At 46.3% G+C, this 121,435-nt stretch overlaps 9 protein-coding genes across 15 annotated transcripts; 3 read left to right on the forward strand and 6 right to left on the reverse strand.

Moving 5' to 3' along the window:
- Positions 1–3,014: 3,014 nt before the first annotated feature.
- SEMA6C (semaphorin 6C) lies at positions 3,015–16,502 on the forward strand. Of its 2 annotated transcripts, XM_081225739.1 has the most exons (19): positions 3,015–3,278; positions 5,276–5,325; positions 7,058–7,229; positions 8,797–8,911; positions 9,196–9,259; positions 9,416–9,472; positions 9,837–9,938; positions 10,164–10,254; positions 10,462–10,581; positions 10,761–10,849; positions 11,180–11,397; positions 11,684–11,815; positions 12,089–12,241; positions 12,482–12,655; positions 12,927–13,073; positions 13,368–13,445; positions 13,570–13,625; positions 13,805–13,849; positions 14,715–16,502. In XM_081225739.1, the coding sequence occupies exons 3-19, from the start codon at positions 7,112–7,114 to the stop codon at positions 15,758–15,760; spliced, it is 2,805 nt and encodes a 934-aa protein (XP_081081865.1). In that variant the 5' UTR covers positions 3,015–3,278; positions 5,276–5,325; positions 7,058–7,111; the 3' UTR covers positions 15,761–16,502. The 2 variants fall into 2 exon arrangements, with proteins under 2 accessions (XP_081081865.1, XP_081081866.1); XM_081225740.1 differs by lacking the exon at positions 12,482–12,655.
- Positions 16,503–23,113: 6,611 nt separating this feature from the next.
- GABPB2 (GA binding protein transcription factor subunit beta 2) lies at positions 23,114–51,428 on the reverse strand. 2 transcript variants are annotated; one of them, XM_081256914.1, is made up of 9 exons: positions 50,312–51,425; positions 45,681–45,788; positions 43,805–43,972; positions 43,070–43,264; positions 40,456–40,594; positions 34,966–35,082; positions 32,652–32,837; positions 28,285–28,415; positions 23,114–28,158 (listed from the first exon to the last, which is right to left on the reverse strand). In XM_081256914.1, the coding sequence occupies exons 2-9, from the start codon at positions 45,786–45,788 to the stop codon at positions 27,859–27,861; spliced, it is 1,344 nt and encodes a 447-aa protein (XP_081113040.1). In that variant the 5' UTR covers positions 50,312–51,425; the 3' UTR covers positions 23,114–27,858. The 2 variants fall into 2 exon arrangements, with proteins under 2 accessions (XP_081113040.1, XP_081113041.1); XM_081256915.1 differs by lacking the exon at positions 34,966–35,082 and having other exon boundaries at positions 50,312–51,428.
- A 680-nt stretch (positions 51,429–52,108) lies between these two features.
- On the reverse strand, positions 52,109–57,310 carry MLLT11 (MLLT11 transcription factor 7 cofactor). The gene is made up of 2 exons (XM_081224316.1): positions 57,087–57,310; positions 52,109–53,420 (listed from the first exon to the last, which is right to left on the reverse strand). The coding sequence occupies exon 2, from the start codon at positions 53,412–53,414 to the stop codon at positions 53,142–53,144; it is 273 nt and encodes a 90-aa protein (XP_081080442.1). The 5' UTR covers positions 53,415–53,420; positions 57,087–57,310; the 3' UTR covers positions 52,109–53,141.
- A 631-nt stretch (positions 57,311–57,941) lies between these two features.
- Positions 57,942–65,732, forward strand: CDC42SE1 (CDC42 small effector 1). Of its 2 annotated transcripts, none has more exons than XM_081224317.1 (5): positions 57,942–58,128; positions 61,272–61,589; positions 62,121–62,231; positions 62,945–63,033; positions 63,305–65,732. In XM_081224317.1, exons 2-4 carry the CDS (start codon positions 61,536–61,538, stop codon positions 63,017–63,019), a joined length of 240 nt encoding a protein of 79 aa, XP_081080443.1. In that variant the 5' UTR covers positions 57,942–58,128; positions 61,272–61,535; the 3' UTR covers positions 63,020–63,033; positions 63,305–65,732. The 2 variants fall into 2 exon arrangements, with proteins under 2 accessions (XP_081080443.1, XP_081080444.1); XM_081224318.1 differs by lacking the exon at positions 57,942–58,128 and adding an exon at positions 58,206–58,306.
- Positions 65,733–67,268: 1,536 nt separating this feature from the next.
- LOC308628381 (protein MENT) lies at positions 67,269–68,434 on the reverse strand (the record flags this gene model as incomplete). Its single annotated transcript, XM_081255205.1, has 1 exon — positions 67,269–68,434. One exon carries the CDS (start codon positions 68,432–68,434, stop codon positions 67,415–67,417), a length of 1,020 nt encoding a protein of 339 aa, XP_081111331.1. The 3' UTR covers positions 67,269–67,414.
- A 20-nt stretch (positions 68,435–68,454) lies between these two features.
- On the reverse strand, positions 68,455–76,983 carry BNIPL (BCL2 interacting protein like). The gene is made up of 9 exons (XM_081255219.1): positions 76,302–76,983; positions 75,128–75,192; positions 74,693–74,917; positions 71,948–72,130; positions 71,665–71,767; positions 71,370–71,501; positions 70,326–70,412; positions 69,812–69,910; positions 68,455–69,350 (listed from the first exon to the last, which is right to left on the reverse strand). Exons 1-9 carry the CDS (start codon positions 76,343–76,345, stop codon positions 69,314–69,316), a joined length of 975 nt encoding a protein of 324 aa, XP_081111345.1. The 5' UTR covers positions 76,346–76,983; the 3' UTR covers positions 68,455–69,313.
- Position 76,984: 1 nt separating this feature from the next.
- PRUNE1 (prune exopolyphosphatase 1) lies at positions 76,985–100,367 on the reverse strand. 4 transcript variants are annotated; one of them, XM_081255174.1, is made up of 9 exons: positions 100,277–100,367; positions 98,650–99,780; positions 93,074–93,163; positions 92,321–92,523; positions 90,491–90,675; positions 89,587–89,745; positions 88,411–88,505; positions 86,337–86,495; positions 76,985–78,857 (listed from the first exon to the last, which is right to left on the reverse strand). In XM_081255174.1, exons 2-9 carry the CDS (start codon positions 98,686–98,688, stop codon positions 78,429–78,431), a joined length of 1,359 nt encoding a protein of 452 aa, XP_081111300.1. In that variant the 5' UTR covers positions 98,689–99,780; positions 100,277–100,367; the 3' UTR covers positions 76,985–78,428. The 4 variants fall into 4 exon arrangements, with proteins under 4 accessions (XP_081111300.1, XP_081111299.1, XP_081111301.1 ...); XM_081255173.1 differs by having other exon boundaries at positions 93,074–93,166; XM_081255175.1 differs by lacking the exon at positions 98,650–99,780 and having other exon boundaries at positions 93,074–93,166; positions 100,277–100,352.
- A 379-nt stretch (positions 100,368–100,746) lies between these two features.
- MINDY1 (MINDY lysine 48 deubiquitinase 1) lies at positions 100,747–109,589 on the forward strand. Its single transcript, XM_081255164.1, has 10 exons — positions 100,747–100,876; positions 103,076–103,885; positions 104,244–104,301; positions 104,698–104,762; positions 105,587–105,745; positions 106,081–106,183; positions 106,549–106,691; positions 107,745–107,936; positions 108,647–108,796; positions 109,071–109,589. Exons 2-10 carry the CDS (start codon positions 103,433–103,435, stop codon positions 109,149–109,151), a joined length of 1,404 nt encoding a protein of 467 aa, XP_081111290.1. The 5' UTR covers positions 100,747–100,876; positions 103,076–103,432; the 3' UTR covers positions 109,152–109,589.
- A 99-nt stretch (positions 109,590–109,688) lies between these two features.
- On the reverse strand, positions 109,689–115,252 carry ANXA9 (annexin A9). Its single transcript, XM_081258345.1, is given in 8 exon segments — positions 109,689–110,560; positions 110,787–110,899; positions 110,902–110,908; positions 111,132–111,223; positions 114,094–114,181; positions 114,354–114,444; positions 114,889–115,044; positions 115,167–115,252. Coding segments are annotated over 6 exon segments (438 nt in total). The 5' UTR covers positions 114,429–114,444; positions 114,889–115,044; positions 115,167–115,252; the 3' UTR covers positions 109,689–110,497.
- Between the last annotated feature and the right edge of the window lie 6,183 nt (positions 115,253–121,435).

The raw sequence follows: 121,435 nt of genomic DNA on the forward strand, positions 1-121,435 counted from the left end.
GACAAGACAGCTGGGCCCTGTGTGAATGGAGCTTACAGTAAAGCAGAAAGGTGAACCTTAGACAAGCAGTACAGACGCCCCACCTGCTGGGAGGAGAGAGATGTGAGAATGCAGCTAAGTGCATCTCTAGAGGGCAAAATGTTGGTGGGATGCTCACTTTATTATCTCTATTTTTCTCTGAAGATGGATGTGGGTTCTGCTAAGATGAGCAAGGAAGCTGTGAGGAAAGGAACTTGAGAAAGGATTTGACACAGCTACTTGTAGGGGTTGCGAGAGGGTAATTTTCCAAGCTTGGAGATCCTGAATTTATTAAAGGCTCCAATCTGTGGGACTGTGATTTTCTCCAGAAGACCCTGGGGAGTAGGATTTGTCCTTTGAAACAGCTCTAAGACTCTTCCATTTCTTTCCATACCCAATGCCACCATCCTTGTCTCACTGCCTCTCTCCCCTCATCTTTGAACCTTCCCGTTTTCTTACCAGAAGTTTTCCTTATCTTGCTAAAATAAAGCATTTTGACAGTAACACCTTTATGCAAGAACTCGAAATGATGTCCTTTTCCTATCAAATTTTTTAACCTACTCACCTTGGTATTCCAGGCCTTCCATAGTTTGTCTCCCTCTTCCCCTGTCCTCTGCTTCTAACTAGTATCTCTCTTACATATCAGTCACACAGGCCCTTTTGCTATCTATGCTTCAGGCTCCATGTTTACCAAGTAAAAACTTTTGCTGAAACTACGTTCTTTGGAAGATTTTCTCCTTTCTTTTGCACCAAGACAACTCCCACCAAAGTTCTCCCTGCCTCCGTGATAAAATGTATCCAATATCGTTCCCTGCAGTTATTATGAAGAGCACTTATTGTCTTTTCTTTCATTTATGAATTATATTCAGTGTAGCTTTGGGGGGGTGGTTTTTTTTGAGACTTGGTATCGTTTTTTTTAAATTTATTTCATTTATTTACTTTTGGCTGCATTGGGTCTTCATTGGTGCACACAGGCTTTCTCTAGATGTGGCGAGTGGGGGCTACTCCTCATTGCGGTACGTTGGCTTCTCATTGCATTGGCTTTTCTTGTTGTGGAGCACAGGCGTGGGCTTCAGTAGTCGTGGCACGAGGGCTCAGTAGTTGCAGTGCCCAGGCTTAGCTGCTCCACGGCATGTGGGATCTTCCCAGACCAGGGCTCAAACCAGTGTCCCCTGCATTGGCAGGCGGACTCTTAACCACTGCGCCACCAGGGAAGTCCCTTGGTATTGCTTTTTAATCATTTAGTACATGTAAGTCTTGTTTTAGTTCAAATAGATGGTCATTTTCTTAAAGACTGGGACTATATCCCACAGTGGGTTGTATTTGAAGTAAGTGCTTAATATGTATTGGATGGAATTGAGATTTTAGTTGGGCCCTAAAACTTTAAATGAGTTATACCTTAATCCCCATTCACTAATCTATTCAATAAGCATATATTTTTAATACCTAAGCCCTGTGCTAGGAGCTGGGGACATTTCTTTCAATCTCTGAGTGCCTCTGTATTTTGAGGTGTCTTTCTCCCCAAAACCTCTTTCCAGCCTTTAAAATAGCCCCGACTGACCACTGAATTACATTGGACCCAAGACCCCCCTGCAGTTAACTTTGTGTAAGTATTGTTCCATTGTTCCTGATTCTGTTTATCTCATTGGTTCACCTTCCATTTCTGTCTCTGTGATTGTGTGTGTATATGTTTATATCTCTTGCTTACTTCGGGGCTTAGCCCAGTCAGTGATGCTACCCACCCTGATCTCAGTCCATTAAAGACTGTCTGGAAGTAGCAAACCCCTGCCCCTCTTTTCCTTCAGTCCAGAGACCAGGCCATGTTTGTGTGTGTGTGGGGGGGTGCCCGCTTAGATAAAACTATCCAATAATGTCAATGTCTCCCATGCCACCCACTATCCTAGGAATTTTGAGAACGTCTTTTGTCCCAGTCCCCACACAGGGAAGAATCTTAGCAGGTGGGAGCCAAGCAGTGATGTTTGAAGTAGCCTCATTCTTCCTCCCCACTGACATTCCTGGAATCAAAGGGTCTTTATGGAGGGTGGGGATGGAGAAGGAGCAGTTAGTTCTGCTGTTTGGAGGGATGTCCAGGGCCCTCTGAGGAAAGATGGGACATCACTAATCCTTGTCTGCGGGGCAGTAAGTCTATGTGGTGCTGGGGCAGCTGGTTACTTTCCCTCTTTCAGGTCTCCGTGTTGCTCCTCTTCCTGTGTGACTCTCTGAGTCAGTTGGTCCCGATCTCCACATCTCTCTTTTGGTTTCAGCCCCACTCACCTGTCCTTTTCCATCAACCAACATCCTCACTGCTGGCCACCCTGGCTTCCTGGCTCCTTAGTTCCTAGCCAGCTGGCCCAACCCCATCTTGCTTTGACAGTAGGGGTGGGAGGGGAGATGATGGGGATAAGGAAAACTTCCTGGCGACATCTTCCTTTCCTTTCCCAGGCCTTGAGTCTTCAAGTGCATGCTAGGCCTCCCTTATCCGGGTCAGGATGAACCAGAGGAGGCACATGGGAAGAAATAAAGGGGTTGATTTAAAAAGAGTAGAGAGGAGGAACAGAGGTTTGGGGGCGGAGGAGGGGAGAGCTGTACCCAGGAGCAGGGTAGCCAAAGCCACTGGAGAGGAGAAAGGAGGGAGGGAGGGTCACGCCGGCTCTGACAGCCCAGCCCAGCCGAGGTCCTCGGGTTTCCTGTCTCTCCTCCCAGCTGCTGTTCCTTCCTCTCTTGTTGTGAGATTTCTCCCCAGGGCCTCTCCATGTTAAAGCGTGTGACCCCCTCCTCCGTCCGGGTCTCAGCGACTGTCCGTGGATCTCGCGCCTGGCTTTGGTCTCCAGCTCAACCTCCCGGCCAGGCCTTCTCGGTGGGCGGTGCTCCCGGCGCCCCACCTCCTCCGAGGGCTATTGGTGGAGAGGTGTCGAGAAGGCGGTGTCTAGCCGGCCTCCGAGAGTCGGATTAGTTGTGCAGACCCCGAGGCGGGCCGGAGGCGGGTCCGGCCAGGAGGCGGGCGGGGCGGCTGGGGCCCGGCCCAGAGCTCCGGGCGGTCGCATTGTTTTCCTCCGCGGAGCCGCGGCGGGAGTGGGGTTTGCGACTGGGACCCAGGGCTCACCCGACCTGACAGCGCCCGGGAGCCCAGATCCAAGCTCCATCCAATTCAGACGTTCATCACGTCTCGCTAGAGCCCCAACCACCGATTGCGAACTCGGCGCGGTGCGCGGCCGCTGCCCGCCCGCTGAGATCTCTGTTCCACTGACCCGGATCTCGGAGCAAGTACCCCGGAGCAGGGCTGGGGCTGCAGGGCGTCGGGGAGGATCGGGGCGCCTAAGGCTGGGGGCAAGCTTCCGAAGTGCCAGAGGGACCCGCCTGGGAGGGTGCCAGAGCGATGTGTGCTTGGTTGACGGAGAGGGTCAGCGGAGTTGGGGTGCGTGGAGGGAAGAGGGGACCGTGGCCGAGCCCCGTCACGGGACTGTGGGGCGCAGGGTCTGGGCACCTCTTGCGACCCGGCTTCTCTGAGTCGCACCCCTTGGATTGGGGAGCGCGAAAGGGATTATTTGAGGCGCGCACCGTACAGAGGGTGGAAAAACCTCGTCTCTTTCCTCTCCAGCAGAGAAATTAAGGCTTCGAGACCCGTGGGGAACTGGACCCTCTCGTTGCCCCTGCAGGGATGGGAAGGGGAACACGTCGTTCCAGACTTTGGTGTTACAGCTACACCTCTGTCCTTGTGCAAGCGGGAGTCTGAGAACCTCCCAGGGGGTTGGCTTGGGCATAGAGTCGGGAGTGGGGCCCCTGAGAACACCAATCCTAGTGCCCATATCCTTCCTTCACCCCACTCGCCCTGGGGCTTTGTTAGACCGAGGTCTCCCAAGGAGGAGAGCCCAGCTGGCGACTGCATCTCGAGCCCGCGGACCCGCTCAGCCCTGGCCCCAGGCCCGCCCTCATCGGTTCCAAGCCTCTGGCCCTGTTTCCCTGGCCTCGGAGACCCGCCTCCACTCCCCAACCCCCGCTCCCATCCCCATTCGGTCTGCGCCTGCAGGCCCCTCCAGCCCCTCCTCCCGCTAACGTGGCTCTGGGACCCGGTCCCGGCCCAGACTCTCCTACCCGCCCCTCTCGGAGCCCCAGATCCAGTGAGGGGGAGACACGTAGAGCCCCTGGCCTCAGGCCCACCTCATGCGAGGCTCTAGACACCTGGATTATCCTCGTTGGGGGCTGGGTGGGAGGGAGGGTAGGTAGCAAGCCTGGGGCTGAGAGCTAAGGGTGGTGGGGGAACTGTCTTGGAGAAGGGAACGTGCCCGTTCCGTGAGGCTCCTTGGCGCGCCCCCCGCTCCTTAGAGGAAGGTGGACTGGGGCGGGCGACCAGCCCGAGGGCTTCCTGCTATTGTCCCCCGCCCAGTCTCCCCTTCTCCATCCCTTCCCCAGCCCCCGCTAGAATCTGGCTTTGACCCGGGCCACTCCCCAGAGGTGGCTGCGGGGCCAGGAGGAGACAGAAGGGCTGTTTCCTCTTCCCAGCAAGGGGAGAACCTAGGAAGGGGAGAAAGAGCCGGCCAGGCCTCCCCCATTCGCTCCAGATGGGGGATATGAAGCAGCTGGGATTGGTCCCGGCAGGGTAAACCTTTCCCCAAGCCAGGGGTCGGATGGGGGCCGCTCAGATGCTGCTCCCTAAAATCAGCTATGGGAAGCCCCTTTAAAGATATGTCATAGTTAAGTCTAGGGGGCCAATGCAATGGCCAACCAAGTGTTTTTAGAGGCTGGACTAATCCAGTCTAAGGTGGGGGGTAGGGTGGAGAGAGATTGGGTGGGAAGGAGGCAGGGACTGCTCTCAGGGAAGAAGGAAGGGGCTGGGGGGTGCTTGCTATCAGAGCATTTTGCCTAGAAATGAAGAGCATGCAAATAAGATGCAAATTAGCCTCTATTGTCCCCAGCTAGGGAGCTTTTGCTAAGAAGCCTGCTGGATTCTGAAGGTTTTAATGTGGGAGTGGTCGTCATGCCCTCCAAACTCTCCCAGTCACCCCTTTTCCCAAGACTGGTCCTGCAGTTCCAGGAGTTTCTGGATAGGGGCCAGCCCCAGCCCCTGCCCTCACATCTCTGGGCATGAAGCAACCAGCACCTTTGTAATCAAAGCTCAATGTCAATGTGCCCCCCACTCCCAGGGCAGCATCTCCCCTACCCTGGCCTCATTAGACTTCTCCTGAATGTTCACATTCACTTTTATTGGATGTGGTAAGAGGCTCAGCCTCTTCCCTCCTTCTGTCCCTTCTTCCAGCAGGTCAGAGGTCTCCTATCCCCCTCAAACCCCCACAGGAGTCACTACCCCAGGTAAGGAAAGGGCAACAGCTCCTGAGGGCAGGGGATGGAAACAGGCATGGCCTGGGAGCAGAAAGAGGGTCTGACTGTTCTCCGCACTTGCCTGAGAGTGAAGTTGTTTCCTGGGTGAAGATACCAGTTGCCCAGGGCAACCTGTTGTGGGGGGGACAGGAGGGGGAGGATAGGAGACAAGCTGTGTCCCTTTCTCTTCCCCTGGGAGCACCAACATCGGAAACATGGGGCGGGGGCGGCAGAGGGAGGCTTGGCCTTTCAGCACCAGAGGGTCTTTAGCTAGCTGACTGCTCTGCCCCTGGGGAGGGGGTCATCATTAGGTGCTCCTACCCCTTCCCCTCCTCCAGCTCTCTTGGGACCCCATCTGGCGTCAGCCTCCCCACCAGTGACGCTGGATTGGGGGTGGGGTACACTTGGGTCCTGACTCCGAGAGTGGAGTTGTTGGGGAGATGGAATGGGCTAAGCCTGGAAGCCCAGGGTCTCTTCTTTAGGGGACATGGTGGGACAGGCAACTAAGGATTAGTGAAGGATAACTGTCTGTTCACAGAAAGGAAGGAGTCTCACCCTTCCTGACCTGATTTCCCGAGCCTACTCAGCCCTTCACTTCAACTTCAGGGGAAGGCAGGAAGCTGGTGTACACCTCCCACTGTGGGTTCCAGCCAGGGTCAGCTTGGCTGGGGGAGGCTGATGGAAGCTGATGGGTGGGAAGGAGGGCTGTCTCACCGTCCCTGCCACCACATCTATCTTTTCCTGGACTTTGGGCTACAATCGCCTGGCTGTCATTGAATTATTTATATTTTCATTCCAAGGCAGTCCGAAGAGGGAAGGGAAGGGAAGGAGAGACATGTTCAGCCATATCTCCTCACCAGTATAGCCCCTTCTATGCATGGCTCCTCATAGCGGGTGGGTCTGCTCTTCCCCACATTAAGCACATGCAGTGGTTCTTAGGAGTCAGGGAAGGAACAGGGGGCTAGGGAGGCTGGGAGGGGGCACAGTGGTCGGGCAGACAGCTGCGGCCAGAGCTAAATTTAGCCTCTGATCTGGCTTTGATGCAGATTCATTTTTGGCTAAGACAGCCCCCCTCCCCCACTCCCCTCCCTACTCACTCAGCTTCTCCCTAGCAATGGGAAGGGCCCCAGAAGCGTAAGCTTAGACCAGGACAAAGACCCCTAGGCTGCCTCCCCAACTCTGTTCTTCCTCAACCCTAGACAATGATGGCTGCTTCGCAGCTGCCTCTACCAGGGCACAGCGCCTAAATTGCTCCCGGGTGCCATGGGGGTCCGTGAGGGAGGGGGGAGGCAGACATGGTGCCCTCTTCCTCCTCCCCAGTGCCAAGGAGTCACTATTTATAATTTTAAGCCTTCAGTGTCTAATTATAGCTGAGAAGAGGTTAGCAAGAGGGGGGCCACGAGGTGTCACCTACTGAATGTCCCAGGCCCAGTCAGGAGAGAGGAGAAAAGGCTGAGTGAGAAGGCTGGGAGGGGGAGCAGGCGGGTCCTGTCCTTACCTGGGGTCATGCTGGCAGGCTTCGTACCAGCCAGTTTGGGCCAGTTGGACAGCGAAGGGCCTTGAGTGACAGTGACAGCTGGCTGGGACTGAGGCAGTGCCAGAGAGAGGGTTCTTCTCCCTACTGCACTGGGTCTTCTGGGGATAGACCTGGGAAGGAGTCCGCCTGCTTCAGAAGGTGGAGGAAATTTGACCCCTTCCCCCACTTTTCTGTCTTCTCTTTCAGGGCCAGCATATGGGTGAGGGGGCACCCCCTGGGGCCTGAGCTGCCCCACACAGGATGCCCCGTGACCCCCACTTCATGCCCTTGCTGCTACTGCTGTTGCTGCTCTCACTTCCCCACACCCAGGCTGCCTTCCCCCAGGACCCCCTCCCTCTGCTGACCTCTGACCTGCAAGGTGAGTGCTTGGTACCTCGCCCCCTCTATATGAGCTCAGCACTCAGTCTTGGCAGGTAGACACTGAGACCCCTTGTATGGGTGGCAAGGTGCAGGAAGTCTCTCAGTCTCAAGGAAGCTAAGAGCCTGACCAGAAAAGGGGAGAAGACAGGGAGAGTGAGCTGGCACCTCAGGTCAGTCACTTCTCATCTGTGGGCCTACTTCCTTCACTTCCAGGCAGCATTGTTCAGTGATAAAGAATGTGGACTCTCGGCCAGACCAAACCTTAGCAGGTTTGAATCCCTGCGAAGCTGCTCACTAGCTGTGTGAGCTCTTCAAGTTATTTAACCTTTCTTTGCCTCAGTCTCCTCATCTGCAAAATGAAGATAGTCATAGTATTTTACCGGGAATTCCCTGGTGGTCCAATGGTTAGGACTTGGTGCTTTCACTGTGGTGGCCCGTGTTCAATCCTTGGTTGGGGAACTAAGATCCTGCAAGCCATGCAGTGCAGCCAAACAAACAAAAATACTACTAATAATAGTATTCTACCTCATAGAGTTATTTAGGGATTAAATGAGGTAATACAGGTAAAGTTCTGAGAACACTGTCTGGCACAAAGTAAATGATTTATATATGTTTGCTATTATTATTAGCTACAAAATGAAGGCTTGGGACTAATTCAGTGGTTCCCAACACCTCTTACCTCCCTCTCCACCACATTATCACTACCAAGTCTAGGTCCCACCGTGAGGGAAACCACCAGCCAACTTTTTCTGAGAAGGACCTTTATCTGTTTGCAGGTTCCTGTTATATATGCAGGATTTAGAGTAATTTTAAGGACGAAGGAATGGCAGTTAGGTTATTGGGAGTAACTGTTGGGGGAGAGATAAGAGCAGCAGACACGTGCCAGACGTGGTTCGAAGCACCATACGAATGTTAAATCATCTCTCTCTGAACTCTGGGGTCCCTTTGAACGCTGATGACTGTGGTTTCCATGATCAGGCCAGGTGGATGCTGGAGTTGGTCAGAGGAGGCAGAAACCTTGGAGGGCTGAGGTGGCCTGTGACGAGCCTTGAGGGGAGGGTGCAAAGAGAGGGCTGGGAGAAATGGGGTGAGTAAATTGTCCACATGGGACAGTGTACAATGTGGGAGTGAAAGGGAATTGCTAGCCCTAAGGCAGTTCCAAGAAGGGGTCGGGCTCAATTCTGGAGTCAGACAGACCTGGATCTCAATTGGGGTGCCTGCCACTTCCAAGCTAAATGAGCTGTGCAAATTTCTTAATGGCTTTAAGCCTCAGGTTCCTCATCTGTAAGATGGGGCCAATGTTAGTACCTACCTCATAGGGTTGTTGTCTGAAGTGAGACAATGCATCTAACATGCTAACATAGTGCTTGGCAGAGGTTAAATGCTCAGAGTTAGCTGGTATTACATTTATTAATAGCCTTATTAATAGCTTTATTAATACCTCACAACTCATCTCACATATCCATTTTATGTCCGTGGCTGGGTTTCATCTGGTTGGAGAGGGTGTTGAGGGAGTACGTGGTATTCTGGCTGGTCCTCAGCACCCACCTCTCTGTGCCTTCTAGGTATTTCCCCATTATCCTGGTTCCGGGGCCTGGAGGATGATGCTGTGGTTGCAGAACTTGGGCTGGACTTTCAGAGATTCCTGACCTTGAACCGGACCTTGCTAGTGGCTGCACGGTAAACTGGCTGTGGCACCATTGTGGGGCTGACAGGCCTGCTCCTGGGCAGGCATGGGACCTGCATGGCCACTGCAGCATCTTGCAGGGGACACATGCAGGTGTATAAGCCATGGGACATGGGCATGCTAGGACCCAGAGCACAACGGCCAAGTTGTGGAGTAAGGGGGAGGAGAGAGGGCACTGTTTGTCCCTGAGCAGCTGAACACGGGCAAGGTGGGAGGCTCAGGAGTTCAGGTGGGGATCCATGGCTTGGCTCTGATCCTTCCTTGCCTGTCTCTTCAGGGATCACGTTTTCTCCTTCGATCTTCAAGCCCAAGAGGAAGGGGAGGGGCTAGTGCCCAACAAGGTGAGGGGCTGTGTGGGAGGAGGTTGAGGCATGGAGATGAGGCTGGGAAAGCTCTAACCAGGATCAAGTGGGTACGTAGGAGACTCCAAGAGGAGCCATAATGTGAGGTGGTTCCAGGTTGCCCCATGATTTTTCCCCTTCTACTTCTCCCGCCAGTATCTAACATGGAGGAGTCAAGACATGGAGAACTGTGCCGTGCGGGGGAAGCTGACGGTGAGGAGTGGGATGAGAATCTTGAGGGAAGGAGATGACCCTGCCTCCAGGCTCTGTCTAAGTGGCCCTCCACTGTGCCCAATTCCCCCCCTACTTCTCTCATCTTGGTCCGCAGAGGAAAATGTACAGGAAAGGGAATTCATGATTTTTAGCTTCCTTTCACACCTCACACAAAAGGAAAGTGAGGCTCTGAGAGGCCAAAGAACTTGCCCAAGGCCACAGGACTAGGAGTAGATAGCTTAGTTGGGACTTTACCCCACACTGCTCTACCTGGCTCAAGTGGAGTAGCCCTACTTCCTGTGACCCCCACCCCATCCCAGTCCCAGGGAGCCCTGTCACTGACCGAGGATTCTGGATTTTCTAGGATGAGTGCTACAACTACATTCGTGTTCTCGTTCCCTGGGACTCCCAGACACTCCTTGCCTGTGGAACGAACTCATTCAGCCCTGTGTGCCGCAGCTATGGGGTACAAAGGCGAGGGCGGGGCATCAGGACTGGAGTGGGAGAAGAACGCAAGCTGGGCAATCAGTTCAGTGGGGATGGACCAGCAGGGGTAGGGGAACAGGAGTGCCCAGAGGGGAGGGGTCCGGAAGGGGTGGAGCAAGGAGGCAAGGGGACATGAGGAAGTGGGCTATGGAGCCAGACTCGCAACATCCCAAGGGGTCCAAGAACCTGTTTCCTCTGCCTCCAGATAACTTCGCTGCAGCAGGAGGGTGAGGAGCTGAGTGGGCAGGCTCGATGCCCCTTTGATGCCACACAGTCCAATGTGGCCGTCTTTGCAGGTGTGCACCTGGGCATGTGAGCAGCAGGCATGTGGCTGGAGGGAACTCCCATGTTAGCCCCTTTCCTAATTTGGTCTTTCCCCCATGCTCCTGAGCGGAGGGTTAAGGTAGGGGCCAGGGTCAGGCCAAGGGAGGGGTGTGGGAGGCCCAAGAAGAGCCAAGATACAGATCCCTGAACGACCCCCTGACCCCACCCTACCCCTCCAGAGGGCAGCCTGTATTCAGCCACAGCCGCGGATTTCCAGGCCAGTGACGCTGTGGTTTACAGAAGCCTTGGGCCTCAGCCCCCACTCCGCTCCGCCAAGTACGACTCCAAGTGGCTCCGAGGTCAGGGCGGGCCTAGGGCAGGGAGGCTGCTCTTGGGGAGGAGGTGCAGGGGGCGGTCGATGGCAGGCAGATGGTGGTAGTGGTGAGCATGTATGCAGAGGGGAGAGGCTGTGGGGGGCCAGGAGTTTCTGAACAGGTGTAGTTTCTCTTCCGTACCTTTCCTGTCACTCCCCCTTCAGAGCCACACTTTGTCCACGCTTTGGAGCATGGAGACCATGTCTACTTCTTCTTCCGAGAAGTCTCTGTGGAGGACGCCCGGCTGGGGAGGGTAAGGAAGTGGGCACCAGGGGTGGGTAGCTAGAGGGCTCTGCTGGATGGTGAGGAGCCAGTCATTCAGGGGAGATTAGGGGCTCCTGGCCCTAATCTCCACAATGCAATCCCCTGGACTCTGAGGCCACAACTTGGAGTAGCCCCCAGGCCTCTGCCCCCGCATCCTGCTAGGTCCCTCACCTTGACCCACATTGACCGACCACACCCTTCCTTTGCTGTGCCCCTAACATTTGTCTCGTGGTGCTCTAACTCACCACATTGCTCTCACCCTGCTGGCCCTGGGGCTCTCTCTCACCGTTCTCCTCGTCTCCAACTCTCCCACACACAGGTACAGTTCTCCCGTGTGGCCCGTGTGTGTAAGCGTGACATGGGCGGCTCACCTCGGGCCTTGGACCGCCACTGGACATCTTTCCTGAAGCTGCGGCTCAACTGCTCTGTCCCTGGGGACTCTACCTTCTATTTTGACGTCTTACAGGCCTTGACAGGGCCTGTGAACTTGTACGGCCGCTCTGCTCTCTTTGGGGTCTTCACCACCCAGACCAATAGGTTGGTACCAGACTAACCAATGTGGCCCAATCTGTCCCCTGCCCCACCAGCATCCAAGTTCCTCTCTCAACGCCTACTGATGAGGGTGGTGAGCAGAAGCTCCACTCTAAGCCAGTTTGCTGTTCTGCCCACCGTTCTTCTCCTAGCGTGGCCCCCAGGGGCTGCCCCAACCTCTTAGGCTCCCCCCTAATACGGTGTATGAAGGGGAGCTGCCACGTCTTACCTAGGAGGGATTGTGCTCTCCCTTCCAACACCGATAGCCCACGTCCTTTTCTGGCTCCCTCAGCATCCCCGGCTCTGCGGTCTGTGCCTTCTACCTGGATGATATTGAGCGTGGCTTTGAGGGAAAGTTCAAGGAGCAGAGGGGGCTGGATGGGGCCTGGACCCCCGTGTCTGAGGACAGGGTCCCCTCCCCCAGGTACGCAGGGTGGGGGCGGCCTTTGTGGAGGTAGAAACAAGCAGTGTCTCCTCCCCAAATGGGATTATGAGGAGAGGGCAAGGTGTCCAAGGCCTGGGGAGGGGGCTGTAGTGCGTTGGCAGCAGGGAAGGGAAGCAGTAGTGTGAATGTCTGTGTGTAGGCGGAACAAGGGTTACCAATCATGTTTGGGAGCAGGGGGTAGGTGGTGGTCACAGAGCCTAACTAAGCCCCAGCTCCCTGCCCTAAGGCTCCCTCTTACTTTGTGTGCACCAGGCCAGGATCCTGTGCAGGAGTAGGTGGAGCTGCATTGTTCCCCTCTTCTCGAGACCTCCCTGATGATGTCCTGACCTTCATCAAGGCTCACCCACTCCTGGACCCTGCCGTGCCACCTGCCACCCATCAACCTCTGCTCACCCTCACCAGCAGGTACGGGGCTAGAAATTGCTGACCACTGCCTTCCCTCACCTCAGCCACTCTCTTTCCCTGACCCCACAAGGTAAATCATATTGGTAGGAGGAAGAACCCGTGAAAGTGGAAGGGAGAGAGCTAGGGGGTACCCTAGCTGGGAGAAGGGCAGAGAAGGGGGTACCCAGACACATGCGCTGTCCTTGAAACACTCAAGCTTCCACTGGTCAGGTTGTCCTGACCTGAGGCCTATCCCTCCAGGGCCCTACTGACCCAGGTAGCTGTGGATGGCATGGCTGGTCCCTACAGTAATACCACAGTCCTGTTCCTTGGCTCCAACGATGGGACAGTGCTGAAGGTGCTGCCCCCATGGGGGCAATCTGGGGGCCCTGAGCCCATTCTGTTGGAAGAGATCGATGCCTACAGCCCCTCCCGGTGAGCCCTTTGTCCAGCAGGCCCCCTGCAGAGCAGGGATGGCATGTGGAGTGGTAGATGGGGATGTGGGGATGGGGTGGGGACTCCAATATTGGAAGTTGTGGGGAAGAGAGAGGGCCTTGGCGAGAAGCTGGACAGTGTATTGGGGCAGAGTAGCCCTATGAGTTGTACTCAGTTGCTTGTATGCCTCCCCCCGTTCTGTTCTTTAACTCACCAAGGGAAAAAGGAGCCTCACCTGCTCCACCTCTGATTCCTTCTGGCCTCACTCTAGGTGCAGTGGGAAGCGGGCAACCCAAACAGCACGGCGGGTCACAGGGCTGGAGCTGGACACTGAAGGTCACAGGCTCTTTGTGGCTTTTTCTGGCTGTATCATCTACCTCCCTCTCAGTCGATGTGCCCGGCATGGGGCCTGTCGGAGGTGAGAGGGACCTGAGGTCAGGCCCTGCCTGGGTGGGCTCTCTGGGCCTGCAGGCACACAGGAACACAGGCATTGTGGGTGGCAGGGAAATGCAGGGGATGGTTTGGGGGTGGGTATCTTAAGCATTCTGCAAGTGGGCAGTAACCAGGGACTGGACTAGGGATTGGGGTGGATAGGATGGGAGTATCAGGCTAAGAGCCTCCTGCAGGCCAGGGTGAGAGTGGAAGAGGCAGGGGAATGGAATGTGATTAGGGTGGAGAGGGTCCCAGCCTCACATGACTCAGTTTTCCCTAGGAGCTGTCTGGCTTCTCAGGACCCATACTGTGGATGGGACAGCTCCAGAGGCTGTGTGGATATCAGGGGACCTGGTGGGTAAGTGAGAGGCTCCTGGATCTCCTGAGGAGAAAGTTCCCCACTAAGAGAGGAAGCTGAGGGCTAGGGTGGGGGATGGGGGCAAGATGTATACCTGCACTGAGCCACCTCCATTTCCTCCTAGGACTGATGTGCATCCAGCTGAGAACCAGGAATCCATGGAGCATAATGACTGCCAAGGTAAACAGAAGCGGCAGGGGTAGCTGTAGCCATTGTTGCGCATGGCTCTGACGGCCATAGACACCATCCCAGGTGTGGGCTTTTGTCTTTCTCTCCTTCTGTGGTACAGTCATGCCCATCAGTTCTTCATGAAGCTTCCCTCTGCCCCCATCTTCACCCCCTCTCTCCCTTTTTCATAGATGGAGCTACTGGGAGTCAGTCTGGGACAGGGGATTCTGCTTATGGTGAGTTCTATTGTCCAAACTTCACCTTGCTCAGCCCACACTCACCCAAGTCTGTGCCCCATGGCAGCAGCAGACCAGCGCCCTGGACACCCTGCGAGAGTCTCAGAAAAGGGTTAGCATCCTCCAAATACCTAGCATATAGCTCAGTGCTTGGTACATAATAGGGTGCTTAATAGATAGTTTTTGAACAAATAAATGAAAGAATGCCTTGCATGGTGAGCCCTTCCCCATTTCCAGAGGAAAATGAAGGCTGCAGTTCTGGACCTTTGGGCTCCAAAGGGGGTGCGGGGACCCGCTGAATGGGTATCAGAGGTGGAGAGCAGGAGCCTCACTGGCTCTGACCTGGTCTCTGTCACCAGTGCTTCTGAGTCCTGGCCCTTCCCCTGAGACCCCAAGCCCCCCCAGTGATGCCCACCCCCGGCCCCAGTCTTCCACTCTTGGAGCTCACACTCAGGGTAAGGGGGCTGGCTGGGAGGGATAGGAGTGAAGTGTGGGGCTGCTGATTCTTGAAGAATTCTAAGCCCCTCACTGATCGCTGTTTGGTGCTCACTAATAATGCCTGTTTGGAGCCTCCCCTCCCAGCCCCGCCTCCCTCAGCACGGGCAGAGTTTGGCAGTTGCTCTTGGCATGGCTACAGGGGCCTGAGCTGGGATGGGGACTCCCCAGGCCCAAGCTCTGGCTTGCGTGTGAAAGGTAGTTCGGTGGGTTGTGTGTGTTGAGGGGTCAGGGGAGGTGATTCCTAAAGAGGGTCAAAGCTGCGTTGGAGCTGAGCAGCAGCAGGAGAGAGGCGACACTTCGGAACCTGCCATCCCGCTGGCCCACCTTCGCTGAGCCTCCCTCCTCCCTCCTTCCTCTCGGTCGGCAGGCGTGCGACGGGACCTCCCGCCAGCCTCAGTCTCCCGCGCCGTCCCCATCCCACTCCTCCTGGCCTGTGTGGCCGCAGCGTTCGCCCTGGGCGCCTCGGTCTCTGGCCTCCTGGTCTCCTGCGCTTGTCGCCGCGCCCACAGACGTCGGAGCAAGGATATCGAGACTGCGGGGCTCCCGCGCCCTCTCTCCCTTCGCAGCTTGGCCCGTCTGCATGGGGCGGGCCCAGAGCCGCAGCCAACGTCCAAGGACGGAGGGGGCGCACAGACACCCCAGCTCTACACCACCTTCCTGCCTCCTCCCGAGGGCGTACCCCCGCCGGAGCTGGCCTGCCTGCCCACCCCGGAGTCCACGCCGGAGCTGCCGGTCAAGCACCTCCGCCACGCCGGGGGTCCCTGGGAGTGGAACCAGAACGGGAACAACGCCAAGGAGGGCCGGGGCCGCGCCCGGGGCGGGAACACGGCGGGTGGCCCCGCGCCCCGCGTGCTGGTGAGGCCGCCGCCGCCCGGCTGTCCCGGGCAGGCCGTGGAAGTCACCACCCTGGAGGAACTGCTGCGCTACCTGCACGGCCCGCAGCCGCCCAGGAAGGAGGCCGAGCCCCCGGCCGCCGCCCCTTTCACCTCGCGGGCGCTGCCGCCCGAGCCCGCCCCCGCCCCCACCCTCTTTGCCGGCCCCTGCCTGCTCCCCCGGGACTGTGCCACGCCTCGGAGGCTGGACGTGCCCCCGGAGGGCAAGCGCCCGAACCCCGCCACCCGGCCTGCTCTCTCCGCCCCAGCTCCCCGGCTCGGGGTGGGCGGCAGCCGGAGGTTGCCCTTCTCCACGCACCGTGCACCCCCCGCGCTGCTCACCCGAGTGCCCTCGGGAGGCCCCTCCAGGTTCTCCGGGGGTGCCGGGAGACACCTCCTGTACCTGGGCCGGCCTGAGGGGCACCGGGGCCGCGCCCTGAAGAGGGTGGACGTCGAGAAGCCCCAGGTGCCCCTGAAGCCTCCCCTCGTCGGGGCTTCCTCGCAGTCGGCCGTCCCTAGTGGCAACCATTTTAACTTTTAAAGGGAGCTGCTCCAAGGCCTCAAATGGGACCCTCGAGGCCCATGCCCTCAAAGGCCGTGAGCGTGGACGCATCTCCAAGGACAGGTCACCTCCCTCTCTCCTTGTTCCACACCTCCAGACTTCCTGGACTCTGAGAGTCTCCCGGGGTCCCTGCCGCCCCGGGTTTATTTATTGACTGCCGACTGTCTTTCCCCCTGTCCTCGAGAGAGGAGTGGGAGGTGAGAAGCTCGCCCCCTCAGTGAGCCAGCTTTTCGGGGGGAACTGGCACACTCCCACTCCCCCACCTCCCTCAGCCAAGCTGCCTTAACTCGCCCCTGCGGGCCTCCACAGACTGGGCCCCGGGCGGGCCGCACGGCGGACGGACGGGGCTGCGCCACGCCCGTTGTGTACAGAGTCCTCGGGCCTCCTGGGACGTGCCTCCTCCTACTGTGTAGGAGCCTCCCCTTCCCAATACAGCTGTGTCCCCGAGCCGCTGCCTGACTTTACTCGCGGAGGGGGCGGGGCGGGAGTCGGTCGGCTGCTCTGAGCCCTTTTTCTCCAGAATCTCTGCCTTCAACTTGGCCTTGAGCTCTCCCGAGTAATTGGGATGGCTGCGCTCCCACCGGGGTTTATCAGGAAAGATTTCCTGAAGGAGGCAAGCTAAGAAATGGTGCGTGGAGATGAACCAGGGCCCAGGAGACCCCGGGTAGAATTTAGGTGGGGTTAGGGAGGGTACTCCGAGCACGTTTCTGGACCGAGATAAGAGGGACTTTTTCGTAGACTGCTCTATGGGGTGGGGGGAGGGTATTTTTGGAGAAATAAAATGAAGCTGCAGCGTAAGTGACTTAAGTTTCACATCAGGAAATCCTGTCATAAAGGGAATTTGGCTGGAAAAACCTGGGTCGCAAGAGGGGTAGGCTGCAAAAAAAAAACCCAGCAAAGTCCTGGTGAAGTTAGGGGTTTGCCCCAGAAGTTCCCTAAGGAGCAGTTCCCCTTCGCGAAGCCAGAGGGGTGCCGAGAAGCGTATTTTATTGCACGCATGCGTAGCTTCCTCTCGCGGACTCCCGGGCCGCACTCGAGCCCCGCGCGCCGAAGATCAGCTAGCATGCGTCGTGAGGTTCCTCTGGCCCGGGCTGGGTGCAGATACCTGTCCGTTACTCCAGGGAGCCAATGAGAGGGACGAGCAGGACGGCCTGCCCCGCCCACTACCTGGAGCTAAAGACGCTTAAGGCCTCGCGCGGGCGGTGGCTGCTTTTGCGGATTTACAAGTCTGGTTTTTACTGGCGCGTGGCGGGGATATCCACCGGGTTGGAGCCCTAGGCCGCCCTGCCGCTGGCGCTGCCTGGAGGCCAGACCACGCCTTGCAGCTAAGGAAGCCTCGCCAGTTCCTCTCCCGGTTTTTTGCCTAAAAGCCCTCGGCAGGAATCCGCTGGGAACGGTTTGAAGAACCCTGAGATGGTTTCTAGCTCCGCCCTTTACTGCTTGTGATCCTGCCTAGTCAAAGCTCTACGCTAAGCCTCCGTTTCCTCACCTGAAAAATGGGGTTGAGAGGCTCAAGTACGATAATGTACGTGAAAACCCTTTCTAAAGGAGAAAACATGGTATCTTGTGAGATGGTGGTTCCTTCAAACTCACCCTGGGCTATTATTCCTAACTTTGCGATCTGCTTCTACTCAGCAATCCGTTTCCCTTTGTATCCTTACAAACTTCGTTTATAGATTTTACCCTCAAGGTTTTTAAATGCCCTCTGAACACTTCTCACACGTCGGACAGCTTGTTCCACCAAATTTGGCTGTCCTCCAGAGTCTACCCGCTTTCTGCTTGGAGCTTGTTTCACCGGATTGGAGAGGTCCTTTAGATCTCAATTTTTTCTCACTGGATGCCTTACTTAAACCGGGATACTTTGAAATCATTGCTAGTTGCTAGATAGTGGAGGAGAGAAAGGACGAAGTAAAGAATCTTTCCAGTCACCTGACTTCATTATCCTTTTCAAACCAAGACAGGACAAAGAAAAATTCTAAGACTGCAACCTTTCATAGCCCTCTAAGGGGCAAGTCTCACAGATACTTCAGTTCTTGCCCTGAAGGTAGTCACAAAGGGGTAGAAGATCCTCAGGTTTAAATGTAGACCCAAAAGAGAAGTACAATAGAAATTTAACCTCGTGACTCTGCAGGAAGCAACGATTTACAGGTTAAAGTCCTGGTTTCAGTTTAATTGTAAAGGATGTTCATTTATTAGTATTTCTAAACTATGGGGACTTTCCTGGTGGTCCAGTGGTTGAGAATCCGCTTTCCAGTGCAGGGGACGCTGGTACAATCCCTGGTCGGGGAACTGAGATCTCACATGCTGTGGGGCAACTAAGCCCGTGTGGCAACGAAAGATCCCGCCTGCAGCAACTAAGACCTGACGCAGCCAAAAATAAATATTAACAAACAAACAAAAACACTATGGCAACTTCTCTAGCCAAGAATGCCTAAGCTGGACTCTCAGAATCTTCTCAGGGCTAGTGAAAGCAACTATGTTGCAGTGAGAGCAACAGTCCTTGGACTCTGCCACTTAATAATTTTATGGGTGACCTTGGCAATTCCACTAACCTCTCTGCACCTCAATTTCTTTTGTAAAGTATGGAAAGAACATATGCCAACATGGGGTTTATAAAGCACCATATAAATATATAGGCTTAAATTAAGTGCTTTGTGGGAAACGGTTATTTGCCCAAAATAGACCATTAAGAATGCAATTCATGGGCCTCCCTGGTGGCGCAGTGGTTGGGAGTCCGCCTGCCGATGCAGGGGATACGGGTTCGTGCCCCGGTCTGGGAGGATCCCATATGCCGCGGAGCGGCTGGGCCCGTGAGCCGTGGCCGCTGAGCCTGCGTGTCTGGAGCCTGTGCTCTGCAACGGGAGAGGCCACAGCAGTGAGAGGCCCGCGTACCGCAAAAAGAAAAAAAAAAAAAAAAAAAAGAATGCAATTCATTAACACTCATCCTGAAACACCTCATCCTGACAGAGAGCAGTGAATAATAAATTAGGGATAAACTGAAAGAAATTATTATCACTATCAACAGGGATAAACGTGATCCTAACTCAGGAATCTGCTGATAGTCTTTTTAAAATAAATTTATTTATTTAATTTATTTATTTTTGGCTGTGTTGGGTCTTCGTTGCTGCATGCAGGCCTTCTCTAGTTGCGGTGAGCAGGGGCTACTCTTCGTTGTGGTGCATGGGCTTCTCATTGTGGTGGCTTCTCTTATTGCTGAGCGTGGGCTCTAGGCACGCAGGCTTCAGTAGTTGTGGCATGTGGGCTCAGTAGTTGTGGCTTGCGGGCTCTAGAGTGCAAGCTCAGTAGTTGTGGCACACGGGCTTAGCTGCTCCACAGCATGTGGGATCTTTGCGGACCAGGGCTTGAACCCGTGTCCCCTGCATTGGCAGGTGGATTCTTTTTTTTTTTTTTTTCTCTCCTGCCAGCTCTGATCTTTTGGTTGTCTTACCTGGAGCCTAGTGTTAAGAAGGATTCTGAGACCTTCTTGTCTTAGCAAGAAATTGTGCATCGTTATAATGTCTGCCATGAGTTGGGGCTGGGGATTGACATCACAAGTGCCCTTGCTATCCTGGCATTATACCATATTACCATTCCTCTCATAGTTTCTAGAAAGTATATTCTCATTAAAGATATACAAAGATAAGGGCACAAACAAGAGTTAGTGTTAGAATGTAAAAGGCAAGCAGTCATAAAACGTCTAAAGCAAATTGCTGTGGCATTTTAAGTATTCAAAAATATTTTTCCAGCAGTGGTATCCCTCTGCCTGTGAAAGGCAGGTGGATTCTTAACTACTGTGCCACCAGGGAAGCCCTGATAGTCTTTTTCTAAAATTAGGGTATTAGCTCAAACTTTGTCTTTAGAAAAAACAGAATGTGCCAACAGGATAAAGTTGTCATCCTGACGGATTTCTAAGCTGATTTCTCAGAGGTATCCTGGGAGGTTATGGAGAAACCAGGGCCCCGGTAGGCAGAGTCCAACAGCTTGTATAAAGTTTTGGGGACCTGAAACACAGAAGGTTCCACAGTCACAAAGCTTGAAAAGCTGTTCAGCATCTTGGGTTATTTGGTAGCTAAGTCACAGGGGCCTGAGCTATTATTATCTCTCAGATTTATGTCTCCTTGATGCTACTACCCCACACTTGGGAACCACACAGGTGTGAGTCACTCTCTGTTACTTAATCCAGCAGTTGACCCTTCAGAACTGTTGACTCATAAGAATTTAAGGTCACATGTGTGAGAGTAAGATTGAAGTACATGGATAAAATATGAAGTCTACGAATCCAAAAGATCACCTATCTTTACCAGGTGTATTAGGGTCCCAACAGAAAATAGCTGACATGCTCAAAATAATGAAGGGCTCCTTTTAAAAAGTGTTGGCAAGGGATAGGTCAGTAACTGGAGGCTAGTAACAGCCTTACATCTGAAAGGACAAAGGGAGGTAATGGGTACTGAGACTTGGAAGGAGAGATTGCATTGAGTGGAGCAGTGGCCTTTAATCAAAGGATACAGCTAGGTCCAGGTGACCCCAAGGGAGGGAACCTGGGAAATCAATACACTGATTTCAGTCTTTTGTCTCCATCTAGTCTCCTGCCCAGAGCTCCCTACCGACTGAATCCAACTGGAAGCCAAAGCACAGGGAACCCGTTGATGAAATTCATACAGGTTAGCCTCCCAGGATAGAAAGCGAGATACAGGTAGGAGGAAAGTGATCTAAAGGAAAGACAGAAGAATCCAGCACACCTAGAGATGAAGACCCCATCCATTTCCTGCAAGAGAGGTTATCTTTGACTCTCCTTGCTCAAGTGTCTGACCAGCAGCTTTACAGAGATGCCTCCTGAATTAGTTTTGGAGCAAAACTTACTTTGGGGATTTTGCTAGAAAGGCTGCTTGGAGAATTTACTTCTCTCCAGTTTCTTAACTGCAGTTTGGGATGAATTAAGCTGCCCAAAGTCAAGTGAGATGGTATCATGACTAAAGGACAAACTACAGAGGAAAAAACACTACTAACTCTTTGTAGAAACTGTAGTTTTAGAAAGAAAAAAAAAATTTTAAGCTGAGGGACTTGGGGCAAAGCAACAGCCTGTTTTTTAATATCTATATAATGAAGATAATACACACCTTGCAAGATAGGTATGTTTGTGTGCATGCAAAGTTCCTAGCTCATTGACGGACACGTAGCACAAACTAAAAGCATATTATTATTTATGATATTGGCCTCTCTCTAAAATATCATTTTACTTTACAGTAAGAACTTTCTTAAACTTTAGGACGGTTTATGGTAGCAGAGTGCAACCCCACACCTGGCTCAGGGGTCCCCTGTAGTCTAAACTTACTGTTAGCTATCAGACATCTTGCAGAAACTCCTATATAGGTGTAATTATCACTAGGCTGCTCCCACTTCAACCTTCTCTTGTATTTTCTACCTACTGATCTTGGAGTAGAGGGCTCACTTTCACAGAGAGAGAAAATCTTAGGCAAGTTGCCCTAGTTCATGTTTTTTTCCATCATTTAAGAATATTTACCCTTCAGAGAACTCTAGGTTCCTATCTCTCCAGTTCCCTTCCAACTTTCCCATATGCCTGATGATTTTTCTCACTAGGATTTTTTTTTTATTTTTGGCTGCACTGGGTCTTTGTTGCTGCGCACGGGCTTTCTCTAGTTGTGGTGAGCTGGGTCTACTCTTTGTTGCGGTGCGCGGGCTTCTCATTGCGGTGGCTTCTCTTGTTGTGGAGCATGGGCTCTAGGTGTGCAGGTTTCAGTAGTTGTGGCAAGTAGGCTCAGTAGTTGTGGCTCCTGGGCTCTAGAGCGCAGGCTCAGTAATTGTGGCGCACGGACTTAGTTGCTCCGCGGCATGTGGAATCTTCCCGGAAGACCAGGGCTCGAACTCGTGTACCCTGCCTTAGAGGCGGATTCTTAACCACTGCGCCACCAGGGAAACCCTCTTGCTAGGATTTTAATTCAACACTTTCAGTTCTTTGCTTCTCAAGGCTTTTTGAGTTCCTGCTCTTTTTCTCTCGGCAGAGCAAAGACCATATATACATTTATGAGGTACCTGCCAGATGTACCTTATAGTTAATATGTACACAGTATTGCTTACCAAAAAGCAATTATCCACATGCAGCCTAGTACATGGTAAGTGTTCAATTTCCTAAATATTGACCTTGAGAGCTTACCTGGAGATTCTAATGTTGAACACTGATACTTATATGTCCTTGACTTTGGTATTACCCTCATTTATTTATTTTAAATTTATTAATTTTATTTATTTTTTATTTTTGGGTCTTCGTTGCTGCACGCGGGCTTTCTCTAGTTGCGGCGAGCAGGGGCTACTCTTCTTTGCAGTGCGCGGGTTTCTCATTACAGTGGCTTCTCTTGTTGCGGAGCAGGGACTCTAGGCACGTGGGCTACATTAGTTGTGGTGCGTGGGCTCTAGAGTGCAGGCTCGGTAGTTGTGGCGCACAGGCTTAGTTGCTCCGTGGCATGTGGGATCTTCCCGGACCAGGGCTCGAACCCAAGTCCCCTGTGTTGGCAGGTGGATTCTTAACCACTGCGCCACCAGGGAAGCCCTACCCTCCTTTATCTGAGAAAGGAATCTTTATTGCCAATGGAGCAGCTTTTGAGAACCCTATACACTAGACCAAGCAGCCAGCCAAGTGGGTCTGTTCAACCCTGGCTATCAACAGGGATTGCGCCACAACCAGACTGCTACGCATATTTACTTAATAAATATGTGCTGAATTAGACTGAGATAACCACAAGCACCTTATTAACTAAGAGTAGCTTAGAAGCCAGCAGAGCAAATGCACTATGTCCAAGCCTCCCTGGGCCTGATGTTCTTCCCGTACCCCTCCCCTTATCTTGGCATTGACTTTACTCGCACACAAGGCACAGAATCATTTACTTCAGCTACTATTCTCCTCTCTTGGTTGTTTGCTTTTAGGGAAGGGAGTAGGGGATAAAAGAAGGAAAGAAGATGTAAATTAATAAGTCAGTCAAAAGTTCTCTCCATTCTCACTTCAGTTCTTACCTCAACTTGCTCTGCCTGTTAAGAACACCAGCTGAGGAGTAGCTAGATAAGGAAAAGGTAGAGAGTGTGAATGGGTCAGAAGAGGCACCAAAGAGGGGAAAGAAGATGCCCCCCCAAAAAAACCACCCTCCCACTGCTCCACCCTCATTAGCTCAGTAGGACGGGGAAAACTTGCTCTTAAGGATTATCTGTGACCAGGGAGTAGATACAATTTTTGCTCAGGAGATGGAAAAAATTTCAGTGACACCTGAAATGGTAAGACTTTGACATTTTAGTAAGAAACATTTTTTTATTTTAAATGATAGTACAAAAATTGTATATATAATATAGATCTGTATAGATGTACATACACACAAATGCTCACACACACACCCACACACACAAACTTGCTCATCAGAATCAAACCCTATTTAATTAAAATCCTAAATAAAAAAGAGAAGTATACTTAAGTTTTCTTAAAACATACTGTACATAAAGCTGTTAGACAACCTGAAAAACTGAAGATGTTTTGAGAAGCTAGGCACCCCACCTACCCTTTCTCTGCTCCCCCCAATACAAATGGCCTTGGCAGAAGGACAGTACACAGGGAAAAGCCAGAGAAGGGAGCTGCTGCTATCATTACTGTTGATAGAGCAAGATGCCTGAGACCAACTAGGAAGCACAGGACATAGAGTATGACCTAGATTAATTCTCAGAAACAAACCACTTAAGAATAAACATAAAATATGTGGTAGGGAAGGAGGGGAACAGAAAGAGGAAAGACAAGGCACATAGATTAGAAATGACCTATTAATTAAATTCTAGTGCCTGGGAAAGACTCAATGAGATAAGAACAATGGGGTCACAGAGGCAGAAGTAGTTAAGAGGGGAAAGGGGAGGAGAGAGACAGGGAATCACAATTTCCTGCCATTAACAAGCCAAATTGCTATGTAGTAGTCTGGAGTCTAGGGATATCACCCCACCTCCTAATCTTAAGAGAGGCTTAAAAAAAAAAAAAAAAAAGGCAGCACCAGAGGTTCAAAGCTACTTAATTCGAGTTCACATCCTTCTTGCTCCTGGTCTCTTGTTAAATATATTGTCATAGGAAATAGAGTACTAACTCAGAAGGGGAAAATATCACATAAAGTGGAAATAGATAAGAGCCTAGAGCAGCACATAGGCGGTCTTAATATGTATTCCATTCTAAAGCTCCTTTTCTGGCCATACAGAGATGTCTATATAACAAGTAGAGAATAGGAGGCCATTCTCCAACAAATCTGGACAAAAACCGATTCCCACTCAATATTAAACTTCTGGGAATAGTTCACTATATGCCTCATGTCTTCTAGCTCTGGGGGTCCACAATGTTGTTTGTTAGGAAAGAGCCACAGAAGCTTTCTCAAAATGATCATTCCTTAAAAGGCCGAGATGTCTAAACTGGGAAGCAGATGCATAGAATGTCTGCTCCTTCTGCCATGGAACTTTATCTAGGGTTTCTTTCCTTTTCAGAGGTGTAAGAAATTATACAAATGCCAGTCAAAACAGCTACCATAGGAGCTGAAAGGAGGTTTGCTCTGTGGAAAGGCAGCTCCATCTCTACCCCTGACCCTGCTCTGAATCTTTCAGTTTACCGATGTCATCACACTGTATGCTAAAGAAATCTCTGCAAAGCTAGGTACTAGCTCTCCCTAGGGCCTCACTCCTCAGGTTTCTCATTACTGCCGGTTGAGCATGCCTCAGAAAAAGGGCCAAAGTAATGCTTTTTCTTCCTCAGTGCCTTTACTCAATTGAAAGAAACCCTCTCTAATGTTTTTAATGAAATAAAAATATTTCCAGCTTTTACCAGGTACTTTTAGAGTTCAACTTCAAATAAACAAAGAGAAAAGTGGGAAAATTCATATGTGTTTATAAATGTACACAGTATATATGTGCAGCAAAGGGGTGTTAAAAATGCCCTGGTCACAAAATACCTAACTTCAACTGGAGAGCCCTCTGTTAAATTCATTTCTTTTACAGCAATATAAAGAAAGAAAGTCATTTTGCATGCCACAGATTTCTAATATTACTGAGCAGACACAAACATTTTAATAATGCAGTGCTAAGGCTGAAAAAGGGGGAGAGGCAAAGGCAAAAATTATGAAACACAGATCTGACAGAGAAAAATAACATCTTTTAAGGTGCTGAGTTCAATATACAGAAAACCTAAAGCCAAGTTCTCCCATATTTCAATTAAGAGACCTCAACTCTGGCATTACAATTAAGGGATCCCACAGAGGTAGTGATAGGAAGGGAATGTACATTTATACATTTGTAAGTAATTTCCCTGAAGCCAGGAACAAGAACAGAAATGTTAAGATATATTTCTTTCTCCTTTTTAGGGGAAAGCTTAAAACCAAAATGTAAATGTAGGGTCTAATATTCCTATATTAATACTGATATTATTAAAGCAGCTTTATTTTAAAGTAGGCAATCATCCTAGGCTTCAGGTTTCTCCTGCTCAAGTAGCATCTTTGAACCACTTGTCTGTTTGATTCTCTGTAATCCAACCTTACCAATAAGCCAGTTGGAATCCCCAAACCCAGAAGATCTAGCAACATTTTTCCAACTTCCATGGCTGATTCAGAAAAATATGCAAAATCATACAATGGTACTGCCATTCATGTCTTTAATATTTAATCTAACTACTTCAAGGGATCCTGACCTACCATTCTCTCTATGGCAATACAATTAGAGATCAAGTCCTATTTCCCTTCTCTGGGATGCTAAAAGGTCTATTCCAAGTAAATAAAAACAAATGCCCTTTTGCCACCCACCCCTTTCTAGACATTTCCCTTCTCTCTCTCCCTATCCCAACCCCCCCTTTAACTCCCTATCTCAGAGAGCCCATCATCAAAAATGACTTGGGCTGTATTAGATATTTTACTGGGTGGGAATGATAGGCTCTTACAAAAAAAGAATAAGAAACTCTAAACAGTTCCCCCAAACAGTAGGGACTCTGTATGCTCAGAAGGGAGTGTTGGATGGAAACTCCCCGCCCTCAATAAGAAGTTACCTCAGAGACTGAGGTGGTTGGACCTGCATATTTCCTACACAGTTAACCTCCACTCCCTGAACGGGAAAGAATAAAAGAAGGAATTAAAGTCAATGTATGCACCAAGAACACACACAAAACACATCTAAAATAACACTTGGTCCCTCTATAGTTAAGCTAAAGCTTTGAAATGGCACACAATAGCAGCTTATTGTTAGCACCTGATTCACAAAGGGACTCAGAAAAAGGAAAAATATTGCAAACAGAAATCGGACGATTTGAGAGCAGATACCACAATTTTACCCTCTCCCTTATCTAGGCTGCTCCACTGCATTTCTCCATCATCCCCAACAGTGCAGACTAATCTCTGATCATCTGGGAAGTGCTTAGTACTTGGTCCATGGAGAAAACCTAGCTACGGTGGCCCGTAGCCAAGATTAATTTCAAAACTGGTATTTTTGTCTATAAACTTCTAATAGCCAATTCTGTTTGTTAAATTCGGTTTGGGGAGTTATGTTTTCAGTCTATTTTAAGCCCCAAATGTTTCTGCACCTCTGGAAAACTGCAGCAAATTACTTCACTAATCAAGGTAAACAGAACCATGTTAACTGTCACATTTTATTCCAAATTAAAAATGTATGTTTTCCCCATGATTGCTAACTAAGAAAACCATATTCTAAACAGTCTTTCAAATGTTTACTTGGCACAGCTCCCTCTGGTTGCTTTTAATTTACAACAAAGCAAGCAAGCAAGTCCAGGATGATGACCTCTCCATAACCCCTCTCTCTCCATTCGTATTCCCTTTTTTAAAAAAAAACTCCAAGAAATCCCAGCAATGAAACACTTTCAAAAGTATATAGGCAAAGGGAGCATAGTGGGAGAGAAGAGAGTCAGGTGACGAAGCATCTGGTCAGAATCTTTGGTTCCTTACATTACGGCACTGGTAGTTCTCACTCCCTTTGCCAGCACACACTGAGCACCTATAAGGCACAAAAGCTCTGCACAAGGCCCGACCTTAAGGAAATAGAGCAATTTACTCAACCCAAATCAGATGGAGAAAGCTATACAACATCCTCAGCATTCATCTCTCCCCCTGTCTTTTCTTGCATATGAGAGGATACCATGTAAATTCCACAGAAAGGCACACTTAGAAAACTCAACAAAGTTTTATAAAATTAAAAAGTTGATATTAAAGCTTGATATTACATAAATAAATGGTTGGAAGCAAGTTGTTCTGACAACAGACTACCCTCCTGATTGCGATTTCATAAAATCCAGCCAGAGCAAAGTTGGTATCTCAGGACCAGATTGTTTCCTAACCCCACGAGCCTCTTTCTGGCCACTTTCCAGCATTGTAGAGGCACAGCATGGAGGATTTTGGATTTATATACACTTCTCTCCTTTCCAGTTTTAAAAAATTCTATTTCAGTTTCTTAAACTGGCATCTGAGCTATGGACACACAATGGATGCAAATTTAGTCAGGCAATCACACGTTTCTTTTCAGTGAAATTAACTCAGGATAGTGGGGAGTGCCTGCCTGCTCCTTCGGAAGTGGAATATATTTCTTTCTCTTCCCCAAAGCTTGCATCTAATCCCTCCTCCCAATTAGGTTTCTCCTCTAACAGGTACACATCATAAATCTAAGGCAAAGTTTCAGGTCACTTGATGGTACAACTATAATATTAAAGGCTCTGGGTGTGTCCATATTAGGAATATTATTTTAAAATCTTTTGATAGAAAGTCAGTTATTTAAAAAACAATGAATCTGCAACATCCAGCATTCTTTTACCTCTATGCTTCAAGCAATGATGTGAGCTGAGAAATTTGGTCCTTATTCTTTTGGTCCCTCAGAAGACTTGTTCTCTAAATTTGGCTTTGAATTTTCCAGTTGCATAGAGAGCCTTCCTGAGCCCAAACTCTGTACCCTGCTATAATTTTCTTCTTTAGGACATTCTTAATTTTTATACAATGTTTGTCCTTTGTATTTTCTTTTAAAAAGAGGAAAAAGATGGACACAGCACAAGCTGTGGCCCTTGCACATTAAGTTGAAACAGTTTCCATGGAAACTCCAGTATGAGGCTCTGTGGTCCCTACTGCCCCGGTCACTTCTGTCTCTCTCTCCTCCATCTCCCCCTCTGTAACTACTACAGCATCTACCTCAGCCACCTCTTCAACCATAGTGAAATCAACTCCATTGGGCTGTTGTCGGGCCATGGCCTCTAGCTTGAGGCGGTACTGTTCTGCCTCCTGCTCTTTCTTTAGGAGCTGGTGTCGGTATTCCTGGGCTCTTCGATTAGCCTCCTGGAGTTGCTGCTGAAGTAGCTCTCTTTCAGTGCCTTCCTGTAAAAGTAAACCACCACAGGTAAGAATTCCTGAGAGTAGACAAAAAAGAAGGGTTTGGGCCTTGAAAGTTCTGGCTTTGGAATCTTTGCCTTCTCTTCTCTCCACCACTGCTAAAAACATTACCTTGCTTTCCTCCACACTGTCTGTCATCTCTTCTATTCTTGGTTTCTTAGTCACTGGCAATTTCTCGGCTTCTTCTGCCTCTTCTTCAATGACAGTCTCCTCTGCAACCTGACCAGCAGGTACAGTTAGAACTATAAGCCAAAGGACACCAATTGGAGGTGATGAATACATAGTAAAACAAAGAGACTTTGCTTACTTTGAATCAGACAATAAACTAAAATATAGAGCTTCCCTGGTGGTGCAGTGGTTAAGAATCCACCTGCCAATGCAGGGGACATGGGTTCGAGCCCGGTCCGGGAAGATCCCACATGCCGTGGAGCAACTAAGCTCGTGCACCACAACTACTGAGCCTGCGCTCTAGAGCCTGTGAGCCACAACTACTGAAGCCCGTCCACCTAGAGCCCGTGCTCTGCAACAAGAGAAGCCACTGCAATGAGAAACCTGTGCACCGCAACGAAGAGTAACCCCTGCTCACCGCAACTAGAGAAAGCCCGCGCACAGCAACGAAGACCCAACGCAGCCAAAAAAAAAAAAAAAAAAAATCATCTAAACTAAAATATATTCTCTGATATCTCACTGTTCATATCTCTTTGGATTTTAGAGTCAACAGGCAAGGCATGGCTTTACAGAGAGAAACCAAAAAGATTAGAGGCACTAAGAAGACCTCAGAAAGGAAGGGTGAAGATTTGCAGGTTTGGAAGCCATGCAGTTAAGACCCAACTCTGAGGCTTTTATATAGAAATGTCTGACTGTAGATCAGAAGCTGTGACCACTTAGCTTACAATTCTGCGGGAATAACTTATCTAAAGTAGGTCTGATATCTTAAATAAGAATTTTGAGAAACCTTTCATGAAAGCAGTTTGCCATTAGCTGTGTCTAATTTAACTATTTCTCTTCTCATAGATTAAGTGAGAAAAGGGTCAACACACATATGCACACAACACACATGATGCACTACACACCTATCCGAATGGCTAAAATTTAAAAAAAAAGTGATAACACCAAACGCTGGCAAGAATGTGGGAAACTGGATTATTCATAAATTGCTGGTGGAAATGTAAAATGGTACAGTCACTGTAGAAAATAGTTTGGCAGTGTTTTACAAAATTAAACATGCATTTACCATATGACCCTGAAATTTTACTTTGGGACATTTACCCCAGAAAACTGAAAACTTATGTTCCCATACAACCTGTACATGATTGATCATAACAGCTTTACTCAGATATAGCCAAAACCTGGAGACAGATTAAGTAGGTAAATGGTTAAACAAACTATGGTACATCCATACCATGGAATACTACTCAGCAATAAAAAGAAATGAACTATTGATACAAACATCAACTTGGATAGACCTTAAGGAAATTATGCTGAGAGAAAAAAGCCAATCTCAAAAGGCTATATACTGTATGATTCCATTTATATAACATTCTTGAAATGACAAAAGTATAAAAATAGAGAACAGATGAATTAGTTAGTAGTTGCCAGTGTTAGGAATGAGGTGGGAAGGTAAGTGGCTATAACACAAGGAATACAGAGTAGCACAAGGAATCTCGGTGATGGAACTGTTTTGTATCTCAATTTTGGTGGTGCTGATACATTAAATTGCGTAGAACACAAACTCACAAATGAATGCATATAAAACTGGAAAAAATCTCAATAAGGTTGGTGGATTGTACCAATGTCAATTTCCTGTCTGTAATATTGTACTAGAGTTATACAAAATGTTACCATTGGGGGAAACTGGGTGATAGGTATGCAGGATCTTTCTGTATTATTTCTTACAACTATACATGAATGAATATATGATTATCTCAAAATAAAAAGTTAAAATTATACTTAGGTTTTAGGATGCATTATGATTTTTGTTTAAAGCAGATTTACCTAGTTATTTGGTTTGGTTGATTTTAAGATTAGCTTGTATTCCTTGAACACTCATAACTGATAGCAGTAGAAAGCAGCTTGGATATCTGCTAAGTGGAAATGGAAATTCTGTCTGGGATTAAAAATTTCTTACAATTAATTCACAAAATTTCAGCTCTCCTTCTTTGGGCCTGGTTAAATGCATCTGTAAAAAGTAGTGTAGTGGATTTCCTTGGTGGTGCAGTGGTTAAGAATCCGCCTGTCAAGTCAGGGGACACGGGTCTGAGCCCTGGTCAGGAACGATCCCACATGCCGTGGAGCAACTAAGCCGGTGCACTACAACTACTGAGCCCGTGTGCCTAGAGCCCGTGCTCCGGGCTCAATGAGAAACCCTGCGCACTGCAACGAAAAGTAGCCCCCGCTAAGGCTTCCCTGGTGGCACAGTGGTTGAGAGTCTGCCTGCCGATGCAGGGGACACGGGTTCGTGCCCCCGTCCGGGAAGATCCCACGTGCCGCGGAGTGGCTGGGCCCGTAAGCCATGGCCGCTGAGCCTGCACATCTGGAGCCTGTGCTCCGCAACGGGAGAGGCCACAACAGTGAGAGGCCTGTGTACCGCAAAAAAAAAAAAAGTAGCCCCAGTTCTCCACAACTAGAGAAAGCCCGCATGCAGCAACAAAGACCCAACGCAGCCAAAAATAAATAAGTAATTAAAAAAAATTTTTTTAAAGTAGTGTAGTTCATCTAGGCAAAACCTCAAATTTTATTTTTTTCCTTAAAACAACTTTGTTCTCATTTATTTAACTCCATTACAAGCAGAGTCTCTCACTTACTCAATGAGCCCCCCAAAACTTTAAATGATAATCATGTCCACAAAAATATCAGTGGTATATTTTCAAATAAAGCTCCAAGAACTTATGATACCAAAGCCTGAATTATAAAGGTTTAATTTCTACTCTTTCTTCCCATACTGCAAAGATCCATCAATTCAAATAATTTGAAAATTATAAAATCCCCATAATTATTTAGGCCAAGTCAAAATTTTGATGACACAAAAGGTAATTATATCAACCCTCCTTCTTCAACCTTCAGTATTTCTGAGAAATGAAGTTGTAATGATTAGTTTCTTTCTTTTTTCAAAAAAAATTTACTTATGTATTTTTTGAATATGTAATACATTCACATGGTTCAAAGATTAAAAGCTATAAAAGCATATACATTGAAAAGCTTCCTATCCATCCTAGCTACCCAGGTGCCCTGCCACAAGGGAACCAATGTTATCAATGTTATTTCTGAATGTTCTTCCAGAGATAGTTTAAGTCTATGAACATATTAGCAAATATACATATATTTCCCTTTTTTAAAAATACAAATGTAGCATACTCTACACACCCCTGCATCTTGCTCTTGTTACTTAATGTATTTTGGAGATCAGACCATACTTGTATACAAGAATCTTCCTCATTGTCTTCTATAGCTGCATAGTATTCCATTGCATGGGTGGGGTGTATCATAATTTATTTATCCAGTTCCTTAATGACTTCTACTTAGGTTCCTTTTTTTTTTGTGGTACGCGGGCCTCTCACTGTTGTGGCCTTTCCTGTTGCGGAGCACAGGCTCCGGACACACAGGCTCAGCAGCCATGGCCCACGGGTCTAGCTGCTCCGCGGCATGTGGGATCTTCCCGGACCGGGGCACAAACCCATGTCCCCTGCATCGGCAGGAGGACTCTCAACCACTGTGCCACCAGGGAAGCCCTACTTAGGTTCTTTTTAATCTCTGATGACTACAAATAATGCTATAATGAATAATTTAGTATATATGTCATTTCTGTGTGTGTGAATATAAATTCCTAGAAAAATAACTTTTTAGGCAAAAGGTATATGCATCTTCAATACTGATATATATTGACAATTTGCTCTTCAGAGGATGCAGTAATTTACACTCTCACCAGTGATTTATAAGACTGCCTGTTTCCCCATACCCTTGACAATATAGTGCTTTAATGGTATCTTGCTGCAGTATTTATTTATTTATATTTCTCTTGCATGAAAGAAGTGGGTTGAACATATTTTCCTATTTTTAAGAACCATCAGTATTTTCTTTTCTGTGAACTACTAGTTGACATTATTTGCTCTTTCTTCTACCAGATTATTGGTTTTACTCACAGATTTTATATATATTAGGAGAATTAGCCTTTGCCAGCCAGCCTGGCTTCTGTTTTTTTCCTTTTTCAGAGCTTCTTTGTCCCATCTGGCATCTGGCTTTCTTCCATTCCCATTACTTGCCCTAATGCCTCATTTTTTTTTTTTTTTTTTTGGCCATACCACATGGCCTGTGGGATCTTAGTTCACCAACCAGGGATCGAACCCACACCCCCTGCACTGGAAGTGCGGAGTCTTAACCACTGGACCGCCAGGGAAGTCCCCCTAATGCTTCATTTTTAGAGGTGTGTTGAGTGTCTAAAGCATCTTTTAATAAACAATTGTCTAAATGGGATAACTCACCTTGCTGTCCATCTTGCATAGTTACAATAAATGGCTGGCCAATGCCTCCAGTAGGGATTGCAGTTTGGATATTACCCAGAGGGACTCCATCGGTCACTATGGTGATGACCCTCTGGCCTCCACTCCCCACCACTTGCTGGATTGATGAGTCAACAGAATTTCCTTCTATGATTTCCTCTGAATTAGCTACAGATGACAAAAGGAAACATAACATTTCAGCTTTAAAAAAAATAGAAGTATAGTAATTTCAGCCCCCTTAAAACTGATAATATCAGGGATAGAAAAACTTGAAAAAAAAAGTTAAGATTCAACAGTTCACAAAAGCAAGCTCCTGTAAACAATGCTAAGTCAGAGGCGAAAAGAAAACAGGAAGGGCTTCCCTGGTGGCACAGTGGTTAAGAATCCGCCTGCCAACGCAGGGGACATGGGTTCAAGCCCTGGTCCAGGAGGATTCTACATGCCGCGGAGCAACTAAGCCTGTGTGCCACAACTACTGAGCCCACGTGCCACAACTACTGAAGCCCGCACACCTAGAGCCCGTGCTCCACAGCAAGAGAAGCCACCGCAGTGAGAAGCCCGTGCACCCCAACGAAGAGCAGCCCCCGCTCGCCGCAACTAGAGAAAGCCCACGTGCAGCAATAAAGCCCAACACAGGCAAAAATAAAAACAAATAAATAAATAAAATGTCTTCATTGACATGTTAGCTTTCACTAAAGATAGGTTCTATGTACAAATACATTTTCAAAGTGCTCGTTTAAATATGCTTAAATTTTTGTGTTTGTTTATTTTGTAGGAAGTATCAGAGACCCTAATACACTAATGAGCATTGTGACTCTCTAATATAAAATAAGATATACTGAGTTTCCCAAACATATTTGATCTCAGAACTCTTTTTTCAGAAAGCATCTTGAAAGTCTAAACAACTTTAGAGAGCTTAGAAAAATAACTATAAATTAGAGTAGATCTATTTCTATAAGAAATAAAGGCATTTAATAGTGAATTAACAAAATAATATGTCAAGAAGTCAAAACATAGAAGAAGTCTGATAGACAAAAATAGTAGATGGCTTCTCTCATCTGACAGATCAACAATAACATTAACAGCAATGACACTATGTGCTAGGTACCTTTCTAAGAGATTTACATGTATCATGTTGAATAAAGATTTTCAGTTTGGTTAGTCAGTATCCCCAATAACTATTAGGGGAAACAGCTCCTACCACTATGAAATTTCTATATCTTAAAGAGTCACAAGTAGAACTTTGCAATAAGTGGGGTAGGGACTATCGATATGAGACACATTCAGGCAGTTCAGCGGAAATAGAGCATTCACACCTCCTAGAAACAAAGAACAGTTAAACGTTATAGCTGAAAGGACCCTGACAGGTAATCTAATCCAACCATAATGTCAGAGATGAGGAGACTGAGACCTGGAGAAGTAAATGATTTATCCAACATCAAAGAACAAATCAAAAGAATAACAAGCACAAGTTTAATACATTGCTTTTTCCTCTGCCATGCTGTTCACTCACACACATCTGAGTAGAGATCTTTATGATTGTTGTCAGTTGGAAAACTAGGATTGGAGGAATGTTCTCAGCATCCAAATGTCAATGGCAGAAAGAAATCAACAATCTGCTTTCATTTATGATGGAGCAGACTGCCAGAGGTTTCCAGAAGGATTCCTAAATGACTATTTAGCCCTACCTATGACTATTTGTCCCCTACCTATATGAAGCCTTAAGCCTTTTCCCTGTGGGTCACTAGCTCTGGCTAAGTGACCTGAAACCTTTCTGTTTTAAAATAAGAAGGGCACTATACAGAATGTATCTTCACAAATCCACTGGAGATGCCAAAATAACATCTCCAGTGAAAATAAAAGCAAGCCAACCTGAGGTACAAAGAATATAATAATGAGCAAGGTAGCAGTCCCATGGATTCTGATGCTTTAATACAAGATATTTAGGCTGCTATTTAGAATCATTCTATGATAGCATCAGACAAAGCATAACATAGAGTATTTCCAAAACTCTGCTAATATAAGACTAAACATTTCAATCTGATGCAACTGGAGTCAGGATAAACAAACTTGAAGCTGCAAAACTACAAAAGAATAACTTAGTCATTCTCTGATATTATTCAGCTGATTGATTATGTCACAGCGATTTTTCTTTCTGATGCTCAATGACTCTACATTCCTTTATCCTCGCTGTCTCTAACCATAATTCTTTAACATTTCATGCAAATTAAATCTGCTGGAGATTCAAAAGCAAAAGATGAAATGGTGATTCACCCAGCAGATATCCCTTACCTACCTGTGGCTCTGTGTGAGTTGCAGAGGGGGGCTGATGCCTCAGCAAGAGCTGCAAGGGTGGCCAACACTGAGGTGGTAGAATTTGAGAAGTGTACTGTTGAGGAGGCATGGGGGTCACCTATTTTGGTAAAAAAGGCAAATGAGGTCCAGCGGAGAGAAAAAATTCAGATGAACTAAAAATGGCTTATTAAATCAAAACCTCAGCTTTTCACTCTAATGTGCTTAATCTTGCTCTCTAATACAAACTTACAAAAACCAATTATCATGGTGTTAAAACTCTTTTAAGGTTTAAAGTCTTCCCTTTAAAGTGGATTAAGGTAATATGCTTGGTGTAAGGCCACACTACAGTCCCTTCATTTGATCATTCTCTTGGCATTGCCAATGCTGAGCATCAGTAGCTAACAGACCAAGAGTGCCACCCACTCCCTAGGCTGGCTATGCAGAGCTCTCCTTGGCAGCAGGCAGTAAGGGTACAAAGCATGCCTCATCCCAAACTAAGCAGTGTTGAGGGAATAGGCCCCTCCTGGGCTTTACTCAACCATGCTACTTCTATTCATCAGCTAGAGAGGTGAGAAGACTAGGATTGACCTCAAGTGCAAGAACATTAAAAACCTGAAGTTTCACATATTGAATGTCAAAGGCTAAACAATTACCTACTTTACCTACTTTAGTTATGTCATGGTGTGCTTTTCAAAAACAATTTGTTCATAACCTTTTTCTCTTGTATCTGTGTGATATCCTTACAGCTAAGTTCCAAGAGGGAAGTGTATTAGATTTGGCAATAGGCACTCCTAACTTTATGAACTGAAAGTATTACTCAACAATTTTTCATAAATCAAACTTTTATAACATGAATTTCATTTCCCTATGTCTTTCACTATAATTTCAGAGATACTTATTGTACCAGTTGTGAATTAGTTGCTTCTTGGCTGCAAATCCACCCTTCTTTGCCGTTATCTTGTGATACTGAAGCTGGACCCCATAAATATTTCTTGTCATCTGGCATGAGATTAAGTTTTGTCATACAGAAGTAGTGGCTGCTCCCCATACTGGCTATTCCTGAGTTCTCTCCTCATAGTAGTTACTCCATTGTTACTAAAGAGTGTTTATAAATTAAGTTTATAAGCTTATAAATTATATACTTATTATATATATAATTATATATGTATAATAAAATAGGTATATTTATTTTATATGTATAATAAAATTACGTATAATAAAACTACACCATATGTAGCTTTGTCACCTGACTGAAATGTGACTGATACACTTCTTTTTTTTCTTTTCTTTTCTTTTTTTTTTTTTTGTGGTACGCGGGCCTCACTGTTGTGGCCTCTCCCGTTGTGGAGCACAGGCTCCGGACACGCAGGCTCAGCGGCCATGGCTCATGGGCCCAGCTGCTCTGCGGCATGTGGGATCCTCCCGGACCGGGGCACGAACCTGTGTCCCCTGCAACTGCAGGCGGACTCTCAACCACTGTGCCACCAGGGAAGCCCTATTTTCTTTTTAAATGCGCTCTTTTTTTTTTCTTAGTTTCATTTCATTTATTTTATTTTTGGCTGCATTGGGTCTTCATTGCTGCACGCGGGCTTTCTCTAGTTGTGGCAAATGGGGGTTACGCTTTGTTGTGGTGCACAGGCTTCTCATTGTGGTGGCTTCTCTTGATGCGGAGCATGGGTTCTAGGTGTGCAGGCTTCAGTAGTTGTGACACACGGGCTCAGTAGTTGTGGCTCGAGGCCTCTAGAGCGCAGGCTCAGTAGTTGTGGCTCATGGGCTTAGGTGCTCGGCAGCATGTGGGATCTTCCTGGATCAGGGCTTGAACCCATGTCCCCTGCATTGGCAGGCGGATACCTAACAACTGCTCCACCAGGGAAGCCCTAAATGTACTCTTAAGTTCTCCCACTACTATGCTTTAAAAAAGTCAATTATCTGTAAAATACTTTAAAAAACCTTAAAGTCCTTTTCTGATATGATTAATCTAGTTAGTTTAACTGGTTTATAAATTTAAATTTCAGAATTTTTCCATAAAAAGGTGGATTACTTGTATAATACACATAGCTGGAAACTATTTTAATCAAAGCTTTTGGGTGATGACTGTGGGAGTGAAGATAAGGGTAGAGATAGTAATAATATCCTTATTTTAGTTTCTCATAAAATACTCAGGGAACCAAATGGTCTGAGTAGAACACAGTGCTTGACCTCTAGAAAGGAGCCTGTGTCTATCTAATGACTTCAGTAAGAGCAAGATTCAGCTATAGCCTATACCCTAATTTTCCTGCTTAGTTCATGTTTTTCTTATCACTCAGACTATCGTACCAAGTGCTGACATAAAACTCACAGATGAAACAAACAAGGAACAAGCAATTTTTAGATATATGCCTCATGGAGGTTGGAATATATGTGACAGTAAGTCACTAACAATAAAAAAAGACTGTTATTATTTTACCACAGTTAAAACACACAGACACACACACAAGCAAGGCTGTTATAATTAAAGTTCTAGGACAAACATCAGGTAGGCCACCAAGCTAAAGGTAGAACTGGGTAGAACTGCTTCATGAGAAAGACATTATATACTTCTTAGTATAAAATGATTCCAACCTAAGGGTGCTCTCCCTTTGATTCAAACATAATGACTCATCCAACTTCCCCTCAATAGCAAAATGAAGAACATATGTGAAAAATTAGGTTTAGTATTCTGACATATACAGTTGAAACTGAAGAGATGATGCAAATCACCTTAGACTTATCCCAGGGAGTTCTAGGAAAATAAAGTACTTTATTGTTAAATAATGTTAATTCCTTTGTTCTCTTTAATATAAGACCCCCACATCAAATAAAGTGAAATGTGCATGGTTGCTGTTGTTTTTGGAAGGGAAATGGCATTGTTAGTGACAACTTTTTACCTATTCAGAATGTAGCTTATATAAATAAATAAGCTCTTCAGACCAGGATTTAGGGTAGTGTGCTATGGTCAGCTAGGCAACCTCAGCAAACTAGATCCAGAAAAATTAAGTAACTTGCCCAGGGTCATGCAGCTAGTAAATGTCATAGCCCAGATTAGAACCTAATTATTAGATTCCAAAGCCTGTACCCTTTATGAACCAATATAAGGCAACTTATATTTGACTTTGGAGTGCATCTTATGATTCTACAGAAACAGGAAATTCATCTTCATAACTTTGTTTTGCTCTGATTAATGTTTAAATTAGTCTGCTTTCCCAAATCACTGCAGTTTGATGGTGGCACTGATGACTGACATCTTTAGTCACAAATGGAAAATTGAAAGCAAACTTTATAATCTGAATTTTGTTTCTAACCACCAAGGACTTCCCTGGCGGTCCAGTGGTTAAGACTCCAGGCTCCCAATGTGGGGGCATGGGTTCAATCCCTGGTAGGGGAACTAAGATCCCACATGGTGTGGGGCGCAGCAAAAAAAAAAAAAAAAATCCACCAAAATGATAATCCTATGATACTTCCAGTTAATTCTCTCTCTCTCTTTTTTTTAAGGTCTTTTCAGTTAACTCTTAAAAATATTACTGGATGATGGGAAACAAGAGGCCTGCCCCACCATTCAGGAAAAGAAAATCCTTTAACCCAGCTCAATAACACAACCTGAATTTGTCTTATAACTTTTCTCCTTTCTTTTATCTGCACTGAATAAACATCAGATAGGCCAGTCCCCTAAAGGGGAAGAGCTAGGTAGAACTGCTTCATGAGTAAGATGACACTGGAGAGATCAGCTCTAATTATGTGACAGTTTAGCAATTTCAATTTGCCATTGTCAACATACAGAAGAGAGAAAGAAGAGTAGGTTTGCCAAAAGCAACACGACAAACGTGATATAGGTCCATGGGAATCAAGGCTAAGAATCTCTATCCTGAATGTCTTCAACTTTGCTTATCATTCCAGATAAGAATCTGGAGAATTTCAGTAGTTAGACTAAAGACTTAACTCTAGCTCTTTTTATTCAATAGTGTTTGTGAACATATAACTTTATTGGCTTCTAAAAACTTTTGGATTAAAAAAGCACTTGTTCTAATCAGTGTGGCCTGAACCACAACAAATCCTAATGGCTGTGAATATTCTGATTACAGTGATTTTAAACAACAGTTGATAGTTTATAAAATGAAGGTCACTACTGCCCCCTTGTGGGCAAGATGGACTCAACCTTCACTGAGAAGTTATATTTCCACTTAACATTAGCTATTATTGAAGCCCTGCTATAAAATGGGTACTGAAAATCTCAGTCTCACAACAACCTCATGAAGTAGATTATTATATCCCAATTTTATATATGAGTACAGAAGGCTTAGAGAAGTAATTTTTCCAAGGTCAAGCATCTTAGTCAAGTAATAAATCAGTATTTGAAAGCAGTTCTGAATGCAAAATTCTATGTATAGTGTGTGTTCTTTCTATTTTACAATGCCTCTCAGTAATAATACCTCGGGCTTCCCTGGTGGTGCAGTGGTTGAGAGTCTGCCTACCGATGCAGGGGACACGGGTTCGTGCCCCAGTCTGGGAAGATCCCACATGCCGCGGAGTGGCTGGGCCCGTGAGCCATGGCCGCTGAGCTTGCGTGTCCGGAGCCTGTGCTCCTCAATGGGAGAGGCTGCAACAGTGAGAGGCCCGCGTACCGCAAAAAAAACCCCAAAAAAACAAAACAAAACAAAAAAATAATAATACCTCATTCAAGATCTTCCTTTGATATTTTACAAACTTAACTATGAATACAGTTGCGTATTTTTAAATGAAAGTCAGAAACAGAAAAAGAAACCAAGAGTCAGTAGGAAAATTTATTTAAATGAGGACACAAGTTCCTTCATTGTAAAACAAGTATTTGTAAGATGTTGAAAATAAACTCAATTTGCTCCTTTTTATTTTTATTTTTAAAAAATTTTTATTATAGTTGATTTATAATGTGTTAGTTTCTGCTGTACAGCAAAGTGGATTTGCTCCTTTTTATATAGATATTATTGTTAAAAACATACAAGTCTCAAAAGATCAACACCAAGTGCTTTTCTTTGCTATTTTGTTGTTATATATGTTCTCAAGAACAAATCAAGACTCCTACACTTTAGTCAAATAATCACATGTACCTCTTATATATCAGCATTCCAACAACCATTTATGTTTATTCTGCTTTGTTACTGCCTTAGACTATAAATATTTAACTATTTTCCTTAGCAGTACCATATTAAAGCACCCGTATATTTTCATTTAGGGGTCAGACATAATCCTTCAACAGATTAATCTGTAGAATATTTTACTTTTAACACAGTAAACACTTATGTACAATCCCAATGTATGATTTTCCCTTCCCCTAGAAAGAATAAGTGCATTAGCTTTTAAATCTATTATAAATCTTCCATTTGAGGAATATTTTAATAAATGAGTGGGTATCAGACAGGGTACCTATTTATCTCATAAGAAAACCTGTAATTCTGTTCATTTTAAGTCTAAAATAAATGTCACATTATCAGAACATTACCTGAGGTTGTTTTGGTGCTGGCTGAAGAAACAAGGCTTGCGAGGTTGACAACTTCTCCTGACGTGAAGATGTATGGGGTACCCATAGTCACAGGGTTGGCTCTCTCAGGATTAGCATTCACCTGATTCTGCATTGCTTCCTATAAAACAATGCAAGATATTTCAAAGTCAGAACACTTACTAACCAGCCTTAGTAATACAGTTACTGAACAGCCCCCCCACAATGCTCTGTCAAGCAGAACTAGTTCCGGCGCACAATGTCCCAGGGACCTCACAGTTCTCATTAAGACGACTGTTTTTTCTCAAACCAGGGCAACAGAGATGTTAGATTGCTTTCCCGAGCTTATCTCTACTTTAGAAAAAAAAAAAAAAGGCATTATTATTTGCAAAAACTTCTAGACAATTCACTTAACCTCTCTGGATATTGGTTTTTAATTTGAAAAATAAAGGGGGTGGCCTAAAAAGTAATTTCCAGCACTAATATTCTATGATCAATTATGTACAAGACAATGTGCTAGCTGGAGATCCCTGCAGAGAATCTACAGAGAACAATATTCTCCAGAGTTTTGTCCAACTACTTATTTCATTCTGCCATTGAAGAAATCCTTAAGAGAATATATAACAAGCAAATAAATGAGTGCCGGATTTTAAAGTCTAGTTCCATATGCTGCACTTCTGCTTCTAGAGATATCTGCACAATTTCGGTATAAAGATGCTTATCTTTATTTTATTTTTTTACTTTCATAAGCAGTTTTCTACAAACATGATCACTACTAAAAAAGGTCAAATTATAAAAGGGCTCTAAACAAGGAATTGAAAGTTGAAGAGAATAACCAGTCTATAGGGAACCATATGTCAGAAAAAACAAACCAACCAACCACTGATAATACAGTAGAAATGGCTATTTTTTTTTTTTTTTTTTAAACGGACACAATTTATTTATTTATTTATTTATTTTTGGCTGTGTTGGGTCTTCGTTTCTGTGCGAGGGCTTTCTCCAGTTGCGGCAAGCGGGGGCCACTCTTCATTGCGGCGCGTGGGCCTCTCACTATCGCAGCCTCTCCTGTTGTGGAGCACAGGCTCCAGACGCGCAGGCTCAGTAGTTGTGGCTCACGGGCCTAGTTGCTCCGCGGCATGTGGGATCTTCCCAGACCAGGGCTCGAACCTGTGTCCCCTGCATTGGCAGGCAGATTCTCAACCGCTGCGCCACCAGGGAAGCCCGAAATGGCTATTTTTTACATATAATTATCCCCTTGCTAAGAGCTTCAGTTGAAACGGATTATCCATTCTCTGATTACTGTAAAATTCCTTCTTGAATCTGCCCCTCTACCCTCCATTATCACTTCCTTAACTCAAGCTTTTATTGGCTCTTGACTGGCCTAATGAAGGTCTTCAGCAGTAAGTGTCTTCTCTCTCAAGTCTGTACCACGCTCCAAACAATCATCATTTTAAAAAATCTTATCATATCAATTCTCTACTTAAAAGCTTCTATTGGATACCCCTTGCCCACAAAATAGTCCATACTCTTTTTTTTTTTTTTTTTTTTATGCGGTACGCGGGCCTCTCACTGTTGTGGCCTCTCCCGTTGCAGAGCACAGGCTACAGACGTGCAGGCTCAGCGGCCATGGCTCACGGGCCTAGCCGCTCCACGGCATGTGGGATCTTCCCGGACCAGGGCACGAACCCATGTCCCCTGCATCGGCAGGCAGACTCTCAACCACTGCGCCACCAGGGAAGCCCAACAGTATATACTCTTTTGCATGCCATCTAATAACCCTATGTTCAGAACTCAGCTTCTCAAACCTTAGCTCCTGCCACTCCCAAACTCTGCTTCTCTTGCCCAATCTCTGGTCACAGAACTACTCTTTCCTGAATATTCCATGTCTTTTCCCACCTCTGTGTCTTTGCTTTTTCTAGCCTATAATATCATCTTCTCACATCTCTGCCTACTACTCCTTCAAAACTCAGTTCAGAGTCTACATATACTTTAATCCTTGCCTTAAGTATTATCAATACTCCCTCCTGTAATACTTACTAGGTATCTGTTTACCACCATAGTATTGTAATGCTTTATATCTTGTCTTTACCTTCATAATACTGTAAAAACTCCAAGGACGGGGCTATGTCCTATTAATCTTTAATTAATCCTGTTATTTCCTGATATACCAGTGCTGGCTTAGGAAATCAATGGATGATATAATCACAGCTGATTTTTAATTCTGAGATGGCTTCCTTATGACTCAATATGCTTTAGAGCTATGTACTATCTCACAAGACCTGATGTATATTCATAAAACATAAAGAGGTTTTTAATATTATCCCAAGTCAAGTTTAATTAGAAAGGGAAAGTTTCATGGAGAAAAAACATTCTAAAGCCAAATAAAAACTTATTTTTGTACTGGCCACAACATTGTTCTTCAATCACCATGAATAATTCAGGGCTTTATAGAATATTATTTATTTTTTTAAAGATACTAATGACACTGAGTCACAAGATTGAGACATAATGGAAGTACTACTTTGATAAGATAGAGAAAATTCAGTTTTGATTCAGCTCCTACAAAAAATCCTTAACTTCAACTGAAGTATACTGTGGTGTATAAAAAGAACAGGACCTGAAGGATGACCAGAATCTCAGCATTGTTCTTCTCCAGGGCTATGTCAAAGGCAGATTTATCAAACTTGCTGAAAGCATGGACATCAGCTCCATATTTGATAAGTAGCTCTACAACATCTCGATGGTGGTGCTCTGTGGCCCAGTGCAAAGCTGTCATCTTCAGCATGTCCTTGGCATTCACATCTGCACCATTCTGTCATAGAAAAGTAATTTTTTTCAAAGAGACACTGGTTACAGTAGCACAGGGACAATATCCCATCACCATATACAGAGGATTTCCATAGAGATTACACATATTCAAATTTAGAAATGTTTAAGAAATATCAAAGGGAAAAACATGTCTCCTGAATGCTGATAGACACAATGCCTTAAATGAGAGGACCTTTTAAGGACATACTTGGAAATTATAACAGATGGGAGAGGAAGGGGAAAAGAACAGATTTTTGTTGCATTTATTAACAGAGAGCTGAGTGCCTGAAAAAATAGGCATAAGACCAGAGAACACCTGCAGAAGAAAAATGAAGAAAGACCAAGAAAGTCTGTTTAGCCTTTAAAAACTTAGAAAATAAAATCCTCATAGCCATGATGACTCTTGAAAGAGATGCAATTCAATGCTATAAACTGTCCTAAACTTAATCTTTCCCAACCTAGTTTCCTACCACCTGTTTAAGTAAAAAAACAGGGAGGTATTTATCTTTTTTACAATATAGACCCCTCACTCTTCTTGCTTTACCCTAACAAGTAGTTCCACGATGTGTGCATGTCCATCAGCTGCAGCCATGTGCAAGGGGGTCCTGTCCACTTTGGTCCGGGCATCCCTGCTAACGCCTGCTCGAAGGAGCACTTCTGCTGTGGAATAATGACCATACTGGGCTGCAAGGTGGAGGGGTGATGTTCCAAGCTGTGGGAAAATAATACTCATTTAATATCAACTGTGTGCAGAGTCCTAAATCATTACTGGAGGGATACAAATGAACAACAGGTGACGCCTAGGTTCCTGCCCTTGGAGAGAGAATCTGGCTGGATAGATAAGCTGAAGAAATTATTTCATTAAAATTAATAAACTAATGGACAAATAAATATACAACCAATTAAAGAAGCGCTAAGTATAATGGATTTAAGTCAGGTGGACTTACCAGGTAAAATTCCATAAAGGGTATGATTTTAAATAGGGCTTAGAAGAAGGTTAAAAAAAATGGAAAGAAAAGAGCATTCTGAGTCAGGGATAAAGGGAAGGGATAGGCAAGTTCAAAACAATTCTAGGAAAAGGGCAGAGACTAGAAAGTTACATTTGAAATTTAGGGTACAAATTTAATTGGTTGAAATAGAAGTTTGTTACCACAGTAAAGCAAAGCAAAAAGACTGATGAGATGAAGTGCCGCCTGCACCCCCCCACAGAAAAATATAGCAATGGTGTGTCAATAGCAATAAGCAAGTCTGTATCATCTCAAAGTAAGTCTTGTTACTAATCACAGTTATCTATCAGCATCCATTTTGGCCAGAGATCTATTCCTTTCTCATGTTATGCTCTCTATTTTAAAACCTATTTCGTTTATTCTTTGCTTTTCATATATTCACTCTCTTTACCTGATTGGATTTAATTCACATTGTTCTTTTCAGGTCTATTTATAGAAATGCTAATCTCATGGGTTTCCTTTCTTCCTTTTTGTGAAGTGCTAAGAAACTGCTGGCCTCTAAAGTTATGAATTGATCACCTCAGAATAGAGGACAGTGCTTATCGAATTGTTAAAATTAGGCAGTGCTTACAAAATCTATGAATACTAAGCAAGCCCATGTTATAACCGGGACCTGGATCTTCTGACACTCTGCTCTCCAAGTTGACTGTCTGAACTCATGAAATTACACCTTCCTCTTTAATGTTTTTTAACAGTGGTAAAGGAAACAAAATGGCTAGACTATTCCTTATTAATGAGGACATTTTAGAGGAAAGGAAACAAGGAGTTTCATTAGTTTAGAAATGCACTCAGTATACTGATTTTGTTTAATTTCTAGCTAATTACAGCCTATAACCCAAGGACACTCCAGGGATAAGTAAACCTTTAGAAAATACTCTAAAAAAACATTATAGGGCTTCCCTGGTGGTGCAGTGGTTAAGAATCCGCCTGCCAATGTAGGGGACACAGGCTCGATCCCTGGTCCGGGAAGATCCCACATGCCGCGGAGCAACTAAGCCCGTGGGCCACAACTACTAGAGCCTACGCAACTAGAGTCCATGCTCCGCAACAAGAGAAGCAACCGCAATAAGAAGCCTGCATACCACAACGAAGGGTAGCCCTTGCTCTCTGCAACTAGAGAAAGACTTCAAGCAACAACGAAGACCCAATGCAGCCAAAAATAAAAAAAATAAATTATAGAAAATCACAAGTATATAATATCTTACAATTACCACCCATATAGCCACAGGAGATTCTTTCAATTTGGAAAACTAAAAGAAAAGGAAAACCACATGTTCAGATGAGGCAACAAAAATGAAATGCTTGTAAGGAGACTGAGGCAGAAAAAGAATGAAGAAAAATCAATACAGACTGTTTAGCCTTTAAGAAAAAGGTTGGTAACAGCACACGCTGGGAATAATTAAGAGAGCTTACCCAGTCTGTGGTGAATGGGGCACCATTTGCCATCAATGTTCTTACTTCATCATCTTGGCCTTTTCTTGCTGCTTCTAGCAACCTCTTCCCCAAGTCCACCAAAGACATCTTTATGCATAGGAACACAAATTTTGGGGAAGCTGTCACTCAAACACAAGGAAAGCTGCTTGTAAAATGTTTTTAGAAGACGTCTTGTATGCATGTTTTTAGCAGACCTCTTGTATATATGTAAGATACTTCTCAAGTGGACTACCTGATAAGGCACTTCTTTTCCACTTCATCTAACACAAACAGTCGGATATTTGGGAAGTTTCTGGCCCTAAACCATAGTTCCCTCACTTTCAATCTCCAGAAAAATACTTTGGAAATATGTGAAACACATTACTGCCTTTCTAGCTTAAGGAATCAATAAAACAGCATTTCACCCCTTTGAAACAACCATGGGTAGAAATAGTATGTTACAACAAAAAATGAATAGATAAACCAAGGATATTGAGACTCAGGTACATGGCAGACACTTTTTCAAAAATGAACAGAGACGTCACTGCACCTGTTGAAGGTGTCTCAGCAACACCTAGAGTTTTTTTTAAACAAAGTCATCAGCTTGGCCAGATTACATACTTTGTTTAAAAGTATAGTTATGTCTAAAATCACTAGTTTTTCACTTAAAAATGTGGGCATTATTTATTTACTTTTTTTTTTTTTTTTTTTTTTTTTGCGGTACGCAGGCCTCTCACTGTTATGGTCTCTCCCGTTGCGGAGCACAGGCTCTGGACGCGCAAGCTCAGCGGCCATGGCTCACAGGCCCAGCCGCTCCGTGGCATGTGGGATCTTCCCGGACCGAGGCACGAACCGGGATCCCCTGCATTGGCAGGCGGACTCTCAACCACTGCACCACCAGGGAAGCCCTATGTGGGCATTATTAAAATCTTTGTGAAAGCTCGTAGTAAAAAAAGCATCTGAGTAGGAGAGATTTTTTTATTCCCTGTAAAAGGCATATAGCCAACTCTCAGTTATTTAGGGTAAAAGAAAAAACAAAACTGTTGCTAAACACATGAAATCAAAGGTAATAAACTGTGGAGATTAAGTCTGAAGAGCATGCAAAATGGTCATTTAACTGGATGGTTACTGGGACTTCCCTGGTGGCGCAATGGTTAAGAATCCGCCTGTCAATGCAGGGGACACGGTTTTGATCCCTGGTCCAGGAAGGTCCCACATGCCGCAGAGCAACTAAGTCCGTGTGCCACAACTACTGAGGCTGCGCTCTAGAGCCCATGAGCCACAACTACCGAAGCCTGTGCGCCTAGAGCCTGTGCTCCGCAACAAGAGAAGCCACAGCAATGAGAAGCCCGCCCACTGCAACAAAGAGTAGCCCCTGCTTGCTGCAAATAGAGAAAGCCCGTGGGCAGCAACGAAGACCCGCTGCAGCGCCCTCCCCCCCCCAAAAAAATGATGGTTACTGTAGATTAGAAACTGGCCTGGGTATAAAGGATACCCAGGATAGTGAGAAGTTCCTATATGCAATGCAGAATTGTCTGAATGGTATATAATCACCACTCACTACAAATCTTCCAACCAACGAGGAAACGGCTATTCTTGATAAATTTAATTTTTATTATCTGTTCCCTTTCATCTTGTACTGCTTTGTCCATATTGTAAAAAGTAATTTCTCATTTAAAAAAATGAACAAAGAGAGTCTGCCATTTCAAGGAAGACAATCAGCAATATTTACTGCCAATTATAATTTCAGCTTCCATGCAAAAAACAGAATTTTGGGAATATCCACCACCATGAGTTGATAGCTTACTACAAACTTTTCTCATAAAAGTAGTGGTGATACTAATGAATGTGATTTTTTAATATTGTATAAAATGCATCAACATTTGGAGGATGGGAATTATTTGGTGAACCAGTATTTTTCAAATGACCAATGCATGTTACAAAATCATGCTCAGGTAAAAAGATTCATTCAAAGTGAAAGCAGATCAATGGGTTTTAAGGTAATCAAGTATAAAACATTCATTGACATGGTTTCAGATTCCTCATTGCAACCAACTTTTAAGAAATTGCCACTTGTTGAGTTTTTGTGTAACATCAAAGAAGAATATCCACAATTACCTGAACAAGCTATTAAAATACTCCTCCTTTCTCCAAGTACATATTGCAAAAGATTGAATGTAGAATAGATATGAAAATAAGAAATACATATGAAAATTATTAAGCCAGAAGTTAAAGAGATTTGCAAAAATATAAAACAATGCCATTCTTTTTTTTTTGGCCGTGCTTGTGGGACCTTAGTTCCCCCCGGCCAGGGATCGAACCCAGTCAGTGAAAGCGCCAAGTCCTAACCACTGGACTGCCAGGTAATTCCCAAACAATGTCATTCTTCTCACTATTTCTTTAACTTGGAAGTTATTTACTTTCATAAAATTTTGTTATTTATGTTAACATGTAATGGATTTATTATTGTATTTTAATTAACATTTAACAATTAATTTCAAAACAGTAAATAGCAATAGATACAGCAGATTGGAGTCCTTAATAATTTTTAAGATTAAAACCTGAAAACCAAAAAATTTGAGAATCATCTAGCCACTATGTGATTTAGATTTATTTTATTTAATATTCCAATCTATATCATAGAATATTGTGCTCAAACATGGGTATCCAGGAGACCACTAGGGGAGTTTATTCAATATGAATATATAGTCCAGGCCCTGTGACTGGACTGGAGCAGAGGATGAATGTTAATAGTGTGAAAGTCTATAACCTGATCTAAGTTTTTACGACTTAAGAAAATGTTACAGAAAAAATGATAGCATACCCTTCTTACAGAAAACTTATATTTGCATTCCTCCATGGTTATCTTTCTTTTAAAATATTAAACCTGCCTTTCAATTTAGTTATTACTATTTATTTATTTATTTATTTATTTATTTATCTATGGCTGTGTTGGGTCTTCATTGCTGTACGCGGGCTTTCTCTAGTCGCGGCGAGCGGGGGCTACTCTTCCTTGCGGCGCTCGGGCTTCTCACTGCAGTGGCTTCTCTTGTTGTGGAGCACGGGCTCTAGGCACACGGGCTCAGTAGTTGTGGCTTGCGGGCTCTAGAGTGCAGGCTCAGTAGTTGTGGCACACAGGCTTAGTTGCTCCGCGGCATGTGGGATCTTCCCGGACCAGGGCTCAAACCCGTGTCCCGTGCACTGGCAGGTGGATTCTTAACCACTGCTCCACCAGGGAAGTCCCTACTAATAGTTTTTGGTTTTGGCTGCACCCATGCCCGCCGTTGTGGAAGCGCAGTCTTAACCACTGGACTGCCAGGAAGTCCCAACTAATAGTTTAAAACAAGAACAAACATTGTTAATCAACTATACTCCAATATAAAATAAAAAGTTAAAAAAAAAGAGAAAAAAAAACAAAAAATAAACTGACAGAAACAGTGAAAAAAAAGAACAAAATTTTAGGTAGTTCATTAGCAGAAATGACTCTCACATTTTCTCAAATTATACTATATGTAAAAAGTATAGGGCTTCCCTGGTGGCGCAGTGGTTGAGAGTTCGCCTGACGATGCAGGGGACGCGGGTTCGTGCCCCAGTCTGGGAAGATCCCACATGCCGCGGAGTGGCTGGGCCCGTAAGCCATGGCTGCTGAGCCTGCGCATCCCGAGCCTGTGCTCCGCAACGGGAGAGGCCACAACAGTGAGAGGCCCACGTACCGCCAAAAAAAAAAAAAAAAAAAAAAAAGTATATCACCAAGACCTAAACACCTCTACTGGGAATTCCCTGGCGGTCCAATGGTTAGGACTTGGCGCTTTCACTGCCGGGGCCAGGGTTCAATCCCTGGCTGGGGAACTAAGATCCCACCAGCGCACAAGGCGTGGCCAAAAAAAAAAAGGAAAGTCATAGAATGTCCTTTTCCCGAGATGTTTTAAAAAGAGAGATGAGAGAGGAATGTCCCCCTGGGAAGGGGGAGTAGAATAAGATGACGTCAGGTGGCTCAAGGAAATCTGTGAGAATAGGAGAAAGCTAACGGGAAGGAGAAATGGAAGCGAAGAATCCATGATCTGACGACATTTTTTTTTTCTTTTTCTATTGCACACGTCCCCACTGGGCCTCTAGCTGTACAAACAACTGTGCAAGAACTGGAGGCGTGGCCCTTACTGCTCTTGCTCAGATTACTGAGCTCGCTAATAATCTTTACGCTATTACTGGGGTCAGAGAATTAGGGTCTCCGTTTTCTCCTCTATCACAACTCCTCCCGTGCCTCACAGCGATGTTGTCTTTCTGGAAGAAGAAGCAGGGAGCCACGGTCTCAGCCTAGGGGGCAGCCCCCAGTCCGGGCTCCGCGCTGCCCCCTAGTGGTCACCTCTGTGGCCTTGGCTTCCCTCGGTCCAGCTCCCCAGCCCCAGGTCTTACACCCACCCCATTCTTCACCTCCTCCCAGTCCCCTCCCCTTCCTCCCGGCAGCATCCCCTTCCTCTCCTTCCCCAAGCCGCCCCCGCTCTGGTGAAGGGGCACCGCTCCGTCTGCACCCAGAAGTCCGGGACTGGGCTGGGAAGCGGTGCAACTTTTCAAGGCAGCCTCCCTCCCAGCCGTGACAACCCCGATTCCACGCATCTCTTCTTCCCCCTCACCTCCTTGTCCGGGACGTTGCCGGCTGTGTTTTCACCGAGCCCGCCAGTTTGGTCCTGTTTCCTTCTCTAGTTAAGACTCCCTGTCACTGACGGTTACTTTTTGACCTTTTCACATATGCATATTTTGGGGGCTTTTAACCCCCCCTCGCGGAGAAATGGAGGCAGCAAAATGGCGGACCCGGAAGTGAAGACGGCGAATATAATTTCTGGCGGAGGAATCTATGAAGAAAAAATGATTAGAAAACCCACATTTGCATTAAAACAGAAGGGTGATGTACCCCAGAGACTCATTTTATATGCTCGGAAGGGCTTTGAGGTAAAATAGTGTGTATCCGAGACATTTTAGACAGGACTATTTAGCGAGGCGGAATATTATTGATTACGTGTCTTATAGTTCCGGCAGGGGACGGACCAGATGGTTTGTTTTGGCGCCAAGAGCCCCGCAAACCGCTGAGAAATCGGATTGTGCATCGCTCCTGCTCTCTCTTGGTTGTTTTTAGGGGGCCACACTTAGGGCTGATGAGAAAACCCTATTTCTCTGTCTCAACCTCGGGTGAAGATGTTTGGGACATTGCTGGCTTTGCGCATGAATTGAGCTCTGGTGCCGGACGGCCACATTTCCAGATACAGCCTTAATATAAGGAGCCCAGAGCCAAGCTGTCAGCGCGAATATTGAAACAACGGAGTCATTTCTTTGTGGGGGGGCCTGGAAGAGCATGGAGCATGAGTTTGCAAATCCACTTAGGTACTTTATTTACCAAACAGTTGATTCCCATCTCCACCCACCGTTCTCCTTGAACTAAAGGACAGCGAGAAGTCGGGAAGGAAGACCTTCAAAAATAAGTAAAAATAGAGGACATATCACTGGTCCACTCTTTATTCGATTTTGGCTTTTGTCGTTGATGGTGGGCCTTTCAAAGTCTACGGGGAAGATTTACATGATTCCTCCTTCTCTGGATTTCTTTCTTTTTTTGTAATTTATTTTATTGAAGTATAGTTGATTTACGATATTGTGTTAATTTCTGCTGTACAGCAAAGTGATTCAATTGTACATATATATATATATATATTCTTTTTTATATTCTTTTCTATTCTGGTTTATCACAGGATATTGAATATAGTTCCCTGTGTTATACAGTAGGACCTTGTTGTTTATCCATTCTATATATAATAGCTTGCATCTGCTAAGCCCAAACTACTAATCCACCCCTTTTCTGAATTTCTCTAGATCCTTTTCATGTACTTTAAAGGATTTACGGCATACTGCCCAAATTGGTATTTGCAGCTTCCCTTTTTGAGGGTCAAAATCATTGTCTCATTCTTGTTTACAACCTCTCTGTTGTCCGACGTTGTCTCATATAGTAGGCACCCATAAACTACTTGTAAATTAGTCCAAAGTTTTTTTTTTTTTTTTAATGAGGTGAGTTACAAGTAAGCAGATAATATATTTGGGTTAATTCGTTTGTTAGGCACCCAGGCTGAGATAATGCAGTGCAGATTTAATGCCATAGGTGCCTTCTGAGGCATCTGGAATTTTTACCTCAAATACGTTGGTAGTGGGCATGCACAAGAGTGGTTAGTTACAGCTTTCTCCCAAAATACTTTAAATAATTTAAGCTGATTTCACCCTTGTTATCTATCTGTTCAACTTGAAATTCATCATTTTAATGTATAAAGGCTACTCAAACCCTTCCTCAAAGTTTAATATTAGATAAAATATATAAGCTGAACTTGGAAGCAAGGCTAATTTTTGAGATCTATACTGCTTCCTTGTGAAGAGAGAAAACTAGAATCCAGTCCTGGGATTGAATGTCTTTATTAAAGAAGTGATTAAATGGCAGCACAAATCAGCAGCAATAATTTCAGGAGTGGAGACAAGGTATAGGGTCAGAGTTGATTGTTCATTTCATGTTATCAAGGTAGCTGAAGAACTGTGCCTGAGGCCCATTCGATCATTATTCTACATTGCAAATGCAGGAGGGCAAAACTAAAATACTAAGGACCAAACCCTAGGCCTTTTAGAAACTGAATAAAACCCTACAAATTACCATAATAGTCAGCAGGATTGCATCTTAAGATTTGAAATCCCAGTGGTTTTCCTCAGCTAGAGTTTTCAGCCCACAGGAGCAAAACTGTAAAGTAAGCTTGAAGAAAGAAAACCCTTTTGAGAGAGCATAGCTATTTCTGAAATGATTCAGTGCTTTCCCCTATTGTCATCTCCCATGATGTATTATTTCCTCTTGTTTTAAACCTTTATCCCGAATTTCTCTGAGAAAAAATGTATTACAGGAAGGAGCAGGACCACCTTAGCCTTTTAGAAATCCTACAGTCTTAGAGTAGATAATCTCAAACTAAAACTTACAGGGTTTTCATCAACCTTTGAAGAAATATTTGTGTTTACTGGCCTGGAGCAAGAAATGAGGAAGGTTTGAGCAATCTCTGAGGCTGATTAAAATGAAGTAAAAAAATCAGTCCTCCATTTTGCACTCCATACTACTCTCTGGTGCCCTCATCAGGCCAGTTTTCTGGAATTAATATCTGGGGGGGAGGAAAGGAATCCCTGTGACCCAATACTCCATTGCTTGAACCCTTTACTTTGTGGCTTTGAGAGAAACTGATAAGAAAGAAAGATAGATAGATAGATCGATAAATAAATAAATAAATAAATAAATAAATAAATAAATAAATAAATCACAACTCTGGCAGATTCATCAGCACCACCTCAACACAATAGAGGGGAGAGAGCAAGACTGATAGGGTAAAAGGGTGGAAAGGAGGGGCTTCAAAGGGCAGGAAAGGAGGGCAAGGTGGTGGGAGAGAGGTCTTGGGCTTAGAGCAAGTCCAATTCGAAGGAGTGGATGCTGGCAATGGGAGCTCTCCAAAAGTTGAAGGTGCTGTACTCAAGGAGGGCATCGCCTTCAGGGTTTTTCTCCTGGTCTGCTCCGGTTGCTTGCCCCGTCGTTTTGCCAACGCTGCTGTCCTTGATCTTGTAGGTGGATGTATCTGACAGACCCAGGCCTTCCAGCTCCGACAGATCCAGTTCTGGAATGGGCATCCTCCAGAAAAGAAAGGAGCTGTACTGGCTACTCACAGGATCCCTCATAACTTCCTAGAAAGAAACCACGTATCAGTCTTCATGGTATTGCCACCTCTTTGCGGCCCATGGCCTTTCCTTACTGAGAAACTACATCCCCGTTTGCCTTTGTACATAATCCAAGTTCCCTAGGACAAGCTTCAGGAATCTTCCTCTATTACCATTTTCTACCATTTCCTAACTCCTCCCCATCTTGGAATGACTTATTTACTGCCTACTGCTTGGGTCTGGTTTTCAAGGCCTTCCAGAATCTGGCCCCATTCTTCCTAGCAGTAGTACGTTCTCTGCTACAGCTATGCTTATTCCTGTCTTTCTTAACTCTCTCCATTCTCCACCTTAAAATACTATCCAAGTTTCAAGACTCCATTCAAGTCCCTAGAGGAATCTTTCCCCTGAACTCTTATTATATTTCATATTCTTGATTTCTTCCTGCCTTTGGTTTAATAGGTCATGGTACCTCTGAAAAGGGTTTCCATGATTTTTCTACTTTCTATTTTCCTCCCTGCTTTCTAAACCCTACTGTAAACTCACCTCTTCCTGGAGGACATCCTTAAACTTACTCAGCTCCATCTACCCTATTTCTTCCAGTATCTCCCACAATGCCTGTAGAGTTTTACTTGACTAAATCAGTTTGGGGTTCCAGATCACTGTTACATGTCTTGTATAGGGATAATCTTATCTCCTTCAAGGAACTGAGAGTTTCCTCAAGGGTAAAAACTAGTCTACTTTGTACCTTCTTCACAAGTGCTGGGCTTTAAACACAAAAGACACTCAAGACTGCTGACTAATTTTCCCTTAGTATTTAATATAATGAATACCTTGCCACTCCCATTTATAATCCCACAGATAAACCTTAACAGCCTATCTATTTCTCTCTAGCCTACCTCCCCTTCAGAACAAAATGCAGGTGCTAAAAGAATTTTTCTATGCCGTAACAGGATCGCTTCTCTGACCCAGTGCTAGAATACACCTGATGATAGAGCAAATGGATTAGAAATTTCAGGTAAGGAAAGTAGAGTTTAGATGGGAAGGAGAAAGTCTTTTAACAGAATTAGATACTTTTCCATGTTTTAATGAGTACTTCTCTCACCTTTCCTGCCCGTTCCACCCACACCCTGAACTTAGACTATTATACCTCCCTGCAGCCTGCTTACTAACCAAGGGAGGGGGCAAGAAGCATTAGTTGAAATGTTCCCAAAGGAGCAGAAAGAACATTCCACTGCCTCCAAAAATAGAACCCCCATTTCACAACGCCTTCCTCCAACAGAGTCCATTGGCTCTCACCAGGCCTTGAGACTCCTAAATAGTGGCCTTAAATAGGTTCCACAATGCCCCCATATAATGTGGCAGAAAAAGTAGGCCTTAATCTAGAATACAGTTATGTGTGAGTGTAGGGGCTTTAGGAATGGTAAGTGGGTAGACTAGGATGTTTTTAATGTTAGAGTTACTCTTTTTCTTCTTAGGTTCAAGCTCCAAAATACACCCTGGGAACTGAGCATTACTCAGCAGACAAGCTGCTTAAAAGGAGAGTAATTTGGGGACTGGAAAAGCGTGGGGGAGCATGTTGAAAAGGTGAGGTCATCATCCTATGATATTCAGTCTTGATCATCTCCACAGTAATTTGCAGAGGCATGTGCACAGAAAGCTACAAAAAATGTTGTTCCTATCAACCAGCCAACCCTGGCTTAGTCTGGGACTGTAGAGATTGTAAGAAGCAAACCTTAGGTGTCAGCAGCATTATTGACTTCTTCCCATGGGGATTTTTAAAAACTAACAGTACTAGTTGTTTGCCAATCTAGCTGGCTTCTTTTGTATCCCCTCCCTTACCAATCCCCTCCAGAGTGAGCTTAGTATAATGCTGGGCACATAATAGGCTCTTTAAAAAATAGAATCATAGCGGGGGAAAAAAGCATAGAATTTTAAAACTAGAAAACACCTTAGAAATTATCCAGTCAGTTTGGATAGGGTCTCATAATTTCCAGTCTGATTTTTTTTGATGTGTTGTACATAGATAATTGCCTGCAGCTTTTTATAATCCTATACCAATATTCTCAAAACTTGCAAGAATTCTTAGTTGCTGAAGAACAGATATTCAGTGGTTTAAGTGTGATTCTGATATGAATGGTGAAAATGCAAAAGGCAGAAGAGAGGAAGATAGGATCTGAGAAAGGGAAAAAGCTCTTTGACAAACTGACTCCTTTTCTTCAACCAGTATATGTATAAAAAGTCCAAACAATTCTGAGTGTCTGGCAGAGCTTCTCTTGCAATTAAAAAAGGTAAAGGAAATTGTACAAAATATTAACTTAAAAGGTCCAAAATCTCTAGCCATGCCATTGATTCAGAGGCATGTAGAGAGTACCAAATGCATTTCGGAAAGGCACTCAATCAAGTATATACAGCATTTAAAATCAAGTCAAGAACACTGACTGCACCAAAAATTGACGCTAAAATACCCGAACATTTAAAATTTAATATAGTGTGGATTTAATTCCCAAATATCCAAATTTTGCACAGGGTCCCTCTTCAGCTAGCTTTCTCTTCCCCAAATATTTTCTACCCATAGCTCATCTATCTTTATATCTCTCATTTACTTATCTTAAAGGGCTTGGACAGTGTCTTGTACCACAATATATGCTCAATAAATGCTTCCCACTATCCTTCATTTTAAATTATTCAGGTATTTTAGGCAAAGGTAATTTCTAAATATCACTGTCTAGTCTTAGAGATACACAATTAGCAAATACATAGCATAAAGTGGCTCTCTCTGAGCCACACAGACACGCCCAGATACCCTTTGTCCAGATCATCAGTGGGACTCTAGGGCCTACCCAACAGGGCCTTGCTGTGTCATGCTGCCACCGTAGAGGGGAGGACAAGGGATGGTGGTGGAGGGGAATGGAACCTCTCTGGCATCTCATTATATGTGTCTCATTCTGCTGCAAATAAGCATTCCTTTTCCAGAATCTGCTCCCATACCTAGCTCTTGTGGACTCTACTGATTTCAATATGGGATCAGGCAGTTCTCCAACACAGAAGCCCCTATCTTCCTACCTCAAGCTGCCTCTTTCTTTGGAGAAAAGGTTTGGGAATGGGAGAAGGAGACTGTTAAAAGAAAGATCAGGATTAATCTCAATATTATCTCAATATTATCGTGTATCTCTCCCTCCAAACTCCTTCCTATGGAGACAAATAAGTTTGGGGTGAGGGTAGACACATCAATGGAACACAACAGAAGACATTTAAAAATACAGGGAAGTAGAGGCTAGAGTGGTACAGTAGGACTAGAGATTCATCAAAAAGCTGGGAGAACAAATTGACAGCTTGAAAAGGAAGATGTAGCTTACTAAACTGAAGATAATAAAATTAATAATTTTATTATCTTCAGGACAATGTTATAGGCAAACTGACAACTGAAATAAGGAGATAAATGCTGAGAAATAACTACATGTAAATTGTTAGAAATTAATATCTGTGTAAAGGATTATAAGGCATGGATGAAGATCTTAGCAAAGATGTAAAACGGTGAACAAATAACTACCTATTGTTCACAGCGCCGCCTTCGCTCCTCTTGAACTGTCCCCCAACCCCATCCTCATTTGGGGTCTTCAACCTAACTAGAAGCACCGACTATCTTTTCAGCCCCTTGCCGCCGCCTCCACCCCCGGCCCCGGTTTCGTTTACCTGTTATCGGTGAATTACTAGCGTGTTCCAAAGATGGAGGGAGTACTTCGGGGGCTCCGATGTCTGCTCTGGGCTGGGCTGGAGAACAAGAAAGCTGTTGGGGCTTTGACGGCTTTGTCTTCTCACTCCCTCTCTGTTCAGTGACTGAGTCAGTCTGCTCAGTCTCCCCCTGCAATGCAGCCCCTCCTAAGAATGGCGGAAGGACTCCCCGCCCCCTCCCGGCCTGACTCGGCTAATTCAAATGATAGGTTCCAGAACACTTGAGGGAGGGAGACAGAACTAAAGCATCTCCGTAAGCTTATTGGTCTGATTCCCGAGCTCTTCCAGCTCCCCCGTGCAGACTGAGGGTGTAATGAATGAGTAGTTAATTGTCCTCTAATTTTAGGTTTATGGATTAAAAGTCTTGACGCTAGACAACGTGGAGAAGAGGAGTGTCCCTTTGTTCCCCAATTTAAGGATTTCAGGTCACCCGAAGTGTTTTTGAGAATCACAAAAATTCTCCCTCGGTCCCTCCCGATTTGCCTTCCCACCCTCACAATGGGTAAATAAACCTAGCCCTATTGCATTTGCGGTAGGGCACAGGAACATCGGGGATGCGTGTGCTTCTGCCAATCTCTGAACTCGGCTGGGGCCGGAGGATTTGGGGGCTCCGCTTCCTTTCGCCCTGCAACACCTGGCGCGCAGACGGAACGCACTTTTCTGGAGGGTCCAGCTTGGGTGCCAGGCCTTCCTCGAGGGTCCGCTTTCCCGGGTTTTCCCGGCAGGGGCGGCGGCCCTCGGGGGCTTCCGAGGCCCCTCCCACGTCCCTCCGTCGTGCAGCGCCACCTCAGTCCAGAGGGGAGCTGTGCGCCCGGCTCTCAGCCGGACGGGTTTCGTAATCGCGTCGCGGCCGTTTCCGCCCTCAGCCAGCCGCACCTCTGCTGCTCCGCCCTCGGCTCCCCCACCGCGCCGAGGAGCGAGCCCGGGAACCCCACGCTGGCGGGCACCGAGCGGGAGCCCCCCACCAGCTGGCGCCGGACGCCTGGATGACGGAGCAGAGCAGGTGAGGCCTCGGGCTCGGTCCCTCGGCCCGTGCGCCCCGCCTGCCCCGTCAGGCGGAGACGCACCGGATGCTGGGGGTGGGGGAGGAGGGCGTCCACGGCTGTCGAGATGCTGGGTCGGTGGCAAAAGGGGTGCGCCGGGTAAGGAGCCGTCCCTGTCCGTGCTCCGGCGGTGCGCAGGTGAGGCCAATGAAGAGCAGAAGGGAAGACGGGTCTGGAGTGTTTGGGGGAGACGGGAGGTGGGGAGGTCTCTTTAGAGACTCACCAACCTCGGTGCTGCCGTGTGCCAGCAAACTGAAGCAGAGCTGGTCCGGGAAGGTCTAAATCTGAGACAAGCAGCCACGCCAGACAGTGACAAAGTCGGAAAGATTCACAGAGAGGCCCGATCCTAGTTCAGTCCTGGGAGGAGCAGCGAATTTCTGGGTAGAGTCCGGGGGTGGGCAGAAATGGAGCCTATGTGACTGAACCTATTGGGCAGGGGGAGTTGAGGGCCTAGCCCTGTTTCCTCTTAAGCCTCCACAACAAGACCTTTCCTGGGAAGGGTACGGTTGGTGCTGAGGCAAATGCCTGTCACTTGACTGAAAGTTGGGGTCCACCCCCACTTCTCTAGAGCCCCGCAGCAGCCCTCATGTCTGGAGGTCTCCATAGGGGACCAGCTGCAGCCCTGGGCTCATAGCCAGAATTGCCCGCTCCATTTTCTCAATTCTCTTTCTCTTTCTCTCCAGCTGCTTCTTGTGAAGGCTTGTCAGGCAGTGGGGTAGGAGGCCTTGGGGCTGGAGTCAGTGGGACCGGGAAAACCGGTTTGGGGCTAGAACAGGACCAGGGAACTACCTCTGTACATCCTTCCTCCCTGGAACCTTTCTCCCATCCATTCTCCTGCTCACTCCCCAATAGTTTTAAAGCTCTTAAGCTCTCCTGTGACCTTGGTGTCTTTTCCAGCTCTGTATTTCACCCTTCCTATTTGGGACTCAGGCCCAGGTCACAGCACTACTTGGCAGTCAGGGTATGGCTTTATACGATCTAATCCTGACCCCTCCTACTGTTTACCCAGCCCTTCCCCTTCATTGTGGAGTTGAAATACTGGGTAGTGGGTTCAGGAGCCTCTTCTTCCTGGGCTGACCAGTTGAGGACTTCATTTTTCCTCAACCCACTCTTCTCTAGATATTTTAAAGGAGAGTGGCAGCCAATCACTCTTACTTCCTTTTCTGGCCTGTTCCCCTCCCCCCTCACCACCACCACCACGTTCACCCTGCCCAGTCTTCTCCTCACGCTGACCCCACCCCCAGGTTTCAGAGACCCATATGTCCTGTGTCCTAGGGAATGGAATTTCCTGGTCACTTCTCACCATCATTGGTCATTTCATGCCAAGTCCCACACACACACTTTCCCTCCACCCAGCCCTGGCCAGGTCCCTGGAAAAGGAACAGAAACGTCCTTGTTCCCTCCACTGCCCCTTTCCCTCTCTCCTCCTCCCCCTCTTCTCTCCTTTTCCCTCCCACCATCCACTTCTGTTCACTCAGCTTTGAGCAAGGAGGGTGTTGGGGGAGAGTCCAGTCTCAGTAGAGCATGTCTGGTAGTGTTGGGGGTTTCCTCTGATTCTTCATTGTTTTCTTCATCCCCTCCCACCCCCCCAACCCTTACCACCCAACACCACCACCAGCACGACAAACCCTGTGACTGACTGACTTCCCCACTGACCACAGCTCCCCTCTCTGGACAGCCGTGTTCTGACTTCCGCCCTGTCTCATTACTCCTCCCCTCCAGTGGTGGGAAGGGAAGTAAGAGAAAGCCTGGACTCCGGTCCTTCCATCCCTCAGAAGCTGTGTCTCAGTGTTTGTGTGATCTCATCTCAAGGCTGAGAAAAAACCCTCTCAGTTCTTAGATCAGTGTAGGGTGCCAGAGCATCAGGGTTCCAGTTTTGGAGGGAGGGGAGATTCCTATTCAGGCTAAAGTGTAATGTGCATGAAACTGCCCTGTTTGGAATCTTTGAGGTTGCTTGTATTATAGGACTAGGGGAATGCAGTGAAAATAGAGGAAACCTATATGTGCCCTACCCTGGCTGGCAGTAATGGAGAGGGGAGGAAGTTCTTCCTTGGACACTAGTGCTGTTGGAAAGTTTCTCATGTCTGGTTGGCTGATGAAGATTGGGGGTGGAAGTGGTAAGGAGGGAAGAGAGAACAGGTCACAGCATGAGAGGAGGAGGGAGGGAGGGAGGCCCAGGCCCTATGGGGTGTGGGGCAGAGCGGAGTGGCACGACAGGACATGTGAAGAGGGTGGGGAGGCTGGAAAAAGATGCCTCATGGGACAGAAGATACTTGGCACGTGTACCTACAACCTGTGCACAGATGATCTCCACAAGACACACACGTGGGCATAGGGCCATGCCACATATGTGCAAACAGAGGTGCACACAGAGGAGTGCATTGACACAGAACACAGATAAAACAAGAGTGTAGGCAGCCCTCAGGAGGGATCTCAAGGTCAAGTAATAAAGAAACTGTTAAATGGCTTCTGGGAGGGGTTGGATCTCAGTTGAGGGAAATGAGGAGGAACAAGGGCAGGGAACAGAGAGGGAAGAAATTCCTCACTGTAGAAAGTCTTAGGTTCCAACCTGCTGCAGTTGGTCACCTAGGACCTAGGTAGTCAAGGCCTCTCTTGGTCTTAAAGAAAATCGAGGTGTTCAGGGTAAGGTGAGGAAAAAGGGAGTGTCAGGGGTGGAGGCCTTGTTTGTGAGAACAAAAAACCACCATTTCCTCTTCAAAGTCACTGAAATGCCCCTCCCCTTCTGCCTTAAACCCAGGGAGAAGGGAGGTGGAGCTTGTAGCACCCCCAAACTTTGCTCATTTCTGCCAGTATCATTTAGTCCCCTCCCATCCTCTCTTCCTAGCTTCTAGCCCCCTTCCTCTCCCCTCCGTCGGTACCAGCAGCTACTCTTCCGTAACCCTTTGGTGCCCTTTTGGTTCTTTGCCTTTCTCTGAGAGTCAGACTTCGAGGTTCTTATGTTTGGAGAAGGTTAGTGTTGGTTGTAGGACTAGGGCCTTTACAGGGGAGCAAGAAGATACGGTCTCATCAGGAGCCTTCTCAAAGAGTGGGGGAGTGGATTTCTCATTAACTTTTCTCCTCTCTCTACTTTCTGCTCATCCAGGGTTCCAGGTCTGTGGAAGACATAACCTTGTGCCTGCTTGCCCACCCCACTTTCCGACCTTGCTAGTCTCTCAGGGTCTGAGACACTGACCTTCACCGCTCAGCTTAAGGGCTTCGAGGACTCCACTTTCTCTAGACCTGTCCAGCTGAGTAAACCCAGGGTGTTGTTACACCTGAGGGGAGTGAGGAGTGGGCGGTCAAGGCACCAGAGCAAGAGCCCTCTGGGGCCTCAGGCAGAGGCGTGAAACTGGAACCATCGGGGAACATGAGTGAATTTTGGCACAAACTGGGCTGCTGCGTGGTAGAGAAACCCCAGCCGGTAAGTCTCCCCCACCCCACCCCACCCCAACACACAGAAACCAGTTACTGTATACTGGGATGTAGATACATCAGTCTAGGATCCGCCGTCTAAAAAGCACACTTCTTGCCTCCTTCTCTGTCAGGATAGCTTCTATGGCCTGGCAGGTGTGTACATGGAATAAAGGGGACTGGGTGATGGAGGAAGTGAACAGTCCTAGCTATCACTTTTTCCTGTCCATTTTGAGTTGGACAGGGGTTGTAGGTGGAGCTTGATACCTGTCAGTTTTCCCCACTGTTTCCTCATCAGCCAGAGGTGACTTTGACTTGTCCTTCCTTTGTCCATTGTTCACTCTGCAGGCCACTGCCCTTACCACCCTGCCTGTGTCCTCTCTCTGTTTATGTTGTTCTAACCTTGACTTTCATACCCTAGTGATTTCCCTGTTATAATGCCGTATCCCCTTTCCCACCAGGCCCTTAGCTCTTCCCTTAGTGGTTTTCATCTCTTTTCCCTTCCTCCACTGTGACGTAACTCCCTGTCTTCTCCAATCAGAAGAAGAAGAGGAGACGGATTGACCGGACCATGATTGGGGAACCAATGAATTTTGTCCACCTGACTCACATTGGCTCTGGGGAGATGGGTGCTGGAGATGGACTTGCCATGGTAACAAGGGAATGGGGAGAGGTTGATACGAGGTTGCGGCCTAGAACTGTGCCCTTTTTTGAAAGTTCAAGCTGGGGACATAACAGAATACTCGATGGGAAGCAAGAAGCTAGGATTCTAGTCCTGGTCACAGGCTGCATAAATCTGAGATCTGGCATTTCAAGTCTCTGGCCTAGGCTCCCTCATCTTAGAATTAGCAGATTGTCCTTCATTGGATGGAGGGTATATATGTCTTAATAGTTACTTGGAGGGCTTTTTCCAAACACCCTAACCCTTCCTTCTGTTAACTAAGAACTGCTGTCTCAGCGCCACAGTAAGTCATATTGTGGTTGGGAGTGTTGGGACAGGGAAAAGGCTGAGCGCCTCTATCCTAAGTCATGTTTACTATGCATTTCTGCTCTCAAAATAAGGGAAATGGGCTTGGAGGTAGTGAAGGATCTTTTCACCAGTTATGAAACACAGATAAATATGGGAGAGTCCTTTGTGAGAGGATCTTACTAGTAAAAGACCCACTTTATCTCATCCTCATGAAGGTCATTGTGAAGGGAGGCACTGAGACTTCCCTTGGAGGAATAGAGATTAGTTTTAACCTTTTCAGATTGCTTTTATTGTCAAGGAGATGGGGTCAACCTCTTCTCTGGAGGGCACAGGGGAGCTCTTTTACTGTGCCATATGAAGATTTAGGAGAGAGTCTCACATGTGCTTTTTCACAGACAGGTGCAGTTCAGGAGCAGATGAGATCCAAGGGAAACCGAGACAGACCGTGGAGCAATTCTAGGGGCTTATAGCTCCAATACAACTGGTGAGTGATTAGAGAAACCCATCGAGCACCTCCAGCCCCCTGCCTCAGAACCGTGATCCTCTGCAAGAATGGGAAGTGAAGGGAGGAAGAAAGAATTAGAATGGAAGAGTCAAAAATGTAGGATCCAGAAAGGCAGAGAGAAAGGGATGTGCAGACAGATAGAAATAGAAAAAAGAGCACACTGTGGAAATAGTTAAGTGTGAACCAGGTGGTACCCTCTCCCTAAGGTTTTCTTCGAGGCTAATCTTCCTTCTTTTTTTCCTTTAATCAGGTTCTGCTGTGTGTCCAGCCTTCACCCTGTCCACTCCAGAAGAGATGCTGGCCCTACCAGTTTCCCTCCTAGAATCAGTAACCCCAGGGCCCCTCTTTTCCCTGTCTAATAGTGCCTCAAATGGCTTGGGGGCTGGACTCCCTCTACTCCCTCTGGCTGTAGCCCCTCCTGGAGATGGGGTCAAGGCAGCAGGACTGACCAAGTGACTACTGGTTGGCCAGAAGGAGCTCAGCTGAAGCCCTGGACACTATCAGATCTGAGATAGGAGTTTTCTGGGAACTTGGAATGAGTTCCCTTCTCCTGAATGACGGTCTAGGTGCCACATGCTTTTAAACTCTTAACCTGGAACTCCTTAAATGTGGTGGGTAGGTGAGATTACCAAAGCTGAAGCCGGCTTTGCTAAGAAGCTCCCTACCTCCCTGCCCTTATCTTTCGTCCTGGAATGAACTGAAGCAGACGTCAAGCAGGGTCTGGGAGGGTGACCACTGGCTAGTCTACTTTTTCTCTTTAGATCTCAGACTTGAAACTCAGTCCCTCAGTATCTCTCTGCCGATACCAGGGTCTTTCTCTAGGTAGGCCTCTAACCCTATGTTTCTGTAGCATTGCTGGCTCCTAAGATCTTCCCTTCTTTTTTTAAATTAATTAAAAATTCAATTTAAGATGAGTTCTCTTAATTACCCCCATCCTGCTACTACCTCTGTCCTTAACCCCATCCCTGTCAGGAGCCTTATTTCCCACTGGATAAGAGTTAAGAGGTGGGTCTTAACCTGAAGTCTTGGGGATCTGCCCTCTGCCCACCTCCCTGTTGGCCTAGAGAGCAGGAAGAGGGATCTTGGAGAGAAACCCAGAATGCAGCAAAACTAGGAGTTATGTCTCAGGGTAGACTTACTGATCACTGAGAATGGGAGTGGTGGTGAAATAAATAGGTTGAAAACAGTCATCCTTGAGTGATCTTAAGATCCTCCGGCATGAGAGCCGGAAGACCTCTAGAGCAAGTTTTCTCAAACTAGGCACTTTTGACATTTTGGGCTGGATACTTCTTGGTAGTGAGGGACTGTCCTGTGCATTGTAGGATGTTTAGCAGCATACCTGGCCCACCCTAGTTATAACAAAAAATGTCCCCACATATGGCCAAATGTCTCCGAGGGGGGCAAAATCACCCCCAGCTGAGGGCCACTTGATATTTTTCTCTCAAATGATTTCCACTTGTTCATCCTAAGCCTGAGTCATGGATGAACTAGGGCCCTGTGTAAAGCAGGCTCAATAGGGCTGCACATAATCTCCAAACACTTCTTTATTCAGTGTGTTGCTTGTGCTTGCATGGGTTCATGTCTCTGTGATGGACGTGTACTGTGCTTCTCCATCCTTATGCTCTCTGGAGGAGGGGTTCTTGTGGTGTGGAGACATGAACAGGGTATGGGGGGACTGGGGAAGGGAGGGAGTGAAAAACAGTAGAGCCATAGATACCCCAGCTTATCCTCCCCAAACTTTAAGCTCTGTTTCTGTGCCCTAGTCCTAGAACCAGACACAAATAAGACTCAGGGAGTTTTGTCTGAAGACCAGGTCCCACTGCCCACCTGGCTGAAGAGTCTGCTTTAGGTGGGAAAATAATGTAGGAGTAGGGTCTTCAGGCATTTTCAGTTTTCTCAGGTGTTTTGTTCTGGCCCCTTGCAGGGTGATTAGGAGGGCAGAACAGATGAGCTCCTGCCTGCTCTGCGATGAGAAGGCAGGGATCTCATTAGCTCAGTAACAGGAAGAATCCTGTTTGATGGTAGTGAGGGTCAGGAATGTGAGAACTAAGATCCACTCTGCTGATTCCACCATCCATCCAGTTTGCCCCCACCTATAGTGACTGAGGTTCTAATTTCAGTGTATTTCCTGCAGATTTTTTTTTTAAGTGTTTAAGCTTGGTTATAGAGATACATTCCCAATGTACCCAATTCCAGTCTAGCTAGTTGCTCTGAAAGTAGCTCATCATGTTGGCCTAAAGTAGCTGAATAGCCTGAGGGTTTTACTAGATCTAAAGGGTTAACAGGATAGGGCAGAAAGATGGGGGAACTCCTGGAATCTCCAGTCACCCTGATCTTGAGCCTTATTGTACTGCCTATTCTTTTTGTTTGTTTGTTTTGTTTTGGCCACGCCATGCGGCACGCAGGATCTTAGTTCCCGGACCAGGGATCGAACCCACGCCCCCTGCAGTGGAAGCAGGAGTCTTAACCACTGGACCGCCAGGGAGGTCCCTTTACTGCCTATTCTTTAGACACAGTCTTTTCTTTGGTGCTCTCACCTTTAGCTACCTTCTCTAATGTGTATGCTACCATCACTTTAACAATATTTAGAGTGATGGGAACGGGTTTGAGAGTCATAATTTATATTAAAAATTGTTGGACTTTTAAATACATTTTCAAATAAAAAAGTTTAAGCAAAACAGTCCCAGAGTAATCACTACAGGTGTGTGTTGGGTTAAAGGGTAGACGTGGTTAATGAAGGCAACTCCTAGAAAGTGGCTGTCGTGGAATTTTGTGCTGACCTTGCCCTTTCTGAGGAGAGAAGGCCAAGTGTCATGAAGGCAAGAAGATAACCATCACCTCCCAGGGGCTCAACTCATTGTTCTTCCTGTTCCTTGTTCTTGGCATTCATCTGAGATTTTTCAAGTCTTTAAAGAAGTACTTGTTTAAAAACAACTTTGGAAATGAAGAAGGTGAGCAATGTCAACACTTTTATCCTGGGGGATAGTGGAAGGGACCAAGCCAGATGCTGCTAGCTACACAGTTCAGTCTTAAGGTTCACGAGATTTATGGTCTCCCCTCCCTCAGGTACCTCTGTAGAAAGACACAAGACCAAACAATGTTTGTTTTTTCTAGTTCTGTTTTTCTGTACTAAAAATACCCAGTGGGAGCTGGGATTGAATGGGGAGGAGAGGTTGAGATGCTGACACCTGTTGTGGATGAAGTGGCCATTACCTCCGATTTCTGTTTATCTGGGTAAGGAACCAAAATAGAGAAAAGGGAAAATATTATAACCACATCCATATTCTTTTCCCCTCCTTGCCTCATCTCCCTCTCCCCACAAACCCTCATTCCCTTAACACTGCTGCCCACTATTTATGCTGCTTTTTTATATTGAATAATGGTATTAGACACAATAAGGAGAAAGACAAAAACAGAAACTGACAGAATGACCGAGTATACATTTTATTGTCCTTCTCCTTTCCCCAAAGGTCCTGTCATCCTGAGACCTTGAGAATATTTTATCAGGTCGATCAGGAACTTTGGTAGCTCTTTTGGTAAAGTAGAGGACAATCCTTCCCTGAGAATTCTTAAGTTTCTGGGAATAATCCCAGGAGGACAGTTCTTTGGGTTAGTAGTGGTTAAGAGCATCGGCACTAGTGTCAAACAAACCTGGTTTAAATCCTGCTGTGACTCCGCTACTTACTGTGTAAACCCCCCGTTTCTTCATCTGTAAAGTGGGAATAATAATACCATAGTGTTGTTGTGAGGACTGATCCAGGTAGAGTGCACATAAGAAGACCTCAGATATTGGCAGCTGTTACTGTTAAGCTGCGTTAATAAGCTGAAAACTACGAAATCTTCCACATCCATCAACTATCTCCACATCAAGAGTTCTTTATATATCTACAATCTTAACAGTTTGGTCAATAATCATCTAATGACCTACATGTTGCCTAACAGCCAAACAGCAGTTGCTCAAGAAATGATAGGTGGGGCTTCCCTGGTGGCGCAGTGGTTTAGAGTCCGCCTGCCGATGCAGGGGACAGGGGTTCGTGCCCCGGTCCGGGAAGATCCCACATGCCGCGGAGCAGCTGGGCCCGTGAGCCATGGCCACTGAGCCTGCGCGTCCGGAGCCTGTGCTCCGCAATGGGAGAGGCCACAGCAGTGAGAGGCCCGCGTACCGCAAAAAGAAAAAGAAAAAAAAAAAAAGAAATGATAGGTGGAATCAATGGCTAACAATAATGTAAATAACCAATGCATTTTATGAATCAATAACCAAACATAAGCAACAGTTCACGCAGACACACTGGCTGGCTTAGCAACAGGGTTCTGGATATCAGGACTTTTCAGATGCCTTAACAAAGATGCTGGCTCATCACTAAACACTTACTGGTTGCATCTCTGTGAACACTGTAGACAGGCTGTTCCAAATATCTTCCAGCTCAGTCCTGACCCTTTTCCAAAAAGCAAGGGCTGGGTTGGGCCAGAGACTGGGGATGAAGGGGGTGGGTCTGAGTCGGCTGACGAGTGGGGGAAGGGGAGTAGTGGTGGTGGCCCTGGTTGTGGTCTGAGTGGTGCAGCTGGTGTCAGGAGCGAGACCTGTATCGAGGGGGCACTCCTCCCGCTCACGGTTGCAGGGGCATTGGTGGTAGGTGCAAGGCCGGTGCTCAGTGCGGAGTTGGCTCAGCGCCCCAACTCGCAGGTGCCCCCAAAGGCCACGCAGTTTCCCGGCCCGGGTCCGGCTCATGGTGCCGGACTTGCAGTGGCAGTGCCACGGGCCCCAGGGCATCAGCACCAGCTGTGGATCCTCGGGAGCTGGCATGGCTGTGGGCGAGGGCGGTGGCCACTGGTTTGGGGTGGACCGTGCTGTTGACCACTGGTTCAGGGTAGTGTCGGAGAGCAGCTGGTCCACATTAGCCTTCCAGGTGGAGGGCCACTGGCTTGAACTCATCCTGATTTCGGAATCCTGGTCATTCGCTGTAAACCCTGGGCTAGGCCCCCCAGGTGCACTGAAAGTCGTATTGTGAGTCTCCAACTCGGTGTTATTCTTTCTAGCATAAATCACAACCCCCTCTTCCAAAGACCCATCCTCCTCCGCTGACAATTGCAACCTGCTACCTGTGGACACCATGGAGGCCAAGAGCTTGGCAGCGGCTGGGCCTGCCAGGCTGTCGGCCACGGCCACGACGTCGTCCTCATCCTCCATTGTTACCCTCATCTTCTGGGAAACAACTCTCTGGGTGCTCCGGGCGGTGCTCCGGTAGCTGCGGGTCATAGGGCCCCCGAAGCGGAAACTGTCCCGCAGCATCGCGGTCGAAGTCAGGCCTTTGGCCCCCGCCGCCCGGGGCCCCAGACTCAGCAGCAGGGCCCAGAGCAGCGCGCCGGTGGCGGGGACCATGGGGCTGGGCGGTGTGGGGCTGGGAGGGAGGCCAGTGAGGAAGGCCAGGGCTCCCACCTTCTCTCCCTCCCTTCGGCTCTCGACCCACCGGGTCGTTAGAACCGCGGCCCGCGGGGGAGGGGAGGGGGGCTCTGACGCGCGCGCCACGCCCCTCCCCCAGGCCCTCTCCCTGCGGGTCAGCTCCGGCAGGCCCAGGGGCTCAGCTGAAAATCCCAGGGAACCTCTGCAGCAAGAATTCCTGTGCCAGAACGGACAGACAGATTGTGATGTAAGGGGCTGGGGAAAGAGTAGTTCACTTCCTCGGCGCGGCGCTTGAATCTCTCATCGCAGTTTATTAATCGCTACAGATCTGAATTTAACAAAGAGGACAAAATACAGGTTTTGGAAATGCCCCTCCCCAGGGTCACAGGCAGCAGACGTGACTACTGAAGGAAAGAGGGAAACAGAATGGCTCTTCAACATTTAGGGCACTGACTCCTGGCTCCCAGCAGGAGCCCTGCCCTCCCCATCCACCCCTCACCTTCACAAACTGCTAGAATACCCCAGGTGGAAAGGATCTCAGACTCAAAGAGAGGAGGTTATTTGCCCAAGGTTCTACAGCTAAAGCAGCACAGCTTTGCACTTTCCTATATAAAATGCCACAACATGCACCCCTCCAGCTGAAATGAAAGTCACCCAGCACATCAGGTTCTGGACCTCAGAGCCCTGCTTTGAAGTCAGGGTCATGGAAGGAACGACATCCCATTGAGATGTGAAGATCCAGTGGTACTGGGATTGAGGATGAGATGATTTACAAAACAGCTCAGATGTTTCAGGGTTTAGGGTGTAAGCAGATCAATATCTTTGCTTGGTTCTTAAGCTCATTATTCCAGTCCTATGCTAGGTCCCTCCTGAGCCATGGAGATCCTGGTCCAGCCTAGGAGAAAGAGAGGGAAAAAAAGTGGTACAGGAGCAGACTGGGTTTTACTCAGGGGTTTAGGGAGAGAAGCCAGGTGAACTGGAAGAGGTGGATTAGATGCTTGGATCGGTCATCATGTAGGATCCTTTGCTCTCTAGCAACCCTCCCCCACTGGATATTCTCTCCTATTCACTGCCAACATATCCCTTCTTAATTTCTAGGGCTGGTCTGAATTTCCTCTAAATTCCGTGCTGTGATTATTCCTTTATTCCTTGATGCACTTATAGGATTAATTTTTTTCATTTGTTCTTGTTGGATACAGTAGTGTCCTGCATGTATGGAGTCTTCCCAGATACAGAGAAGCCTCTGAAAGCAGAGCCTCTGTCTTTTAGTTCCTTTGTTCCAACAAGGCATTAAGAAAGTGGGAGTTGGCTCTTACACGTCCCATCCCAAACTTTTATTCTTAAGCCAGGACTCACCGTCTGACAACTTCTGGGATGTGGACCTGATCCATAGAGATGAGTTGGGCCAGCTCTCCAAGGCTGTTCAGAAAACGGATCTTCCGTGTGAACTTGGAACTAAAAAGAGAGGATCAACCAACTGTGTTTTATACGGGGAAGAGGGCTCCTGGAGATCTTTACAAAGGGAAACATAATAAGTAGAGAGTGGTTAAGGCTAGAAAGAGTCAGGGTGGGACAAGAAGTTCTTAATCTTTTTTTTTTTTTTTTTTTGCGGTAGGCGGGCCTCTCACTGTTGTGGCCTCTCCCCTTGCAGAGCACAGGCTCCGGACGCGCAGGCTCAGCAGCCATGGCTCACGGGCCCAGCCGCTCTGCGGCATGTGGGATCTTCCCAGACCGGGGCACGAACCCGTGTCCCCTGCATCGGCAGGCGGACTCTCAACCACTGCGCCACCAGGGAAGCCCAAGAAGTTCTTAATCTTGATTGTGAAAATGGGGAGAGTGGAAACGGGGTCTTTGTCCCCCAGGCTAGTACCTGATGAAGGGCCGAAGCAGTGCCAGGAATGCCTTCACATACCATGTAGCATGGACAACAACCAGGGCATCCAGGTTTTTCCGGAGCCTGAAGAAGAAGATGAGACCATTCAACTCTCCGTCCCCTTCATGCCTGAAGATCAGGTGGAGCTACCTTCTGTACTTTAACTTCCTTCTCTTCTTCTCTAATTTATAGATTTCTCTGATAGTTGGGTCGAATCCCCATTCCTTTAACTGCAGTCTCAGCTCCATCCATCTTGCTTAGCCTCCTCATTTTTAGGAAACTCTCCTCTTGGAATACCTTAGCCTGGCCTTCTCTACCCCACTTCTTTCCTGTGCCCTACGCTCCCATAGTTCCTTTTGTACACTCCTCCATCCCTCCATGACCAGGTGAAGACCAGTGAGGAGAAAAAAAAAAGGAACAAGAAGAGAAAAGTGAGCAAATGGAAGGCGGAGGGAAGAAAGGAAACAAGAAAAGGGATATCAAGGGAAAAAGGCATAAGGGTCAGGGATGAAGGCAGACAAGAAAAGAAGACAATGGAGATGTGAAAAGTGAAATAAATGGCAAGACTATGAGAAAAGGAAGGGCTGCCTTCCATGTGCCAGGCAATGCACCATGTTGATTTATTTGATTCAAATACTCAGTGGCAAAGGTATTATCATTGACATTTTACAGAGAAGGAAACTGAGTCCCAGAAAGTTAAGTGACTTGTCCACAGTCATAAAGGTAGTAAGTGATAAAGGCAAGATTTGAAACTAGATTTCCATGACTCCAAGAGAGGACAGAAGATAGGAGAGGCTTGGAAAGGGGTATAGAGGGACAAAGAAAAGTGGAAGAGGGAGTTCCCTGGTGGCCAAGTGGTTAGGATTCCGGACTTTCACTGACAGGGCCCAGGTTCAATCCCTGGTCTGGGAACTGAGATCCTGCAAGCCACGTGGCGCGGTCAAAATAAAAGTGGAAGAGATTGAATGGAAGAAAGAATGGAAAGATGGAAAAGAAAAAGATAAGATAGAGCGTGGTAGCCCTCTTGTCCTAGAGGCTCACCGCCGATCCAGGGTGCGGTAACACTGGCGTATCCAGCTCAGAGGTGGAACTTGGGCCCTACTCGTGCCTCCATTCAGGTAAATAAGCAGATAATTGTCAGCTATCAGCAGCTCCAGAGTACCCACCATATACCTGGGGAGATGAAACTGTCAGTGAAGGTATGCGTTTGGGGTTGTGGGGAGAGAGAGGCACCTTACTGTAGACTCTACAATCAGTTACTGATCAGAGAAGGGGTTCTTTTTAATGTTTCCCTCTCTAACATCCACTCTGGAGCACTTTAAGCCTTCCACCTCACCTAAACAAGTGTTCCATGACATAGGTGTAGTTGGGGATGCTGCTTCTGGGTAGATAACAGGAAGCAAAGAGGATGACAACATTGAGGCCATCACCATGGTAGCCTGAGAAGGAGAAGCGGAAAACTCATTCAGTCAACAAATAAGTATTGATGGACAGTACATCTGTTTAGGTTGAGAGACTCTGAGGGTCTCTAGAAGTTGCAGGAAGGATTCTGAACCCATAACTGAATTTCCAGCTTCGGCATTTTACTTAAGAAGTCACAGTTCTTACCCCTCCATTACCTCCATGAGATAGGACTTTCTTATAGGGCTCAATGACGGTCATGTCCACTCGCTGCTCCTGCTGTCCTGTTCGGAACACCCTCCAGCGATGACCGTCTTCTCCAGCCACATCCCACATACAACCCTGGCCCAGCCTTTCAGCTGCCTCACTGGCCCCCAGGCCCTCTGCCCGGGACAGCTCATCTAAAAAAGTGGGATGGGGAAGGATCAACAAGGCAGAATACATACCTTCAGTATCTTGTAAGTTCCTCAGATTCTTAGAGTTTATTACCTCAACATCTAATTCCTCATTTTTTACCCATGACTCTAGCCCTAGTTTGTCCAATCAACCCAACCCCTTGCTGGTGTCTCTTTCCTGTGACTCATTATCTTCACTTTTTCACTAGACAATGGCCTGGAGGTAACCTTACACTATGGGGTAGGTTGATGGCCCTTGCCTTTTTTCCAGATTCTTTCTGCCCATGCTTTTCCTTCCTTGGGTGAGCTCATTTATTCCCATGTCTTCAATTACTGCCAGTAAGGCGATGATTCCTTTCTAACCCAGACTTCTCTCCTACCACCAGACCCATATCCCTAAATGCCTAGAGTGGACATCACTATTTTGTGTTTCTCTGTCATCTCCAAGTCACCAGACTCCAAGTGCAACTCAAATTCATTCTCTTCCTATTCTCTCTCATATTCTTTCTTGATGAATGACACCATCCATCTAGTTGCCTGAGAGAGAAAACTCTTTGTCATCCGAAACTCTTTCTTCTCTACCAGCCATCAAGCCAACAGGACCCCAGATCCTCCTCCATCTATCTCCATTATATCCTCCTTTTATCATTCTTTCCACTATTAGTGTCCCGGTACAGGTTCTGAGCCTTTCTCATCTGGCCTTAGTACTAGCCTCCTAACTCGTTCTCCCTGCCTCTTGTCTGTTTTCCTCCATTCTCCCCTTTACACCACTGCTAGAGCAAGCTTTCTTTTCTTCTCTCCCTTTTTCACTCAAATGGCAATATATATAAAATACAATGTACTATACTCAATATACAATATACTATACTATAATTTTGCATGATCTTTCCATAGCAATAAAAAGAACTGCTTCATCTTAAAAAATAGTGCCTAGTATTTAGTATTCCATGGTATGGATGTACTGTAATATTGTAGAACTAACATCCTATTTATGGACCTTTAGGTTGTTTTCAATCTTTTGAAAGCCATCAAATCTGATCATGTTAGTCCCTTGATTAAAACCATTCAAGGGACTCCCCATTGCCTACAGGATAAAATCTAAACTCAGTGTGGCAGCAAGGACCTCCATGATTTGACCCTTGCCTACTTAACACAGTCTTTTGTCATTCTCTCTTCACCTCCCAGCCACAGAATATATATTATATTCTGTGATATAATAATATATATTTTGGTTTTGTTCCTGGCTTCTAAAACGGCTCCTGATGATAAAGGTAAAAGAGGTATCTTTTCCTATTCATAACAAGCCCCTTTCAACCACAGAAGTTTATGTTAATGAGGTGACTTTGGAAAACTTCTGTGGATGAGTGGCGGGTTGCCAGGCCAACCAACCACATGATTAGAGGTTTGGAACTTTTACCCTCTGACCTCTGAGGAGGGGAGAGAGACTGGAGGTTGTGCTAAATCACTAATGGTCAGTGATTTAATCAATCATACCTACATATGAAGCCTCCATAAAAAAACCCTAACTGAAGGGGTTCTGAGAGGTTCTGGGTTGGTGAACACATGGAGGTGCTGGGAGGGTGGTGCACCCACGGAGCTCCACACCTCCTTTCACATAACTTGTCCTGTGTATTGCTTCCTTCTGGATGTTCCTGATCTGTATCCTCTCATAATAAGCCTGTAATCTAGTAAATAAACTGTTTTCCCAAGTTCTGTGAGCTGTTTTAGCAAGTTATCAAACCTGAGGAGGGGGTGGCAGGCACCTCTGATTTATCGCCTGTCGGTCAGAAGCACAGGTGACAACCTGGACGTGTGATTGGTGTCTGAAGTCTGGGGCAGTCTTGTGGGTGAGCCCTTAACCTGTGGTGTCTGTGCAAACTCCAGTTAAGTGTCGTGACTGAATTGTAGGACACCCAATTTGTGTCTGGAGAGTTGGAGAACTGGTTGGTGTGGGGAAAACCCATACATTTGGTGTCAAAAGTGCTGTGAGTAGAGAAGAAACAAAGTTTTCCTTAATACCTAAATAGTCATCACTTAATACTCTGAATTCCCCACCATGCCATGCTATTGTCCAATTTGCTTCTTCCACCTAGAATGCCTCTCCAACTACCTGATAAGCTCAGAATGGCATCCTCTGTGAAGTCTTTCTTAACACCTCTCAGGTGGAACTGACCTTTGCCTTCTTCCTGCTTACACTGTACCCTATACACATGTAGATCATAACCTTTAACTGCACTTATTTGTATATATGTTTATTTCATACTAAACAGAGAATTCCCTGAGGGTAGGGATTATCTTATTCATAACTCAGTTCTAGCTCAATGATAGCAATATAACAGTTATTCAATAAAATTTCCCTCAATAAATGAAGTACCCCCTTCTCCCCGCTATACTGACTACTCTCACATTGGACCAATAAGCTCTACCTTTCCATTCTGAGGAAATTTTGCTGGTCTTACCTCTTGGTCCCCACCTTATTAATTCTAACTTCAGTCTCATTAAATCCATCCTGCGCTTTTTTAACACTGGCCTCTACTTCTACCAGCTGTCTTCAGCTTTCTTTCCCACCTTCCCATTCAAATTCATGTCCACTGTCCAGCTGCTCCGAGTCTGAAGGTGTCTCCAACTCGTCTACCTCCAGGTCAGAACTGCCATCAGGAGAGGAAGGTACAGAGTGGGTGGGAGAAGCTCCGTTATCTCCAGGCCCCTTAGTCAGATTCAGTCGCAACTCTGGGGCACAAAGACGCTTACGCATGGGGCGCTGGCCACACAGGGCTGAAGTGCTGGGGGTTCCTGGGGTTGGAGGAGGGAAAAAAAAAGAAGAGAAAGATGGGTTTGTGTTGGTGGGGGATGTTAGAATTCCTGTCTATGTAAGTGATAATATGGGGTGGATTCTAAAGAAGGACTAACACGGGACATTTGGGAAGTAGAACGGCAAGGGACAGGGTGGCATAACCCTTCCCTGGACTAGAATCAGGGAGGTCTGGGTTCTAATTTACCTACCTGCCTGTGAGTCTCTTTCAGGATTATGAGGATCTCCAGAAGGGTCAGCCTCTTCAGGAAGCAATCTAGAGGGGAAAAGATGAAAAGGGGGAAGAAATATAGGCTAAAGGCATTAAGCTTGTATCAACTTATCAATTCCGTCTCCCCGCCATGATGTTATCACCTCTTCATTTCCCCACCTCTTTCCTTCAAGTCCCAATTTACCATCGCTGCCTTCCACTTGTGACCAGCCCTCCCTTTTCCCAGCCTCGCTCATACTTCCTCACCTAGGGGATTCTTCATCCTGCCAGTCTTCCTTCAGCTCCAGTTCCCCAAGTCTCAAGGATGCTCCTAGTACTGCTATTTCTGCATTCTCCCTGACCTTACAGATAGTCTCCCAGAAAAAAAAGATTATAATGAGACAAACTAGGCAGTGTCTTAAGGGAACTGGAATGAAGAGCAGTAATTAAGGTACAGAGCAGAGGGCAGGCCTTAAGAAGAAGTCAGATCTCTTGTCTCCTAGATGTTTCTACCACTTTTACCACTCGTTAGAGAGCCATCACCCCTACTGTTGAGTTTAGGAGCAGAGGAGGTATGGAAGGTAAAGCTAATTATTTTTACCTGTTGGCAGTTGCTCCACCTGCACAGTAGGGGTGAGAGGTATTTCACATTACAATTGGCTGGAACCAGACAGACCTGCCCAGCTGTCACTGGGCAAAGTTGGGGAAGATGTCACCTAGTCAGGCCTGCCTTTCCTCCACCACACTAGGGAGTGGTGAGGGGAAACCACGGTGGAGGGGTAGGGGAAGAAGGTAAGGAGGAAGAGAGATTTGCTGGGAAGGAGAACCTGGATCTTAACTTAGTTCTGGGTCAGCTTTCCTGATGGCCATTCTGGAGGGTGGGTATTAGAACCCGGAAAACGGGGCAGATTTATCAAAAACAAAACATAGAAACTTCCTTAAAAAAAAAAAAAAGCACTAGGGAATTATCCTGGAATCCCTTGTTCCCTAATTCCCATACCTTACTGACATTTCCTACCTAAAGCACCTCCATCCCTTCTCTGCAAATTAATTATCTTACAGTCTTATCTCCTCTAGGAACCCGAGATTTGACTTGGAAAGAGCTGGATGGTGGGAAAGTCCCTTAAGACTATTCACTCCTTGTTTCCAATCAAGTTAGCCAGCGTCTTCCTTACCCGAGATCCAATGTCTTTTCTCCTGCCTCTTGTATAGTTCCCATCTTCAGAAGTCTTCCTGTTGCCTTTAAACACTTGGAGTTGTCGGGGAGCCGGATGTCTCAGCTCCCCAACACTTCTGTATCCCCTTTTTCTCTGTCTCAGCTGTTGTTGCTCTTGCCTCCAAGGAGGAGGGAAGGGTGGAAGGGAGGTAAGTAACCTCACCTTCAAACAGGTTTTGCCACCTCCCTTCTGAAGAAGCAGGTTTGCACAAAAGAGAAACCATGCCTATTGGGGCGGGTTCTGGGGAGGAGACTACATATTCTAAAGTGGCTAGTCTTGGGTGAGTCAAAGAAGGCAATTTTCTAGACTCCTTAAAACCTTCTGGAAGCTGCTTTTAAAAAAAAAGAGGTAATGGTAGAAACCATTTTAGTTTTAAGACTATCGTGGGCCTACTTTTCAAGCATAAGCAGAATCAAGGACACAGAAGTATGTTATAAAGAGGGTTCTGGAAGAAACAAATTAAAGGAAAGGCCGAGGATGAGGGGAGACATAAGACTGTTGCTCCTTATTCCCAAAAAGGGTCAACAGAAGGAAGACAGTAAGTACAGCAGAAAGAAGGGAAATGAATCTTGAGGAGGTTAAAACAATTATCAGAGGGAAAGGCCTGACTATAGTTGTAAAAAGAGACAATAAGGCCCCAAACAGGAAAAAAGTATTTAATACTTTAACAAAATGCAAAATAAAAGTACCCAAGTTACAAAACATAAATTCCTTTGGTTCAGTAATCACGCCACTATTTTACCTTCCAATGGCTACAAACACCCCCTCAAAGTGAAGTCAGTTTCCCTCATATGAAGACATCATGCCAAAACCATCACATACCCCACTGTTCAGTGAAACTGTTGAAAACTTACAGGGAGCAGAGCTGTGGGGTAGGAAAAGGGGGAACAGGTTGGTCTGAAGAGAAAAGGGAGACTCTACACATGCAGAACAAGTCGGTGGAAGGGAGCTCTTTGCTGGGTCACTATGGTATGAATCATACCCCTGTACATGCTACATGAGGCTGAGTACCTTGGTACAATCACAAATAAACAGACAATTCAGTGACCCTGAGCATTCCCAGGGAAAAAGAAACAAAGAAACAAACAAAAAACCAGAGAAGCAGAGGCAAGAAAGGACAGTGTGGCAACAGGCAGATCACAGAAACCAGGGAACATCAGTTTTGCAGACAGGGAAATGATATCTAGAGGAGTGAGTGTCTGGACAAAAGACATACAGTTGATGGCACTCGGTATGAACTCCATGTTTCCTTCTACTAGGCCCAAGGAGAAAATTAGATGGATAAGAAATCGACAGAGCCAGGGGTCTCATTGTAGTTCTACTGTCTTTTGCGAAGAGTGCCCATGAGGTCTTAAGGCTTTCCCAGGTGTCTCCTGAACTCTCAAGAACCAGGGGTCTTCTGGGTCTCTTCAGGGTCCCTGTGGCTCTGAGTCAGAGGGATCCAAAGAAACTGAGAGTCAGGCCAGCTGATCAGGACAGAAGATAATGGCCTCCAATCTGCTCCCAAACAATCCCGAAACAGTCACAATAAGCTCAGAATAGAAATTTAGCAAACTGGAAATCAGACACCATCACCTAATTGGGGGCAGAAAGAGGAGTCATGGAGGTGAAAATCAACAAAAGGCTAAAAACTGGAAGAAGCTAATAGTAGGTATTGTGTTCAATAAATACTTGAATTAATAAGAGAATAAATGAACACTGGAGACAATGAACGTTTGGTTCCATAAGAAATACTGGTTCTGTTAAAAAGCCTGACTTAGGGCACTTTTGGGGTGCACATTCTTTCTGTGCCACTCTGCTGGAACTGTGTATGTTATCACACCATGACCCTGGCAAATGAAATAGAGGACAGTCAGTGCAGATTTAAGGAGTTAAATTAACTAATAAAATTTGTTTGATTGGTAGAGACTGGGGGGAAAAGGGAGAAAGCCAGCTCAGCTTTCTTTTACTTCTTTCTCCTCCTAGGTTTATGAGAACAGTATACCAGATCCTGGAACAATGAAGACAAAATTGCTGAAACATCTCAAAACATGCATTCAGGGTGGTTCAAGCAACCTCTCTCACTTCCCCCTCCCCTCCCAACAGTCATTTCTTGGACCGGGAGGCAGTGGTAGATTCTGACAGTGAGATCTGACTACATTTCTCAAAGATGACCTCGGCTGAGAATTTCGGCAGCCCCTGATCCAGAGGGCACTCATCCACCAGGCTGTTCATGGGTGTGGGGGGCAGTGCAGGCTCCTCCTCATCTTGACTCAGTCCAGGAATCAGGGAGTTACCTGCCCTGTCCAATTCCTTGTCTACCTGCTCCCTGGACACACCCTCTGTCTCAGGCTGTCCTGAAGGGATGTTCGTGGAGTCAAAATATGCTGACAGGGCTTCCTGGAGCAGAGGCAGAAGTTTCTTTCGAGAGACCTGGGTGTTGCCTTGAAGATAGGCTTGGAGGTTAGGGTGGATGCTTGGGGCAGGGGTCAGCTTCAGGGACGGAGAGTGGGAGCGTTCCAGGACTCCACAGACCTAAAAAGGAGACAAGATGGGGAGGTGGTATATAAGGTGGTGAAGCAAAAAGCTGACTTCTAAGAGACTTCTCTTCTCTTATAGAGGAGAAAAAATATATATTTTTAATTAAGTCATCTAGCGTTGTTTTATTGCCTGCAACAAAGGCACATCAGCTAATACACACAGTATTTTAGAAACAGAAGAAACATTTGAGATGATATATTTCATTTTATTCATAAGTAAATCAAAGCCCAGAGAGATTAAGTGCCTTGAATGTAGATGATGGTAGAGTCTGAACCAGAACGTGGGACTCCCACCTCCTCGAATATTGTTATTTCCAAGGGTATTCCTGTGCTCAAAAACTTGAACTCTATCCGTAGCTGAGATGGGACAAGCATCTACTATATTGAGGTCAGGAGAAGAATACAGGCAGAAAGAATAAATAGATCAAGTTGGGGTGGGAAGTATGCCAGGCATTGTGCCACGTCTGGTCATTTTCAAATATTAATTTCCTCATTTAATCCTCACAACTACCCTACAGGTTGGCATTACTATTACCCTCATTTACAGGTAGGGAAACTGAGGCTTAGATTAGGTAACTTGCCAAAGGTCAAGTTTTTTTTGTTTCTGTTTCTTTTTTGAATTTTATTTATTTTTTATACAGCAGGTTCTTATTAATTATCTATTTTATACATATTAGTGTATATATGTCAATCCCAATCTCCCAATTCATCCCACCACCACCCCGCCCCTGCTGTCCCCCCTTGGTGTCCATATGTTTGTTCTCTACATCTGTGTCTCTATTTCTGCCTTGCAAACCAGTTCATCTGTACCACTTTTCTAGATTCCACATTTATGTGTTAACATACGATATTTGTTTTTCTCTTTCTGACTTACTTCACTCTGTATGACAGTCTCTAGGTCCATCCACGTCTCTACAAATGACCCAGTTTTGTTCCTTTTTATGGCTGAGTAATATTCCATTGTATATATGTATCACATCTTCTGTATCCATTCATCTGTTGATGGACATTTAGGTTGCTTCCATGTCCTGGCTATTGTAAATAGTGCTGCAATAAACATTGGGGTGCATGTGTCTTTTTGAATTATGGTTTTCCCTGGGTATATGCCCAGTAGTGGGATTGCTGGGTCATATGGTAATTCTATTTTTAGTTTTTTAAGGAACCTCCATACTGTTCTCCATAGTGGCTGTATCAATTTACATTCCTACCAACAGTGTAGGAGGGTTACCTTTTCTCCACACTCTCTCCAGCATTTGTTGTTTGTAGATTTTCTGATGATGCCCATTCTAACTGGTGTGAGGTGATACCTCATTGTAGTTTTGATCTGCATTTCTCTAACAATTAATGATGTCGAGCAGCTTTTCATGTGCCTCTTGGCCATCTGTATGTCTTCTTTGGAGAAATATCTATTTAGGTCTTCTGCCCATTTTTGGATTGGGTTGTTTTTTTAATATTGAGCTGCATGAGCTGTTTATATATTTTGGAGATTAACCCTTTGTCCATTGATTAGTTTGCAAATATTTTCTCCCATTCTGAGGGTTGTCTTTTCATCTTGTTTATAGTTTCCTTTGCTGTGCAAAAGCTTTTAAGTTTCATTAGGTCCTATTTCTTTTTGCTTTTATTTCCATTACTCTAGGAGGTGGGTCAAAAAAGATCTTGCTGTGATTTATGTGTAAGAGTGTTTTTCCTATGTTTTCCTCTAAGAGTTTTATAGTGTCCAGTCTTACATTCAGGTCTTTAATACATTTGGAGTCTATTTTTGTGTATGGTGCTAGGAAGTGTTCTAATTTCATTGTTTTACATGTAGCTGTCCAGTTTTCCCAGCACCACTTATTGAAGACACTGTCCTTTCTCCATTGTATATCTGTGCCCCCTTTGTCATAGATTAGTTGACCACAGGTGCTCAGGTTTATCTCTGGGATTTCTATCCTGTTCCATTGATCTATATTTGTTTTTGTGCCAGTACCATATTGTCTTAATTACTGTAGCTTTGTAGTATAGTCTGAAGGCAGGGAGTCTGATTCCTCCAGCTCCGCTTTTTTTCCTCAAGATTGCTTTGGCTATTTGGGGTCTTTTGGGTCTCCTTACAAGTTTTAAGGTTTTTTGCTCTAGTTCTGTAAAAAATGTCATTGGTAATTTGATAGGGATTGCATTGAACCTGTATATTGCTTTGGGTAGAACAGTCATTTTCACAATATTGATTCTTCCAATCCAAGAACATGGTATATCTCTCCATCTGTTTGTGTCATTGTTGAGTTCTTTCATCAGTGTCTTATAGTTTTCTGAGTACAGGTCTTTTCCCTCCTCAGGTAGGTTTATTCCTAGGTATTTTATTCTTTTTGTTGCAATGGTGAATGGGATTGTTTCCTTAATTTCTCTTTCTGATCTTTCATTGTTAATGTATAGGAATGCAAGAGATTTCTGTGCATTAATTTTGTATCCTGCAACTTTACCAAATTCATTGATTAGCTCTAGTAGTTTTCTGGTGGCATCTTTAGGATTTTCTACGTATAGTATCATGTCATCTGTAAACAGTGACAGTTTTACTTCTTCTTTTCTGATTTATATTCCTTTTATTTCATTTTCTTCTCTGATTGCCATGGCTAGGACTTCCAAAACTATGTTGAATAATAGTGGCAAGAGTGGACGTCCTTGTCTTGTTCCTGATCTTAGAGGAAATGCTTCCAGTTTTTCACCACTGAGAATGATGTTTGCCATATATGGCCTTTATTATGTTGAGGTAGGTTCCCTCTATGCCCACTTTCTGGAGAGTTTATTTATCATAAATGGGTGTTGAATTTTGTCAAAAACTTCTTCTGGGGCCTCCCTGGTGGCGCAGTGGTTGAGAGTCCGCCTGCCGATGCAGGGGATACGGGTTCGTGCCCTGGTCTGGGAGGATCCCATATGCCGCGGAGCGGCTGGGCCCGTGAGCCGTGGCCGCTGGGCCTGCGCGTCCGGGGCCTGTGCTCCGCAACGGGAGAGGCCACGGCAGTGGGAGGCCCGCATACCACAAAAAGAAAAAAAAAAAAAAAAAAAAAAAAAAAAAAAAAAAACTTCTTCTGCATCTATTGAGATGATCGTATAGTTTTTATTCTTCAATTTGTTAATATGGTGTATCACATTGATTGATTTGCATATACTGAAGAATCCTTGCATCCCTGGGATAAATCCCACTTGATCATGGTGTATGAGCTTTTTGATGTGTTGTTGGATTCTGTTTGCTAGTATTTTGTTGAGGATTTTTGCATCTATATTCATCAGTGATATTGGTCTATAATTTTCTTTTCTTGTAGTATCTTTGTCTGGTTTTTGTTTTTTTGTTTTTGGGTTTTTTTTGGTACGCAGGCCTCTTACTGTTGTGGCCTCTCCTGTTGTGGAGCACAGGCTCCGGACGCGCAGGCTCAGCAGCCATGGCTCACAGGCTTAGCTGCTCTGCGGCATGTGGGATCTTCCCGGACCGGGGCACGAACCCGCGTCCCCTGCATCGGCAGGTGGACTCTGAACCACTGCGCCACCAGGGAAGCCCCTTTGTCTGGTTTTGGTATCAGGGTGACAGTGGCCTCACAGAGTGAGTTTGGGAGTGTTCCTTCCTCTGCAATTTTTGGGAAGAGTTTGAGAAGGATGGGTGTTAGTTCTTCTCTAAATGTTTGATAGAATTCACCTGTGAAGTCATCTGGTCCTGGACTTTCGTTTGTTGGAAGATTTTTAATCACAGTTTCAATTTCATTACTTGTGATTGGTCTGTTCATATTTTCTATTTCTTCCTGGTTCAGTCTAGGAAGGTTATACCTTTCTAAGATTTTGTCCATTTCTTCCAGGTTGTCCATTTTATTGGCGCAGAGTTGCTTGTAGTAGTCTCTTACGATGCATTGTATTTCTGCAATGTCCGCTGTAACCTCTCCTTTTTCATTTCTAATTGTATTTTATTTTTTTAAATTTATTTATTTTATTTATTTATTTTTGGCTGCGTTGGGTCTTCATTGTTGCATGTGGGCTTTCTCTAGTTGCGGCAAGTGGGGCTACTCCTTGTTGTGGTGCACGGGCTTCTCATTGTGGTGGCTTCTCTTGTTGCAGAGCACAGGCTCTAGGCGTGTGGGCTTCAGTAGTTGTGGCACGTGGGTTCAGTAATTGTGGCTCGTGGCCTCTAGAGCACAGGCTCAGCAGTTGTGGTGCACGGGTTTAGTTGCTCTGTGGCATGTGGGATCTTCCCAGAGCAGGGATCAAACCCTGCACTGGCAGATGGATTCTTTTTTTATTTTTTATTTATTTATTTTTTCTTATTAGTCATCCATTTTATACACATCAGTGTATACATGTCAATCCCAATCTCCCAATTCACCACACCACAATCCCAACCCCCCCCCCACTGCTTTCCCCGCTTGGTGTCCACACGTTTTTTCTCTACTTCTATGTCTCAATTTCTGCTCTGCAAACCAGTTCATCTGTACCATTTTCTAGGTTCCACATATATGCGTTAATATACGATATTTGTTTTTCTCTTTCTGACTTACTTCACTCTGTGTGACAGTCTCCAGATGCATCTACGTCTCTACAAATGACCCAATTTCATTCCTTGTTATGGCTGAGCAATATTCCATTGTATATATGTACCACATCTTCTTTATCCATTCGTCTGTCGATGGGCATTTATGGCAGGTGGATTCTTAAACACTGCTCCACCAGGGAAGTCCCTCATTTCTAATTTTATTGATTTGAGTCCTCTCCCTCTTTTTCTTGATGAGTCTGGCCAAAGGTTTATCAATTTTGTTTCTCAAAGAACCAGCTTTTAGTTTTATTGATCTTTGCTATTGTTTTCTTTGTTTCTATTTCATTTATTTCTGCTCTGATCTTTTTCTTTCCTTCTGTTAACTTTGGGTTTTGCTTGTTCATCTTTCTCTAGCTCCTTTATATGTAAGGTTAGATCATTTACTTGAGATTTTTCTTGTTTCTTGAGGTAGGATTGTATTGCTATAAACTTCCCTCTTAGAACTGCTTTTGCTGCATCCCACAGGTTTTGCATTGTCGTGTTTTCATTGTCATTTGTCTCTAGGTATTTTTTGATTTCCTCGTTGATTTCTTCAGTGATCTCTTGGTTATTTAGTAACATGTTGTTAAGCCTCCATGTGTTTGTGTTTTTTACATTTTTTTCCCTGTAACTTATTTCTAATGTCATAGTGTTGTGGTCGGAAAAGATGCTTGATATGATTTCAATTCTCTTAAATTTACCGAGGCTTGATTTGTAACCCAGGGTGTGATCTATCCTGGAGAATGTTCTGTGCGCACTTGAGAAGAAAGTGTAATCTGCTGTTTTTGGATGGAATGTCCTATAAATATCAATTAAATCTATCTGGTCTATTGTGTCATTTAAAGCTGTGTTTCCTTATTAATTTTCTGTCTGGATGATCTGTCCATTGGTGTAAGGGAGGTGTTAAAGTCGCCCACTATCATTGTGTTACTGTAGATATTCTCTTTTATAGGTGTTAGCATTTGCCTTATGTATTTCGGTGCTCCTATGTCGGGTGCATATATATTTATAATTGTTATATCTTCATCTTAGATTGATCCCTTGATCATTATGTAGTGTCCTTCCTTGTCTCTTGTAACAGTCTTTATTTTAAAGTTTATTTTATCTGATATGAATATTGCTACTCCAGCTTTCCTTTGATTTCCATTTGCATGGAATATCTTTTTCCATCCCCTCACTTTCAGTCTGTATGTGTCCCTAGGTCTGAAATGGGTCTCTTGTAGACAGCATATATATGGGTCTTGTTTTTGTATCAGTTCAGCGAGCCTGTGTCTTTTTGTTGGAGCATTTAAACCATTCACATTTAAGGTAATTATCTATATGTATGTTCCTATTACCATTTTCTTAATTGTTTTGGGTTTGTTTCTGTAGGTCCTTTTCTTCTCTTGTTTCCCACTTAGAGAAATTCCTTTAGCATTTGTTGTAGAGATGATTTGGTGGTGCTGAATTCTCTTAGCTTTTGCTTGTCTGTAAAGCTTTTGATTTCTCCATCGAATCTGAATGAGATCCTTGCCGGATAGAGTAACCGTGGTTGTAGGTTCTTCCCTTTCATCATTTTAAATACATCGTGCCACTCCCTTGTGGCTTGTGGAGTTTCTGCTGAGAAATCAGCTATTAAGCTTACGGGAGTTCCCTTGTATGTTATTTGTCATTTTTCCCTTGTTGTGTTTAATAGTTTTTCTTTGTCTTTAATTCTAGTCAGTTTGATTACTATGTGTCGCCAAAGGTCAAGTTTGAATGAAACAAAGCTGATACTTGAACTCAGGTCTGTCATCAGAGCTGGTGTTCTAAATTACTATATATTACTATTTCTAACAAAGGAGGAAGAGAGGAAATGGTAGGGCAGACCATGAAAAGAGGACTACCATTTTCCAGCACAGAGGCAGCCTGGGCAATGGTAGAGTTATCAGATACCTACAGAGTTCCAGAGGGACCATGGCAGGGAGAAGGAGGGGAGATTTAGGAAGGTGGGGAGAGGTACTTCGTACGGTCAAAGCACCCTTTCCTTCATGACATGATTAGTAAGAGAGCATTGTGCCCAGCAATAAACCTTACATATGATATTATGTTTAATGATTACATCACACTAATTAGTAGGTGGTAATATGACATTTACAGAATCAGAAGTCAACTGACTTGCCTTTGGTCAAAGAGCAAGTAAGTGGCAAATCTGGGACAGAAAAGCCTATCTATCTGCCTTTAAAGGCTGTAGTTCTTTCCACAATGCCAAACTACTTTCCACTGAATGAAATTACATTTGCTTCCTGGAGGAGAAGATAAAGACAGAGAGGTGGGAAGGGGCAGACATACCTTTCATGCACAAAAAAGATTATCCAGCTGTATTCAGACCAATCTTCAGCAGTCCTCACTGCTAAGAAATCCGAAGAATCCCTGGACTGCCTTAAGTCCACTTTTAAATTCTTCCCTGGGCTTATCAGTAACCAACAGAGGAAAAGAAAGGGGAGGAGGTGGGAAAGGTGGCTAAATGGAAGATCAGGGAAAAAAACCAAACCTGCTCCTAGACCACTTCTCTACAGAGTTAGCACAAACTGGTTAAGTAGTAGAAAAGGTTTCTCGTCTGTTTCCAATTTTCAAGGCAATAAGGTAAAAAGAAAGGAATTGATTTTCAGGGGTGAGGAATTAATGATTAAACCAAGAATCAAGTATTAACTCCAGATTTATAACACGTCCTTTTAACCTGATTTCAATTCCTTCTAAGTAGGAATTGTGTCTCTAACTCTCTTTGGAATCTCCCTTTCTCAACAAGAGTATGATTAAGGATATTCACACATAGAGAGAATGGAAAAAAGCGGGTAGTGGCGATTCTGGAAACAGATCAAGGACCTCTGGATAAATACAAGAACGAAGGAGAGGTCTTTACAGCACAGGACAGTGCATACAGGCAGAACTCTGTAGGGTCCTCAGGCTGGAGAAGGGACAGGGACTCACCGTCACTCGGAGTGCTGCGTGGGGACAGAAAACTGCCAACTGCCGCACTGGCTCATTGTAAGTGTTGAAAAAGATAGTCATGGCGACAAGGGCATCGTAGCTGTGAGCCTGGCAGAAGGCATGGAGATCTGCAATGAGGCCAGACCTCTGCAGAAAGGCCTAAAACAGAAGAAATGGACAGGGATGAGGGCTGCCGCTGGAACCTCATTATCACCCTCAACAGAAGATGCTTATGAAGGGTTTCTTTGCATGTTAACCTGGGACTTGTACTCCATAAAAAAGGTATCTAATGTTTACTCTGTGCTATTTATGTGCTGGAAGGCAATATATAGAATGAGGAGAATGAGCCTTTCTATGAGGCCATTCTATGAGCCTCACAGAATGAGGCTTTGGGTTCAGACAGAATTGGTTTGAAAATCAGCTCTGTCACCTATCAGCTATATGATCAAGGATCCCTGGACTTAAGTTTCCTCATCTGTAAAATGAGGATAAATCATTTACCAAACTTGATTATTTTAAGAATTAAAAAATGATAATGTAAGTAATGTGCCTGGTATGTCCAAGGCTATCCTGCTCTTGCAATCAATCAAGCAAGGTCTTTGCCTTGAGGGTATTTTTATTCTAAAACAGGACAATGGCGCATACAAATAAGTACAGACACATGACAACTGCATCCTTGGCTCTTCATTCTTTGTCTACCTAGCTATATTCTTCTCCAAAATCTCACACAGTATTTCCTCCAATGAATAATACCACCAACTGCTTTAGATCAGGGCTTTTCTTTATCCTTAGCATTTCTAATGAGTCAATTTGTACTATGATTATGGTACTCGGCAAGCCTTTTGTGTTCTTATGTCTGGTTACCAAACTAGGTTATAAGTAGCAAGGGAAGAGGCCATGTTATTCTGTTTCAGTTAATTATTTAGTAAAAATTTTTACATGTTATTTAGGAGAAAGCTGTGCAGTCTATGAGAGTACGTGTTCAGATCAGTTGAATGATTTAAACCGATAAGATATGGAACCAGGTATTAAAATACCACTATCAGAGTTATATTCATCCACCCATTCGACAAAATTCACTGAGCATCCACTATGTGCCAGGCATTGTCAGAGGTGCTGGAGATACAGCAGAAACAAAAGAAATAGGGTCTCTGCTCTGGTGGAGCTGATAAACTAGCAGAGGAATATAGACAATAAACAAGGAAACCATGAAACATGATTATTTCAGTGTGCTAAGTGCTATGAAGAAAACAAAATGGGAATTCCCTGGCAGTCCAGTGGTTAGGACTCCGTACTTCCACTGCAGGGGGCCCAGGTTCAATCCCTGGTCAGGGAACTAAGATTCCACAAGCTGCATGTACAAAAAAAAAAAGTAATATTTAGAGATTTTTGAGCATGGAGTATATTACTTTTGTTAGGGTGGTCAGGAAAAACCTCTTAAAAGAGAAGACACCTGAGCTAAGTCCTGAATGAAAAGAAGGAGCCAGCTCTGCAAAAGGAGTGCAAAGGCTCTGAGTTGAGAGCTAAGAGTGAACTTAATGGTTCTGAAAAACAGAAAGAAAACTGGGGTGGCTACTGTACTGTGAGTGTAGGAATGGGGCTGGAATGAAGAAGTCAGAGAAAAGGACAAAGGCCTGATAAAGGAGGGCCCTATAAACCACTGTAAGGCCTTTAGATTTTATTAGAAGTACAATGAAAAGGCAGTAAAGGGAGGGGGCCAATAGGATCTGACATATCTTTTTTTTTTTTATCTCAGTTCCCTGACCAGGGACTGAACCCAGGCCACAGCAGTGAAAGCACTGAGTCCTAACCACTAGACCACCAGGTTACTCCCCTGGATCTGACATCACTCTGGCTGCTGTGGGGAGAACAGTTTGCAGGGGTCAAAAGTGGAGGCAGGGAAACCAGCATGGGGGCCATTACAGTAGTGCAGTGAGAGACGATGGACTGTGGAGTAGAGATGGAGAAAAGGAGGGGTAAGATACATTTTGGAGGTGAGCCAGGAGTGAGGGGCAAGGTTACATACAAAACTAAAGGTTTTCTCTCTCCACCCATACCTACATCTTGCTCTTACCTCCAAATCCATATATATTGCACTAATGGCCACCTTGGTGCCTTGTCTGGAGATGGTCTTCTGGTCCTTTCTCAGCATCTGCTCTGTGGTCAGTCCTAGAAAGAGGACGTGAGACTAAGGGTGAAACAAGAGAACCAAGAGAACCCAGGGTCCCAAGACCAGGAAGATGAGGACACCAAGACAGGTCAAGGAAGAGGAAAAACACAGCCTCTCTTTGGGGCAATGAACAGGGCTAGTAACTCAGGATGTAATTATATAATAGGAATTTATTTATTCATTTAAAATAATATTTATTTATTTATTTTGGCTGCACCGGGTCTTAGTTGTGGCATGCAGGATCTTCATTGTGGCATGCATGTGGGATCTAGTTCCCCGACCAGGGATCGAACCCGGGCCTCCTGCATTGGGAGCGCGGAGTCTTACCCACTGAACCACCGGGGAAGTCCCAATAGAAATTTACTCTAAATAAAAAATTACTTTCGATTACTGGGTCACAATAGGTACCTTTAGAGCAAGGGACTCTGGGGAGAAGGGTAAATGGAAGGAGAGGCTTTTACTCCTGATTTTCCCCATTCTGTGTTGTTTTACTTTTCTGAAAGTATAAGTGGGACCTCTCTCTTTTTTTTTAACGTCAACAGGCTGTAGCTGGGTAACAAATCATAGAAGTTTTTTTGTTCTCTTCGTTCGTCCTTTGTATATTCACCCTAAATGTTTCTTCTGCTTCCCTAACCATTTATCTAGATCTCACTCTGATAATTCAGTAGAGTTGGCCCTCTGTACCCACGGGCTTCACATTCGCGGATAAGGAGGGCCAACTGTATTCATTATACTATGCCATTTTACGTAAGGGACTTGAGTATCCGAGGATTTTGGTATCTGTGGGAGATCCTGGAACCAATTCCCTGCAGATACCAAGGGACGACTGTATTCCCTCAGCATACTTTATTTATATGTCTATATTCTCTAATTAGACTAGAAATCTCTGAGACTCTTAATATATTCCTTCTCATCCACCCAATAGCCAGGATAGAACAATCCAGTTGTTGATCAGACTCACACACTACCTAGCTTCTTTCTGCTATAAAGCTTAAATCATTATGCACGCTCTGAAATTGTTTTGACGGTATTCAAGAACATACGAACAAGGCTTCTGTCCACCAGTTTAACACTTCATACCTGATATATCAAACTTTGCCTTTTGCAGAGAATCAAAGATATCATTTCTGTTGGGCAGATCTGGGAAGAGGGCCTCTAGTTTCTCCACATATTGGTTGTCCTTTAGGGTTGCCTTTCCAATTTTAAGGTCCATGTTCACACAGTCCAGGATGATTGCTCCTGTGGAGAAGGAGGATGGCAGAACTCAAATCCTGTGGCCCTCCATTCCTGACAACTAGAACACACATAACCCTCAAACCAAATGGACACAATACCAAAGGAGACTGTATGGCAACTCACTGAAGACAAAACAAACTGGGACAATGTCCTGAGTAAGACATCCCAAATCCAAACTAAAATGTAGTCAGGGAAATGGGGAAAAGGTAGAAAGGAAGTGTAAATATCTCAATTCTTGGAGATTTTGAAACCTAGTCAGAGAGAGATGACCTCTCTTCCACAGGCCAAATTCCAGTTGGAAGAGATAGTCTAATCCAATTCTCTCTCTCTTTCTCTCTCTCTCTCTTTTTTTTTTTACAAATGGAGAAAATAAGAACAAAAAAGGTTAAGAGATTTGCTCAAGGTCATATAACTACTTCCTGGGCAGAAATGGTATTAGAATTCATTTCCTGCTTCTTTGGCTAGTCCTCTTTCCATTATACAATGCTACCAATAGGCAGCTTCTAGGTCTGTTCTGTGCTTCCTTTCTGCTTTCTCCAACAAAGTATTCCACAGGCCTTCAAAGGACAAAGTATCCCACAGCCTTTTTAATGCCTAATTGCCCCCTGAAAGAATCCCCTCCTTCATATCTACTAAATGGCTTTGAGAGGGTGTGGTCAGGCTGGAAGAGTATAGACTTCTCCACTTTCCCTTCTCTGGCATGGGAATAAAGGAACTAATCAGGTCCCAACCCCCAAGCCACCCTCACCATGAAGAAGGGCTGCAGTTTGCCTGTCCAAGATCTCTGGTGCCCCCTGAAGGATTCTCTCAGCCACAAGGGTAGCGCAGGACCCCACCAGCTCAACTGAAACATGGCAGGGAGGGCAGTGTTTCTGATCGATGGGCCGATGGTCTAGCACCTCTGCTACTGCCTCCTCTAGGGCTGCGTCACTTCTGTGTGGGAAACGGGGGAGGTGTGGGGGAAAAGAGAAAGAAAGATAGGTAGGGGCACTCCAGCTGTACCTCACTCATGAAGAAAACAGACATCACAGGCAGACACTTAGACCTCTGATCACTCCTACTGCTGCCTCACTCCTCTCAGTCCTTCTCTTAAATATCATAACTGAAGCCATCTTTAAACATCGTATAGGTGAATTTGACGAAGTATCTGCTACCAGTATCTCACCCACATATTTGATATCCTTTAGGGTTGTCTTTCCAGTTGACACCTGGACACCCAACAGCTAAATCTCTCCTGTTCCCTCAATTCACTTAATATCCAAATTTCATGCAGGTCACCTGTGGCTTCTGGCTCAATTCCCATCCATTCCCTCCTTTCCAACCCTCTGCTACTGCCTTATTCTTGGCCCTCAATCTCTCTCATCTGAACTACTCCAATAGTTCCTTAACCAAACACCTGCTTCCAGTGCCCTCCGAAACTGTCCTCCATAGGACTATGTGAAAGAGCATTTGAAAAATGCAAATTTGGTTCTGCTAGGATCTGGAATAAACAGAATTAACAATAGTTCCCCACTGCTCAAAATAAAGTCTAATCTCCTTGGCAAGGCCTACAAGATCTCCATGATCTGGCCCCTGCCTACCTCTCTAGTCTTATCTTTTTTATGTCCTACTCCTCCCTCATATTTTACGTTCCAGTTATGCAAAACAAATCTCAGTTCTCCCAACTCACCACGCTATTTCATACCTGCCTACGTTTTGCTTTTCCTAACTACCTCAACTCCTCATTCACCAAGCAAATACCTAGTCTTTCAAGACTGAGATCAAGGATCAACTCCATTAGGAAACCTTTCCTGACACTCCCCTCTACTCCCCTCTTGCATATTTAACCACTCCATCCTTCATGTAACTACTGTCCCCTAGAGTGACGGTCACCACTTACCTCTAACACCCATTACAATGACCTGTTTACCTAGTTCCCTCCTCTGACTGACAATTTCTTGAGAACTGAGAGTCTACCTCACCTTCATCCTCTAAATAGAAGTTTATTAATGAGCGAGTGGATAGGTGGATTAGTACCCTTAGGCTGTCCTCTGTCATTGTCCTGCTATAACCAGTGTGCTTAAGGAAAAAATATTCATATTACTATTAGCAGGAGCCAGACACACTTGGGAAGGTCTTGGACTCGTATTGCTTTGTTGGCAGTTTTTTTCCAGTCCTAAATTAGGGATGGGATTATTATAGGTGTGTACGTTTGTTAAATAGCATTAAAGAGATATTGCTTTATGGAGGAAATGATGTTGCTAACTTTTTAAAAGTTAAAAATGCAGTTGTAACCATTATTCAAAGGTTTCTATTGTAATAAATCTGCCATGAAATCTTAAAACAATGATACCAAAGGTAGATTTACAATATTTCTGAGTTATCCTTTAGTTTGAACTCTCCATGTTTCTATTTATTACTTGTATAACTAGAGAACTGACAATATTTTTTATTGTCTTTCTGTATCTGATATCACCCATCAACTATGCTTAGCCTGTGAGATCCTGTGAGAAAACATTCTTTCTTCTACTCTTTAAAAACCTTACTTATCACAGCCCATGGCACATGGTACGTATCAGCTTAACTTTCTTCCACTTACTTGGGTAAGACATGATGGTCAACAAGGATGAGGGTGAGCTGGCCAGCCTGCTGCAATGCATGGAGGTCAATCTCATCCCGGAAAATCAAGAGGGACTCTGGAATGTGAGTCTTCTGAAGGAAGAAGACATTGTCACCTCGTAGAGGTAGCTCAGAACGTTTTATATTTAAAACTGGCACAAAGACTTCTTCAGCCTCAGTTGTCTAGAGAGGAAAGTGAAAAGAAGGTATGGCTATGTTCTGTAATAGGACAGGAAAAGTCACAAGACTATTGGGACCAAGGGAGACAAGATCTTGGGTAAGTCACTGCCTTCCTCAAAGCCGCAGTTACCCAGTCTTATCAAAATAAAAGGATGACCCTTCCCCTCTCTCCTTCTTGGCAATAGCATTAAGGTCAACAAGACAACTCATGGAAAAGACCTACTTCTAGATGCTGGAGAGAAGGCAATATCAGTCCTCCAGAGCTGACATGGGCATGAGGAACATACACAGACCACTGATACCCATAAGGAATTCAATAGTTAACTGTTTGAATATTGCTTTATAGTTTACAAATTCTTCAAAATACATTTGTTCATTTGATCCTCACAGCAACACTGCAAAATATTATCATTTCAGATTTTATAGCTGGTGACAGGAGACTCGGCAAAGTTAAGGGATCTGACTTACCCAAGGCTAAATGCTGTTAAGTAGCAGAGCTGGGTCTTGAATCCAAACCTTTTCATTTTAAGGCACTCTGTTCCTAGGTACTCACCTTTGCCAGATAAAAAGCCAGGGCAAGAGCTGACACCATGGAGTCCAAGTCACAGGCTTCATTTCCCAGAACAACATGTATGGGTCGGGACTCCTAGAGAGGCAGGAGAGTGGGAAATTAACAAAAGCATCTCTATCCATTTCCAGTTACCTTATACTCATGTAGGGCTGCACACACATCCTCTCACTGATCTTCAGAGGAGGTAGGTCATATAGTCTTATGGGTCCTCAGTTCATGGATAAGGATATTAGCTAAGAGGGCATAAGTGTTTTAGCTAAGCTTTAAGCATTCCACACATATCTAGTTAGTGGAAAAGTGCTCCTTCCTCTCTACTACACTGTCTCCTTGAATGTTAACTTTCAGAAGAACAGCAGTAAATCATTCTCTGATTCTTATGCTTCTCTGGGCACTTGAGGAGAAGTCAAAAGTAAAGCATCTGGGGCTTCCCTGGTGGCGCAGTGGTTGAGAGTCCGCCTGCCGATGCAGGGGATGCGGGTTCGTGCCCCGGTCCGGGAAGATCCCACATGCCGCGGAGCAGCTGGGCCCGTGGGCTGTGGCCGCTGAGCCTGCGCGTCCGGAGCCTGTGCTCCACAACGGGAGAGGCCACAACAGTGAGAGGCCCGCATACCGCAAAAAAAAAAAAAAAAAAAAAAATCTCCAGACTTTGCCAAATATTCCCTGTGGGGCCAAATCACCCCCAGTTGAGAACTACTGGGTTACAGAAGGGTGAAACTCCACTCTGGCTTCTTCAATCAGGGAAGATTTGCTAGACAGAAGAGTTTAGAAAAGTGGGAAAGGTGTTCAGAGGAATAAAACATAACAAGGAACAGTTTATCAAGTAATGTAACTTAAGGAAAAAAGAGAATCTAGAAGAAACTAGAATCATCTTCCTTGTATTGGCTGTTACCCACTCCCCTCACTTGCCCAGAAAGCCAAAGCCAGAAAGGGACAATTTTAGAAGACTTCTGATGGCATAAATTGTCCTATCTCGTAACTAGAAAGGTTTTTATTTTTAAACCACCCTCTTCTCCATCTCCTACTCCCATCCCTAGAGAGAAGGACAAAAGGCTGAGATTATCTGTCAAAGCTTTGGGCAAAGGGCCTCTGGGGAAAGTCTGCCCTTAGGTTCTCCCCTGTGCCCATTTCTCTAAGCCTATTTCAAGAGGGTGGCAGCCAAAACCCAGTCATACTGAACAGCATGGGAGTGGGAAGATTCTTTTCAATATTAAACTCTTTGCCAACACAATATGAGAATTCTGTACCCAAGACCCAAGGACTATATTAACTCCTCTGACTTGTAATTCGTCCTCCTGATACCAGAGAAGGCCCCTCTGTTTCCTGGATACCAAGAACTGCCCAGATGGCTGTGGACCAAAGAGGCAACAAAGCACTTGAGATAAGTGGCTGCTGAGATAACTTGATCACTGAAGCAGTAAGGGAGGGCACCATGTTCTCTAGAGAGGGAACTATACAAACATGAGAGGCCATATGGCCCTGACTCTGGAGGATAAAGGGAAGAGGAACAGAGAAAAGGCAGAGCAAGGGGGAGAGGCCTATTGCTGGGCTTGAAGAGGCCTTCGGAGAATCTTTCCAAAACTCATGTTAGTGCTGTTTCATTCCAAGTGGCAGCCCAATCAGGATCAGTCAGATCCCCAGCACCAAGAGAAGATTAAGCAGAAAAGCAGAAAGTAGGGACCAAATGCAACTTCATGGCTCTGAGGGGAGGAGAAATGACCCCCAGAGGAAGGTGAATGACTAACCCCTTGTGCTCAGTCAAGCTCAGACGGCAAACAAAAGGAACGAACACAAAAGGAATACTCTGGGACTTTCAGCAAATCTTGGAACAGGAACAACCGAGGGAGGTGGTGGCATTCCTTTCCCCTGTCAGCACCCACCACTACCCCACCCTCACTGGTCCATTCGCCACCCACAATACATGATGTGCACATTCCCAGCGCTGTCCTTTGCACTATTTGTTCTTCTCTGTTTGAAATCAGCAGAACTGCCATTTGAAAAGACCACAGACTGGAGCTGAATCTCAGCTCTGCTTCTTGTTGTGAGACTTTGGCCTGCCTAAGCCTCTTTTTCCTCATATAAAAATAAGGATACTACTGTAACCAATTTCATGAAGTTGTTATGAGGATTAAATGAGATCGCACACAAGAGCCTACTCTGTAGTAGTACAGATGAGCTCCCTTCCGTCTTCTCCTTTCTCTAGCCCTTGCTGTCCAGTCAAGCCCAACCGCAAGCCCCTTCTCTCTGTGAAGCCTTCCCTGCACCCGGGCCACAGCAGTCCCTTCTGCTGCACTTCCAGCTTCTGGCACTTGGGATTCTCATACAGAACTTAACTACTACCTTAAGGAGCTCACTATCTTTTCATGGGCATGTATCACAAATCCTTAACGTAGCATACAAGTTAGGTGACTATATGCTTTGTTTTTCAAACCAGTACACTTTTGAGAATGAAAAGGGGTGCAATTAATGATTATGTCTCAATAAACTGACTGTCCTGGGCAAGTCGGGTATATGGATGCCTAACTTACAAGGTACCATTCTCCTCTTTGTTTAGGAAAAACATGTTAACTCTTAACCCCCACCCCATCCCCCACTAGCTGAAAGCACAAGCCTCAGTTTTCTGACCATCAGAGGAAGAGTTCAGGGCAAATATAGCTATACTTAGACCATGAGGAAACCTGAGCTGCCAATGGAAGAAATACAATCTGAGAGCCACTAGTAGATATAAACTTTTTTTCTTCTTTTAAAAAACCTGGGCCTTCCCTGGTGGCGCAGTGGTTAAGAAGCCGCCTGCCAATGCAGGGGACATGGGTTCGAGCCCTGGTCCGGCTCGAACAAAGTCCCACATGCTGTGGAGCAACTAAGCCCACGCGCCACAACTACTGAGCCTGCGCTCTAGAGCCTGTGAGCCACAACTACTGAGCTTGCGTGCCACAACTACTGAAGCCGGTGCACCTAGAGCCCGTGCTCTGCAACAAGAGAAGCCACTGCAATGAGAAGCCCGCACAGCACAACGAAGAGTAGCTCCCGCTCACAACTAGAGAAAGCCCGTGCGCAGCAACGAAGACCCAACGCAGCCAAAACAAAACAAAACAAAACAACCCAAAAAACAAAGAAAAACCCACTAGCTGATATGACTGTATCCTGATGTTCTTTGTGGCCGCAACACGGGGGTAGAGGGGATGGGTTTCAGGGCTGGCAAAGTCAACCACTTCCCTTCCAAGGCTGCATATGGTCTGATGCCTACTCTACAAATTAGTTAATGAGGGAGAAATAAAAAAAGGAGACAAGGAGCCAGAGATAGAGAAGCCTTCCCAGCAGGGAAAATGGGACTGACTGATACTGATGCAAGAACTGCAAATTTCTAAGAATAGTCAGCCACTCCTGATTCCTGCCTCATTCCTGAGAAGTGCAGACAACACAGATTATCCAAAGCTTCTGGATGAACACCTAAACTTGAATGCAGCCCCACCCTGAAGCAAAGATTTTTTTTCCCCACTAAAAGTGAAAGATGACTCACCATGAATAGGACATTAAGTTAAACAGGATTTCTTTTAAATGGAACAACCTACTATCATTGTGGCAGAGACTGTAGAAAATTTCTCTGGTATCAAATGCTGAAAATATGGTATCAGCAGGAGAGGTGACTAGGTTATCAGCTGTTTCTGTCTTGTGTAAAAGGCAAGCATTCACAATTTCCTAAAAGTTATATGTGGTTTAATAGCAACATTCAAACTTAATAGTGTCTCTGTCTAAATCATGTCTTTCTTTACACAAGAAACAACAGTGTGGCCTCTGGGGAATTGGATAGGGAGAAGAAAAAGGATCTTTTTCTTTTTCTAATTTCATATCCTTTTTGTATTAACATTTTTCCCTATGTACATTTACTACTTCTATAATTAAAAGCAATCTAAATTGTTGGTGTCCACCTGTATGTCCTGCCACCAGTTCACCCACTAACATTGCTAGAGTCTAATTTTCTCATTTCTCCTGGCCCTGGCCAGGTTGTGTGATAAGAGCACTAAGATATGTCTTCACCTTCACAAGTTTGGAAAAAGGAAGATATAGATCTTGCTCCTTGGGGGATGAATGCAGACAAAGGTCAGGATATCAGTAATACTGAAAAAATCCAGTATTTTTCAGCTTCATATTCCTGAGGAAGATATACTCTTAACCTGGGGCACTTCTGGAGGGTAGATGCTGTAGTCTAGATGCATGCAATGAAATGCTATCTGGTGAGGTTTCAGGTTCAAGGACTCTACCAAATGGTGGAAAACAGACTGGTCATTTGGGTTATCGGGGGAAACAAAATCCAACTTCTTGGCCCTTGGAATGGTGCCACAAAGACTCTATATTAGTCCTCCAATGAGTTCCCTGTGGTGGAAATCAGAAGTAACCAAAATGAATTGGTCCCAAATTGCCTTATGCATTAAAACAACTTTCCCCAAATTTGTATTTCACAAGGAAAAATTTGGTGTAATTGGTGTTAAAATTGAACTTCACTCCTATTCTTCAGGTGAGGACATTCATTTATGACAGCAGCTGAGTCTGCAGGAGGAATTCGGTGACTTTTAGGATTTGTTAAAGACCAGAATCTTATCGCCCAGGGGAGTTTGTAGAGTTTAAGATATTTAAAAAGGAAACAAAGTCAGCCATCTGTCTAGGTTTCTCCAGGGGTAGTGTAACTTGAAGTGGGGGGGGGGCCAGGTGGCCTCCTGGAGCCTCTCTCTGGCCAGCTTTTTGCTGCTAACTGGGGATAGCGGCTTAAGGCTGCATGACCAGTCAGCAAGGCTGGGAGATTCCAACTGGCTCAGAGAGTACCAAAAATAAGCCACAAAGCATTCAGGAGTCATGCTTATAGTTTTGATGCCAAACACACTTTGTGCTTATCCAGTCCAGGCCGCGGATTTTTATGTAATTTGTGTGTGTTAAGGCCAATGAAGAAAACTGGAGGCAAAGGAATGCAGGTTGTCGTCAACAGACATGCCTGCTGTATTGTGTGTGTTTACCTTAAAAACAGATTTAAAGCAAAACACCACCACTTTTAATTCAGAAGGAATTAGGACCGCCAGACAGAAACCGCCGTTCAGAGGCAACAAAGCCGTGGGCACAGCTTCGCTCGTACCCCCGGGGTTCACCTGGAGGCCAGTGGACCCGGGACGCCTCGTGAGCGGAGAACTGAAAGAGGGGCGGGGAGAGAGGAACAAATACACCTCGCGGCAGGCACAGCTCCGATCCTTTTGACGGAACTGACCCAGAAACAGCGAGCAGCGGCTCAGACGCAGGACCCAGACCCACAATTCCGCCTCTCCGCTCTCGGGCAGACCCCAAAGGCAGGAGCCCCCAGCTCAGGAGTGGGGTGACTGAGCAGCATTCCCACTCTCAAGGTATAGGTTCTCGTTCCTCACTCCTCAGGCTCCAAGACTGATCAGATCCCAAGCCCCCACCCCACAATTCCGCGTTCCCTCCACATAGACCCTCGGGGCTCCCCAGGTCCCACATCTTCGTCCTTCCGGGACGCCAGGATCCATTCCTTACGATCACAGACAGGGGTCCGTTACCTGCAGAGCAACTCGACAACACTGCAGATAGTCCTCCATGGTGAAGCCCAAGGTGTGCCACCGCCCCTCGCCGCGGAGAGGTTAACTGGCGAATGAGCCCCGCCCCGGGCTCAGGGGCTTGAGGCGAGTCGGGAGGTGGGACTCGAACCCGCCACACCGCTACTCGGCCCCGACCCCGGGAGGAAGTGCGTAAGCAAGCGCCCCGGGAGTCCGACGTCGCCCCGCCCCCAGCGGCGGAGGCCGAGTTCTGCGCCCAGGGACTCACGGGAGAAGCGAAGTGGGGGCCGGAGGCGCGAAATGGAGCGTGGTGCAGGGCGTCCTGGGAAGTGTAGTCTTGAAGCGCCGAAATGGCCCCAAGAATTGAGGGGAGGAGAATTTTCTGAGATCACAAGTGTATATGTGTCACATAACCTATCTTTGTGGCATCTGAACTTTCCCTCGAGTCAGGCTAAGTATAGCATCTTTCCATATATTACACCGCCCATCTGGTTGACATCTTAAATTACACTGGGCAAAAACAGCTCTTCATCTCTCGAATTCTCTTCCTTACCAAACTGACCCATTACCACCAATTGCGTGATTATCCGTGTTATAAAAACATTTGAATAGTCTTTGACCTCTCTTCTTTACTTAATACCTACAGTCTCTCGCCAACTCCTGCTGCTTCTTTTCTGTCACCTATTTTTTTTTTTTTTTTTGCAGTACGCGGGCCTCTCACTGTTGTGGCCTCTCCCATTGCGGAGCACAGGCTCCGGACGCGCAGGCTCAGCGGCCATGGCTCACGGGCCTAGCCGCTCGGTGGCATGTGGGATCTTCCCAGACCGGGGCACGAACCCGTGTCCCCTGCATCGGCAGGCGGACTCTCAACCACTGCGCCACCAGGGAAGCCCTGTCACCTATTTTTTTCTACAGTGTCGGCAAACGTCTCATTCTTTTCCTGGACTGTTGTAACCTGGGTTCTTTGCTCCCTGCCTCCCTCATTGTTACAACTGCTCTTTCAGCCTTCGGAGTTGCTTGAAGTTTCATCCTGCTGCAGCCCTGTAAGTAGAGCTTGGGGGGCCCTTCAGAACGTAGAGTAGGGTTCCAACCTCCTTTAATTGCCACCTTCCAGCCCCAGGGTAGTGCAGAGTACTGCAAATAAAGGTATTCTCATCATCAAATGTTCCCCCATTTATTAATCCATCCCTTTATTTCCTACCATCAGCCTCACACCAGCTTTTCCTGCTCCCCAAGCTAGGAATTGAGAGGAGGTGACAGATGAGAAGCTGAGGCCCGTGGTGGGAACAAGGACTAGAGCACAGGCGTATTGGATCTCCTGCTTGCTCAGCTAGTTTTCTCCCTGCTGCACTCTCCCCAGAGCCTGGGGCTTCTTCCACACCTTCTGCACTACCCAGGCACAGCCCAACCGGTTTCATTTCTAGACTAAAAAAATGATTCAGTAAGGACTTGGAAGGGATCGGGATTTTTTCACTTTAAATGAATAAATATGGAAATATCACGCTCTTTGGCCCTGCTTCTTTGGATCCAGGGCAAAGGACTGCCATGCCCGGGGAGATCCAACAAGCTGCTGCTGTCCAGCCCTGCTCCTCCCCACTCGGCAAGGGCCCTTGCTCTTCCCTATTCTCACCAGAGAGGCACAAGTGCTCCGTCCCTTCCAGCGGCAGGCGGAGGGAAGAGAAAGGGTCTGTTGTTTTTCTCTCCTTGTTTCTCTCCCTCACTGCTGATCACCAAGCTGCTGACCAGGTCAGAAAGCCCTAATGGAAATCCTCCAGTGCTGGGCAGGTTCCTCCTCCTTTGGGGAGCTTGTCCTTGACTGATTTTTCTTTGTCCTGATGGGAAAAAAGAGAGAGAGAGAAAGAAGAAAAAAGAAAAACCACAAACTTCCTTTGAAAACCAGCTTGTAGACAGGGCCTGGAGCGCACGCCCTAGACTCGGCGACTCAGAAATCCCGAAGACGCTCTGAGCGACCTGGGAGCACCTGGGCTGCACCCCTGCCTGCCTGCACCCTCCTCCAGTGCCCCCCGGTCGTGGGCGTGAGTCCGGAAGTAGCCACAATCCAGCCAGGACCGCCGCTCGTAAACCTCGGTAAACCTGTATAAGCTCTGGCGTTGACAGCTGGAAGGCAGCTGGGACTGTGGCGGCGCCCCTCCCAGTACCCACCTCCGCCATCGCATTGCCAGAGTTGAACCCCCCTTCTAAGTCCTGGAACAGCACCCACTTCTGTAAGGTAAAAACTGTTTTAACCATTTCCTTCGCCTTTTCTCCTAACCCCCACTGCTCTTTTTCCTCTCCAGCTCTGGGGAGGTGACACTGGCTGTCCTTCCACCTTGGGTCTCTGTAAGTCTGGATTTCGAGAGGAGCTCAGGCAGAAGGAGTATGTAAAAGAGATGCTGCTTGGTCCCTACACTTCCTCCTTTTAATGACACCTTCCCCCTCTCCCTTGCTAGCAAGTAGACAGCGCACTGTGGTTGCCTTATTCTGAGGGGAAAATCTAAATCACTAGTTGCATGAAGATTTGGGTCAGAGTGAGAGGGAGATTGGAGTGGGACAGTCAGGCACTTGAGGGGAGAGTAAAGTTCCTGGGGAGCCAGGGCAGGGGGCACGGGTGTCTTCTTGAAGCTACATACCCGGTTTATATGCTTCTTTATATGCTTCTTCCAACTTTTGGCTATTTTACTGCCTCTGGCTATAGGGAGGGGCCAGGGCTGTTTTGACTTCCTTACCGCCACCTGAGGATAATTCCAGCTGGAGAGAAAGTGTAGGACTTGAGTTAAGAAAAGAGGAAAAGCATGAAATCCTGATTTGTTTGAGTACCTATGAGTCTCAGAGTCTCTCCTGCTCTGAAATACTCCATGCCCAACCCACCAGGCGTGCTCCCTGTAGAGTGGAACTCCTCCTTCACACTTCTGGCCCCTCTTCTGAAGACTTAGCCCACTTAGCTTTTTGCCCAGATTCTCTGAGACCCAGCTCCCTTTGGTATCCAGCTCCTGGGTTCTTTTGGCCCACTGGCCTGGCCAGCTAGTGGCCCAACTCCCGCTTAATTATTGATCATTTCTGGCATTGGACAGAAAAGCTAAGAAATAAGCGCTGTTTTTCTCCAAGCTTTAAAAAAAGTGTCCCAGGCTCTGGTTTCTGCTTCTAAGGCTCATCCTAAGTGTCATTTGGGAAGGGAGGAAAAAAGGAGAGAGAGGAAGAAAAAGCATACGGCCTGCAGGCAATTTTTGCTGCTATGATTCTAAATCAACAACAGGTAAATGAGATGCAGCTAGCATAAATTATATTTGAATCAGGAGGATGATCAATTTGGGTGACTAGGCTTATTTCCGTGACTTATCTGTTCCTCAACTTCACCCCCCAGGCTTTACCCTAGCCCTAAATTCCTGCTGGATTGCAAAAGGAAGCATAGTCTCAGGTTAGACGGAAGCAAGAGAAAAGATTTCTAACAAGTTTAATTTCTCCCCCTTTCTCACCCTGATCAAGGGGGTGAGGGGAGTAAGGAGGTTGAAGGGAGATGTTTTCCAGGGGGCAGGGTTTGTGGCTTTTTATTATCTACGATCCATGGTGTTAATTAAATGTCTATGCTTAGCGCCGGTAGAGAGCGGGTTAAACAGGTCCAGAGTTGACATCTAAAATAACCTAGATGGGAATAGATGGAAAGAACATAAGCACATGTAGAGGAGTGGAGACGGAGCATTTTTTGTTTTACAGAGATCAATAATCAGTATTTTCATATTCCATGTAGTGGGCAAGAGAGTATCTCAGGGTTTCTGCAGTTTTCGGAGCATAGAGGAATGGAGGAGACGTCGTCGCTATCCCAACTCTAGCTGTCAAGAGAAGCTTACTGGAAGAATGGGGTCGGGTGGTGTGTGTGTGTGTGTTTTGTACGTCTAATCTGAAATTACTTATCAGAACTGATCTCTGATTCAAGTCCCCAGGGCCTGCATTTCCCCTCTCCAGCCTACAGGAAGCTCCTCCCAGGATCTTTTTGTTGTGGTTTGCGATTGTGTAAATCTGGAGTTGTGAAGGTGGAGTCCTTTGAAGAGAAAGACTTCTTTCTCACCAGTGTTTCGCCTTTAGGGTCATGGTACTGACTCTCTTTATTCTTCACCCCAAGCACTATATGACTGTTCGTCTTTTTGCCCTTGGGATGAGGCAGAGAGAAGATGGCCCTAAAGATATAAGCCATGTGTGCTCAGGATGTTTCCTGAACAGCCAAGGGACAGGGTTCGGGTGGGGCAGAGGAATTACTCTCATTCTGGCTATGGTGGGATTTACTGACATGATGCCTATTACAGGGTGAGCTAAAGATCACTGTATTAATAATCATTAGTATAGTTTTAACATTTCTTTCTCCATCTCTTTTTCTTCTTTCTCCTTTTACCCGCCCTTTCTGTCTTATCTCCATTCCTTGTCTTTCCTGTTTCAGGGAAGCTGACGCCACCCAATGTCTTCAATCCCACCGGAATCATCCCCCCCAAGCCTGAAAGTCCTGTACCCTGGTTGGTCCTATCTGGTCACAGCAAGTTAGAGGTGAAAGAGCCCGGCCTGGGGCCCTTCTGTTTACCCCAAAGCTGTACTACCTGTAGCCAGGACTGGCTAACAGACGCTAACCGAGCCTTCTGCACTACATTCCTTTTCCAAGACTTTTCTGGCTCTATTTGCGTTCCAGCCCAATGATTTCCTTCTTATTGGATTGTTCTCTCTTTTGCATATCAAGCCTAGATTAAGCCAGTCCCTGAGGACATAAAGTCCTTTGGTGCCCCTCAGTTGACCCCTCCTGACCATGGAACACCATCAGCCTGAGCATCCAGTCTGTGGTGAGGCCAGGACTGCAGAAGTGGTCAGCCCTGAAAACCATGAGGTCCTGTCAGAACCCAATGAGTCCCCTCAGGACAAGGATGCCGAAGAGGCTGAGGGGGCAGCTGGAGAACAGGAGCCAGTAGATGAAGCTTTGCTGCCAGCCCAGGGCCAGGATAACCTCGAGTCCCCTCCACCTGACGCTAGCTCAAGCCAACAAGGGCCAGCCCAGGAGACACAGCCTGAGGTAGAGACAGTGGGGGCCTGCTCCTGGCCCCAAGAGCTTCCCCAGTCCCCCAGGGCCCGACAACCTGAGCTAGGCTTCTACTGTGTAAAGTGGATCCCCTGGAAGGGAGAACGGACACCCATCATCACTCAGAGCACTAACGGCCCTTGCCCTCTCATCGCCATCATGAACATCCTTTTTCTTCAGTGGAAGGTAAGAGAGAGCTTGGATGGGGGCTCAGAAAACCTTGATCATTCTGATTTTCTCAAACCAAACTTTCCAGATTATTCTTCCTATTTCTCCAGCTTGAACAAATGAGATAAGATGTTCGTAAAAACAAAACAAAACAATTATCTGTCCTACTCCTCCGTCTTCTACTGTCTAGCAAATGGGAATGCCTTGCAGTTTTCCACATTCATTCCATTGCTCCAGCTGCAAGCCTTTCTTTTCCACCACACCTGGCTGCTGGACAACCCCTTCCCTCTCCCTGCCTTTCTATGGGTTCCTCCTTCAGTGCTCCATGAAGGAAAGCACACACCTGGCTAACACTTTGATCATTCCTTGCCTCCAGGTGAAGCTGCCACCTCAGAAGGAAGTGATCACATCAGATGAGCTCATGGCCCATCTTGGTGAGTGACTGGACCTTGAAGAGGAATTACCCAAAAGCTTCCAGTACTCTCTACTCAGCCAGAAATCCAGAGTGTTGAGGGACTCCCCATGTGGGGATCTTATGTGGCAGGGAAGGTAAAAATCGGTGGGGCTTCTCTGCAATGCTGGGGAATGAAAAGGAAAAGTCAAGGTGTCAGGAATCCTGGGTCGTCACCCCAATTCTTCCTTTAGCTTTCACATGGAACCTTGCGTGTACCCTTCACCTTTGTGGGCCCATTTCTTCCTCTGAGAAACTAAGGCCCTTTGCAACTCTGAAAATCTGTGGTTCTGTGACATTACCTCCATTCTCCTGGAGAAGAGGAAGCAGCTTTTGGGACTGTTGGCGGGGTAAGCTGATAAGGAATCCTGTCTTGTAGGAGACTGCCTTCTGTCCATCAAGCCCCAGGAGAAGTCAGAAGGACTCCAGCTTAATTTTCAGCAGGTGAGGCGAAAGGTCTGTGGACATGGGGGTTTGCAGGCTTATAAGGGGACACCCGGGCTATTAAGAGAGGCCTTTCTGATGCTTCTCAGGAGGGTTCCTTGAACCATAATTTTTTTCTGCAGGAGGGGAAGGTGTATCTCTGTCCTAGAAAATATGTTCATTTACATAAGATAAAGAAGGGTTGAGACAAGGGAGGAATTTCCATTGTAAGAGAACACCAGGGAAGAAAAGCAACAAGATTAAATTTTTTTTTTCTGGAGGTGGGAGTAGAGTGGCGGGAGGGGAGGCTAGAATATCCATCATTTTCCTTTTTTTCCCAGTTTTATTGAGATTTAATTGACATATAACACTGTGTCAGGTTCTTTTTTTCCATTTTATTTTATTTTTTAAATTGAAGTATAGTTGATTTATAATATTGTGTTAGTTTCAGGTGTACAGAGTAGTGATTCAGTATTTTTTTTTTTTTTTTTGCGGTACGTGGGCCTCTCACTATTGTGGCCTCTCCCATTGTGGAGCACAGGCTCCGGACGTGCAGGCTCAGCGGCCATGGCTCACGGGCCCAGCCGCTCCGCGGCATGTGGGATCTTCCCAGACCGGGGCATGAACCCGTGTCCCCTGCATCAGCAGGCGGACTCTCAACCACTGCACCACCAGGGAAGCCTGTGATTCAGTATTTTGCACATTATATTCCATAATAGGTTAAGATACTAGGTATAATTCCATGTGCTATACAGTATATCCTTGTTGTTTACCTATAGCACTGTGTAAGTTTAAAATATACATGTGTTGATTTGATCTATCCATTTTTTTCTTTTCTACCCCAGAATGTGGACGATGCAATGACAGTGCTGCCTAAACTGGCCACAGGTCTGGATGTCAATGTGCGATTCACAGGTGTCTCTGATTTTGAGTATACACCTGAGTGCAGCGTCTTTGACCTACTAGGCATACCTCTGTACCATGGCTGGCTTGTTGATCCACAGGTGAGGGTAGGGGGCGCAAGTGAGACTCAGTCAGCTCAAGCTGAGAGAGAAGCAAAATTTTGTGTGGAGGGGTTTATGGAGGTAGGGAGTAGATTGGCTTGGGAGGGGATTAGGGTTTAGAGGCTGGATCCAGTGCAGAATTCCTTTAATTTTCACCTTTCTGGGGGGTAACATTCAAATACAAGCAAACAATATGGAAATAGGTCAATTCTTCAGACATCAAAAGTTTCAGGAAGCTTTGGTCGTAGGGTTGCAGTCCTTGTGGGCTTGCTTCACTTCCTTCCTGAAAAAGATCTCCATTTTTTTGGTACCACCCCACCCCGCTGCTCATGCAGAGTCCTGAGGCTGTGAGTGCAGTTGGGAAACTGAGTTACAACCAACTGGTAGAGAAGATCATCACCTGCAAGCACTCCAGTGACACCAACCTCGTGACAGAAGGTGACCTCCCTCCCTTCTCTTCTGTGGATCTTATGTGGAGGGAATGATGGCTCCTTAGGTTTAGTGTTTATTGTCTGTCTCCCCACCACCCTGTCCCACTAGAATGTGAGCTCCATGAGAGGGAGTTTGGGGGATTGTCTATTTAGTTCACTGACGTATCCCCCAGTACCTAGTGCGACGCGTGGCAAAAAGTACCTGCTCAGTTAGAATCTGTTGAATGAATGAATACAGCCAGGCTTCAAGGAAGCGATTTCACGAGGTGGGACTGACCCCTAGGGCTTTGACAGGGGCTCTCTGGATGATCCTACCGTGGACTTTGCATTTAAGCCCCCCGCCCCCCACCCTTTCTTGTGCCCTGCTGCCAGGCCTGATTGCAGAGCAGTTCCTGGAGACCACCGCTGCACAGCTGACCTACCATGGTCTGTGTGAGCTAACAACAGCTGCCAAGGAGGGCGAACTTAGCGTCTTTTTCCGGAACAACCACTTTAGCACTATGACTAAGCACAAGGTGAGGAGGGTTTAGGAGAGTGCTGTCATTCCCTCATGCCCTTTTCTTCTGGGTCAGTGTTTCAGTCAGGATAAGGTAGATTAAGCTGTGATAACAAATGGCCCCTGAACCCCTGTGGTTTACCACAACAAAGGTTTATTTCTTTTTTCAAAAAAATATTTATCTATTTATTTATTTTGGCTGTGCCGATCTTAGTTGCGGCACACGGGATCTTCGTTGCAGCATGCAGACTTCTTAGTTGCGGCATGCGGACTCTTAGTTGCGGCATGCATTCGGGATCTAGTTCCCCGACGAGGGATCAAACCCGAGCCCCCTGCATTGGGAGCACGGAGTCTCACCCACTGGACCACCAGGGAAGTCCCCAAAGGTTTATTTCTCACTCATGTTACACGTCCACGGCAGATTGGCTGCAGCTCTGTCCCACATCATCTTCACTTTGGGGCCCAGGCTGACAAAACAGCCTTTATCTGGAACATAGGAGGGGAAAGTGCGGGGGTGGGGAACACACTGCACGCGTGCTTTTAGTGCTTCTGCCTGGAAATGACAATGTCAGTTCTGCTAACATCTCACTGGCCAGAGCGAGCCATAAGGAGTAAGCCTGCCATCAGTGGGACAAGAAAGTGTAAATCCTCTCCCAGGAAGGGGCAGTGGAATTTTTGAACAATACTATAGTTTTCCAAAGCTAAAAATTGTCTGAGCTCTCTAGGAATTGAGTAGAAGAGGGAAAGGTCTTTGGTTCTCAAAGGATTTATCCTTATAACCATCAGGCGAGCCCAGAAAACCATGGGAAGTAGGGTAGGAAGCAGGGTCGTATGTGGGACTTTAGCCTGAGGACTCCATGCTTGACCACAGGGACCACCATACTCACACCCAGCTGACCACGACTCAGACAGCCCTTCCTTCTCCCACAGCCGCGCATATTTATAAAAGATCCACATGCTCACACTGACACGTTCCAGCTAGCACACCGATTGATTCCAATGGTCTCTGTGCATCTCAGATAGGTGCCTCTGTCACCTGTCCCACCAATGCACTTTGTCCTCCTCTTTGCAGGGTCACTTGTACCTACTGGTCACCGACCAGGGCTTTCTACAGGAGGAGCAAGTGGTGTGGGAGAGCCTGCACAACGTGGACGGAGACAGCTGTTTCTGTGACTCTGACTTTCACCTAAGTCACTCCCTAGGCAAGGGACCTGGAGCAGAACGTGGGAGTGGCTCCCCAGAAAAGCAGCGGCAGGTGGACCAGGTGTGTGGGGCCTCTGGGGAGGGTGCAGAGAACATGTCTGCCTCAGAGAGCTTCTTGCCATAGGTGCGAGCTGCCTGCATCTTATTAAATAGAGACTGTGACATATGACAGCCATGCCCCTCTCCTCTCTGTTACCTTTCGGACCATCTCAGCACTTGGTGTGTATTCTCTGGCACCAGAGGTAAAATACTTGGCTGGGGCTTCCCTGGTGGCGCAGTGGTTGAGAGTCCGCCTGCCATTGTAGGGGACACAGGTTCGTGCCCCGGTCCGGGAAGATCCCACGTGCCGCGGAGTGGCTGGGCCTGTGAGCCATGGCCGCTGAGCCTGCGCGTCCGGAGCCTGTGCTCCGCAACGGGAGAGGCCACAACAGTGAGAGGCCCGCGTACCGCAAAAAACAAAAACAAAAACAAAAAACTTGACTGTATGTGTTGCTCTGGAGGAGAAGGAGCTGGAGAATTGGAAGGATGAGGAAAGGCTGCTTTTGTTGTTGTCGTTATTTATTTATTTTTTTTTTTGGCCACACAGCTTGTGGGATCTTAGTTCCCCAACCAGGGATTGAACCCGTGCCCCCTGCCAGTGGAAGCTCAGAGTCCTAACCACTGGACCGCCAGGGAACTCCCAGGAAAGGCTGGTTTGGAAACCTAAACACAGCCTGGACATCCCTCCGCCCCAGCCTCCCTCAGCACCCCCGTTCTTTCCCCTCTCTCCAGGACTACCTGATCGCCTTGTCCCTGCAGCAGCAGCCGTTGCAAGGCACATTGGGTCTTAGTGACCTGGAGCTGGCCCAGCAACTTCAGCAAGAGGAGTACCAACAGCACCAAGCCGCCCAGCCCGCGGCAGCACGGGCCCTGTCACCGCAGGTGGGTCTGCTCCCCCTGCCCTTAGCGCTGCCCCTCCAGCGTTCCCACATCCCCGGCGTGCCACTCCTGCTTCCCCTGGTCCAGACACTTGTTATTCCTGCCATGTCTCTTCAGTTTCCCTCGGGGCCTTTCTCCTGTCTGTCCCTCTCCCCTGGGTCCCTTCCCGTCTTTCTCTCCCCACTGCCTCTCCCAATCCTGACCCTGCTTCCATCTAGAGTCTCTGTCCTGGGCTCTTCCACAGTTGATGGGTGACCAATCGTTAAATCTGATACAGGGGAGAGGAGCTGCATTTGGACGCCCAGCTGCCGAGCGTCGGCAAAGGCCGAAGCAAGAGTCCGACTGTGTCCTCCTGTAGCCCCGCTCAGTGCCAGGCTGCCTTGCCTCCGCTTGCAGAGGCTGGGCCTATTTTGCTTGCTCCCAGCTCAACTTGAGATATGCAGGGTAACTTATTTATGGAATGTTGGGGATCAGAGCAGGCAGTAAATGCCAAGGTCAGACTTGGTGACGTCTTTGCCCTCACGTGCTGCCTCCTCTTCCTCCCAGCCATCCCGGGCAACATTGGGGTTGGTGGGGTGAGGATTTCTGATTCCCAGCTCCCTTGCCCCAGAATAGTCACATTAATATACAGACTCAGGCTCCAGGGTGAGGACCCTGTCTAGAATCCATCTCCCCTACTTTCTGCTCCTGCAGGCCCATCCGTATCCATCCGTTTGTTTCAGGGTTTAATTTGGGTTTCTATCTCCATTATTTGTAATGCCTTCCTAGGGGGTTGGAAATAAAACTTCTTTCCTGAGGTCTGTAGTTTGCCTTACCCTGCAGCTATGGGGTTAAGTATTTGACTCAATTGAGGAATGCAAAAAGGGGGAGGGGGAGGTAAAAAGATGTGAGGGGTTGGCCTGTCATTTCTAATACAAGCAGCAGGGGGAGCCAAAGCGTGCTTTTTTGTTTTTTATCTGTTTTCAATAGGTCTTCTTTTGGAAGTAGTACTATAATTTGGGAGGTGGGTTTCTAAGTTCCTGCTTTGGACAGATGAATTTGGGGATTGTGCACCCTGCTAACCCAATCTTCCCATGCAGGGGAGGGGTAGCTTGATCCTCTGCTTGCTTCTCAGGTCATACAAATGGTCCTTTGCTACCTCTAACCATTTCTGACCTCATTGTGGTTCCTGGTTCTCAATTATTTTACCTGAAATTTCCTGGGGAAGAGAGATTAATGGGGGGGAGGGGAGACACCGAGGGGAGGGGGGTTGTTGACAACTGCAGTCTAGAGCCTCAAACAGGACTCCTGTTGAATATCCAAGTGCACATGAAAGGCACCTCCAGCTTCAAGGCCTCCTCCCAGCCCACGTCCTGCTCCACCCAAACTTCAATCAGGGAACACAAATGACAGTGAAGTTTGCCAAAAGAATTCAAATATCAGTGAGATGTGCTGGCCAGAATACGGATAGAATGAGTAGAGCAGAAACTATCAAAGAGATCCCATTATCACATACCCAAGACAGAGCTAGGGGACCCAGGTGCAGACATCACTTTGAGATGAGGGAAATTAAGGGCTTTAAGAGGAACTTGGAGTTCCAGACTCCACAAGAAGCTGGAACATGTGCTCAAGTGAGGGGTTATCTCATTTGGAGGCCCAGCTGGTCTGCAGGCTCAGCCATACATGGGAATCTCAGATTCTTGAAGGTCATGTGGGGATGAGGTCTCAAAGGTCTTCAGCCCTGCACAGGGCTAGTAGGGCTGACCGGCAGTTCCCTTTCACTGCATTCTGCAGACAAGAAAGTCAAGTATTAGAAAGACCCACCACCACTATGGCTTAGGTACTCTGTCCTCTCCCTCGTGCTGGCCCAGAGCTTGTGTGGTGCCTGGAGTCCTGCACTAAATTCACCAAAGACCCATGAGTTCTCCAAGACATGACTATGCTCCACTGTGTGCAGTGTGGAGGTTAGGGGTGAAGGTCCGGTGCTCCAGGTTAAGAACCAGCGAAGTCTCACCTGGAGGGAAGAGTAGAGGGACTTCCCAAATTTCTTTTTGAACTCAGCTCGGATACTTAGAAGATCAGTCTCACTTCGAGAAATAAGGATGCGCATCAGGACTTGGTAATTGTCTCAGTTTCCTGGTAGAGGAAGAAACAGAATGTGGATGTGGTGGTAGTGACATTCTCACAGAGTAGGGATTGGGCCGCATGGTGAATTATTCTAGGGAGTGTTGGTGAGGAGAGAGTCAAGGAAAAGAGAAATATGCATTATGTAAGGGTAAAAGTTATCTTTGTCCATCCTCATAGGAGATGATGTGGCAGGAAAGATCGGTTGCTGTGGGGAATATTACTGGAATATTACTTGTTCCATCCACGTCTTTCCTGGCCCTGCCACTAGCTTAGAGCCTCGCTCCAAGGGCAGGTACTCAAGAAAAGATAGAGGAGACTTGCTACCTATAAAGACTTACAGCATGAGGGACTTCCCTAGTGGCGCAGTGGTTAGGAATCCGCCTGCCAGTGCAGGGGACACGGGTTCGAGCCCTGGTCTGGGAAGATCCCACGTGCCACAGAGCAACTAAGCCCATGAGCCACAACTCCTGAGCCCACATGTCACAACTACTGAAGCCCGCACACCTAGAGCCCATGCTCCACAACAGGAGAAGCCACTGCAATGAGAAGCCCGCGCTCCACAGTGAAGAGTAGCCCCCGCTCTCCACAACCAGAGAAAGACTGCATGCAGCAACACTCAATGCAGCCAAAAAAAAAAAAAAAGATTTACAGCATGAAATCCAGAAAGACTGTTTTTAACTTACAAGTTCAAGAAAGTCCAAGGAGGATACACCCACCCTGTCCCTAAACTGAGTTTATGGGGCTCTGATAGGGAGCAGGGTCATGTGACTTCCCATTCTGATCCTGACCTACCAGGGTCCTCTTGTTATCCTCATCTTTATACATCAGTTTCTCCTGGTTGGACCCCTGGGGTTCAGCATCACTGTCCTTCTCTCATACCTGCACCAGGCCTCTTGCCTTTTGGTTAAAGATGGTAATGGAGGGTTCAGTTTAGAAATAATAGAGATATAGTACATATTCAAATCATGAGCTATAACTGATTATAATAAAATATTTTAGGGACTTCCCTGGTGGTCCAGTGGTTAAGACTCTACAATCCCAATGCAGGGGGCCCAGGTTCGACCCCTGGTCAGGGAACTAGATCCTGCATGCTGTAACTAAGACCCAGTGCAGCCAAATAAATGAATAAATATGTTTTTAAAAAAAGAAAGAAATGTTAAAAAAAATTTTTTTTTTGTTGCAAAAAACCCGTTTGTGTCATGAGCTGTGCACTGGTGCTGTCATCATTTCCTATTATCCTCTTTTTCAGAGTTATCTCAGTCACTTGACTCCTGAGACCCTTCCCAGAACTGTCTGAAACCTACACTTAGGGCAACCCCACAGATCATAAACTCCCACAAAGAAACAAAAAAAAAATGATGAAGTGAATACAGGATGCTATATTTTATTTGGACTCATTCATTACCTAATTGTCAGTGGGCCTGATGGCTACTCTTTGTTTTGTTTTTTCTTTTTGCACTTTAAATTAAATTAAATTAATTAATTTATGTTTTGGCTGTGGCTTGTGGGATTTTAGTTCCCTGACCAGGGATGCAACCCAGGCCCTCAGCAGTGAGAACACAGAGCCCTAACCACTGGACCGCCAGGGAATTCCCTGATGGCTACTCTTTTGAATTCCATGTATCATTGTTTTTATGTTGTGATGAAGACTGCCAAATGCTTCCCAGTATCCATTCTTCCCTTCTTCCAACTCTTGTTACTCCATAGTTATAGAATTGGGGTAGGAGTCACTCATTAACTGAATATTCTCAATGGTGTACAAGTACCCTCTACACCAAACCTATATCAAACATAATTCTTGTCTTGTTACTTGAGAATATATTTAGCATCTCATACTGCCCTAGGATCTTTATAACGAACCTTCATTTTATGGTTCAGATTGGTCTGAATTTGTCCTGAATCAGCTGTCATTTAAAAGTCATTTTTCTGAATAAATATTCATCACAATTATGTTTTCACATTTCTCTCATTAAAGAATAGTTTGGAAGTGTCTTGATTGAGTTTTTCCTTTTCAAAAATTTTTTTTCAGAAAAATAGGCCTGTATTATTTTTTGACTCGTACTTCTAAGATAAATCTGGCATTTACATCCAAGAGTCTAGGTCCTGTAATCCAAATACTCTACAATCATTTACTGCTGTGGTATAAGTTTGTTTTTATGACAGGAATTTAGATAACCACAACTCTTCAAATGAATCTTAGTGTTAACTCATTTTAATAGTACAGGCTTTATTGGATGAGTACAGTAATCTACTGTCAAAATGGAAATCTCTGGATGATAAAATAAATGCTTCTATGTACTGTCTTGAATAGCTGTTAACAGGCATGATGGTTTCTCAACCAGTATAAAAAAGCTATTCCATCTTCAAATTTTTGGTGAGCTTTTTTATTTATAAGTTTTGGGGGAGAGTTGTACTAGGAGACCTAGCTCAACGAGCACAATGACTGGATTCTGTTTATGAAATTACTCAAACCAAGATCGCCATTTTAAGTTTGGATAATACGGAACAAAGTCTGACCAGTGTGGAGAAAGGTGGTCTTGGGTGCCAAGAGTAGGCTATAGCTTATAGGATAGACCAACACCTATGATATAGACCAGGAGTTGATACGTGGCAGTTACATGTCCTATAGGATCATTATGTGTATTGTAGGAGACTAGGTGACTTAATAACTGTGTGACCTTGGGCAAGGTATTTAACCTCTCTGTACTTCAGTTTTTTCATCTATAAAACAAGGATGTTAGTGTGGATGTGAGGATTCACTGAAATGTGTAATGTGCTCGGCATAGGCCCTGGCACACAAGGAGCCCCTAAGAAATGGTGGCTCTTTTGTTATTTTTTCTAGTGTTATCACCATCCTCATTCTGGCAACTGAATCCATATCTGTATTTGGCCACCTAGACATTAACTGGGCAAAAATTTTAGCTCTGGTGTCCTGGTGAGTCAACTAACCTATCTCTAACCACAGCTCACTCCTCTACTCTTGACAAGACAATTTGTAAACCTAGGAAAAGAGAGCTGCTCTATGTTTACAAAATAGTATGATATTGTTACATTAGCAGCAGTGTGAAACTTCCTCTCTCTTGCCCAGGAGATACTCTATTGAGTATCGTCAGTTCCTTCTTCCGGGCTCCTTCTCAGTCTACAGACTGGTTTCTAAAAGGTAATATGCCCAAGTGCAGAGGGAAGGGGCTCACCTTGGCCTGCAATGGCCCTTGGCAGCCTCTGCACATCCTTGTCTTTACTGAAGCTCAAGAAGGTTCTGAGGGTGCCCCAAGCTGCAGTCTGTAAGAGCACGGGGGTACCAGAGTCTGCCCGTTCCCCAGTGCCCCGGCCAGACCTTGGGCATGGCCTCAGGGCCAGCTCTCCCTTTCCTATTCCCCGTCCCACCCCGCAGCCCCTGTGTTGATGTAAAAAAAAAAAAAAAAAAGATTCCTACAGTCCCAGCAGCGCCTACCTTGTTGGCAAGGCCCAGGTGGCTGAGGATCTCCTGAGCCAGGGATAGTCCCATATTCCCGCTGGTCACAGACATGGTGCGACTGGATGCCCTGGGGGGAGGGACACAGGAGCCAATTCAGGGGAATGTCCCAGCCTTTCTGGGCCGCTTTATGACCCCAGGTCTGGGAGCCTGGACTCCCTTTACCCATTCCTTTCCCTTGTTGCAGAAAAAAAGAACAACCTGCTTGGCAGGTTTGGGAGCCCAAGTGGAGGGTAAGAGGGGAGCCTCCACCTTCCCCACCACTCACCATCCTTCCGGAAGCAAGTTTGATCAGGGATGCTGCTAGAACTAGCACCAAACAAACCCTCCCAGACTCTAGGGTTGGTCCCAAGGCTCCCCAGCCCTTGGTCTGAGGTGGATGATCCCCTTCTGAGGTCACCTCCCTTCTTTCCATGGCCTGGCTGGGTGTTCCTGGGGCAGTGTAAGGGAGGCAGGCGAGGAGAGGCAGCAGGATGAAGTATGTGGGGCGGGAGATAACAGCATTTTCCCCCACCTTCAGCCCCAGCCTCCAAGTAAGCCCCACGCCCTGCCCACAGAGCTTCCACCACTGTGAGCCTTTCACCCTCGGAGTCTCCAGCTGGGATCTTTAGGTCAGCAGGTGCAATCTCTGAGCTGACATGAGTATGTGTTCTTGTGGGTACACGGGTGCCTGCAGAAGGAAGCAGGCACTCATGTTAGAAAAGGAAAACTCCTTTCTCCCTCCCTCAAGTGATCAACAAGTTCCTCCCTCCACCCCCAGCTGCAGCATGAGAGCCCAGGTCCAGTGCTTACCCGGAGGTGCTGGGGGCGAAGTGGGTGTCCTCAGAGCCTGGTGGCGTACCGTGTATGGGCACCAGCTCCTGTGTGGCCTGGTACAGGAGAGGGTGTGTGTGCAGCCCAAGCTGAACAGCCAGTCAGATGACCTCTCCAGCAGACCAGTCTAGCTATCCTCTCAGGCTCTGGCCCCTCCCAAATGTGGGAGAGGACCAGACTGTACTGGGTCCCACATGCCAACACCTCCCTACCCAGCATCTCTCCTCCCAGGAACTGGCCTTAACCCATGCGGAGAACTCTGCTGGCCTCTCAGCAGCTCAGCCCCGACACAGGAGGCTTTGTGCACTGCCGTCCCGGTGGGGCCAGGTGGGACCACAGAAGCCCAGTCTCTAAGTCCAGCTTCTGACCTGGCTCTGCCTCTGACTCCAGCTCCCTGGGTGGGGGGGGGCAGGTCAGACAGGCTCCAGGCTGATTTGGAGGCTGGTACGGAAAAACCTGTTGGGGCACATACCAGCAGGGCACCCCAGCCTGCATCCCAGAGGGGTATTAGAGCAGTAGCGAGTGGGAGTGATTGGAAGAGAGTAGTAGAGCGAGTGACGGGGGACGGGACTGTGTAAATCTTCAGGGAAGGAAGGGCAAAGGTATTCCGGGGATAGGAGCAGATCAGAGTCAAGAGAGAAAAACGCACAGGGTGTTCCCTGTGGGCAGAAGCACTGTGCTTCCAAAAGGCAACAGGGAGATGAAAGAGGCTCCCTGGGTCCCTGGGTCTTAGATTGCTTGTGTTGCCTTTTGGCTGCCAGGGCTGTTTTAGCTGCAGGTGATGCAACCCCAGCAGCTGGGCTGGAGGCTGTCTGTGCACAGAGCAGCAGGTAAACAGTCTTGGGGAGCCTGAGGGGCCCCTGAGCAGACAATTACTCGAATCTCACAGCCAACTCCCTAGGGTCTGGGAGCAGTCTCCTTCCTGCTGCCCTAGACAGGTCTGCTGGGGGCTGGGCACAGAAGCCAGAGAGAACTGTCTCCACTCCTCTGCCACTCTCCCACCCTGGGAAGGTCCTCACTTGTTTTCTGAGGAGGGACCAGCAGCTCTTCCTCAGAGCAGACCAGGCCTAAGGAGATGCTATAAAGGGAGACTTCCATGGTGGCAATCACTGCTTCTCACTTTTCTCTCCTGTTAAAGTGGAAAACACGCACCAATTTTTGCTGGAGAATGTGGGTTCAGTCCCAGCTCTGCCACTTGTTACGTTCTGCAACCTCAGCTAGTCACTTCAGGTCTCCATCATGTCTCCGTTTCTTTTTCTTGTTTTTGGCCATGCCATGCGGCATGCGGGATCTTCCCTGACGAGGGATCGAATCTGTGCCCCCTGCGTTGGGTTCGCAGAGTCTTAACCATTGGATCGCCAGGAAAATCCCTCTGTTTTCTTTTCTTTTTTTTTTTTTTTTTGCGATACGCGGGCCTGTCACTGTTGTGGCCTCCCCCGCTGCGGAGCACAGGCGCCTGACGCTCAGGCTCAGCGGCCATGGCTCACGGGCCCAGCCGCTCCACGGCATGTGGGATCTTCCCAGACCGGATCACGAACCTGTGTCCCCTGCATCGGCAGGTGGACTCTCAACCACTGCACCACCAGGGAAGCCCCCTCTGTTTTCTTTACCTGAAAAAAAAAAAGGGAATATTGGGAGAAGATGAAGTGTGGTGGGGAGGTGGTGGGGAGGGGGAATCCTGGGGCACCTGAGAATAGGCTTCCTGGGAGGATTAAATGAGGTAATATGTGTGATGGCACTTGGCAGAGAAAAGTGCCTTGTAAATTAGGGTTGCCGGATTTAGTAAATACAGCACATAATTTGTTAGTATTAAGTATGACCCATATATTTCGTAGGATATACTATGCTAATAAATTATTTGCAGTTTGTCTGAAATTGTAATTTAACTGAACATCCTATATTTTACCTGGCAACCTGAAAAATGGGATGCAGTTTCAGCATGGTGATTAAAAGCAAAGGTTCTGAAGCCAGATTCCTTAGACTTAGAATTCTGCTGTGTGACCTTGGCAACCACCTTAACCTTTCTGTGCTCAGTTTCCTCCTTGTCAAAATGGAGATAATAACAGTGTTTATATTTTAGGCTATTGTGAGAATTAAATAAATTAATACAGGTAAAGCACTTTAGAAGAGAGCTGGGCACAGAATAGTAAGTACACATGTCAAAATGTTAACTAATATGTAATAATTAATATTGTTATGTTATTTTATAAAGATAACTGTTATTAGCATCTCCCTAAGAATTTCAGCCTTGGCTCTCTTCTGCAACTTCTTTCTTGCCAATCCCCAATCTGGCCACAAGAGGCCATCGAAACCCACTGAGAGAGAGCCTCGAGACCCCTGGCGGCCACTTGAGGTCTCTGAGGCTCTGGCTCCAGCCACAGATATCCAGGGGCTCTCCTGGTCCACTTGGGAAGCGCAGTCTCCCGAGGACATCAGGTTTCTAGGTGAGCTTGGTGGGCAGGCAGGGTCGGGGAAGAGCCTCAGGTAGACATCTACGCAAGCGACCCTGCTGAGACAGACCTCAGGACACATGCAGGAGACTTCTAGACTGGGTTACCATAGTACAGCGGCTCCACAGCCAGGGTCCCTGTGCCTTTGGTTTTCTGTACCCTTCAGAATCTCTTTTGGGCACACGTTCCAAGTAGGCTTAAGGGGAAATGAAGGGCGAGAGAGGGCTCCTGTTTCCCCAGTCCAAACCTCTGCAAGGTACTGCTGGCTGACCTGCAAGGCTGAATCCTGAATTTGGAGGCAGAAGAGTGGTCCTGGTTGCCTAGGAGTGTGTGTGTGATGTGTTTACAAATGCTCGCCTGAAGCTGGTGGAATCTCACTCCTTTTGTCCCTGGGTTTTGTTTTGTTCAACTCCAGGGCTAGATTGAGGTTGTTTTCAGATTTACTAAATCACCCTCCACCCCCATGCTCTAAATTTTAGAATTTCGGAGTTGGAGGAGATCTTAGGGATGACCTGGTCTACCACCCTCTTGTTACTGACTCAAGGAGGCTGAGTGACTTCCAGAAGCCGTAGTGTTAGAACCAGAATTCAGGTCTCCTAACTTCTCAGTGTTTTCCTCATCACTCAGATGAGGGTGTCGACTGAAAAAATGCACAACGTAAAAGTTGAGAGTTATGTTTTATTTGGCAGACAATACTGAGGGCTAAGCCTGGGACGCAGCCTCTCAGACAGCTCTGAGGGACTGCTCTGAAGAGGTGAGGGAGGAGCAGGATATATAGGAGTTTTGTAACAAGAACCAGGCAGTCAGAATATCAAAAGAGGGACTTCCCTGGTGGCGCAGTGGTTAAGAATCCGCCTGCCAATGCAGGGGATATGGGTTCGAGCCCTGGTCTGGGAAGATCCCACATGCTGCGGAGCAACTAAGCCCATGCGCCACAACTACTGAGCCTGCGCTCTAGAACCCGCGAGCCACAACTACTGAAGCCCGCGTGCCTAGAGCCTGCGCTCCGCAACAAGAGAAGCCACGGCAACGAGAAGGCATGGCAACGAGAAACCTGCGCACCGCAACGAAGACCCAACACAGACAAATAAATAAATAAATTAATTTATATATATAAAAAAAGAATATCAAAAGATTACTGTTCATTAAAGAAAATAAGACATGTCAAGTTAATGAATTCAGTGCTTTTCTATGTATGGAAAGATGCAAAAGTCTGGGCTCACTGAAATCATTCCTTTGATATGTATCTCAGCTATCTGGGGCCAGTATCCTGTGTTTTCCCATCCTGAGTCTCCTCAGGGTGCATTGTTGGGGGTGTGTGTGTGGCTGCAGTGGCTGATAGCTTGATGGTGGGCATCCCGTTTCCGTCCTGAGTTCTCTCAGGATTCACTGTCAGGGCAGCTGTAATGTGATGCCTTTTCTTTTTTAAAAAATATTTATTTATTTATTTGGCTGTGTTGGGTCTTAGTTGAGGCATGCGGGATCTTCGTTGTGGTACGTGGGATCCAGTTCCCTGGCCAGGGATTGAACCCAGGCAGCCTGCATTGGGAACTCAGAGTCTTAGCCACTGGACCACCAGGGAAATCCCTGTAATGTGATGTCTTGCTGGCTGCAACATCCTTTGTTTACTGATATGGCAGGCAACATTTTTTCATTCACAAGGGCATGGCTGACTTGGGGTCCCTCTTAGTGGAATGCAGGAGGATAAGCAGTAAGTAACATACAGAGTCTTAGCTGTTGACTCATGAAAACTTGTTCAACTCTAAGTCCATATTGCTTTTCTGCAAATACTTTGCATTGCATGGTTTCAGAATACATAGAAACTCCTCCTGGCCATATTTCCTCTTGTTATAAAACTTTTTCTCCCCAGAATTCCTGGCACCTCAATCCCTCTGCTCACGTACTAGCCAAGCTCTACTCTTTTATCCAAATAGGTTTCTGTGTTGCACGAGCCAGCCTGACCTGGGAAGACCAAGATCCACTTTCCACAACTGGGGTCCATGTCTTTGCCTGTCCCAGATACCTAAATCCCAGGCCAAAGGCCTAGTTGTGTCCTCAGCCTCACCTCCGGACACCTCAGCAGCCCATACAGAGGAAGTGAGTCACAACAAGGCGGGCAGCTTGGGGCACTGTGGGCGTAGCCATGCCAGCCCACGGTCGTGGGGGATGGGTCAGAGTGATCAAAATCTCTTGGTCCAAAACAGGCAGAGAGAGAGAGAGAGAGAGAGAGAGAGAGAGAGAGAGAGAGAGAGAGAGAGAGAGAGAGAGGGAGAGGGAGAGAGGGAGAGAGGGAGTGTGTGTGTGTGTGTTTCTAAACTGGTAGCATCATTCTAATGCTGCCTGAGGCCCAGTTTCCCTTTCTCCATCCACCTTCTCCTTTGTCTCCTGGGGGAGGGGTACACCCTCTTATCTTTATTTTTCAGGCCTTGCTATTCAGCTTCTGCCCCAAACTTCCCCTCCCACTGCTATCTTAAAAGAGGAATCATTTAAAAAGTCTGGTGAGGACTTGGGAAAGTCTAGGAAAACTGCCCGAGAAAAGGGTTCAGAAACTAAAGGAGGGGAGCCAAGTAGGACAGATATGGGGAGGGGGAAGAGGGGTACCCAAAGTTTAGCTGGGGCCCAAAGAGGAGACACTGGAACCCTGCTGGAAAAGGGAATCTGGGGAGGGCACTCAAGACAGATAGAGGGGAATTAGGAATTGGAAGGCAGAGGAAGGGGGAGAAACAAAGGGGTAGAAAGATATGATATGCTAATAGAGTTCAGCCTGGGGCAAAGAAATTAAGGGCTGGAGGGGTTGCTGGGAACTGGAAAATCAGGCAAGTCTGGGGCTAAAAAAAGGCTGCAGAGTCCCCTGGGTACCGGTTCAAGGGGCGAGGGGCCAGGGGCCAGGGGGTGGACCAAGTCTCATTTCCCCAATGTAGGCCTGGGCCAGGGGTCCCACTGCAAAGAGCAAAGGAAAAGTTGGTAAGTCAGTCAGCCTCTGCCTCTCTACCTCTCCAGATAGCGTCTTAAGTGAGGGCCAAGCTCTCAAACTGGATTAGTGGGAGGTCACATTCTTTCCTAAGAGAACTGTCAAAGCACCTGAACTTGTCTAGATAAACCATGAAACAAGCTACTGTCAGAGGTTCTAACGGTGACAGTATAAAAACGCCATTTCATTAAGGTAAAAAAGTAAGTTACCTCTACTAGGCGGGCTCTCTCTCTAAACAAACCCTCAAACACATCTTAGTCACACTCTGTCCTCACTAGGAATCAAGGCCAGTTTTCTAGGATAAACATGTTGCCTCTTCCTGAAACATCAATTTTACCAGTCCAAGGGAAAAACATTTTAAAATATGAGTTTGAATACAGATAAACGTGGTCTAGATTTAAAACTCAAATACATTTTACACAACAAAAGTTGGGGTTTGGCTCCTTCAGAGTCTGCTACTGTAGGTTATGTGTGCCACTGGGGGTAGGTTTTACAGCATTTGGGTGGAAACGCTGTGAGTTTTAAGGCAGGTCTTGGGTGGGGGGGGTCGCAGGCTCTGCGCTGGGAAGGGTAGTCGAATCTCGAGGGTCCGATGCCTGGGTCGGCCCTGGAGAGGTGCTCGGCGCGCGTCACTTGGGATGGACTCGCAGAGGCTGCGCCGGCCGGGAGCCGGGGAGCCCCCCTCCCTCCGCTGCCCAGTGGGGCTGGAGAGGGGGAAGTGTGGCAATCGGTCAGGCAGAGAGAACTGGGGGCCGCAGCCGGGTGGAGGTCGAGGACCTCAGTTGGGGGCGGGCGGAGTGGTGCAGGGGCCCGACCGCTCCGCGCCC

This window comes from Mesoplodon bidens (genome assembly GCF_964165515.1).
Source record: "Mesoplodon bidens genome assembly, chromosome: 2".
Taxonomy (NCBI): domain Eukaryota; kingdom Metazoa; phylum Chordata; class Mammalia; order Artiodactyla; family Ziphiidae; genus Mesoplodon; species Mesoplodon bidens.

Coding starts and splice junctions, on each gene's coding strand:
- CDC42SE1 (XM_081224317.1), top strand. CDS start 61,536: ATGAGTGAATTTTGGCACAAACTGGGCTGCTGCGTGGTAGAGAAACCC. Junction 61,590..62,120: donor TGGTAGAGAAACCCCAGCCG/GTAAGTCTCCCC, acceptor TTCTCCAATCAG/AAGAAGAAGAGGAGACGGAT. Junction 62,232..62,944: donor CTGGAGATGGACTTGCCATG/GTAACAAGGGAA, acceptor GCTTTTTCACAG/ACAGGTGCAGTTCAGGAGCA.
- SEMA6C (XM_081225739.1), top strand. CDS start 7,112: ATGCCCCGTGACCCCCACTTCATGCCCTTGCTGCTACTGCTGTTGCTG. Junction 12,242..12,481: donor CTGCTCACCCTCACCAGCAG/GTACGGGGCTAG, acceptor CTATCCCTCCAG/GGCCCTACTGACCCAGGTAG. Junction 13,074..13,367: donor CGGCATGGGGCCTGTCGGAG/GTGAGAGGGACC, acceptor AGTTTTCCCTAG/GAGCTGTCTGGCTTCTCAGG.
- BNIPL (XM_081255219.1), bottom strand. CDS start 76,345: ATGGGAACTATACAAGAGGCAGGAGAAAAGACATTGGATCTCGG. Junction 74,918..75,127: donor TGAAAGAGACTCACAGGCAG/GTAGGTAAATTA, acceptor CTCCAACCCCAG/GAACCCCCAGCACTTCAGCC. Junction 72,131..74,692: donor ACATGAATTTGAATGGGAAG/GTGGGAAAGAAA, acceptor CCACTTTTTTAG/ATGAGCTGTCCCGGGCAGAG.
- GABPB2 (XM_081256914.1), bottom strand. CDS start 45,788: ATGTCTTTGGTGGACTTGGGGAAGAGGTTGCTAGAAGCAGCAAGAAAA. Junction 43,265..43,804: donor TCGTGGAACTACTTGTTAGG/GTAAAGCAAGAA, acceptor TTTCTATGACAG/AATGGTGCAGATGTGAATGC. Junction 28,416..32,651: donor TATGCAAGATGGACAGCAAG/GTGAGTTATCCC, acceptor TTTGGCTTATAG/TTCTAACTGTACCTGCTGGT.
- MINDY1 (XM_081255164.1), top strand. CDS start 103,433: ATGGAACACCATCAGCCTGAGCATCCAGTCTGTGGTGAGGCCAGGACT. Junction 106,692..107,744: donor GCACTATGACTAAGCACAAG/GTGAGGAGGGTT, acceptor TCCTCTTTGCAG/GGTCACTTGTACCTACTGGT. Junction 107,937..108,646: donor AGCAGCGGCAGGTGGACCAG/GTGTGTGGGGCC, acceptor CCCTCTCTCCAG/GACTACCTGATCGCCTTGTC.
- PRUNE1 (XM_081255173.1), bottom strand. CDS start 98,688: ATGGAGGACTATCTGCAGTGTTGTCGAGTTGCTCTGCAG. Junction 93,167..98,649: donor GTTGTCGAGTTGCTCTGCAG/GTAACGGACCCC, acceptor CTGCCTCTCTAG/GAGTCCCGACCCATACATGT. Junction 92,524..93,073: donor TGGCTTTTTATCTGGCAAAG/GTGAGTACCTAG, acceptor TTTCCTCTCTAG/ACAACTGAGGCTGAAGAAGT.
- MLLT11 (XM_081224316.1), bottom strand. CDS start 53,414: ATGAGGGATCCTGTGAGTAGCCAGTACAGCTCCTTTCTTTTCTGGAGG.